Raw genomic sequence first — 121,896 nt, forward strand, 5'->3', positions numbered from 1 at the left:
GTAGACAAAGAAGAGCTCTCCAGTAGGTGTACCAAAACATTCAAGGGCCATTTTCTCAAAAGTGGGGTTACAAGTTTATCAACCTTCAAAGCAGAATGACTTTCCCATTGTTCCTCAACTGCAGTGTATGCTATACCATTTTATAGCTCTGAGTCTCTACTTTTATCCAATATAAAAAAACACAATTTCAAATTTTGCTACATAAGACCGAATCGAGGCGGTCGGCAACATATGACTATGTCACCACGGTTTACTACCAATCTGATACAAAGAGAGCAATGCTATCTGATAGTGGGGGGTAGATCTTTCTTTCTGTTTCTCTTGTCATTTCTACAATCTCTTACAACAGACGAAATGAACTCTCTCCACAACAGACTTCCTGTCAGATTGAGAGACAGTCAATGCTGTTTTGTGCCAATGGGCTAGGGGTTCTGGGGAAAGACAACCTCACAACATGGCGTTAAACAGCTCAAAGTGTTTTTTGGTCTGAGCCTCTGGAGGAATGTGCGCCGCCTAGCGGGCCACTTTTGGTAAACAGAATTGACGCTGAGGGATGAATCAATGTGAAGGCTGGTTGAGTAACAAACACCCAACAAGGAAAATATACACACATAGGCCCTGCAGAGGACAGTTGAAGGTGAAATTAAAGCTTGTGTGACTGACTGGGTTTGGACCTGGGCGGTCTTTGTGCCACAAGATTGTTATCCCACAGAGCTAAAGCCTTGGCATTTGCTTGGGGAGCTAATACAAGTCACGCAAACATACACACATGCAGTGTAAACAGAAATCAGCATTGCAATAGACTTTACAACAATTCACGTCTGTACCATGACACATTTTCAGCAGTAAAAATATCAGTGGCCAATACCTAAATGTAAACAGTCTCTCATTCCACTCTTGTGTAAATGTCAGTTTGCCGCTTATAGCACACAACGTGGCACAGTGCAGCACTGGACTCCAGGCAAGGGCCACACTACAGCACTACACCACTAGGCCACTTTGTGACCTCCTTGAATTCAACACACCTCCTAGTCACAAGAGAGCAAGATGCCAGCTCTGTGTGTCACACACACATCACCACACACTGCTGTGGCAGCACCACACAGTCCAGTCAAACTGTCTCTACCTATCACACTGCTCTCTTGAAGCTGCCCTGAGGGATGATTGGTGGAAGCAGACATGGACTGTGTACTTGACGTACTGGTCAATTATTCAATTGTAGCGTTTGCTAATAAAGTTCATAAGGCCGTTCAGTTTTAGAGGCACAAACCTTTTATAATACTATATAAAAAGGAAAAAACTCCAGCCCACTGGTGATCTACAAGACGCTCTGTATAATTAATGGATCTTACAAACAACGTTTCCATTTTAATTTAATTGTTTGTGAAACATCGGAGATATTAATAAAACAAATGCATGGTCAGCCTTGCATACAGCCAGGACCATGGGGCTCTGCTGTTCTCAAACTGTGTGCTCAGCTGTGACCCTTCCCAGAAAGCCACAGGCCCTCCCCAAACGCTTTCCTAATGCTGCATGGCACAGTCAGCAGCTGACAGAGGGCCCATTACAGTTACCTTAAAGGCACTCAAGTGTTTTCTTCATAGACAATTCTTATGTAATGAAATATACTGTGCATGAACATCTCGAAGGTTGACCAGTGTAAGACCTGATGAAGCGTTGTTTTGATAAACCTTTTATTGAACATATCTTTTTATATCCAGTGTCCTCCTTAAAAACACTGGATGTGCTTGTATGTAATACTTTCAAATACATAACACGCACATCCGTCTGGTATGTCGCTCTGTATATCATCACCAGAGGCAGGCATGTTTGGAACTGCCACTGCCCAAGGTTAACATGGAACCTGCTACCAGCCAACATCTCTGCTCCATAGTATTTAGCCTGCAAGTGAACTGTGTCTGTCACTATGCTGAAGAGACTGAGACTGAGAAATTAATGTATTTTATTTCAAAGTCATGTTCAAAGAACTGACTACACACCACCACTTCAACACACCAATATAATGTAGTTTATGAAAGCTCAATAAGTAAGGCTGGTCTGAATGGCTCGTCACTTTATATTCATCTAATAAACTCATAAATTCACATCGCTTCCTATCTCACTCATCAGCATAGCAGGTATTTACACTGAGTATACAAAACATTAGGAATGCATGCTCATTATCACTCATGCAATAATCAGTTTCCTTTCTTTCCACCCATGGGCATGGATCTAGGGGAGTATTTGTATGTCAACTCAAACCTTGTGTCTCCCACTTGCTGTTTTGCAGCAACAGTCTTCTAACGACCTTCCATCTGCCCACCACCACAAAATGAAGGCTTGTCATCGGATCCCTGTTCTCCCAGCAGGGAGGGGGGGGGGGGGGGGGGGGGGGGGGCGCCCAGCATAGGGCAACCTGTCATCAGCATCTGGGTCTGAGGAGCATTCCTCGGAGACGAGGCCTACCCAAAACTATTCAATAAAATTACATAATGTATTCTTTCTCTTTGGTCATTCAGTTAAGCTTGTACTTGATTGAACTGCCATTATACATGTGTGCAGAGACACAAGAGGAGAGGGTGAGGGAATGAGCTCAGTTACTGTTGAGTATTATGACTATAAGACATTGTAGCTGCCATTGGCACATGGTGGAGAACACCAAGCAGTCTGTGAGCTGTGGCTGCCAAATAAACAAGACAAAGGCAAAGACATTTCAAATCAATCCTCCTCAAACACTCTTCTCGGGTTTGGCTCTTGATAGCTTTAGAACTTTTCCTGAGAAAAAGGGATTTGCAATTGTACCCTTTAATCCTGTTCCTCCCCTCACATAGGAGGATAAGATCATGAGCTTGACGGTTGAGAAGTTCAGTTTCGTCAAACATAAAGCATTTTTTGGTTCCTTCATGATAGAAGAGCTTTCAAGATCAATGTGAGATGAGGAGTTATTGATATTAGATACAATACTATTATACATTTATTTATGCACTGTATGTTCTTCTCTACCTTGAAAAATAAACAAAAGCTGTAGTTCATCCCTGTCTAATCTAATTTTGCTCGAAACCATCTTCGGGTATCAGGTATATCCTTCGTAAAGTTTGAAGGACAATTTTGTGCATCCTTTCATTGCTTTGAGCCTATGTTTGTCCTGGTACATATTTGTTTTGTTCTGGGTCAGTATTTGCCTTCTCTTCATGCCTGTGGGGTTTACTCTAATTGTTCTACAGCATCAGCATGTCATTGTTTGGAGCTCTCTTTGTGTCAGCTCTTGTCAGAGTTGTACTCCAGTCATCTTCAGGCGAGGTACAACATTATTCTACTCTGCTCCAGTCTCCCACCCAGCATAGATTTGTCTGTAGTAGTTGTTAACTTTGGAGATAACTCTGAGGAAGGTCGATTGAAAGGAATGTAAATAAAACCTGCCTGAATCATGCCTGTCTCTCCTCTCCTCATATCAGCACTACATCATACTGGGAGCATCTACATCTGTATCTAGACAGGACAGACAAAAAAGAGACAGACATGGGTAAGGAGAAGAGAAAGAGAGTGAGAGAAAAAGAGAGTTTGTGTGTAAGAGAGAGAGCGAGGGAGAGAAAAAGAAAGAGAGAGAGTTTGTATGTGTGAGTGAGAGTTTGTGTGTGTGTGCGTGCGTGTGTGTGCGTGTGTGTGTGTGTGTGTGTGTGTGTGTGTGTGTGTGTGTGTGTGTGTGAGAGAGAAAGAGAGAGAGAGAGACTTGTGTGATTGTAATGTTTACTGTTAATTTTTTATTGTTTATTTCACTTTTGTTTATTATTTATTTCACTTGCTTTGGCAATATTTCCCATGCCAATAAAGCCCTTTAGATTGAAGACCCATGGTTGGCTGTCTGCTGTGGAAGTATGATATGTCTCTGTTGTCTGGCAATAACAAAGTTGTGGCCAGATGATTGACTCCAATAATCTGTTATTGGTCTGTTTCCTGATTTGGTTGCTCCAGTCTGAGCCCAATATTAACATAAATGTAGTCATGTAATTGTAGAGTTGTCTGTTTCATATGATTGTTGTTCTGTCCAGTTTGACCCACTTACAGAGTGTGTGTGACTATAGGTGTGTCACATTATCATGGCTTGGTCCATTGTAGGCCAGGGAGCCTGTATTATGATGCTGACCCAGTTTCAGGCTTCTGCTGTAGGTAGAATGAGATGCAGAGCCTGACTCGGATACATGTGGGATAATAATCGCACCCCCAGGTCAGAAAACCCAGTCCAAACCATGATGACCCAGTCACAGGGGTAACACAGAAAGAGACAACACCCTTGTTTGAAAACAAGTCCTTAGATGTAGAGTATGTTACTGTAGGTTTTTACAGTGGGATCATCACTTGAGTAAGTATGCAATATTCTATGCATTGAAATTAATGGCTGCCTTTTAGTCCACTTGAAAATGTCACTTTCTTATTGAATCAACTGAGGCAACAACGTTGAAATGTTCAGACTTCGGGTTATGTCACTCATAGTTATGTAACTCAACAGGTGCTCCCCCTGTCACCCCCACCACCCCGGCACATTCCCCCATCTCATCACTGTATCCTGTTGTCTTTAGAGGTAACAGCAGAGTTTCTGCTGTGATATTCATGTTAATCACACAGAATCACACACAAACACACACACACTGCCTATATGGGAAGCCGTGGACATTGTGCTGTGACATTCATGGACCCATCGCTCAGGGTCCTACAGACACCAGCTTTATGTAACAAAGAGACTGCAGCCAGTGGAGTCTTTTAAATAAGTGTTTGACATTTAGCAAAGAGAGGGACACTACTACTCCATTTTACAGATAAACAGTGAGTGTACAAAGCATTAGGAACATGTGGTAATACGCTATGGTGATCTGTGTGTCAGGTGCAGCACTTTTGACAGAGAATAACAGTTGACTGCACCTTTAACTCTACTCTCCTATTACTAAGGATGACCAATCTCTATTGTCTTAAAGCCTTGTAATTTGGATCATCTACATGTGTTAAACCTGTCTGGGGATGTGTTTGAACATTGCATAGAGAAGACATACATTAAAGTGTTCAAAACATTAGGAACACCTGCTCTTTCCATGACATAGACTGACCAGGTGAATCCAGGTGAAAGCTATGATCCCTTATTGATGTCATTTGTTAAATCCACTTCAATCAGCGTAGATGAAGGGGAGGAGACAGGTTAAAGAAGGATTTTTAAGCCTTGAGACAATTGAGACATGGATTGTGTTTATGTGCCATTCAGAGGGTGAATGGGCACGACAAAATATTTAAGTGCCTTTGAACAGGGTATGGTAGTAGGTGCCAGGCGCACCAGTTTGATTGTGTCAACAACTGCAATGCTACTGGGTTTTTCACACTCAAATGTTTCATGTGTGTATCAAGAATGGTCCACCACCCAAAGAACATCCAGCCAACTTGACACAACTGTGGGAAACATTGGTGTCAACATGGGCCAGCGTCCCTGTGGAAAGCTTTCGACACCTTGTAGAGTCCATGCCCTGACTAATTGTGCTGTTCTGACGGCAAAAGCAGTGCAATATAAGAAAGGTGTTCCTAATGTTTTGTACACTCAGTGTAGTCTATTTCTTTAAATATTTCACCCAATCCTAAATCAACCCCTTTCCAATGGATCTCCACAAATGTCTTTCAGGTAGGGGCTAGGTTGACAGCGATTTCAAACAGAGATACATTTGCACTCAAAATAGATTTCACTCTTACACAAAACATGTATCGAGAAAATAATATTTAATAATGGTTTAGAAAGATAGCTAATGGCAATATACCAATCATTATTCGCCATGGTAAAAGGTCTACTCATATTTTTTCAACGACATCAGAACAAAAAAATTGATAATATATCAATATACAGATAAACAGAAATTACATTTGTATGATTTTCTAAGTGCATCTTTAATCAGATCTAGAGACTCACTGTCATCTGTCTCTCTCTCATGTAATATTATTACCATTACCTGCAATGCCATCTACCTTCTTCCGGACTACAGTAGAGTTTAAGTTTTAAAAAATCTCTGTCTCAGTAGCAGAAGAAGTTGAGCATTTCCTCACAGTCTCTGTTCTCCTAGCATCTTCCCTCCCATGACAGTGGAGGTTCCAGGCTGAACATTGGGGCCTGTCCCTGGAACCAGGCCTCGAACTCCAGGGGGTCACCATTCAACCAAATCAAATGTTATTGGTCGCATACACATATTTAGCAGATGTTATTGCGGGTTTAGCAAAATGCTTATGTTCCTAGCTCCAAAAGTGCAGTAATATCTAACAAAACACAACAATACACACACATCTAAAAGTTAAATAATGGAATGAATAAATATATACATATTAGGACGAGCAACGTCAGAGTCCATTCACTGCCAGCTGCCAGCCAGGTACCGCATACAAGTGGTCCTTCTGGGCCTCTGGCTGTCATCACAGGCCAGATCCAGCTTAGTCTCAGAGAGCAGTATCGTTCTCCTTACAGTACTCCAGAGCCTCCTCCCACGTCTTATTCTCCTTCACCAGACTGAACCAGGTTTTCCTCTAGGATTTTGTCTGTGCTTACATGCAGCTCTATTTAGTTTATTTTTTATCAACAACAACAAAAAACTCCCTAGTCCTTGCCGATGAGAAGCATTCCCATAACATGACGCAGCCACCACTATGCTTAAAAATATGAAAAGTGGTACTTAGTGATGTGTTGTGTTGGATTTGTCCTAAACATAACTCTTTGTATTCAAGACAAAATTTAATTTCTTTGCCACATTTTTTGCAGTATTACTTTAGTGCCTTATTGCTAACAGCATTCTTGTTTAGGGATATGTTATATTCTGTACAGGCTTCCTTCTTTTCACTATCATTTAGATTAGTATTGTGGAGTAACTACAATGCAGTTGATCCATCCTCAGTTTTCTCCTATCACAGCCATTAAACTCTGTAACTGTTTAAAATCACCATTGACCTCAAGGTGGAATCCCCGAGCAGTTTCCTTCTTCTCTGGTAACTGAGTTAGGAAAGACCCCTGTATATTTGTAGTGAGTGACTGGTTGTATTACTACACCATCCAAAGCATTTTTAATTACTTCACCATGCTCAAAGGATATTCAATGTCTACTAATAGGTGCCCTTATTTGCGAGGCATAGGAAAACCTCCCTTGTCTTTGTTGTTAAATCTGTGCTTGAAATTCATTGCTTGACTGCAGAGGGACCCCCCTTGTGTGGGGTACAGAGATTGGATAGTCATTCAAAAATCATGTTAAACACTTTTATTGCACACATAATCCATGAAAATGTATGTGACTTAAGCAACATTTTACTCCTGAATTTATTTAAGCTTGCCATAACAAAGGGCTTGAATACTTATTGACTCAAGATATTTCAGCTTTTCATTTTTAATGAATTAGTAAAAATTTCTAAAAACATAACTTCACCTTGACATTTTGGGGTATGATGTGTAGGCCAAAATCTAAATGTAATCCATTTTAAATTCAGGCAGTAACACAACAAAATGTGGAAAAAGTAAAGGGGTGTGAATACTTTGCTGGCCTTCTATGCAGAGTTCCTCTGTCCAGTGTTTGTGTTCTTTTGCCCATCTTAATCTTTTCTTTTTATTGGCCAGTCTGAGTTATGGACTTTTCTTTGCAACTCTGCCTAGAAGGCCAGCATCCTAAAGTCGACTCTTTTCTGTTGACGTTGAGACTGGTGTTTTGCGGATACTATTTAATGAAGCTGCCAGTCGAGGACTTGTAAGGCGTTGTCACGCCCTGACCATAGTAAGCTGTTTATTCTCTATGTTGGTTGGGGCTTGATAGTGACTAGGGTGGGTCATCTAGGTTTTTTGTATGTCTATTTTGGCCTGATATGGTTCCCAATCAGAGACAGCTGTTTATCGTTGTCTCTGATTGGGGATCATATTTAGGTAGCCATTTCCTCATTTGTGTTTGTGGGATCTTGTCTACATTGAGTTGTCTGAGTGCACACCAGTAGCATCACAGTTTGTCTATGCGTTATTGTTTTGGTGAGTTTCAGTTTATTAAAAATATGTGGAACTCTATTCACGCTGCGCCTTGGTCTACTCATTACGACGAACTTGACAGGCGTCTGTTTCTCAAACTAGACACTTTGAAGTACTTGTCTTCTGTGAGCAAAATTGCACGATTACGTTATAATACTTTTATTGCATGGTTTTATGCAAAATAATAGAGGGTTCTTACAACTCTATTGTGTCTGTGTGAACTGAAAGTGGGCCTCTGAGAGATGACTCTGACAGGAGATTTACAATGTCCTTTGGGTGTTAAAACCTAAAGAGACCGCATCCCAGAGCATGAGTTAATGTTTTTGTTGTATAAGGTACCAGGGAGAGATGACCCCAGGGCCAGACCTTAGTCTCTACACAAAGATAATTGTTTTTACAGCAGATACTGTCTGATGTGAATTATAAGTATCTTTCATACAAATCTTAACCTTGGGGGGGCCTCCCGGGTGGTTAAGGGCGCTGTACTGCAGCGCCAGCTGTGCCACCAGAGACTCTGGGTTCGCGCCCAGGCTCTGTCGTAACCGGCTGCCACCGGGAGGTCCGTGGGGCGACGCACAATTGGCCTAGCGTCGTCCGGGTTAGATATCCTTGTCTCATCGCGCACCAGCGACTCCTGTGGCGGGCCAGGCACAGTGCGCGCTAACCAAGGTTACCAGGTGCACGGTGTTTCCTCCGACACATTGGTGCGGCTGGCTTCCGGGTTGGATGCGCGCTGTGTTAAGAAGCAGTGTGTATCGGAGGACGCATGACTTTCAACCTTCGTCTCTCCCGAGCCCGTACGGGAGTTGTAGCGATGAGACAAGATAGTAGCTACTAAACAATTGGATACCATGAAATTGGGGAGAAAATGGGGTACATTTTTTAAAAATAAAGATAAAAATCTTAACCTTGTGACCCACTCCATACATCTGTTCGTCATGTAGACTGAAAGGGGTGTATCTTGGCTATAAAATACCTGTCTCGGGGCTCTCAATGACTCATCTGAGGGTGATTCGTCGACCAGCCATCATTATCGTAGAGCACTCAATCGATGTGTGTTGTATTGACCTGCTCCTTTATTAATAAGTGAATAAAGATTTTGTTTAAATATTACTCTGACTTGTGTGATAAGTTTGTCTCTCCTCATTTGATTGTAAAGAAATGAACCACCACACCTCTTGCTCAGTTGTGCACCCGGGGCCTCCCACTCCTCTTTCTGTTCTGGTTAAAGCCAGTTTGAACTGTTCTGTGAAGGGTGTAATACACAGCGTTGTACGAGATCTTCAGTTTCTTGGCAATTTCTCGCATGGAATAGCCTTCGTTTCTCAGAACAAGAATGGACTGACGAGTTTCAGAAGAAAGTTCTTTGTTTCTGGCCATTTTGAGCCTGTAATCGAACCCACAAATGCTGATGCTCCAGATACTCAACTAGTCTAAATAATTGCTTCTTTAATCAGAACAAAAGTTTCCAGCTGTGCTAACATAATTGCAAAAGGGTTTTCTAATGATCAATTAGCCTATTAAAATTATAAACTTGGATTAGCTAACAACGTGCCATTGGAACACAGGAGTGATGGTTGCTGATAATGGGCCTCTGTGTGCCTATATAGATGTTCCATAACAAAATCATCTGTTTCCAGCTACAATAGTCATTTACAACATTTACAATGTCTGCACTGTATTTCTGATCAATTTGACATTTTAATGGACAAAAAAATTGCTTTTCTTTCAAAAACAAGGACCAAGATAAAGCATAGCAGTTCGACACAACAACCCAGAGTTACACATGGAATGAACAAAACATAGTCAATAATACAGTAGAAAAAAGAAAACAGTCTATATACAGTGAGGTCAAATAAGGGAGGTAAAGGCAAATAGGCCATGGTAGCGACGTAATTACAATATGGCAATTAAACACTGGAATGGTAGATGTGCAAAAGATGGATGTGCAAGTTGAGATACTGTGGTGCAAAAGGAGCAAAATAAATACAGTATGGGAATGAGGTAGATGGGCTGTATACAGATGGGCTATGAACAAGGGGGAGTGATCTGTGAGCTGCTCTGACAGCTGGTTCTTAAAGCTAGTGAGGGAGATGGGAATCTCCAGCTTCAGTGATTTTTGCAGTTCGTTCCAGTCAGTGGCAGCAGAGAACTGGAAGGAAAGGCGACCAAAGGAGGAATTGGCTTTGGGGGTGACTAGTGAGACATACCTGCTGGAGCGTGTGCTAGCAGAGACTTATAGATAACCTATAGCCAGTGGGTTTGGCGACGATTATGAAGCGAGGGCCAGCCAATGAGAGCGGACAGGTCGCAGTGGTGGATAGTATATGGGGCTTTGGTGACAAAACGGATGGCACTGTGATAGACTACATCCAGTTTGCTGAGTAGAGTGTTGGAGGCTATTTTATAGATGACATCGCCGAAGTCAAGGATCGGTAGGATGGTGTTGTTTTTGTGCTGGTCAAGGGCAGACAGGTCTGGAGTGAACCAAGGGCTATATCTATTCCTGGTTCTACACCGGCCTCGAGGTCACCCCGGAGGACGAGGTGCAGGGCGATCCGGATGGAGGCGATGGAAATCCCTCAACATGGATGGATCCAAGATGTCCCCCACCGGTACCCAGCACCTCTCCTCCGGACCGTACCCCTCCCAGTCCACGAGGTACTGCAGGCCCCTCACCCGGCGTCTTGAGTCCAGAATGGCCCGGATCGTATACGCCGGGGACCCCTCGATGTCCAGAGGGGGGGAGGGACCTCCGGCACCTCACTGTCCTGCAGGAGACCAGCTACCACCGGCCTGAGGAGAAACACATGAAACGAGGGGTTAATACGATAATAGGAAGGGAGTTGTAATCGATAACACACCTCGTTTATTCTCCTCAGGACTTTAAAGGGCCCTACACACTGCAGACCCAGCTTCCGGCAGGGCAAGCAGAGGGGTAGGTTTCGGGTCGAGAGCCAGACCCTGTCCCCCGGTACAAACACGGGGGCCTCACTGCGGTGGCGGTCAGCACTCCTCTTCTGCCGTCCACTCGCTTGTTGTAGAGATTCCTGGACGGCCCTCCAGGTCTCCTTGGAGCGCTGTACCCATTCCTCCACCGCAGGAGCCTCGGTCTGGCTCGGATGCCATGGTGCCAGGACCGGCTGGTACCCCAACACACACTGAAAAGGGGACACGTTAGTAGAGGAGTGGCGTAGTGAGTTCTGGGCCATTTCAGCCCAGGGAATGTATCGTGCCCACTCCCCTGGCCAATCCTGGCAATACGACCGCAGAAACCTACCCACCTCCTGGTTCACTCTCTCCACCTGCCCATTACTTTTGGGGTGATAACCGGAGGTCAGGCTAACAGAGACCCCCAAACGTTCCATGAAGGCCCTCCATACCCGGGACGTGAATTGGGGAGCCCGATCAGAAACGATGTCCTCCGGCACCCCGTAGTGCCGAAAGACATGGGTGAATAATGCCTCCGCAGTCTGTAGGGCTGTAGGGATACCGGGCAACGGGAGGAGACGGCAGGACTTAGAGAACTGATCCACGATCACTAGAACCGTGGTGTTCCCCTGAGACGGCGGAAGATCGGTCAGGAAATCTACGGATAGATGTGACCATGGCCGTTGTGGAACGGGGAGGGGTTGTAACTTCCCTCTAGGAAGGTGCCTAGGAGCCTTACTCTGGGCGCACACCGAACAGGAGGAGACACAACCCTTAACGTCCTTAGCCAAAGTAGGCCACCAATACCTCCCCCGAAGGCTACCCACTGTCCTCGTCACCCCAGGGTGACCCGAGGAGGGTAGGACGTGAGCCCACCGAATCAGTTTGTGCCAAACACCAAACGGCATGTACTCACGCCCCGCCGGACACTGAGGAGGCGCGGGTTCCGCCCGTAACGCCCGCTCGATGTCCGAGTCCACCTCCCATACCACTGGTGCTACCAGTTTAGAGGCAGGAAGGATGGGAGTAGGTTCGGTGGACCCATCCTCCGTGTCGTAAAGACGGGACAGTGCGTCAGCCTTTTCGTTCTGGGAGCCCGGTCTATACGACAATGTAAACCAGGACCGGGTGAAGAATATGGCCCACCTTGCCTGACATGGGTTAAGTCTCCTAGCTGCCCGAATATACTCCAGATTCTGGTGGTCGGTCCAGATGAGAAAGGGGTGCTTAGCCCCCTCAAGCCAGTGTCTCCACACCTTCAGAGCTCTAACCACCGCTAGCAACTCCCGGTCCCCCACATCATAGTTACGCTCCGCTGGGCTGAGCTTCCTTGAGAAAAAAGAGCAGGGGCGGAGTTTTGGTGGCGTACCCGAGTTTTGGTGGCGTACCTGGTGGCGTCCACCTCCACTATGAATGCTAGAGAGGGGTCCGGATGCGCCAACACGGGCGCATCGGTGAACAGCGCCTTCAACTTGTTGAAAGCTCCGTCCGCCTCTGCTGACCACTGCAACCGCACCGGGCCCCCCTTCAGCAGTGAGGTAATGGGAGCCGCTATCTGGCCAAAACCCCGGATAAACCTCCGGTAGTAGTTGGCAAAACCCAAAAACCGCTGTACCTCCTTTACTGTGGTCGGAGTCGGCCAATTACGCACGGCCCTAATGCGGTCGCCCTCCATCACCACCCCCGAGGTGGAAATGCGATAACCCAGAAAGGAGACGGCTCGTTTAGAGAACACGCATTTCTCAGCCTTTACGTATAGGTCATGCTCCAGCAGTCTACCAAGCACCTTACGTACCAGAGACACATGAGCGGTGTGAGTGGCCGAGTAGATCAGGATGTCATCGATATAAACCACCACTTCCTGTCCGCACAGGTCCCTGAGAATCTCGTCTACGAAGGATTGGAAGACGGCTGGAGCATTCTTTAACCCATACGGCATGACGAGGTACTCATAGTGGCCTGATGTGGTACTAAATGCGGTTTTCCACTCGTCTCCCTTCCGAATACGCACCAGACTATACGCGCTCCTGAGATCCAGTTGTGTGAAGAACTGCGCTCCGTGAAATGATTCCACCGCCGTAGCGATGAGAGGTAGAGGGTAACTATACCCCACTGTGATGGCGTTTAGACCTCTATAATCAATACACGGACACAAACCTTCCTCCTTTTTCCTCACAAAAAAGAAACTTGAGGAGACGGGTGAGATGGAGGGCCGAATGTACCCCATGTCCCAGTGACTCCGTGACATATGTCTCCATCGCCAACGTCTCCTCCTGGGACAATGGGTACACGTGACTCTTGGGAAGCGCAGCGTTTACCTGGAGATCTATCGTACAATCCCTTCCCGGTCGAAAAGGTGGTAATTTAGTCGCTTTCACTTTACTGAAAGCGATTGCCAAATCGGCATACTCGGGGGGAATGCACATGGTGGAACCCTGGTCTGGACTCTCCACCGACGTGGCACCGATGGAAACTCCCAAACACCTTCCAGAACATTCCTCTGACCACCCCTGGAGAACCCCCTGTCTCCAAGAAATTTTAGGATTGTGCCGGGCCAGCCAGGGAATCCCCAGCACCACTGGAAACGCAGGCGAATCAATAATATAAAGACTGATACGCTCCCTATGATTCCCCTGCGTCACCATGTCCAGTGGAACCGTGGCCTCCCTGACCATCCCTGACCCTAATGGCCGGCTATCTAGGGAATGCACGGGAAAAGGAGAATCTATCGGTACCAGCGGAACCCCTAACTTAAGGGCGAGTCCGCGATCCATAAAGTTCCCAGCTGCGCCTGAATCGACTAGCGCCCTATGCTGGGAAGAGGGAAAAAAGTGAAGGAAAAAAGTTAAGACAAACAAGTGGCCAACAAGGGGTTCTGGGTGAGTTTGATGCTGACTCATCTGGGGTGATCGAGAAGCGTTCCGCCTGCCATCTCTACTCACAGACGGACCCCCCCAGCACTGATCAGACGTGTGTCCTCTCCGACCACAGTTGGTGCAGGGAAGGCCTCCTCCTCCGGTACCCCTCGGCACAGCCCCTCCCAACTCCATCGGAATGGGAGCGGAGGGGCTGGGTGGTGGAACGCACAGGACCCTCTCCGAACGCCCGCGGGCTGCCAGCAGATTGTCCAGTCGAATGGACATGTCAATCAGCTCATCCAGTGAAAGAGCGGTGTCCCGACACGCTAACTCCCTGCGGACGTCCTCCCGGAGACTACACCTGTAGTGGTCAATAAGGGCCCTGTCGTTCCACCCAGATACTGCTGCCAAGGTCAGGGAACTCCAGCGCGTAATCCTGGGCACTCCTCCTCTCCTGCCTGAGATGAAATAGTCGTTCTCCCACCGCTCGGCCGTCTGGAGGGTGATCAAACACGGCACGGAAGCGGCGGGAAAACTCTGGGTAGTGCTCCCGCGCTGAGTCTGGGCCATTCCAGACTGCGTTCGCCCACTCCAGAGCACGACCCGTGAGGCAGGAGATGAGGACACTCACCCTCTCCGCTCCCGAGGGTCTGACGGTGGCCAGGTATAGCTCCAGCTGAAGCAAAAACCCCTGGCAACCCGCCGCGTGCTGGAGTCGGGAGATGGGGAGTCCGGAGCCGGGGGTGCCGAAGGTGGAGAGGGGAGACCACTCCTCTCCCATCGGTCCATTCTCTCCATCACTTGATCCATCGCGGATCCGATCCGGTGGAGGACGGTGGTGTGGTGGAGAACCCGTTCCTCTATCGATGGGAGAGGGTTGGCTGCTGCTCCTGCTGACTCCATTCAATCTTTTGGTGCGGGATTCTGTAATGCCATGTGTCATGGGTGTGGAGTCAAACGCAGGAGACAGAGTGTGCAATGCTGTGCTCGTTAATTGCACCAACGCACCACAGGGTGCTCACGATAATAACAGCCCCAAACACGGGGAATGAAAAATGTACAACTGAAAAATGCACGACCAGGAACAAACACGTTCCTCTACTACAGAGCCGAAGGTTACAATGATTAATCCCGCACAACAAACAGGCGGGCCGGCTGTCTAAAGAAGCCCAACTAATCATCACAAACAGGTGCTACCAATAAACATACAAGGAGGGGGAGGAAAGACAGTCAGTGGCAGCTAATAGGCCGGTGACGACGACCGCCGAGCGCCACCCGACCGGGAAGGGAAGCCACCCTCGTTTGGACTCGTGACAGCATGGGGGCACTGTCATGCTGAATCAGGAAAGGGCCTTCCCCAAACTGTTGCCACAACGTTGTACGCACAGACTTGTCTGGAATGTCATTGTATGCTGTAGTGTTAGGATTTCCCTTCCCTGGAACTAAGGGTCCTAGCCCAAACAATGAAAAACAGTCCCAGACCATTATTTCTCCTCCACCAAACTTTACAGTTGACACTACGCATTCGGGCAGGTAGCGTTCTCCTGGCCTCTGAATAAACGTCCGTCAGACTGCCAGATGGTGAAGTATGATTCATCACTCCAAAGAACACATTTCCACTGCTCCAGAGTCCAATGGTAGTGAGCTTTACACCACTCCAGCCGACACTTGGCATTGCTCATGGTGATCTTAGGCTTGTGTGCGGCTGTTCAGCCATGGAAACCAATTTCATGAAGCTGGCGAACAGTTCTTGTGCTGATGTTCTGATGTTCTGTGAGCTTGTGTGGCCTACCACTTTGCGGCTGATCTGTTCTTGCTCCTAGAGGTTTCCACTTCACGATGAAAGCATTTACAGTTGACTGGGGCAGATCTAGCAGGGCAGAAATTTGATGAAGTGACTTGTTGGAAAGGTGGCATCCTATGACAGTGCCCCGTTGAAAGTCACTGAGCTCTTCAGTAAGGCCATTCTGCTGCCAATGTTTGTCATGGAGATTGCATGGCTGTGTGTTCGATGTTATACACCTGTCAGCAACGGGTGTGGCTGAAATAGCCAAATCCACTAATTTGTCCACATACTTTTGTGTATATAGTGCACCATCTGTGCATAATTGGCTATACTCTACATATAAGCATCTTATGGCGATGACTATCTCAGATGACCATGAAAGTCAGAAAGCTCCAATACATGTAGGTAGGTAGGTAGGTAGGTAGGTAGGTAGGTGTGTGTGTGTGTGTGTGTGTGTGTGTGTGTGTGTGTGTGTGTGTGTGTGTGTGTGTGTGTGTGTGTGTGTGTGTGTGTGTGTGTGTGTGTGTGTGTGTGTGTGTGTGTGTATGCTTAAACTGCAAAGGGATATTGTAGATGATGCCTAATTAGGTAGTTAGGTGTCAGAGCTGTGACCTGAGTTATGAGAGGGAGACTTCTCTGCCCTCCTCGGGGTGACTTTGGCACCTCTACTCCACAGAGCCCACAATGCTCAGCAGAGTGACAGGTTACCCGCCTAACCCCAACACACACACCCCAGAACAGGAACCGATGTCAGCCTTGTGGGAGTCTCCTTCCAGTCCCCAACACGTTTTTTTTCTGACCTTAAAGTTATAAGTTGAATTCACATCCCATGTCATTGGTATGGTATTTCTGCCTAAACCTCAAATGAATAGAAAAGATCAGAGCTGAATAAAATCCTAAATTTGTATCTCTTATCTTTACCATTCTCTTTGAATTGAATCATATGGATCTACATAACAGGTTGCCTGGGACATGGACTTATTTCATAAGTACACTACAGTTTTGATGTTGAAAACATCTCAAAGTGAGCAGCACCGCCAACGTTTGGTAAGGCACCTCAGTCACCTCTCTCTGACTCTGTCCAAGCACAGTTCAACAGTGACACCTGTCGGGAAAAGTCTGTAATCTGTTGCCCAGAAATTGTTTTTACTTTCCTGCCTTAGTAAGTGCGCACAATTGTACAAACCGCATATGTAACAACTTTATGACATAATATTATTACATATAAATCTAATATAATATATATATTTGTTAAATAACGAATTATGTGACTGAAAGTCCAATAAAGATACAGCAACCTTTCGTATCATATACCAGTGTGTTTTTACATGGCACATTTTACACAACAGCTAATTTCATAATATACTATGAAACCGCTTAGCTATTATTATCTTCTGTGTATATTATCTGTCTAATCGGATCATAAGGAACTGCATGTTGCACGGGTGTTCTGCACGGCCATAGTTATCTTCCGTACACAGACACAGACGGGCGGAGCGATGTGGGCAGAGTCTTGTTGTAACGCAGTTCGGCATCTGCAAGGCATATGACGGATTCTGCTTCATAAACAACACACGTAAGTGCAATGAATATGCGCCTCGAATAACAAACTATTGGCATACAATACTTGTGATATTATTCCCTTGTCGTCCGTGGCGATTTTAGAATGGACATCTTGGTGGGGCAAAAAACAACAACATGTGGGATGCAATTCCAGCAAAGCCACTACACACCCCAAAACAACACTAAACAATACATGAATTGCACTATAATGGTGACAAATGTTTCCCACAAACTGCTAGAGCCTACATAAAGCTGTCCCAACAGCAGAGACCTAAAACCTCACAACTGCTACACCTGGCTATCAACGGAGCCTTGTCTTGCAGCGAAAGAATTCATTCTCTCTTTTACGGCCTTTAAAAAAAACATAGCTGATATGTCTGACTTGGTTAATCCTCCTGTTGTGTTCGTTTCATGTTAATTAATTCTGTTCCCGGTCCAAATTGCCGCCCAATTATAGCTGATTATAAATCCATAATAATAAATATATGATCACCTAATGTTGTGTTAGATATTTTTATAAACTTAAGTTCTTGTGAACATTACAAGTTTACAAGAACATTACAAGAACATTACAACTTCTATTTGCTATTTATGGCCTGTAGGCCTCATTGACCTGAGCTCATACAACTCGTTTTTGAGTAAAAGAAACACGTAATGTATGGATTATTTTGACTTTTAACAAATTCTCAGATGAAACATATTGTGATATTTATCACAGACTACTTTGTGTCCAAGTTCAACAAGGACTCTCTCCTCTTCTCCAGTGTCATGATCAAAGATATGATCAAGAGCCTCACATACAGTATATCGTTTGGTCATTGTGTTGCCACAGAATGAATTGTGAGCAAGACCTCAAAAAGCTTTATATACAATAGCTGCAAGAAAAGTTCTATATATTGTTGAAACAATGTTGCGATTGCTTGTGAGAATGCCACAGGTGTGTTTCCCTGGGGGAAAGATTCTATTGGGAAAAGGTTCCCGTGGGGGTTGCCATGGAAGCCAAGAAGGGGAGTGTGTGTGTGCTCAAACACATCCATGTGGGGGCTGGGAGGAGAAGTGTGTCCATCTGATGAATGGGCATGTGCCAGAACTCAATTTTATACACTAATTGTAGTCTCACCCATCTACTGACTGGGAACACCATAGGTGTACAAAGGTTAAATAAAACACCCCAAAGTTTATGAAAATCATCCAAATGTGTTTTGTGTGTTCAGATGCCCTGTGTGGACAAAGTCATGGAACCATATGACAATTAAATTAACAACATTTTTCAGAGAGAGAACTTTAAATCGGTCCAATTTGACTGGAACACAGCAGGAGGGTTAAACAAGTGTGGTTTCTACTGACAATTGATGTACAAACTATGGCCAAAGTGGACGACAAGAAGAAAAGAGGCAATCTGTCATTTCGATTAAGACATTAATGAGCGAGCTAGGACGGACGTAGTAAATATAACTGTTCAGCACTTTTGAAATGTACAGCAACAGAATTCAGAACATGGGCCATTCTTACAGTGTTCTCCCTGTACACCAAGTCAGAACCATAGGATAAATAAAGGGGGCATGTAAACAATGAAAGCGCTTACAATTGTCAATGATTACATTTCTCTTAAACAAGTTATAGGCTACATGTGCACCACCAAGTCAGAACAGTAGGCAAAATTAAGAGGGGAAAATAGACCAAATTATTAGGGTGAGGCACATGGGCTACTAAAAGCTTACTACACAACATACACTTAGTATTACTTTCTTAGCTACAGTATACATATCTCCCTGGCATATTACATCATTTATGCAGCAGCATACAAGACATTAGACTCACCTTGTTGTGCTGTGCTCACTTGAACAGGAAGGTGGCGTGGTGGTCCTTCGTGGGCAAATTTGATCATCAAACTTTGTCATCAATGTCTGGCATTCTCTGGATTTATGGTGCTTTCAAGACAACTGGGAACTCAGGGGAAAAAATGGTAGAATCATAATGACGTCAGTAATGTTCAGGTTGTAGCTCTAGAAAGAGGCCCGAGTTCCGAATGTACAATTCCGAGTTGGATGAAAGTTCAAAACGTTTTTCCCCGAGTTTCCAATTGTCTTGAACTCACAAAAGTCAGATTTTGCCGTTCAGAGTTAACAGTTGAGCGCGGCACAAATCATGCTTCATTGACAGCATGGCCAATGTTGAATGTTTATAATTTTAAAACTAGGAAAAGAGCCACTCCACCACACAGCCACTCCACTGAATAGCAGGCTAATGATTGCTTTGTAATACTTGCAGTTAGCCACTGATTCCTTCCAAACCACTCATTGTTGAATTTGATATTTCCAACATTTCCAATGTTTATGTCCAATGGCCAATGAGCCCCAATACATTTAATCTATAATTGCTCTTCATATGACAATGATTAAAAATGATTTGCCAGTAGATTGTCGACTTGATTCATGATGATGACAGCTAGCTAAAAATGTTAAAGTATGATGTTGACATGATCAGTTCAATCAAAGCTATTGTGCAAAAAGCTACTGTACATATAACGTGATTTGACATAATTTTATCTGTGGCCAATGACATTGAGCCTTCATGGATGAGCCCTTCTAATGTAACTCTATGGCATCACTCAAGGGGCTAGAATTTGAGGTCTCCCCTTAGACTTGGCGGTGACGTAGTGTCCCCATGAGTGACAGAACACTGAGCCAATGACGTCGCAACGCTCCGTATTTTCTGCTGGCTTGTCCCACCACCACAAAAAGCACTGAGCTATAGGCTGAAACACCTGCATTTTGGAGCTGCCTTACTCAAGAAAACAAAATAAGACCATGTTTATATGCAGCGTTATTAACTCAATGATATATATATATTTTTTTACATTGTTTGCAAACTGATATGTGACACGTTTAATGCCAAAATAACATGCAAAACAGGAAGGGCCCCCTCCCCCCAAAAACATACTAAAATGCAGGGCTCAAAACAGGTGTGACTCTGCTCTGAATGACAAGTCGCCACTGCTTGTCGTGCTGTTTGGCAGTGTTAAATAAATGCATTTCTTACACATAAGTATGTGGACACCTTCAAATAAGTGGATTCGGCTATTTCAGCCACACCCGTTGCTGACAGGCGTATAAAATCAAGCACACAGCCATGCAATCTCTATAGACAAACATTGGCAGTAGAATGGCCTTACTGAAGAGCTCCATGACTTTCAACGTGGCACCGTTGTAGGATGCCACCTTTCCAACAAGTCAGTTCGTCGAATTTCTGCCCTGCAAGAGCTGCCCTGGTCAACTGTAAAGTCTGTTATCGGGAAGTGGAAAAGTCTAGGAACTTCAATGGCTCAGCCGCAAAGTGGTAGGCCTCACAAGCTTGGTGGAGGAGGAATAATGGTCTGAGGCTGATTTTCATGGTTCGGGCGAAGCCCCTTAGTTCCAGTGAAGGGGAATTGTAATGCTACAGCACACAATGACAGTTTGGCGAAGGCCCTTTCCTGTTTCAGCATGACAGTGCCTCCGTGCACAAAGCGAGGTCCATACAGAAATGGTTTGTCTAGATCGGTGTGGAAGGACTTGACTGGCCCGTGTAACAGTATAACTTTAGACCCTCCCGTCGCCCATACCCGGGCGCGAACCAGGGACCCTTTGCACACATCAACAACAGTCACCCACGAAGCATCGTTACCCATCGCTCCACAAAAGCCGCAGCCCTTGCAGTGCAAGGGGAAACACTACTTCAAGGTCTCAGAGCAAGTGACGTCACCGACTGAAACGCTATTTAGCGCGCACCACCGCTAACTAGCTAGCTATTTCACATCCGTTACACCTGCACAGAGCCCTGACCTCAACCCCATCAAACACCTTTGGGATGAATTGGAACGCCGACTGAGCCAGATCTGATCGTCCAACATCAGTGCCCAACCTCACTAATGCTCTTGTGGCTGAATGGAATCAAGTCCCCACAGCAGTGTTGCAACATATAATGGAAAGCCTTCCCAGAAGAGTGGAGGCTGTTATAGCAGCAAAGGGGAGACCAACTCCATATTAATGGTCATGATTTTGGAATGAGATGTTCGACAAGCAGGTGTCCACATAGTTTTGGCCTCAGTCTATAAAAAAGTGGTCAGATGAAGCAGATGCTAAACTACAGGACTGTTTTGCTATCACAGACTGGAACATGTTCCGGGACTCTTCCGATGGCATTGAGGAGTACACCACATCAGTCAACCAGAAGCCATGGATTACAGGCAACATTCGCACTGAGCTAAAGGGTAGAGCTGCCGCCTTCAAGGTGCGGGACTCTAACCCGGAAGCTTACAAGAAATCCTGCGAAGAACCATCAAACAGGCAAAGCGTCAATACAGGGCTAAGATTGAATCATACTACACCGGCTCCAACGCTCGTCTTATGTGGAAGGGGTTGCAAACTATTAAAGACTACAAAGAGAAGCACAGTCGCGAGCTGACCAGTGACACGAGCCAAATCACTTCTTTGCTCGCTTCGAGGCAAGCAACACTGAGGCATGCATGAGAGTATCAGCTGTTCCGGACGACTGTGTGATCACACTCTCCGTAGCCGACGTGAGTAAGACCTTTAAACAGGTCAACATACACAAGGCTGCGGGACCAGACGGATTACCAGGACGTGTGCTCCGGGCATGTTCTGACCAAATGGCAGGTGTCTTCACTGACATTTTCAACATGTCCCTGATTGAGTCTGTAATACCAACATGTTTCAAGCAGACCACCATATTCCCTGTGCCCAAGAACACAAAGGCAACCTGCCTAAATAACTACAGACGCGTAGCACTCACGTCCGTAGCCATGAAGCGCTTTGAAAGGTTGGTAATGGCTCACATCAACACCATTATCCCAGAAACCCTAGACCCACTCCCATTTGCGCACCGCCCAAACAGATCCACAGATGATACAATCTCAATTGCACTCCACACTGCCCTTTCCCACCTGGACAAAAGGAACACTTATGTGAGAATGCTATTCATTGATTACAGCTCAGCGTTCAACACCATAGTACCCTCAAAGCTCATCACTAAGCTAAGGATCCTGGGACTAAACACCTCCCTCTGCAACTGGATCCTGGACTTCCTGACAGGCCTCCCCCAGGTGGTGAGGGTAGGTAGCAACACATCTGCCACACTGATCCTCAACACTGGAGCTCCCCAGGGGTGCATGCTCAGTCCCATCCTGTACTCCCTGTTCACCCACAACTGCATGTCCAGGCACGACTCCAACACCATCATTAAGTTTGCAGACGACACAACAGTGGTAGGCCTGATCACCGACAACGACGAGACAGCCTATAGAGAGGAGGTCAGAGACCTGGCCAGGTGGTGCCAGAATAACAACCTATCCCTCAACGTAACCAAGACTAAGGAGATGATTGTGGACTACAGAAAAAGGAGGACCGAGCACGCCCCCATTCTCATCGACGGGGCTGTAGTGGAGCAGGTCGAGAGCTTCAAGTTCCTTGGTGTCCACATCAACAACAAACTAGAATAGTCCAAACAAACCAAGACAGTCGTGAAGAGGGCACGACAAAGCCTATTCCCCCTAAGGAAACTAAAAAGATTTGGCATGGGTCCTGAGATCCTCAAAAGGTTCTACAGCTGCAACATCGAGAGCATGGTTGCTGGTTGCATCACTGCCTGGTACGGCAATTGCTCGGCCTCCGACCGCAAGGCACTACAGAGGGTAGTGCGTACGGCCCAGTACATCACTGGGGCTAAGCTGCCTGCCATCCAGGACCTCTACACCAGGCGGTGTCAGAGGAAGGCCCTAAAAATTGTCAAAGAACCCAGCCACCTCAGTCAGACTGTTCTCTCTTCTACCGCATGGCAAGCGGTACCGAAGTGCCAAGTCTAGGACAAAAAGGCTTCTCAACAGTTATTAGCCCCAAGCCATAAGACTCCTGAACAGGTAATCAAATGGCTACCTGGACTATTTGCATTGTGTGCCCTCCCCCCACCCCTCTTTTTACGCTGCTGCTACTCTCTGTTTATCATATATGCATAGTCACTTTAACTATACGTTCATGTACATACTACCTCAATTGGACCGACCAACCAGTGCTCCCGCACATTGGCTAACTGGGCTATCTGCATTGTGTCCCACCCACCAACCCCTCTTTTACGCTACTGCTACACTCTGTTGATCATATATGCATAGTCACTTAAACCATATCTACATGTACATAGAACCTCAATCAGCCTGACTAACCGGTGTCTGTATGTAGCCTCGCTACTTTTATAGCCTCGCTACTGTATATAGCTTGTCTTTTTACTGTTGTTTTATTTCTTTACTTACCTACCTATTGTTCACCTAATACCTTTTTTTGCACTATTGGTTAGAGCCTGTAAGTAAGCATTTCACTGTTGCATACACCTGTTGTATTCGGCGCACGTGACAAATAAACTTTGATTTGATGTTGTGTAGTTAGCAGAGGACACTACATCATTTGATATTTGGACAGGGAAAAGGGCATATGATATTTGAATGGTTGCATGATGAAAATGTAAGGCCATGCCAGAATTTAGTGGCAGTATTACAGCAGAGATGTAGGCTACAAGTAGTACTCATATATTCAATTTGTCAAATCAAATATTATTTGTCACATACACATGGTTAGCAGATGTTAATGCGAGTGTAGCATAATGTGAAATGCTCCAAGAATGATATGGCTATTTCATGTGGATATGGCTCTTGTTTGCATTATAGTGCCATAGTTGAACTTAATATAGTTACTATGAATATATGAAAAAACTATGTAATTACAATGTGTAGTATTAATAGTATGTAATAACAGCATCAACGCCTCTTCCAGCTCTACAGGTCCAACATGCCTCTTGGCGACATGAGGACACCCCTGCTGTCCAACTCATTTGACACCCCAGAGGAATCCCTGCCCTGTGACCCGGGAAACCCCACAGTAGGCATCCTAGGCTCAGGTGATTACTCCCGCTCCCTGGCTGTGCGATTAGTTGCCTGTGGTTATAGGGTAGTGGTCGGCAGCCGTGACCCAAAGCATATAGCCACCGGACAGTTTCCTGATGGGGTTCAGCTTCTCACACAGCGGGAGGCGATGGTTGGCACAGAGAAAGTTGTCTTTGCTGCTCTCTACCCTGAACACTACCACACCCTGGTGGGGTTGAGGGATGTGCTGGCTGGGAAGGTGCTGGTGGATGTGAGCAATGCCACCAAGCTTAACAGTGGAGAGCCATCTAACGCTGAGAGGCTGGCAGAGCTGTTCCCAGAGAGCAGAGTGGTGAAGGGCTTCAATGTGGTCTCAGCCTGGGCCCTGCAGACTGGAGCTCATGACGGCAGCAGGCAGGTAAGAGAGTAATCATGTATATACTGTACATACAACTCCACACATTGTATACAGTGGCAAGAAAAAGAATGTGAACCCTTTGGAAATACCTGGATTTCTGCATAAATTGGTCATCAAATTTGATCTGATCTTCATCTAGGTAACAATAATAGACGAACACAGTCTGCTTAAACTAATAACACACGAACAATTATACATGTTCATGTCTTTATTGAACCCGCCATGTAAACATTCACAGTGCAGGGTGGGAAAAGTATTTGAACCCTTAATAACTGGTTGACCCTCCTTTGGCAGCAATAACTTCAACCAAACGTTTTCTGTAGTTGCGGATCAGACCTGCAAGGTCAGGAGAAGTTTCAGTTCAGCAATATTCTTGGGATGTCTGGTGTGAACTGTTCTCTTGAGGTCATGCCACAGCATCTCAATCGGGTTGAGGTCAGGACTGACTGGGGCCACTCCAGGAGGCGTATTTTCTTCTGTTGAAGCCATTCTGTTGTTGATTTACTGTGTTTTGGGTCGTTGTCCAGTTGCATCACCCAACTTCTGTTGAGCTTCAATTGGCAGACGGATAGCCTAACATTCTCCTGCAAAATGTATTGATAAACTTGGGAATTCATTTTTCCGTCGATGATATCAAGCTCTCCAGGCCCTCAGGCTGCAAAGCAGCCCCAAACCATGATGCTCCCTCCACCGTACTTTACAGTTGGTATGAGTTTTGATGTTGGTGTGCTCTGCCTTTTTTTCTCCACACATAGTATTGTGTGTTCCTTCCAAACAACTCAACTGTAGTTTAATCTATCCACAGAATATTTTGCAAGTAGCTCGCTGGAACATCCAGGTGTTATTTTGCAAACTTCAGATGTGCAGCAGTGGGTTTTTTTGGACAGCAGTGACTTCTTCCGTAGTGACCTTCCATGAACACCATTCTTGTTTAGTGTTTAACATATTGTAGACTCGTCAACAGAAATGTTAGCATGTTCCAGAGATTTCTGTAAGTCTTTAGCTGACACTCTAAGATTATTTTTAACCTCATTGAGAATTCTGCGCTGTGCTCTTGCAGTCATCTTTGCAGGACGGCCACTCCTAGGGAGAGTAGCAACAGTGCTGAGCTTTCTCCATTTATAGACAATTTGTCTTACCGTGGACTGATGAACATCAAGGCTTTTAGAGATACTTTTGTAACCCTTTCCAGCTTTATGCAAGTCTTCTGAGATCTGTTTTGTTCGAGGCATGGTTCACATCAGGCAATGCTTTTTGTGAGTGTTTTTTTATAGGGCAAGGCAGCTCTAACAACATCTCCAATCTCGTCTCATTGGTTGGACTCCAGGTTAGCTGACTCCTGACTCCAATTAGCTTTTGGAGAAGTCATTAGCCTAGGGGTTCACATACTTTTTCCAACCTACACTGTGAATGTTTAAAATATGTATTCAATATAGACAAGAAAAATACAATAGTTTGTGTGTTATTGGTTTAAGCACACTATGTTTATCTATTGTTGTGACTTAGACGAAGATCAGATCAGATGTGATGACCAATTTATGCAGAAATCCAGGTAATTCAAAAGGGTTCACATACTTTTTATTGTCACTGTATGTAGTTATAGACTTAGCACACCGACAGGCACTCACCCACACAATGTGAGCCTCAATTTCTCCTAATCAGTCCTCTTCCCCCTGCCCCTCCCAGGTCCTGATCAGCAGTGACTGTCCTGAGGCCAAGAGAACTGTGATCCAGCTGGCTCGCTGTATGAGTTTCCTGGCGGTGGACATGGGAGGCCTTGCTAGCTCTAGGCACGTTGAGGACGCCCCCCTGCGCCTCTTCCCATCCTGGGGTGGCCCCCTAATGGTCACCTTCCTCCTCATCCTTTTCTTCTACGGCTACAACTTCCTGCGTGGTGTTCTCATGCCCTATCTGTCCCGGGGGCAAAACAACTTCTACCAGCTACCCCTGGAGACGATGAACGAGACGCTGCCAGCAGTGGCCCTGGTGATCCTGGCGCTAGTCTACCTCCCGGGACTGTGGGCTGCCGCACTGCAGCTGGTCCGGGGAACAAAGTACAGCCACTTCCCCGGCTGGCTAGACCACTGGATGGGGAGACGCAAACAGCTAGGCCTGCTGAGCTTCCTATGTGCCGGGCTGCATGCGGTCTACAGTATGTGTCTGACCATGCGCAAGGCTTCCCAATACAGGCTGCTGGATGCAGCGTACAGACAGGTGAGTGGTTGGAGTCAGTTGAACAGGTTGAACTCATAGCTAGTTGAACATCTATAATCCATCAGTAGGGGACTATCCAAATAAAATGTTACCAACCGTGGTTGGTGATGTCACTGCTGTGGAGCAGTAGGCCGGGGCTGCATTTTGAACTAGACGTGACAGAGTGTGGCTGAGGCCTAATTAACAGACTGACTCCGTTAAGAGCTGATTCTTGGGGGCAGGATGCTCTCACGCATCCAGCTCTCCCATAGAGCGTTGTTCACAAGTGGGAGAAGGCAGTGCGCGCTCATTAGTTGATCCACAGATTAAGTGTTCCTCTCACACTTTTCTCACAGTCTCCCAGTGTTTTAATGCTTTTAACTGCATCAGTGAATCATTTGGTTTTCCACTAACCGGTCTTTGTGCCCTTTCAGGTGAAGGCGGGAGTGGAGCATTCCTGGGAGGAGCCTCAGGTGTGGAGATCGGACTTTTATCTGTCCTCTGGCATTCTGGGACTTGGTGTTCTGACTCTTCTGGCCATCACATCTCTACCCTCGGTGGGTAACGCTCTCAGTTGGAGAGAGTTCACTTTTGTACAGGTGAGTAGCTAACAGCACGATACTTGACACTTTTGTATGCACCCGTAGTTTATTGCAACATTTTGAGCGGTTTTCTATCATCTGTCTCCAGTCAGGGTTGGGGTACGCTGCCTTGACTCTCTCCATCATGCACACCCTCTTCTTCAGCTGGGACTTTGCTTTCTTCTCATTTGCTTACCCTTACTACATGCCCCCCACATACCTGCTGGCACTGATCCTGCCCTGTCTGGTCCTGGTGGGTCGGCTCTTCCTGGCACTGCCCTGCCTGGCGTTCAGACTGGCAAAGATACGTCGAGGCTGGGAGAGTCCATGCCACCACCCTCCTCAGACCCAAGAGGACACAGCCAATGGCGTGCTGCCCAGGGACTTAAGTGGTGATGTGTGACGGTCAAGTAGAGACTCAGTGCAAATCCATTTTCTAGCTCTGATGAAAGGGATGGTTCGTTGTACATATTTTGTCTGACACACACTGACACTTTTTAATGCAACTTAATTTTAAAATCCAAATAAGAAACAAACTCAAGAAAAGTGTTACTATTTTTCTAGAAACTGAAATACTGAAAGGTTACCTCAAGTTCAATATACATAACCTTCTGTTATATATATAGGTATATATAACCTTCTGTTATGATAAATGATGTACGCTCTTTGTTTAACTGGGTTAAGAAACATGAACAGATATGTATCACTTTCACTGAGTATCATAGCAAGACATTTCATTTTTGACTAGACCTCTAAGCTTCTCTTGGGTAAAGTGAAGAGACCACTTTCTGGTCAATTTCAGCATGTTCAAATCTCCAAACCCACTATTTGACAAGATTTACCAACCAGAAGTGCCTGAATTGAGCCTCAACTGATAAGCTGCACTTGACCCTGAAATAGGAAAAAAATGTATAGACAGAAGTCTGTATAAGGATTAGTGTTAGAGACCTAGTTAATACAGTCAGTCTTTGTTATTCAGCTGTGTGTTACTGCGCTGTCGCTTCCAGACAGACAGTCTGTGTGCAGTGTTGTGGAATATCTTGAGTCAAATATTTGCACAGATACCGGAACTTGTGAATTCAATTTAGACTTTATTACAAATGTAACAGAGCCGAGCCCTTCCATGGAAAATACTAAATTCTCTAATCACAGAGTTCTGACTTTATAGTTTTTCCCGTCTTTACATTGCACATATAGTCAGTCACTCCTTGTATGTACATGAACAACTCCTATTGGCCTTATAGTTCTCCCATCTTTGCATTACGTATAGAATCCCCTCCCTCTATACGAAAATAACTCCTCTTGACATTTCTCCACCATTATCTTTCCATCTCAGTTCTTGCTTGTTAACGCCCACATCTGACAGCTGAATAGGTTATAATGGTAGCAGGCCCTGTTAATTTTTGTTCCATTCGTTATATAGCCACTCTGTCTTAGCACTTCAAAGTGGACAGTCTAAACACTGCCTACTAATATTGGAGTCATGAGTTTTGCATTAGTTTCGCTACCACAGCAGCTCCAGTCCTAACAACATCATTATGTAAGGAGACTGGACACATCAGTCACAAAACTACTGTCAACCTGGGAAATGAACAATTAACTGAAGGAAAGTGTCTTCAGCGCACACATAAGGTGCGATATACACTCACCAGCCAGTTTATTAGGTACACCACCCAGTTTATGAAAATGGAAATGGCATTGAGCCAGTCAGTTACAGTTCGATTGAATGTTAAAATGGGCAACTGAATGTGGTATGATCGTCTGGGCCAGGTGCGCCGGATCCAATATCTAAAAAACAGCCTCACTCCTGGGATTTTCACATACAATGTCTAGGGTTTACCGAGAATGATGCGACAAACCAAACATACCCAGTCAGCGGCATTCCTGTGGGTGAAAACAGCTCGTTGATGAGAGGTCGAAGGAAAATGTCAAGAATCGTGCACAGGCAGACCAAAAACAGACAAATAATTGTGCAGTACAAGTGGTGTGCAGAAAGGTATCGTGGAACTCACAATTCATCGATCCTTGTCCATACTGGGTTCCACTCCGATCAGCTAAAAATAAGATGCTCCATTGGGCACGCAATCACCAACACTGGACAATTGAGTGGAAAAACATCACCTGGTCTGACAAATCCCGGTTCCTGTTGAGTCAGAACTTGGCATTAAGCAGCATGAGTCTATGGACCCATCTTGCCTGGTACAGTGTATAGCTGTGATAAAGGGCCTTTTGTGATTCATTTGTGAGTGTGTGTAATGCAGTACCGTATTTACTTGTAAAAACTAGAATGAGCAAAGCCAGTGGTTTCTCCTTGGGTAAGAATACATTTTTTTTTCCTATTGAATATTAAAGCTTATGTGCCATATTTGGACCCATTTCAGCAAGGGGGAAAATACTTCACTGTACTTATGCAATAAAGCTTTTTAGATGACTCATTTCAAACCAGTGATTTAATTTGGAATAATGTTTACAGTAATAAAACAGGTCTTACAGGAAACTAATAAGTACAAAGAAAATCCATGTACAACCATAATCATATTCAACACCACCAAATAAATGGAAAGTGCATTTCAGTGGAGATGTATAAGAGGCAAAAACATGTTTTTTATATATATATATATATATATGGCATGTTAAATTAAAATACTCAAACTTAGGTCTGAAGGCACATGTCACCCCCCCCCCCCCCCCAATCTTCCATTCATGTGTATCCTCCATGTCAGATCAGAATCCCCTCTTCCGTGGTGAAGTGGGGGATGAAGGCCCTTACCACCAGGCCGGTTGGGGGTTGGCTTTAAAGAGCTTATAATCCTCTTTCCTGAAGAAGGCCAATTCTGTTTCATTTGCTGAAACAAAAAAACAGGAATAAAATAAGACCCTTCACTTTGACAATATTTAATTACCAGGATGTTGCCTGAATGCAGTTCCAACTCATAAAATACACACACAAACGGTCTGAATACTTATGTAAATAAGGTATATTTTTTATTTTTAAAACACTTGCAAAAAAAATAAGTCAAGGGGTCTGAATACTTTCCGAATACACATACAGTACCAGTCAAAAGTTTGGACACCTACTCATTCCAGGTTTTTTTTTTACTATATTTTAGAATAATAGTGAATACATCAAACTCCAATCAGGCTGTCATGTGCCTTTTACTGAGGAGTGGCTTCTGTCTCACCACTGTACCATAAAGGTCTGATTGGTGGAGTGCTGCAGAGATGGTTGTCCTTCTGGAAGGTTCTCATATCTCCACAGAGGAACTCTGGAGCTCAGTCAGAGTGACCATGGGGTTCTTGGTCACCTCCCTAACGAAGGCCCTTCTCCCCCGATTGCTCAGTTTGGCCAGGCAGCGAGCTCTAGGAATAGTCTTGGTGGTTCCAAACTGCTGCAGAAATGTTTTGGTACCCTTCCTCAGTTCTGTGCCTCGACACAAACTTGTCTCAGAGCTCTTAAGGACAATTGCTTCAACCTCATGGCTCAGATTTTATTTTTATTATTCCATTTTAGAATAAGGCTGTAATATAACAAAATGTGGAAATAGTCAAGGGGTCTGAATAATTTCCAACGGGCACTGTATAGTCTTTTTATAATGTAGACGTATAGCGGTTTGCCCCAGGAAGACCCCATCTACCCCCCCCCCCCCCCGTAACTCTTCCCCTGTGTACAAAAACAAGATGACTATACCAATGCCCGCATCTCTTAGGGTTAGTCCATCTTGCAGAATAAGCTTGTCATCATCCTCCAAACTCATCACCAACTCATTCGTCTGCAAACAGGACATTTATCATTTTGATTGGCTTTGTAAAACAATTATTTAGAATAGACAATGGGAGAGATTCAACAGGTGTATATGTCAGGTGTCAAGGAGAATACCTTTGCTCCATGTGCCTGGTGGATGATCTTCATTGTGTCTTCAAATGATACATTATGTAGAAGTTAAGACATATCAATATACTGCATGTATCAAGAATGCATGCCAAATGGGTCCAACAATGTTTAGTGAAGGATAACCTTGAAATGTTGCGGGCATCATTCTCAGAACATAATCGACTCCTAAACCCTACCATCAATATTAAATGTCTATGGCACAGGTGTCAAACTCATTCCACAGAGGGCTGAGTGTCTGCAGGTTTTCACTCCTCCCTTGATTGATGCATTAAGGTCACTGGAGCTCTCCACACCTGGTTGTCTCTGGCTTAATTGAAAGGAAAAACCTGCAGACACCAGACTCTCCATGGAATGATTTTGACACCCCTGGTCTAGGGGCTGCACCAAACGGGGCAATGCCAATGGTAGGGTAGCCGATAACTAAAATCCACCACTGGACTGGAGCCCCAACGTCACAAAATTAAGTTATAAAAATTGATTTCAGCACCCAAAGAATAGCCAGCAATTACATTGTTCTTTGTAATTGCGTGCTATTCTTTTGATGCTGAAATAAGTCATTTTTTTAATTAAAAACGTAATTGTATGTAACGTCGGAGCTCCAGTCTGCCCACACTAATCATAGCTATTTGGAAGTAAGCAGCAGAAGCCACTACTAAAAATGCAGCCATAACTTACCGTAGCCAAAATTCTTGAATGGGGGTGGTAAACCGGCTCTCATGCTAACTTCTAAAAGGGACAAATCAACATGTATGGAATCAGAAAGGCAGATGATGGAATGTTGAGTAATATTTTTCATAATGTCGGGCGTTCACTCACGGCAATTCAAGAGGCAATTCGGGGCAATTCAAGAGGGTGGTAGAGGTTGGCTCTCGAAATAAATGTAAACGTAATTCTTTGCCCTATGTCATTATAAATGACAACTAATCAGACTTTTCCACAATATTATAACTTTAATATACTTGTACTTGATAGTGTTGAAATAAGAACGTTAATTTGCTGTAACCATTGCTAGTTTAGACTGCACCGCTCTTGGATGCATCTCATATTTGGTGTTGTGAGGTGATCCTTGACTTTCATTGCCTGTAACCGCAATCGATCTACGTTGAGAGGAGCCGCTTCTATGGCATTTTAATTGGAAATAACACACATATACACACACATTTTAATAGCGGATTTCATTTAGAAAAATGCCATGTTTTCAGCCACTAGCCGGTCAGTTGAGGTTCGAAGTTAGCCGCGGAGCAGCGCCACAGAGTTATATTGAGCAGTTACCACTTTTTGATCATGCATCGAATGACATTCCATTCACTCTAAACATGCTAAATTCTCAGAGTAAATCGTCGGTAACTTTTGAACCATATATGGTAGAGACATGGTGTTTGGCCTATTATTTTTCTGACTGAATGTTCTAGTGCATTCACATATTTATATAAACCTTGAATTAATAATGTTATGGGTGAACACCCTACATAATGTTTAGCTAGCTACCAAAAAGATAAATCATACTTACCATTTTTCACAAACTGGATAAATTCCTGGACCGTTTGATCTAAATTCACGCCACTAAATACAACTGGCTTGAAATTTCGGTGCTCAAAAGACCTTACCAAGCGAACAGTTAGGACTGCCTCGCTGGACATGCTGTAGCTGGCAAGCTAACGTTAGGTGACTGTTTACTTCTAGCTAGCAAAGCAAATGTCTCTTTACAGTGAAATGTCGACACTGCAGCCCTTTAAGCATATATTGATGCTCATACTAATTTAGAACCCGAGCCGAACCTTTATTGCTAGATACTGGTAAAGATTTGTCTGTTCTTAATAAAGTTTCAACAAATAAACACGCGCTTCCGGGATGACGGCCCTTCCGCAAGAGAAGAGCAAACGAATTTGTGCTCAAAATGATCAGATTCGATGTGTTGATATGTCTATAATTTCAATATATATATTTGTTCACATAACCTCTGATTAAAGCTACGGTTGTGTAAAATATTTAAATATGTTCTTGATAAATATGAATGCATATATATGCATATATATTTTACTTGCCAGTAAATCGTTTTTGTCTTATGTTTTGTGTCATACTATTCAAATAGTTAAAAGATCTGAATATACGTAGTTTTCTTTATGTCCACTCTATTATAGGGACCCGAAGGACTACTTAAATCGTCTGTAAATTAGATACAATGCTTTTTCGTTAATGAAGTTCATTATATTTTACTTCTTGTGAAAACTTTATACAAAAAGTACATCTTCATCTGGTACTTATTAAGAGCAACCACGTGGTGTGTACGACATCATCCTAAACCTGCAGCTGCTAGGTTACATTCCTGGCCAACCTGACAACAACAATTCATCCCTGGTCTATCTAACGTTCCATCGTGACTGTTATGAGACTCAATAGACAAGGAATGTTCAAATGCTATGGCAGCACCTGCTTGCCAAAAGCACATGATGTGGCATATGATATAAGGCTGCCTGAGGGGGAAAGGGAAATAAAGGGGAGGAGTAGAACCAAAAATATATCTGATTGGCTTTGATAGCGGGTAATACACGGACAAAGGGCATACCAGTTTGTAATATAGGCCAACGTGGCAGACACCATAGTAGAGATAAATATTTAATTATGTGGCAGACACACACATCCCCATGCCCTACTTTAGTGGGACCACTCGTAACAATGAATTGAGAGCTTTGATTGGTTATCTTTACTCACCCCAACCAACTGAGATGTTGCGTGAAGTGCCACTCATTGAATCTACCAATGGAATTGAGGGGGCGGTATAGCCTCAAGCAGTAACGAAAAGCGAGCATGAACAGTCTACCACAGAGTTTCTAAACCCAGAGGACCAACATCAGGATTCTTCCGGGAACGCTTCGCGAAGCAAACTCGACAGACCAGACCGGGTTCTGTAAGGTCAATGAGATAAGTGAAACATTCTTCCTTAGTTGTTCATTTTCCCCTATTTCTAAAAGGCACAACCTAGATTCTAGCCAATGTCTTAAGTAGCTGAACATGTTATTACTCCAACCTCGTGAATGTGACAATCTGACACGTTTTCTTTTTATATACAAACAAAAAAGTAAAAATTAAACACAAATAAACAGAAATGCAACATAACCACCATACTTGATACACAACACTATATGGCCACACCTGTCCACGAACACACACAAATACACAGTAGCTTCCACTTACAATACACAAACATACTGTACATTAAATTCCCCTCACATAGAAATGTCATACTCCTCAAGATGGTCAAAATAAGGCTTCCAGACTTTATCGAACACATCCATTCTCTGCACAACCTTATAAAACACTGAATCTAGTGGAATGTAACTACAACTCAGGAGGCTGCTGAGGGGAGGACATCTCATAATAATGTCTGGATACCATTTCCCCGATTCTACTCCAGCCATTACCACAAGCCTGTCCTCCCCAATTAAGGTGCCACCAACCTCCTGTGAACTACATAGTTCAGCCCTCCAATATTGATGTCCACTCACATGCCCTCATAGTGCGGGAGTTCAGAGCCATGCCAATAAAGGTGACCTTTTGGCTTGGTGTGAAGTTACTCTTCATGGTTCACGGTAAGACCCAGTGCAGTCAGCGCTGTGCTCTCGGCTGCACACTCACAAGAGGGGGCGCAGATAAGCCCGTCGTCGAGGTAAGGAAGGATCTTGATCCCCTGTAAGTGGAGAGAGCTCAGGGCTGCGCTCACACTTCTTGTGAAGACACGAGGAGCCTAGGGAGAGGCCGAAGGGTAATACCATGAACTGGTATGCCTGGCCTTGGAAGGCAAACCGCAGAAAATGCTGCATCCCTGTCTGGGGCTGGCAAGCACCTGAGTTAGGCTGGTGTTAGGGCCAAGGGCGTGTATAGGGCTGGGCCGAATGAGAGCGGCCAGGTTCACCCGTGTCAGGCCTCCCTATGACATGACTCTGTGATGGCTGGTTTTTGGGCTGTGGGATCCATAGCAGTGCAGCCTGACTCAGCTGTGTTCGATGGCCCGTTCATCCACAGGGCCAAAAAGCAGTCCGGGGACCACTGGTAGCTTTCTCAGCATCTGTCTGGAGTCACCGGACATTGAGGCTTTGGCGAGCCAGACCTGATAACGATAACTACGGTGGACATCCGTCTGCCTAGCTCTCTGGTTATAACGTAAACGCTTGAAGAAATGCGTCTTTCAGGTTTCAGAGGTCGAGGTCTGCATGCCGGCTGGAGAATTCTGTTCTAAGGGTCATCAAGCTCTAGCCTAGCTAAGGCCGCACACAGGACAGCACATAGTGAGGCAGAGCTTTCTTCTGACTCTGTGTGATCAGAGCCTCGGAATGACTCCTCTGACCCATATTTAGCGTTGAAACTGAATGGGTCCACAACACTGGTTGGCACCTCCTTCGCCATGTTGGGTGTGTCATCATCCTGGTCACTAAAGTGCCGGTTGGATGCCCGAGTGAAGAGCAGTTCATCATCACGGCTATCTGAGTCCTATGTCGTGTCCCATACGCTGGAGGGAGTGCTAGAGGGCCCTGACTAGGGGGCTTGAAGGAACGCAAAATAGTTTTATGCTGCCTTATCTCAGAGGATAAGGAATCAACCTTTCTAGTGAGGCTCTCAACTTTTTCACAAGGGGGCCAGCATGGGTTTTGTGGGCTTTCCCTCTTTTGGTGGCCCTGGATGGATCCTGGTGAACAACGCCGGATGCTGGTAAATTATCTGTGAAAACCAGGCCCTCAACTCTGGCTAGCTGCCCTTCCCTCACTTTCATAAGGCAAGATGGCGCAGTTAATGCAAGTCTCAGAAAGGGCCTCACGCAGCTGGCCAACACCTAGGCAGGCGGGGCACAGGTCATGACCATCTACTACTTGTAATTCAGCTCCACAAGAGGAGCAGCCATGCATGGCCAGCATCATGGAGATATGGTGTTCTCTCAGCTCAGAATGTAAAAGACTAATTATTTTACAAATAAATATTTCTTATGCAATATACAAATTAATCAAATTAACTCATCTAATACTAACCGGTGAGTGTATTACAACAGCTACCATAATACACAGTAAAGGTAGAGAGCTACAATAATATGGCGGGAGTTGTACAGCCCCGCAAAATAATTTTGGGTGAGCCTAGCTCCAACCACAGGGCTGGAGCAGGAAAGATATAATATGTTTAAACGTAGGCTTATTTATGTGAAACACGCACATATGGCCGTTGATTAGTAAGCCAAGCTGACAACACACAGTGGCAGCTAGGTTGAGTTGGTAAACTAGCTACAGTTGAAGTGGGAAGTTTACATACACTTAGGTTGGAGTCATTAAAACCAGTTTTTCAACCACTCCACACATTTCTTGTTAACAAACTATAGTTTTGACAAGGCAGTATAGACATCTACTTCGTGCATGACACAAGTAATTTTTCCAACAATTGTTTACAGACAGATTATTTAATTTATAATTCACTGCATCACAATTCCAGTGGGTCAGAAGTTTACATATACTAAGTTTACTGTGCCTTTAAACAGCTTGGAAAATTCTAGAAAATTATGTAATGGCTTTAGAAGCTTCTGATAGGCTAATTGACATCATTTGAGTCAATTGGAGGTGTACCTGTGGATGTATTTCAAGGCCTACCTTCAAACTCAGTGCCTCTTTGCTTGACATCATTGGAAAATCAAAATATATCAGCCAAGACCTCAGAAAAAAACATTGTAGACCTCCACAAGTCTGGTTCATCCTTGGGAGAAATTTCCAAATGCCTGTAGGTACCACGTTCATCTGTACAAACAATAGTACGGAAGTATAAACACCATGGGACCGCACAGCCGTCATACCTCTCTGGAAGGAGAAGTGTTCTGTCTCCTAGAGATGAACGTACTTTGGTGAAAAAAGTGTGAATATATCCCAGAACAACAGCAAAGGACCTTGTGAAGTTCCTGTAATAAACCGGTACAAAAGAATCATAAAACACGGGACGAGATGTTAAAAACTGTCCATTGTGCCAATAGATGGTATGCACTCACATGAGATTTGCCGTGATGTTGACAGAGTGGCATGGGAGGTTTATTTCTTAGACTGGGTTAAGATGTCAATTTTGGGACACATCCTCAGTAGTGTGCCTTCAAATCAGTGGGTGTTTTGGCCTTTAATCACTAAACACCCTCACCAAAGGTGGCCAGCTAAAGGGTAATCAAGCCTTAGCTTGTGTCCCATGCCCAATTAAGATTTCCCACGGGATTATGCAAGGCAGGGGCGTCCACTTCCCTGAGACAGCCCTACAGCTGACCGCATACCTCATATGCCCTCCTCATGTTGGAGGGATCTGAATTGGGTTCTCAGGTGGGGGTGGGGGGGTCATGAAGTTATAGCCCAGCAAGGGTCCTTCCGTTTGATCCAGATCCACTGGCTGCCTCTTTCAGCTGCTTGAGAAACTGCTCTGACGGTCTGCTGCAGAGCCTGTCCATGGATTCCAAGTTCTTTCAGCAACCTGATGGTGGAAGGAGCCACGAATCCTCTGCATCCCACTTCAACTGGCCAGACTTTTGCATTCCAGCCACGCTGAGTTGTGTCTGCTGCTCTGTGTAATGCAGTTTCTTACGCTCGTAGGCCTCTTCAACAGAGTTTTCCCACGGGACTGTGAGCTCTATGATGTACACAGCCTTTCGTGAAGGGGACCAGGGTACCATGTCTGGCCTAAGGTTGGAAAAATGAGTTGCTGGCCAATACCGACAAGCATCTTCCAGTCCCGGGCCATGGCTAGGTGTCCAGTTTCTGGCTTCGTAGGAGGATGCTTGGGCCTTTTCTGTCCCTCCCGGATGAATGTTGTTGTTTTGACGGGATTGCTTGTTTTTGGAGGTAATGAATTGGTTGCACTCCTCTTGGTCTCGAGTGCTGCAGCCAGGCTCTTGAGGACCTGATTGTGCCTCCAGGTGTAGCGGCCTTGTGAGAGGCTGGTCTTGCAACCTGTCATTATATGCCTGAGATTCGCTGGAGCTGGGCAGAGGGGACAGGTCGAGTCCTCGCCATAATATTGATGTGGGTTTTTTGGTGATGGAAGCACATCATAAACAACTCTTATGATGAAGCTGATGTTGCTTGCCTCCATTTGCCAAAGCTCACTCCAGTTGATCTTTCTCCTCTCCAGGCCTTCCCACCGCGTCCATTGCCCTTGTTTAGCAAGAGAGACAGCCTTTGCACTTCTTGCAGTCTCCTCCTGTGCGCACCTCCTCGACCACCAGCTTCCTGCGTTCAGATGTTGTTGCCTTATGGAACGTTGGTTTGCTTGCTGCCAGGCCAAAGAACCCTCTTCCATGCTGGATATTCCCCACAATGTCTTGGTGTCTCAGGGCTGATGTTGCTTGCTGCACAGCCTTGGATGATGTCCATTTCTGTCCAGTTTGTAGGGGAGGTGCAGCCTTGCTAATGATCTGGTCTTTGGAGTCCTTCAATGTCATCTGAAGTCTTAAAGTATCTATATCCACAGTAAAACGAGTCCTATATCGACATAACCTGAAAGGCCGCTCAGCAAGGAAGAAGCCACTGCTCAAAAACTGCCATGAAAAAGCCAGACTACGGTTTGCAACTGCACATGGGGACAAAGATCGTACTTTTTGGAGAAATGTCCTCTGGTCTGATGAAACAAAAATTGAACTGCTTGGCCATAATGACCTTTGTTATGTTTGGAGGAAAAAGGGGGAGGCTTGCAAGCCGAAGAACACCATCCCAACCATGAAGCACGGGGGAGGAAGCATCATGCTGTGGGTGTGCTTTGCTGCAGGAGGGACTGGTGCACTTCACAAAATAGATATTGAAGCAACATTGCAAGACATCAGTCAGGAAGTTAAAGCTTGGTCGCAAATGGGTCTTCCAAATGTACAATGACCCCAAGCATACTTCCAAAGTTGTGGCAAAATGGCTTAAGGACAACAAAGTCAAGGTATTGGAGTGGCCATCACAAAGCCCTGACCTCAATCCTATAGAAAATGTGTGGGCAGAACTGAAAAAGTGTGTGTGAGCAAGGAGGCCTACAAACCTGACTCAGTTACACCAGCTCTATCAGGAGGAATAGGCCAAAATTCACCCAATTTATTGTGCTATGTGGAAGGCTACCTGAAACATTTGACCTAAGTTAAACAATTTAAAGACAATGCTACCAAATACTAATTGAGTGTATGTGTAGTAGAGTTAAAATGGTTATTCCATCAAACTTCAAATTATTAGAATAGTACACAAAGCAGAACAGAACGACCAGGTTGAGGGTCAGTGGCCAAAGCCCGTGAACAGGAATATTCCAAGTTCAGACAGAAGGGGGGAGAGTCAGATCGCTATGATCGCCAATAACTTTTATTTTGGTTTCTATTCTTAATTGTTGCGCTACTGGTGCTGCCTTTTGATGTTAGGTAGGCAGCTACAGTAGCTGAATGATGTTAACATCTTCGGGTTTTGTTTCATTAAATGTATTGTTATATATATATATTGTTATAAGGAAGTGTGAGACTATTGAAACATGTAACTTTCAGAGTTTTATTGTTGTTATTAATATAGTTTACAGAGTGTTAAAAGTGCTGCTGTTGCTAGCCAGCATGCCTTTCTGTGATGCAGACGGTTCGCTGAGCTGCCGACTGGTGCTGGCATTGCATTATGAGAGATGTAGTTTTGTCCTCTACGGTCTAAATGGAATAGAGGCGATTTCACGTTGTAACTTGTTTATGTTGCAGTGTTTTTGTACATGAGTTGTTGTATTTTGGTACTGTCAACACTGAAAGCACCTAGCAATGTATTGGGGATGTGAGACAGGATATGTGTTTTACCTTTCTTCATGCTCCTGTGTAGAACAACTTGTCAGATGGTGCATTGGAGACTGATGTGTTCCTGTCCTGTCTTTTCACAATACTATTGCAGATCAACATAAAAGCCTAAAAGACAGCCATGGTGTCGCTTATCATTTCTTGGTTTTTTTGTGGTTCATAAGAAACCCGCTACAGATGTAAACTCCTGACCCACTGGGAATATGATGAAAGAAATAAAAGCTGAAAGAAATAATTATCTTCGCTATTATTCTGACATTTCACATTCTTAAAATAAAGTGGTGATCCTCTGACCTAAGGCAGGGCATTTTACTGGGATTAAATGTTAGAAATTGTGAAAAACTGAGTTTAAATGTATTTGGCTAAGGTGTATGTAAACTTCCGACTTCAACTGTAGCTAGTTTGTAGCGTGCTAGTAATACCTGGGTAGAGGGATGCCTCATGGAGGCAGTCCAAATCTCACGTCATATAGCTGGATTGGCTAACAGCCTTCCTAGACACGGATATCTAGGGAAAGTGACCCGTTCATGCTCTGACCCACTGGTCACAGGCTGTTGCTGACAGTACACACAATTCACACAGAGCTTAGTTTACGCTACCGGGACCTGGGAAGATGAGATGCGAAAAATGGGAGGAATATGGCTAAGCTAACTTGAAGAGAAGAAATAAGACACAGTGCGTGGTCTGGCGTATGGTTTTATATGAACCACGCTGTCACGTCACTGACATGACATGACTTTATTGTTATTGTTACTCAACCTGCGTGGAGCACGAGGGATATAATCCTTGCTTTCAACCATGCTGATGGTCTGAAAGGTATGAGTCAGAACTACTTAAAGGTCTCAGAGCAAGTGACGTCACTGATTGAAACACCACTAGCACCATTTCACACCGGTTACATAAGGATGTATGAGCAAATATGAACATTTTCACATATCTGTGACATAGCTCTCTTCAATTTCTTCCTTGAAATCAGTTTCCCATTTTATCTTGATTGCTTCTGAGCTATCAGGTGGATATTCAATCAACTATTGATAGAACTTGGCAATCAACTTCTTTGGTGTTGCAGCTTCTTTCAGTATTTTTTCAATGTTACATGGTTTAGGTTCATCCAGATTCTGTTGAAGCGATTGAATAAGATTTTTTTAGTCGTAAGACATTAAGGAAATATATATTAGATAAACCCCATTTTTACTTAATGATTGAATGACAGAGCCATCATAGTACATATGCTCAACATTCAAATCCAATTTTATTGGTCACATACACATGGTAAGCAGATGTTAATGTGAGTGTAGCGAAATGCTTGTGCTTCTAGTTCCAACCGTGCAGTAATATCTAACAAGTAACCTAACAATTTCACAACAACTACCTTATACACACAAGTGTAAAGGAATATAGAATATGTACATATAAATATATGGAGGAGCGATGGCCGTGCAGCATTGGCAAGATGCAGTAGATGCCACTTTGGAACCAGGGCGCGGTTGAATAAAACATCTTACATTAAAATTTCCTTAACCTTAAATCTGTTTTTTAAGGCAAATTCCTAATTAAATATGGAAGGTGCACAATCCATGGCTACAAAGCAAACTAGCTGTTTTTAACCAGGCAAGTCAGTTAATTCTTATTTACAATGACTGCCTACCACGGTCAAACCCTAACACAGACGACGCTGGGCCAATTGTGCGTGCCATATAGGACTCATATAGGAATCAAACCAGGGTCTGTTGTGACGCCTCCAGCATTGAGATGCAGTGCCTTAGACCGCTGCACCACTCGGGAGCCCTAGCTACCTACTCTGTAAGTTAGCTTGACGTGCTAGAAAGTATTAGCAACGAGTTGAGAGAAAAAAAGTAACGAAAATAAACGTGTTTTATTAACTGGGTTATAAACTCTGTAGTGTTACGCCTCACCTAGTAGACTGTCGTGTGTCCACCAATCGCGTTAATGTGGTCATGCTTTAAATTAAATTAAAAAAAATCTAAATACAGGTCAACAATTTACATTCTTACATCATACAAAACAGACGGCAGGTGTTAACGAGAAAATACTGAAACAAACAAAAAAATATAACAAAAAAATAAACAATTCTAGTGCAATTGTAATCACTGAAAAAAACGTATTGTAATGATTTAGGAAAATGTTATTCTTGTTATTGTTCACAAGGGTTAATGTTTTAATAAAATAGTTAAATTCAATCAAAAATAATTGTAATTTTGGTATAGAATTTTGTAATTTTTGTTTGTGTATGAAGTATTTGGCAACAAGAAAAATTTTAAAAATCCAAATTCAAAATTCACAATCATTTTAGTGGTCTTGTTATCATTGCAATAGTAACATATATCTTTCATGCCAAAAACATAGGTAGTGTTCATAATGGTAAATAAGTATTTTGCAAAGTTTTCCCAAAATTCGGACACAAATGTACATTTACATCATCAATTGCCACAAATTTGGATATCATAGAATTACATGGATATATCTTATGTAAAATTTTAAAGTGCACTTCCTTAACTTTGTTTGGTATACAATATTTGTTAATGTGGTGCAGCACGCGGTTGCTAAAATAATCTTCACACAATACCTTCTTTCAAAGTCAGGGCATGATCACGGAGTTTCTAAAAGTAGAGAAGAAACATTGCGAGAATTCCGGGAACGCTTGTGAAGCAGACCAGGTTTGGGGTTTGAGAAGTCAAATGGCGAAGTGAAAAAGTATTCCTTAGTTGTTAGTTTTCTCGAAATCTAAAGGCACAACCTATATTCGAGACAGTTTCTTACGTATTTGAACATGTTAGTAGTCCAACCTCGTGAAAGTGACAAACGTTATTATTTTCTTCCAAAACGACTTAATATCGAAGGAGTGCATTTTGATTTGACGGCTTGCACATGCGCAGTTCGGCGCAAGACGACCGTTAGACCTGAAGGCGTTTCTCTGCGCATGAGTTTAGCTAGCCAACGTAGCCATGACATGACCTTACAACCGTGATCGGGGAGTTCTATTGGAGAAGCAGTTTCTACCTGTCTGCGGTATCACGGTTGTCTTGAAAGCACCGTGATACCGCAGACAGGTAGAAACTGCTTCTCCAATAGAACTCCCCGATCACGGTTGTAAGGTCATGTCATGGCTACGTTGGCTAGCTAAACTCATGCGCAGAGAAACGCCTTCAGGTCTAACGGTCGTCTTGCGCCGGTTGAAGTCAGTGATCTTCAGTTCGGAAAGTCGGAGCTCTAGAAAGACACCCTGGTATCCGACTTGGAATTCCGAGTGGGTGACCGTTCAAAACGATTTTCCCAGTCGGAGCTCGTTTTTTCCCGAATTCCCAGTTTTTGTGAACGCGGCATTAGTCAAGAAACCTGCCTATTTTCCTCTAAAATACGAAATGTAATGATTCCAAAGCTATACGATATTACAGAGAACAAGTGAATTATCTCACATCTCGGAACAGATTTGTAATGTTTCTTGTTGAGTAAATTCATGCTATTGTTTTTTTTTCTTTAGCTAGCGCCCAATTGACTCCCATTCACTCCTTGAAGAGCGCGCGTTGCCCAAAATGCACCGCGCGTCCCATTGACAACGCATGGGCAACGTCCACAATATGCGTTGGAGTTTCCCATCTCCTCAAAAGTATCTCTGGCCCGATCGGGGATTTCTATTGGAGAAGCAGTTTAGACATCTTCATACTAAAGCATATTTTTTTGTCTACTCCGTTATTTCTGATCTGTGGACTCCAGTAGTGTTCTAGGACTATACGAAGGGTCTTCTAAAGGAATTTTAAATCATGTCTGAGGTATGTATCGAATTTGTATTGTTTTGGGTATTATATTGTAGTTACCATAATCAATGATGACATGCATAGCAAAATTATTATGGTGATTTTCAGTTTCAAGTGCAGGTTCGCTAAAATGTGTCAACTTGGCTTTGTCGACTAACATTACCGTTAGCACTGTTAACGTAATGGTGTTTAGCTATCTACTTAATAAGCTATAACAAAATAGTATTATTGTTTTAGCCAACCTGCTTTGAATTTAGTATAACACATTCTAAGGAGCTGGCACTTGACTTGGCACCACTAGTTGTCCCCGTCAGTTTTGTATCAAATTTGAATTAAATTCCGCTAACTCGGTTATTGCCTTTTTTTAAGCGGAGCCATTCCCATGCTCCCAGCCGATGAAACGACCCCGTTTAATTTGTTTGCCAGCTCAATGTCTGGTTTCACTCCCAAACTAGGGGATTGCGTTTGCCACAACTGTCACCCTGCTTTAAGGGTGTGGAGCGGCTTTCGACATAGCCCAAGGCGCTGATTGTGTGTGGACTAAAATACACGCTCCTGGGTTGTATATCATTGCTTGCCTATATATTATCATGGTGAGAAGAAGCATGTTAAAGTTATTATAGCAAACGTTGACTAGCGTATAGCTGGTTTGGAGTTATAGGATGAAGGAAGAAGTGTTGGCGTTATGCTAAATTATTTCATCATAACAGGATAACTCTAGGCAAGAAGCGCCCGGAACGAAGGTTTTGAGGCCAGTTTCTATGTTCTGCCATTCTGGGCTCAAGTTGCTCAATATAATATAATGTCATCATGACTTTGATGTGGTTTTACTGCCTGTAGGCTAGGAAAAATGGACCCAGATGAGATCAAAGTTCAATTTATGCCAGCACTGACTCTATCAATCGCTCCAGTGATTATCTGGCTCATGGATGGGCAACTGGAGGCCCACGGACCGCTCCTCTCGATAGCCCCTCCCCTCCTCAGTCGGGGTCTTAGCTTACTGTTGCTAGTTAGAATAGTAAACAAAAATATAAACGCAACATGTGAAATAAAAGATCCCATAAATTGTTCATATGCACAAAAAACATATTTATCTCAAATTTTGTTAACACATTTGTTTACATTCCTGTTAGTGACAGTACACAGGTGCACCTTCTTCTGGGGATAATAAAAGACCACTCTAAAATGTGCAGTTTTGTCACACAACACAATGCCACAGATGTCTCAAGTTTTGAGGGAGCGTGCAATTGGCACTAGAACTGTTGCCAGATAATTTAATGTTAGTTTCTCTAATCATAAGCCACCTCCAATGTTGTTTTAGAGAATTTGGCAGTAAGTCCAACTGGCCTCAACTTCAGACCACGTGTAACCACACCATCCCAGGATCTCCAAAAAACATCTTCTTTACTTGCGAGATGAGACGAGCCACTCGGAGGGCTGATGAAACGGGGTTTGTACAAACAAACAATTTCTGCACAAACTGTCAAACAGTCTCAGGGAAGCTCATCTGCATGCTCGTCGTCCTCACCAGAGTCTTGACCTGACTGCATTTCGGCATCGTAACCGACTTCAGTGGGCAAATGCTCACCTTCGATGGCCACAGGCATGCTGGAGAAGCGTGCTCTTCACAGATTAATCCTGGTTTCAACTTTACTGGGCAGATGGCAGACAGCGTGTATGGTGTCGTGTGGGTGATAGGTTTGCATCGTTGTGAACAGAGTGCCCAATGGTGGCGGTGGGGTTATAGTTTAGGCAGGCATAAGCTACGGACAACAAACACAACTGCATTTTATCGATATCAAATTGAATGCACAGAGATACCATGATGAGATCTTGAGGCCCATTGTCCTGCCATTCATACGCCGCCATCACCTCATGTTTCAGCATGATAATGCACTGCCCCATGTCACAAGGATCTGTACACAATTCCTGGAATCTGAAAATGACCTAGTTCTTCCATGGCCTGCATACTCACCAGACATGTCACCCATTGAGCATGTTTGAGATGCTCTGGGTTGATGTGTACAATAGCGTGTTCCTGTTCTAGCCAATATCCAGTAACTTCACACAGCCATTAAAGAGGAGCGGGACACAATTCCATAGGCCACAATCAACAGTCTGATCACCTCTATGCGAAGGAGATGTGCCGCGCTGCATAACGCAAATGGTGGTCACACCAGGTACTGATTGGTTTTCTGATCAATGCACTTACCAATGAGCAACTGAAATCTGACACAGCGGTTGCATTAAGGAGAAGTCCATCTTTAATTCTGTGAATAACACTTGTATCTTTTATGAATGTTTATTTATCAGTATTTCTGCAAAGTCACCGGATGTTTTGGAATCAAAACATTACTGCACGTAACGCGCCAATGTAAACTGAGATTTTTGGATATAAATATGCACATTATCGAACAAAACATACATGTATTGTGTAACATGATGTCCTATGAGTGTCATCTGATGAAGATCATCAAAGGTTAGTGATTCATTTTATCTATATTTCTTTGGCTGGAAAAATTGCTGTGTGATTTTTTTTGACTTGGCTATGACCTAACATATTCATATGTTGACACGATGGGTAGATTAACAAGATGTTTATCTTCATTTGCTGTATTGGACTTGTTAATGTGTGAAAGTTACATATTTCTAAAAAATATTTTTGAATTTCGCGCGCTGCCTTTCGCGCGCTGCCTTTCGCGCACTGCCTTTCCGCTAGCGGAACCCCTGCCCTAGAAAGGTTAACCCTTTTCAGACATAGATCTGCTCATTCTACTGTAAGGTTGCTGCCATTTTCTAATGACACTGTACAGGAACCTGTCCATCATATAACTGATTTAACTTGGGAGCAGCAATTTTCATGTGCATATTTTGCTTCCCCTCCATCCAGGTGGATTTTGATAAGGCTGCAGAGGAGGTGAAGCATCTGAAGGCTAAGCCAGCAGATGTGGAGATGCTCAGGGTCTACGCTCTGTTCAAACAGGCCAAAGTGGGCGACATCAACACCAGTAAGCCAGTCGGCGTCCTTCCAGTGCTTTGTGATACCCCTCCTTTCTAGAAGTCTCATTGTATAGTCATTTGATTGTGTGTGTTTTTCTTTGTTTCTGAAGCTTGTCCTGGGGTGCTGGATTTCACTGGGAAAGCCAAATGGGACGCCTGGGAGAAGGAGAAAGGTGTGTTTCCTGTAGCCCTTCCTCATTTAGCCTGTAGAGGGCACTGCTCAAATCAAACTTTATTTGACACATGCGCTGAATACAACAAGTGTAGACTTTACCGTGAAACGCTTACTTACAAGCCCTTAACAACAGTGCAGTTCAAGAAGAAGAAAATATTTACAAAGTAGGCTAAAATAAAAAGTAATAATAAAAAGTAACACAGTAACAATAACGAGGCTATATACAGGGGGCACCGGTACCGAGTAATCTGATAATCTGTACATGTAGGTGGGGTGAAGTGACTATGCATAGGTAGCAAACAAACCGAGTAGCAGCAGTGTACAAGAGGGGGGTCAATGTAAATTGTCCGGTGGCAATTTTTATGAATTGCTTGGGGGTAGAAGCCGTTGAGGAGCCTTTTGGTCCTAGACTTGGCGCTCCGGTACCTCTTGACGTACAGTAGCAGAGAAAACAGTCTATAACTTGGGGGACTGGAGTCCCTGACAATTTTATGAGCTTTCCTCTGACACCGCCTATTATATAGGTCCTGGATGGCAGGAAGCTTGGCCCCAGTGATGTACTGGGCCGTTTGCACTACCCTCTGTAGCGCCTTACGGTCAGATGCCGAGCAGTTGCCATACCAGGCAGTGATGCAACCGGTCAGGATGCTCTTGATGTTGCAGCTGTAGAACCTTTTGAGGATATGGGGGCCCAATGCCAAATCTTTTCAGTCTCCTGAGGGGGGAAAAGGTTTTGTCGTGCCCTCTTCACGACTGTCTTGGTATGTTTGGACCATGATAGTTTGTTGGTGATGTGGACACCAAGGAACTTGAAACTCTCGACCTGCTCCAATACAGCCCCGTCGATGTTAATGGTGGCCTGTTCGGCCCGCCTTTTCCTGTAGTCCACGGTCAGCTCCTTTGTCTTGCTCACATTGAGGGAAAGGTTGTTGTCCTGGCACCACACTGCCAGTCCTCTGACCTCCTTCCTATAGGCCGTCTCATTGTTGTCAGTGATCAGGCCTACCACTGTTGTGTTTGGCCACGCAGTCGTGAGTGAACAGGAGGGGCCCAAGTACACACCCCTGAGGGGCCCAAGTACACACCCCTGAGGGGCCCAAGTGCACACCCCTGAGGGGCCCCAGTGATAAGGATCAGTGTGGCAGACGTGTTGTTGCCTACTCTTACCACCTGGGGGTGGCCCGTCAGGAAATCCAGGATCCAGTTGCAGAGGGAGGTGTTTAGTCCCAGAGCTTAGTGATGAGCTTCACCTAAATTAGGGGATCAGTGTTACACAGCTGTGGATCTCCTCAGCTCAATGCATTTACACTGTCATAAAGTATACTGGTTGAGACAGACAGTTCTTAAACAGTAACTCATTCTTAACTAAATGGGTTTTCCTTTTCTTACTTGACTCCCATAGGGAAGAGCAAAGAGGATGCCAGGAAGGAGTACATTGCCTTGGTAGAGGAACTGAAAGGGAAGTACGGAGTCTAAGAAATGACTGACTGACCGGGCCGTCCGCTGGCAGTGTAGAACCAGCCCACACCTCGTCCCTGTCAGGTGCCTTAATCCCAATGAGTATGCCCGTTTCTACAAGACCTGGGGAAAATGCATATGTCAAACCCTTTGTAATTCTAGTGGTGCACTTGGTTTAGCTGAGGTAACTTGGTTTAGCTGAGGTATGTGCAAGGGTGGTTGGAGTTTGCATTTTATGGACTATTCAAATGGTTCCATTGTACAGAACAACCTAAATCAAGCACACCTCAAATGACATATGCGTTTTACCCAGGAATGTTTGCTACTGTGCATTGCACTAAGAATACAGGACCAACAAGCCACGTACAGAGACAAACCGTCCTCCACCATCAACTTCCTAGTTAATGTTCTCAACTGGTTGTTCAGCCCACAACCTCCATAAAGTTTACATTTGTTTGAACTTTTCTGTTGTCAAGCTTGGTTATTTTATGAGAGGAGATTATATAATTTGCCTTGCATCACATACCCAGTAAACCACAAAATGTACACTTTGTCACTCACAACTGTGCCCCTTTGCACATTCAAAACATTTGTATATTCAGAAAATGTATAAGGGTCAAAGACATATAAGGTTTTCAAAGTAGCAAAAAAATGAAACAGCAATTACACCTCCTTAAAAGGCTTTTTTTTTTTCAGTGGAGTGTCACCTATGCCGTTATATTCAAGAATAAAGCCAATAATTCATTTTTATTGTGATTCATATGAATGTACCCTAGTAAAATGTAATTCAGTAAAACACGTTAAAAGTGTTTAAAAAATACAAAAAAATCTTCATAATCACAAGGTTCATGCCTAGACTGGCAGGAATATAACTACCCAGAAAAAATGAAATTTTATTTTGAATACCACATATTTGATGTGTCACGGGTACAACTCAAAATTTGTTGAAGGTTTTTCACAAAACCTTCCTACCTTTGGCCTCCCGGGTGGCGCAGTGGTTAAGGGCGCTGTACTGCAGCGCCAGCTGTGCCATCAGAGTCCCTGGGTCTGTCGTAACCGGCCGCGACCGGGAGGTCCGTGGGGCGACGCACAATTGGCCTAGCGTCGCCCGGGTTAGGGAGGGCTTGGTCGGTATGGGTGTCCTTGTCTCATTGCGCACCAGCGACTCCTGTGGCGGGCTGGGCGCAGTGTGCGCTAACCAAGGTGGCCAGGTGCACGGTGTTTCCTCCGGCGCATTGGTGCGGCTGGCTTCCAGGTTGGATGCGTGCTGTGTTAAGAAGCAGTGCGGCTTGGTTGGGTTGTGTATCGGAGGACGCATGACTTTCAACCTTCGTCTCTCCCAAGCCCGTACGGGAGTTGTAGCGATGAGACAAGATAGTAGCTACTACAACAATTGGATACCACGAAATTGGGGAGAAAAAGGGGTAAAACATTTTTTTTTTTTTTAATAATACCTTCCTGCCTTGCACTGAGAAATTCTAAATCTATGAAAATATCTTTCACTTCATCCTATGAGATTTGTTTTGTCTCTGAGTCAACAAAACAAAGTTATTGTATTTTAATATAAAATACTGGTGTTATACTGTATGACGCTATTTTGTTACACTGAATGACACTCATAGCAACACTTTGCACAAACACGGTACATGCATTGCTTGTTCTTGAGATCACATAATGGAAGACAGTAACTCGGAAACGCTTGAGGTTTTCAGCAACCCTCTTTGGCTCAACCTGTCAACTATGTGTTTCACATTCTCGTGATCGAGACACGCACAGGTGTTGTGGTCATGTGCCTTCGGCTTTGTAATGTAAAATGGCCGCAGTTGTAAAAACTGTCTGTATGACAGTGAGTGTCCCATCCACCTCTGAATTGTACTCTGCATGGAGTTCTTTTAGAGATTTCATGAGTATGCGCCTCTGAACCTTCTTCATTTGCGTGACCGTGTCTTCCCTGAGAGAAAGCAACTATTTTCATTTCCACTGAGAAATGCAATGACCTGTGTTTTCCTCACTAAAGATATATATTTTTTCCCTTGTGGCCTGTATTTTTAAGTTGGATTGCGTTTTAATTTATTTGACCTTTGCATGCCCTTTCGTAATTTGTTGCTTTTTTGTTGTGATTGTTTTAGTTTCATTTCCAGTTGAAGAATTTTCTACTTTAGTTTTAGTTTTTCCTTTTGCAACCGCTTACAACGCTTTGATACCTTTTTCACTTTTTCTGGAGTGGCGGAAGCAAGTGGTGCTCCAGTGTTTGAGATTGAGGCTCAAGGGATTTCTCTAGTTCTGGAGTCAAGGACTCAGATGGTTGTTCTAGCTCTGGAGGTGCAAATTAATGTTGTACTTTTTCAAGTTGTTCAGGGGGCTGCTCAAAAGCGTTTCCGTCAGTGGATACAGGAGTTAAGTTCATCACCACATTAATTTGTTTTTTCACTGCGCCCCCTCTTATTTAATCTAAATTTGTCCCTCTTTTTTCCAGCATCAGATTGTGTTATTGTATAGATTGGTGGATGATCAGGTTTGACATCCTTCTTTCTTCTCTGATAGCTAAAAACGAAAATGTAATAGTTATGACACTGGCACAGAATAGAATTTGCATCCATTAAATGTTATTAGTAGTCTATTAATAGTAGGCTATACAATGATAACACTTAATCAAAGTTTAAAAGTTAAATCAACTCCCTCTCCCTTTCTCAAACATGACATGTTTTGTTACTATTTCATTGCTAATGTTAATAATAATCACTTTACTATAATCTGCGGCAGCACTTGACGTTGCATTAAATTGCATTATTACACGATTATTACATGGTAGTTCATGTTGTAATTATGCATTGTTACACTGTCACTGCTCAATTTCTGTAAATTTCAATGCAATTTACACAAATGCAATTTCAAGATACCTACACAAAATAGCTACATCAAATGCCCATCAAACTACTTCAATTCAAACTTGTACAGTCTTGATTTTTCATAAAGGGCCCCAAGCAGCTATTAACTAATATAATTCACAATCCATTTTTAATTCATAATTATGTGTGTGTGTAATATTATATTAACTAATATAATCCATCAGTTATATCTTAACTGCAGTGCAATAAAAAAATAACTACAGTGTAATAGTGCAACTTAATGTTGCGTTAACCACCCAGCTTTATATCCTATTATATCCTATTCTGTTGCTGACAGTAGCGTGAAACCATGAAAACAGTACCTTGCTTTTCTTCTGGCTAGTCTTTCCTCCCAAGCAACTAGATCTGCGTTAATATTTTGTCTGGGCCGTGCAGCCCTCTCCTTATTAGACGACGGCATCTACAGTATAAAGATAATGTGCCTTGAAATACCTTAAAATTCCATAAAATAGTTACATGATAATATTCAGTATGCATACAACAAGTAAATATGAATTGCATGATTAAATGTTGTAAACTAGTGAAAACATGGGATAGCAATGCTACTGTCATTCAGCATAACGGGTGACGTGGTATAAACATGAAACTTTTGGACAAAAGCATGATACTGAAGGACAGATTTCATACATAAACGTATTTAACAGGCAGTTCCTTGGCCACCTATATAAAGTAATGACTTTGATCTATAAGGATTATTTTTACTTTTCATATTGAATATAGCTTTTTATAAAATAATAACATTAAAATGATGTTTTGTAGTGTTGTACTGAAGGACATGCATTTTTGTTACAAAGGTTACTAGAGGGTGAAAAGGTGAAATCATCAAATATTTGAGAGAGATTTACTCACCTCATCACATTGATAGATGGTCTTCAATTGGTCTTTTTTGTGATGTCACACACTGTCACATGATTACCATAATGTGAAATGCGTTAAAATGGCTTTTTACCTTTGTTATACTGAATGACATTGATGAAGCACAAAGGTCCGGACAAAAGTTATTCAAGTTTTAAAATATTTTTCAGATACAGTATGTTGTCCATTATTCTATATATTGTTGCAAACACTAATACAATTATGCCACGGGTGTTCATTTATATTTTTAGGATGAATTTAAAAACACTTTTGTCATTAGAATTTTAACCTGGTCAGTTACACTGAAGGACATTTTGGCACTTAGAAGCTCAATAACTCCCTTAATTTAATAGTTTGCAATACAAATATTTCTGGGTCAAAAGAAGGGTAAGAGTTGAGTGAGTTAATATTATATTTATACATATTTATCTTTTTATGTTAAATGAATGGCCTTCGGACACCAAATGTACACGTCTCGTCTTTGACCCATAAACTCAGAAATCAAGAAGAATACTTTGTCAATTTTCCAGGTTGTTTTTTTCCACCTCGCACCATGTTCCGGGGCCAATGGTCACTGAGAAACAACACTTGGCATTTGTAGCTTATCGTTTCTTGCATAATGCATCTGGCAGTTTCACAAGATCATTATACTTTTTGTAGCAATGATTAGCTCATATTAGTTCAGGAGGCATGTTGAGCTTTGCACTGCTTTCTCACAGTTTGAGACAACATTTCTCAGTAGTGAAGAGTTGTTCATGCAATAATTGGGTGAGCCTACATGTATATATATTAGTAATGGTGTGGGATTAGTAATCTCAACAATGGATAGACCTACATGTATATATTAGTAATGGTGTGGGATTGGGAATCTCAACAATGGTTAGGCCTACATGTATATACACTGCTCAAAAAAATAAAGGGAACACTTAAACAACACAATGTAACTCAATCAAGTCAATCACACTTCTGTGATATCAAACTGTCCACTTAGGAAGCAACACTGATTGACAATACATTTCACATGCTGTTGTGCAAATGGAATAGACAACAGGTGGAAATTATAGGCAATTAGCAAGACACCCTCAATAAAGGAGTGGTTCTGCAGGTGGTGACCACAGACCACTTCTCAGTTCCTATGCTTCCTGGCTGATGTTTTGGTCACTTTTGAATGCTGGCGGTGCTTTCACTCTAGTGGTAGCATGAGACGGAGTCTACAACCCACACAAGTGGCTCAGGTAGTGCAGCTCATCCAGGATGACACATCAATGCGAGCTGTGGCAAGAAGGTTTGCTGTGTCTGTCAGCGTAGTGTCCAGAGCATGGAGGCACTACCAGGAGACAGGCCAGTACATCAGGAGACGTGGAGGAGGCCGTAGGAGGGCAACAACCCAGCAGCAGGACCGCTACCTCCGCCTTTGTGCAAGGAGGAGCACTGCCAGAGCCCTGCAAAATGACCTCCAGCAGGCCACAAATGTGCATGTGTCTGCTCAAACGGTAAGAAACAGACTCCATGAGGGTGGTATGAGGGCCCGACATCCACAGGTGGGGGTTGCACACTGAGCACATGTGACAGACGTGACGGTCCAGAGACGCCGTGGAGAACGTTCTGCTGCCTGCAACATCCTCCAGCATGACCGATTTGGCGGTGGGTCAGTCATGGTGTGGGGTGAAATTTCTTTGGGGGGCCGCACCTCCATGTGCTCGCCAGAGGTAGCCTGACTGCCATTAGGTACCGAGATGAGATCCTCAGACCCCTTGTGAGACCATATGCTGGTGCAGTTGGCCCTGGGTTAATCCTAATGCAAGACAATGCTAGACCTCTGGAGTGGCTGGAGTGTGTCAGCATTTCCTGCAAGAGGAAGGCATTGATGCTATGGACTGGCCCGCCCGTTCCCCAGACCTGAATCCAATTGAGCACATCTGGGACATCATGTCTCGCTCCATCCACCAACGCCACGTTGCACCACAGACTGTCCAGGAGTTGGCGGATGCTTTAGTCCAGGTCTGGGAGGAGATCCCTCAGGATACCATCCGCCACCTCATCAGGAGCATGCCCAGGCGTTGTAGGGAGGTCATACAGGCACGTGGAGGCCACACACACTACTGAGCCTCATTTTGACTTGTTTTAAGGACATTACATCAAAGTTGGATCAGCCTGTAGTGTGGTTTTCCACTTTAATTTTGAGTGTGACTCCAAATCCAGACCTCCATGGGTTGATAAATTTGATTTCCATTGATAATTTTTGTGTGATTTTGTTGTCAGCACATTCAACTATGTAAAGAAAAAAGTATTTAATAAGAATGAGCAGTGTATTAGTAATAGTGTGGGATTAGTAATCTCAGCAATGGGTAGGCCTACATGTATATATTAGTAATAGTGTGGGATTGGGAATCTCAGCAATGGCCATACTTGCAGCGTTTAAATCTCTGTGCTGTCATGGAAGAAACATTCTTCCTTCCTGTCTGCTTCTCCTGGCGATAGCAGAGTATCCCGTAACCAGACTTCTAATAACTACGGAGGGGAGAGTCAATCAATTCTGTCTGAATAGCTAGAGGGTGGGGACGGTTGAGATTATTCTTAAAGGAGACTTGCATTGTTTTACGAATGATGGTTGATAATCATACACAGGTATAAACCCTGAACACTGAACCTTTGATATTTGAAGTGAACACATCTTTTCCGCTGCCAGTTTTGCCTCTCGGTCAAGTGGAGTACAACACCATGACCGCTATTCAGATAAAGGTAAATAGTCATGTTTTTTTTATTATAATGACTGTTGTTAGATTTGCTTGTAAATCATATAGTATACATGCTTCTAAATAAGTAGGATACATCTGTTTTTGCCAGATTGTCTATGGTATCATGTCCATGATGTTTATTTCTTCATTGATATTCAGTGTTCTGTCATTACCGATGTGGTTGCTTGTGTTAGTGCAGAAACAACAGACTCAGTAGACAAATATGTCAATGAAATATAGGCAAATAGGCTATCAAGGAGCTGATGCAAGTCACACTAATCCAATAGCCTGTTATTTGTTCCCTTTTATGCTTACAGTCTTAATTCACATGAATGAATGCACCCATTGTATTCTACACAGCTGGATCTGCTACTCAAGCCCAAGTTTCTCCTTAATCTACTGATTCAAACTCTGCTGGAGAGCAGCTTTACAAAGGTTACTGGGTTCGGGACTCCAGATAGATTTACTTACAGTGGAGTTTAAGGCATGTCCCTGTGGTCGCATATTGCCCTGTGTCTTTGTCTCTGTCCAAGTCACACAGGTCGGTACTGTACTCTGTACCTGCATAGTTCTAAACCCCAAATTCACTCAATCCCCTTTCTGTAGGTCTCAGTAGGAGCACCCCGACAGAGGTGTATCTGGGGTGGCGGTGGGCCTGGTCCTGTGTCGCTCTATGGTCTCCCTGGCTGTGGTGGGAGCCATCTTTGACCTGGAGTTGCTGGTCATATCGCAAGTGATTGAGGACCGGGACTCGGGCCGGCGGTGTGGCCTGGGGTCAGCTCTGGTGCTTGTGGCGGCGGCGCTGTCGGCAGGGGGAGTGGTGGTGTTGGTGTCTCTGCTCCGGCAGCAGGCCTCTCCTTTGGGCTTCACCCTTACCTTCTGGTGCAAGTTTACCGCAGTCTTCCTGCTCTTCCTCAACGGCATGGCAGCGCCACATCCATCACATGGCCCTGCAGGCACCACCTAGAAGCCACCTGGGGAAATGCTAGAGGTGAAAGAGCACAAGGAGTCCAGCAGTGTCCAGCTACAGCAGTACAGCAGAAGGCATTTTCATGTTCCAAACACGCAGACGTCACAGGAACAGTGATTTCCTGTTGGGATTAGGTTTAGGGTTAAGCCCAGGGTTGAGGACTGTGGAGTATAGTGGACATCAGGACATCTCTTCATCCATGGGTGTTACAGTGCCTGAGATGTAACAGGGTCTTTTGGAATGGATCGGCTGTGTGTATGATTCCTCAAGGCCTTGTGCATGTGCAGCTTGTTAATAGCACGCACTGGGAACAGTAAACAACAACTGCTGCCTGTCTATATGCAGTCAAATCATCTTCATTGTTTTGTGGAAATACAGCTCTGGATTGTGTAGAATATATGTTTTTTTTTACAACATATGTTATTGTTAGTTAGTAGTAACTAATGTGTAACTTCCTTTTAACCCCATGGCCTCATAGCTACATGATGTACAGTGGGGCAAAAAAGTATTTAGTCAGCCACCAATTGTGCAAGTTTTCCCACTTAAAAAGAAGAGAGAGGCCTGTAATTTTCCTCATAGGTACACTTCAACTATGACAGACAAAAAGAGAGTTAAAAAATCCAGAAAATCACATTGTAGGATTTTTTATGAATTTATTTGCAAATGATGGTGGAAAATAAGTATCTCACCCCGTGGTGATAATGACTTTTAAAATACATTTATTGTGAGAGTTGATCTTCTCATTGCCATCAAGTCGTACCATCATTGATCCTGTGTGAAGCACATGTAATATAACTAACATAGCATGGTTAAATTAATTCTAGGAACTGTCACCAACACATTCACACAAATTCCTTTAAACTTTACAACAGCTCTTGTTTTCATGGTTAAACATACACATATCATATGTAACACTTGGAATATACATGTTAGAAAGCCAATAAATAAAATTAAGCATGTCCACATGGTCCTTTAGAATACCTGGTCATATTGACAATTGTACAGGTAGGTAGGTGCATTCCTGATAGTCATGCAGTGTGTGTGTGCCATGCATGACTGCAGGTGAGAATGAGGAAAGGTCAGAATAGCAAACCCATGCACAGAAAGGTTTCAGCGTTTTGACCCCACAACCAAAGGTCCAGTCCTGTCACTAAATGCCATGCCGGTCAAAGATCATATACACTCAACAGAAAAAAAATAAAAAGGAGGCCTCATCCTTCAAGAGTCAAACAGGAATGTCAGAATGTCACAGACAGACTGTGGGACACACATGGCACCTATCCATTGACAAAGCCTCGTAGGTACAGTATAGTGAGGAGTGACTGGATGTGCTACACCAGACTAGAGTGGCGTGTGGAGGGTCCCCGGGTCAGGAAGGAGACCTGGGTATGGGCCCCTACACTCTGACTCATGGAGCCATGTTGGCACCTGGCCTCCCCAGGTAGATGCTGCTTCAGCCTCCATCGCCTCCACCTCCTCCGAACCTCATACTGAACCTGGGGATAGGGTGTCAAAGGTCAACAGCCAGGGTCAGCCAATCGCCTCTCTCTATCCTCAATAATCTACTACTGGACACTGAGCTGTGGTTGTCAACTTACCTCTCCATTCAGAAAACAGTATAGAACTGCTACTACAAACCCCTAGAATAGGACAGAGCACAGACAAAGGGTTAGGTAAACTAAACTAAATTGGCGGAAAATAGCATAGCCGGTTAAAGTGTTGAGCCAGTAACCGAAAGGTCGCTGGTTCAAACACCCTAGCTGACAAGGTTAAAAATCTGTTGACGTAACCCTAATCTTCTCCAGGGGTGCCATACTACTATGACTGACCCTATCAAACAACACATTTCACTGCACCTATCCGGTGTGTGACAATAAAGCATGTTTTTTTACTCACTGTATACCAAAGAGTAGATACACTGAAAGTTTGTAGCATGGATGTACTGTATGTACAGTACACCCACAGAGGTGGGATAAAGGTACTACAGTACCTGAGTGGAAGCAAAAGCCAGCTCGATAAAGTTCCATATTTCACTGACTTTATGTGGGAGGAATGCAAAGAGGACGTAGTGCAAACCAAAGAGAGATACCAGGAGAACGGTGGACTTAGCAAGCCTCCTGAAAATAAAAATGTACAAGTACATAAGATATCATCAACATGACAAAAGTGTTTTGTTCTGTAGGTATTAAATAGCTTTTGGTCAAAAATAATAATATGTAACTCACCTATACTGGTTCAACTCATTTCTATGCATTTCCTGTGTCCTTAACTTGGCCACCAGGATTCTTATGATACTCAGAAAAAACAGCAAGTTAACCTGCGTAAGAGACAGATTTTGAGTGAGGTGCTGACTCACAGAAAATCACAAATTAGTTTATGGGGTCAAAGGTTATGGCAGAACTCACAACGATGAAGAGGAGAACAGGAACTCTGAGAATCCACCAGATCCCCTCGTGTCCCCTCCTCTCCCAGCACCTTTAAAACCAGGGGGAGAGAGAATACACACACAATCTATATGTGAGGAGCATGTAAGCATTATCACATAGATACTTGAATACAGACATAACCTACCCTTCATTCTCCTGGGTATATTTTGCCAAACTCCAGGCTACTATAATGACCATTGGGGAACCTGTAGAGGCAAACAGTCAGACAATGGAATAGGAAAAGACAGAAAATAGATGATGTTAGAGCTCCCAGACAGTCCAATTGAGTGGACAGAAGTACATAGCCAAAATCAATGGTGTAATATTTTACTTGAGCAAATTTGTCCTTCAGTCTTGTTAATTTAAGTTTGCTAAAGATAAACAGGCTTACCCCAGCCCAGGACGATGTACCACCTGAGGTGCCTCTTCTGGGAGAAGAGGGAGACACTGACCAGGCTGTACAGGTAGTGTCCCTCGGCCAGCAGCCAGCTGTAGTTGGCCATGATGCAGTAGTTGGAGAACGATGTTGCAATCTTACAGCTGACCTGTGGAGGGCGACAGAGGACCGAGACAGGCAGGAGGATAGGTCAACTCAACCGGAAGGAAGGGAAGGACGTGAGCCTTGTCTTCTTCTTCTAAGGGGTTTCTATATATAGATGAATGTTATATGATTAATGCATGTACGTAATAAAATTGAGATTGCAAGCTTGATTTGAATTTTTTGTATTGATTGACTGGCTGATTGAACATAATTATGGTCTGATTGTCTGGTTTAGTAATTGGGTGATTGACTGGCTGGCAGTCAGTGATTAGGAGTCACTGGGTAATAAATGTTATGAAGGGATTAATAGTGATTGGTAGTAGGCACCGGATAGGAGTCACAGTGGAAGTGGTCATCAGAGGAGAAGAGCACAGCATCTCTGATGAAGATGAAGGTGGCTCGGAGGATGAAGGAGAGGAACAGTTGGATGTGGACATAGTTACGGGTGCAGTGGAGCCTCCTTGGGGGAAGACCAAGGACACAGAGAGATAGAATAAAATACATATATTCATAATTTCCTCCATTGACCCTTGTACATGCAGTGGACACAGTGAAGACAGGAGATTAAGATAAACAGTTGACAAAGACAAGCATTTTAGACAAATGGAGAAGTGGTAAAAGTCATTCCTAATGTTAAGGGATGAGCAGAACAATTTATGATCTACTACAAGTATAAATCACTTGGACGGCCCCCAACTATACACCCACCTGAACAGACAGAGTGTGGCAGTGGCGATGGTAAGAGACGCAGTAGAGATAGCATAGCCCACCGAGTACATGACTTGCACATAGAGGAAGTAGCCATGGGACCTGGGTGCCTGGGGAAGCAGAAACAACACTGTTCATCCAAAAGGGCATATTATAAGCACTCTGAGTTTATGAATGTATGAGTTGGGACTTTTTCATTCAGAGAGAAAGATTGAAATAGAGAAAGAGAGTCACAGAGAGAGAGAAAGAGAGGGAAATGGAAAGGGGGATACCTAGACACAGAGAGAGAGAGAGAGAGAGAGAGAGAGAGAGAGAGAGAGAGAGAGAGAGAAAGAAAGAAAGAAAGATGTGTAAGGGTGGACTGTGTGTCCTGGCCTAACAGAAAAAGAGAGAGCAGAGAGCGGGGGTTTGGACCATGTCGTTGCTATCTGTCTCTTAAATCACTGTAGTTAAGCACTGCTGTCCTCCCAGCAGGAAGACCACTCGGAACAGACTGGGAAGAGGAGTTTTGAGCAGAACCAGAACATTTCACACTGTGATTTACTCTTTTATTCCACCTGCAACCAGTCCAAATACAACACTGGGTCATAATCTGTTCTTAAATGACATCAAATAATAATAATAGGTTTACTTTACCCCAGGACACTGAAATGTTATAAATCAAATCAAATCATAGGTTTTATTGTGCACCCATATCCACTGACTCTCGCCCAAAAAGACATGCACCACTGTAGAAGAACTGAGTGCCAACCTATCAAAATGCCAAGGGAGGAAAAACACGATATGAGGTCATTAAAGAGTATTGGGACTTAGCACACCTGTGGATTCACATCATTCCTGAGGAGCATATCCCACAGAATTCTGCCTATATCACGCTATACCACAATAAACATAAAGTTCAAGTGCAGAGACTCCGAGATCATTGAGCGCTTTTGAAGTGACAGGTTGGCGCGAAATCCGTAGCCCATCTCCTCTGTGCTGTATCAGCATAAAATAATGGCCTTCTAGCAGTCATTAGGACAAAGATTCAGCAGGAAGCAGGCAGGTAGAGGTGCAAATGAGTGGTAGATTTATTTACACAGTGATGGTATTTCAAAGATGACGGTGAAATGTACAAATAGGCTAGGCTATACAGAGTTCTGACTTCAAAATGGCAGCATTCTAAAGAAAAAGCCTCTCAACAGGCAAAACCTGTCTTAACCAATAAAGCACAGGTGGGGTCTACCAGGCTCAGATACAGCCTCCCCTTGAGTTACCCAACATTTAACTAACTAGAACATGCCCAACCTGTCACTCAATAATTTGAACTGCTATTTTTTATATAGAGACATAAAACTAAAACTGAACTGAGAGGCTAAGCTGCCTTTAGGCGCCTCGTGGAACCAGGTACGAATCACATCATCCTACCTCAAAAGGGAAGGTGAGGGTCTCAAAGGCATACTCGCAGGCTATCTCATGTGGAGGAAATGGCTCAGTCCAGCCGTGCTCTGTGCAGTTCCTGTATACTCTGCCTGTGAGAGGAGAGAATAGATCTAAATAACGTTATTTTACAATCTTGATCATTACCCATCATTGCAACCACTTTTTCCAGCTGGGATACTGTTTATCCTGTAATAATGCCTAAAGTACACAGGCATTACTTAATACCTGACATACAAAACCCATTTACAATCATCAACCTTGAACATGGATGTGTCTGATGATGTTCTAATGTGTCTGTCACGCCCTGACCTTAGACAGACTTTTTATTTCTCTATTTGGTTAGGTCAGGGTGTGATTTGGGTGGGCATTCTAGTTTGTCTGTTTCTTTGTTGGCCGGGTATGGTTCCCAATCAGAGGCAGCTGTCTATCGTTGTCTCTGATTGGGAATCATACTTAGGCAGCCTTTTTATCACCTATGTTGTGGGTAATTGTATATTTTCTGTGTGTGTTTGTGTGCGCCACGGTTGCGTCACGTTCGGTTTCTGTTTACCTGTTTTTTTGTGAAGGTTTCACTTCGATTAAAGATGTGGAATTACATGCACGCTGCGCCTTGGCTCATTTATGACAGGGAGTTTGAAGACAGTGAACGTGACAGAATTACCCACCACAAAAAGACCAAGCAGCGTGCGCCAACTTGGAAGACGAGCTGGACTGGGGAGGAGATTATGGCAGGGGACGAGATCCTGTCATGGAAGCAGGCGGAGGCAGCAAAGTTAGGTCAACAACGGAAGCCCGAGAGGCAACTCCAAACACGTTTTTGGAGGGGGCACACGGGGAGATTGGCGGAGTCAGGGTTTAGACCTGAGCCAACTCCCCGTGCTTACCGTGGGGAGCATGTGACCGGTCAGGCACCGTGTTATGTGGTGATGCGCACTGTGTCTCCAGTGCACATTCACAGGCCGGTGCGCTCTGTGCCAGCGCCCCGCATTTTCCGGGCGAAAGTAAGCATCCAGCCAGGACGGGTAGTGCCAGCTCTACGCTCGAGACCTCCAGTGCCCCTCCACGGCCCAGTGTATCTGGTGCTTGCTCCACTCACCAGGCTTCCAGTGCATCTCCCCAGTCCGGTGAGACCTGTTCCGGTTCCACGTACCAGGCCTCCAGTATGTCTCCCCAGCCTGGTAAGCCCTGTGGCAGCTCCACGCACCAGGCTTCCAGTACGTCTCCTCAGTTCGGTGAGACCTGTTCCGGCTCCACGTACGAAGCCTCCAGTGATGATCCATGGCACGAAGCCTCCAGTGATGATCCATGACCCGGAGCCTGTAGTGATGATCCATGGCACGAAGCCTCCAGTGATAATCCATGGCCCGGAGCCTCCAGTGATAATCCATGGCACGAAGCCTCCAGTGATGATCCATGGCCCGGAGCCTGCTGGGAAAATCCAGGGCACGGAGCCTCCAGCGACAGTGCCCAGTCAGGATCCTCCAGCAACGGTCCCCAGTCCGGAGACTCCAGCTACGGTCCGCAGTCCAGAATCTCCAGCGACGGTCTGCAGTCCGGAGTCTCCAGCAACGGTATGCAGTCCAGAGCCTCCAGCGACGGTCTGCAGTCCAGAGCCTCCAGCGGCGGTCTGCAGTCCAGAGCCTCCGGCGACGATCCACGATCCGGTTCCTCCGGCGACTATCCACGGTCCGGAGTCTCCGGCGACGATCAGGGATCAGCGTGCGGAGCGGGGGCTTCGTCCCGAACCGGAGCCGCCACCGAGGATAGATTCCCACCCGAACCCTCCCCTATAGAGTCAGGTTTTGCTGTCGGAGTCCGCACCTTTGGGGGGGGGGGTACTGTCATGCCCTGACCTTAGAGAGCCTTTTTATGTCTCTATTTGGTTAGGTCAGGGTGTGATTTGGGTGGGCATTTTAGTTTGTCTGTTTCTTTGTTGGCCGGGTATGGTTCCCAATCAGAGGCAGCTGTCTATCGTTGTCTCTGATTGGGAATCATACTTAGGCAGCCTTTTTATCACCTATGTTGTGGGTAATTGTGTATTTTCTGTGTGTGTTTGTGTGCGCCACGGTTGCGTCACATTCGGTTTCTGTTTACCTGTTTTTTTGTGAAGGTTTCACTTTCTTAAACATGTGGAATTACATGCACGCTGCGCCTTGGCTCATTTATGACAGGGAGTTTGAAGACGGTGAACGTGACAGTGTCCTTGGAATGCTTAGTCATGTATGTGGGCATACCTGTGGTTCGGAGGAATCTGGGACATGGCTGTGACACAGTCTCTCCCACATCAGTATGAGGCCAGCAGTTCAGGTGGTCCCACAAACCTCTGCACTCTACAGGAGACATAATGGGTGTCATCCACAGGTATTCTAAAGGTTCTCTTCATTCATTCCACAAGGGAGGCTGAACAATTCCATTGCTCTCACAGTATACCACAAATCCTGACACATTTGGCTGCCAACACAATATGTGTCTTGTTACTGTTATAGGAAGTCCCTTTCTAAAATCACCATCCAAATCACCTTGGCTTGTCTGGCAGCCCTTAGGCCCAGGTATCATATGTGCTGTGGAACAGTGGAAGAGATAGAAAAGGACAGGTGCTCGATCTGTCTCTCTCGGGACGGCAGGTAGCCTGGCGGGTGGGAGCGTTGGAACAGTAAACCGAAAGTTGCTGGATCGAATCTCCGAGCTGACAAGGTCGTTCTGCCCTGAGCAAGGAAGTTAACCCACTGTTCCCCGGATGCCGGCTGTCGATTAAGGCAGCCCTCTGCACCTCTCTGACTCAAAGGGGTTGGATTAAACGCAGAAGACACATTTCAATTGAATGCATTCAGTTGTACAACTAACTAGGTATCGCTCTCTTAGTCTGTCTGTCCAATGTTTTATCCAATTGTTTTCTTCCTAAAGCCAATCTGAGGGCAAATCATACTCTTTCGCCAAATGGAATATCAGAAATGTCAATTGTGTGATAGTGCTAACCACTTCAATCAACCACTTGCATTGTATTTCTCACAGCCTTCTCTCCTTCTCACCAGCAGGAAACCATGGTAACATGAGTTTTTCAGCATCCTAAATCCAATAACCCAATGTATTATGCTACTAGCCTTAAAATGAAGGCTAAAAGAACATTGCTTCGCCTCCCATATTAATGACCCCGGGGCTCCCAGCACAGATGTGTGTTTATCAGGGTGTAACAGTATAACTTTATACCGTCCCCTCGCCCATACCCGGGCGCGAACCAGGGACCCTCTGCACACATCAACAACAGTCACCCACAAAGCATCGTTACCCATCGCTCCACAAAAGGGGAACCACTACTTCAAAGTCTCAGAGCAAGTGACGTCACACCGTCACTAGCCGTTTCACATCCGTTACAAGGGCACTAAGACCACCAGATTCCACATATAGCAGAGGAGAGAAGTGTTTGGCTGATCTGGTCACCAGAGTGGACTCACTGCTGCCTCCAAAACTCTCCATCACTCTCCATCACTGCTCCCTCTTCATTGGATGTGATTTGTGGTGTACGGATGTGCTGTTATCTAAGCTGTTTTCCTGGCCCCTCTTTGAACTTTTCTTCCTCTGTGTAGATTACATTAATGGCAATAGCCCATAGATTACATTAATGATTACATTAATGGCCCATAGCATGACTGACTTGCCTGGTTGTTGAGAGTCAGCCTGGCTGATGTTGATCTTGAACAGATCCTTGAAGCAGCTCTCCTCATCTTGGAGTAAGATGTAGTCCGGGTCACATTCTGGAGGAATGGCCTTCACCTTCAAACATGATTTTAAACTGCATGGCATTCTGTGTTGCAGTATATTTCTTTAGATTTAGAAAGGGTATAGCCATATGCCTTTATCAAAATGTGCTGCATGTCATTCTCTCGCCCTAAACTAAACTTTAAAAAATACAATTAATAGTATTTTGCAGTTTCAGAGGAATTTATGTTGAGACAGCGACAATTATAGTTTAGGCTACTATACTTTTCAATTTCATGATCATGATATATACACGCATCCATTATCAAATAATTAGGAGGAATTGGGGCACATTTGAATATCACTCACATTGGAAGAGAAGTCGAGAAGAGCTGCTATAAGCACAATCCTACGCAATTGTCTGTTTATCCTCATTGCAGCTATGGTATTGCCAAGACAAATTGAGAAATAAAATAAACAAATATATTTATACGGTATCCGCTAGGAGAGACAATTCAGGTGCGCAATGTTAACCTGGACAAAAAATATCAATAGAAAATTCCAGGAATATTACTTGACCGAAGCAGAGAGTTATTCGGTGCCTAAATCCTGAAAGCAGGTGACAGTGTCTTGTCCTGGTTATCTCAACCCTGATTTACACAAAACTGTAAACTTCAGATGCAGCGTAAAATAGATATTCCCTTTTCTGTAGACCCCGCCTACTGCTCAATGCGCGCCGCTGTCATTGTCTGGTCACATCCATTTATGTTACAGGTTTTATCATACCTGGAAATTGCTTAGTTCTAAATATTTGAATTTCCAAATTGTATAATTCGTTTTATTCTACCAGAGTTGTAGTTTATATACATTCTAAAGAACTGTTTCTGTCTCTGGCATATTAATTTCATCTCATGTGAACATTCAAATAAATCCTGAAAGTAAATTCTCAGTTGACTCTCGCCTGTCCACCGCACTCGAACTCGCTCAAACACACCTTATAGTACCCATACGACACCTCTGAGTGGTGTTTACAAAACACAACAGTGAAGTGTACGGGTAGTAAAAGTGTCACCTGGTATCACATCTCTGCAGTGTTTGCTGTTTTACATGTATGATAAGCAGCACAAGGCTTGCCAGGGGGATAATTAAGATCAAATCGATTTTTTTCTGGCCGAATACTGGGGATGGACAGAAGGAACATGGTGCTGGGTGTTTGGTAAAGCTGTGGACCGGTATAAATCAGATCCTTTCAGGGTCTGCCTCCACTCTTAAAGACAGGTTTAGGGTTGTTATATCTCTGGAGACAATTAACTGAAGGGCTTTGGTTTGATTTACAGATGTATGATCTTAATTTGAGCCAGTCTGCTTCAGCAAGAAAATAATCCTGCAGCAACAGGAAAAGTAAATTATTGTGTGGATTATAATTAATGGACATTTTTGTAGCAGTTGATACAGTTTTTGATAGGGCAAATCAAGTCTGACATTTGAAAGTGGAAAGCCTTTTAAAAACTCGGATACACTACAAGTTTATATTTCCTGTTATGCAAGAACATTCCCAGCAGCAAGAGTGATTGAACTAAGATTCTACATCTGTAAAAGCTGTTTGGTATGTGTGAGGTGCTGAACCCTGGATCTAAATATCAGAATACTGAAACTTTGTGTGGTTTAGATTTAGAGGAAGAAGAAACATGGGAATATGTGTTTTAAAAAACACAAAGTCACTTGCCCCTTTCTTCTACAGCCATATTGTGGACTTTTCCATTGTACAATATATAGATCATTTGCAGATCAGCTTTAAATCCATCTAGAGGGAGAGTACTGCTGGTATGAGGAAGTGGCAGCCTGGGTCTTCTGCACCTCCAAGTGGAGAATAGCCTGAGAGTTTGGCATTTGCTCGAAACCACTGATATTATATAGGGTCAGGTATTTTTTCCAACATTTAATGTTTAATTAACCTGATCCTATACCTGTGGTTAGGGTCAACAACTTTTAGCATAGTGTATGAGGAAGAGTCAAAGCCTAATGACCAGTGTAAACAGAAGACAATTGCACTGTAACCATACTTGCCCAAACAAATGATAAATTACCTGTTGTTTAAAAAAAACATTTAAAAAAAAATTTATTACAAAGAAACACAAGGAAGAGGTAACATTAACGTATTAGAAAATGAAGGACTAACAATACACCATCAAGACACTATCAAACATGTATCAGTCTTTCCGCAACAGAGCCATCCTTATGTGTGAGGGTGCGTGTGCATGATAGTGATATAAAATATATGTCATAGTTTCCTTTTTCATGATCACAATCGCGTGAATCCCGAACCCTCCAAGATTCCCCCACAGTTCCCCAATAGCTATCCCTCAACCATTCGAGACCAATTAATTCCATTCCCCGCCCCAAAGAACCCCTCAATGCACCAACAACCAATATAATGAACTAAAGAGAAAAAAGGAAAAGGCAGAAGAAAGCAGCAACGAACAATGAAAAAAATATATATATTAAACAAAGGACATCAAGGACAGCTGAAATCATAACGGCAATGCCAACTGTATATGTTTGTGTGCATGTCTGACACTATTACATGTATGTGTATGTTCTTGTATGTGTTAATTTGAATGAGAGTGTGTGTATATGCATGTGTACAAACACCTGCACGGCAACAGCCTCAGGCGAACCGGCATTAGTTGTAAAAACACTGCCACTTAGTGTCATTCAAATTTACTTTTATTATGTTTTATTTAGACTTTTTTTTCCTTTATCTTTTGACCATGATTCTCTCTCTCACACAGCAACTCCACTCCCACTTGTCTCCAATTCCCCATACCAACCCTCAGCTTCCCTTAGACCATCCCATCTATCTCTGCTGGCCACCCACTTCGTGTTTAAACGCAACACATATCTTTCAACTATGCTATGATGTTTAACGTACAATTTCAATCTATCTAATCGAATAGAATCTACAGATTGCGTGTTGAAGATAAATACTTTTACTAAGAGTATATTATTATTAGTATATTAGTAATTGACTGACCCAGTCTCTCCAGATCTCCTAACAGTACTATTTCTAGGGTCGATTTTAGATCAATGCTATGCATTTTCAGCCATTCCTGAGCCTGAGACCAGAAACAGGCTACCTGAGGGCAATACCAAAATAAATGGTCTATTGATTCGGTATCCTCACAACAAAATCTGCAGAGCTTCGGTGATTTTATGCCCTAAATATTTAACATTTTGTTGGTGGCAAGAATTCTATATAATAATTTTAACTGAAAAGCACGAAGTCTTGAATCTTGCGTTGTTTTATATATCAGCTCATACCATGGAATCGGTACATAAAAAATCTTGCAATCCGTATGGCACAGTTGTCAACATCCTGGTCCTCAAATGAAACTGGTATACTTTCTTATTTATGTTATTTTTATTCCTCCACCAGTTTTGATCCTTTATATTGGGCAGACAGACCAGTTCCCTACCTCCTCCCGCTGCCACCCACCTCCTCCAGTTTTGATCCTTTATTTTGGGCAGACAGACCAGTTCCCTACCTCCTCCCTCTGCCACCCACCTCCTCCAGTTTTGATCCTTTATATTGGGCAGACAAACCAGTTCCCTACCTCCTCCCGCTGCCACCCACCTCCTCCAGTTTTGATCCTTTATATTGGGCAGACAGACCAGTTCCCTACCTCCTCCCGCTGCCACCCACCTCCTCCAGTTTGATGCTTTATATTGGGCAGACAGACCAGTTCCCTACCTCCTCCCGCTGCCACCCACCTCCTCCAGTTTTGATCCTTTATATTGGGCAGACAGACCAGTTCCCTACCTCCTCCCGCTGCCACCCACCTCCTCCAGTTTGATGCTTTATATTGGGCAGACAGACCAGTTCCCTACCTCCTCCCGCTGCCACCCACCTCCTCCAGTTTTGATCCTTTATATTGGGCAGACAGACCAGTTCCCTACCTCCTCCCGCTGCCACCCACCTCCTCCATTTTTGGGGCAATGCTGTAATCAATTGGTTGTACTCTTTGATTGAGCAGACCTTCCCGTACAATTCTGATAACTCCATGAAGGACATAACTCTACCATTACAATATCATTTAAGAACAAAATACCCTTTTTAAACATCTTTCCCATAAATACAGGTATTTTATCAACCAGCACATTTGAGTTCAGCCATAATATTTGTTCTCTCTTTTCAGGGGGATGAAATTGAAATTACATGTTGTTACTCACAATGCTCAGAGTCCATAGCCCACTGGCCATCCGATCATAACATCCTTTGATTGTGATCTGTGTGTTGGTTCAGTGTCCTGATGATAATCTTGAATGTTTGAGAACACGTAACAAACTTCCTGAGTGATTTCCTACAATTGGTATAATTCACTTTATTAAACAGGTTGTTGTTTTGCTTCTGACATTTCAGTCCAGCTGAGACCAGTTATGGGTGACTTATAGGTGACCTGTAGATGACCTGCACCAGCCTGACTGGTGAGATGAATGATAGAGGGTGAGGAAGTTGTGTAAACCTGCTACTGACTGCTGGTACCATTGGTACTGGCAAATAATCTGCCATTAGAAATTCCTATGGCTTTTAAAAAGTATGACCGTATATTCATAAAGAATAGAAATGTAAAGGGCAAATTTAGGTCTGGTAGGCCTAGTCTGTCTATAATTAGGTGCAGGTGTTATTGTCAGTGGCTCGTGAAGGCAGTGTGGACCCATAAACACATCATGGGATGTGTAATGCTGCGCTCACGTGCTATCGGAGTTATCGGAAGTTCAGTGGGTTATTTCACTTGAAAGACCCTCCAAGTTGGAATTACAAGTGGGAAACTCTGAGAAAATGTTGTTGCCCGAGTTGTCGAGTTGTGACGTTTCACCACTGACCTTTTACATTTTCAACCAAAAGATGACAACAAATCCGTTTTGGACAACTACAATATTGTTTGGCTAATGTAGCTTGTTTGAACATATATTGTACATTTTAAGCAAGTTAGCTAACTTTAGCTTATTTAGCTAGCTAAAATCTTATTGGTTGAAGAATTGGTCTGACCAAAAAGCACTTGAACAAAATTAAGTTGTATTTCCGACATCACTAGGAAATAGGAAGCTCAGATGAGCATGTGAATGCAGCATAAAAAAAGACCAAAGGAAAATCTCAATTGCATACTCTTTGCGTCCTCTCCTCGCACTTCGTCTCCTTCTCAAAACTCATTGGATGAGAAAGCCAGAGGTCCCGCCCCTCTGACCTTCTCCTCCAATGAGTTTTGAGAAGGGAAGGGGAATAGAGGATGTGAGGAGCATGCAATTGAGATCTTCCCCGTGTTGAAGTTGCAGGTTAGGAGAGCATTTTAGCTAACCCAAACCCTTTTTGGGACATCAAATCAAATCAAAGTTTATTTGTCACGTGCGCCGAATACAACAGGTTGGCCTTACAATGAAATGCTGGTGTGTTTGGACCATGATAGTTTGTTGGTGATGTGGACACCAAGGAGCTTGAAGCTCTCAACCTGCTCCACTACAACTCTTCGATGAGAATGGGGGTGTGCTCGGTCCTCCTTTTCCTGTAGTCCACAATCATCTCCTTAGTCTTGGTTACGTTGAGGGATAGGTTGTTATTCTGGCACCACCCGGCCAGGTCTCTGACCTCCTCCCTATAGGCTGTCTCGTCGTTGTCGGTGATCAGGCCTACCACTGTTGTGTTGTCTGCAAACTTAATGATGGTGTTGGAGTCGTGCCTGGCCATGCAGTCGTGGTTGAACACGGAGTACAGGAGGGAACTGAGCACGCATCCCTGGGGGGCTCCAGGGTTAAGGATCAGCGTGGCAGATGTGTTGCTCCCTACCCTCACCATAACCATAATTATCCTAACCTGCTACCTTAATTATCCTAACCTGCTGTGTAAGTTCTACTAAGCTGCAAGGAAAAGTTGTCTTAACCTTCCAGTTGTAGCTAGCATATACCACCTAGGGGTTTTCTCATTTGGGAAATATATTATTATGAGCCATCCTCCCCTCAGCAGCCTCCACTGCACAAAACCCATTGAAGGAAGAGAAGGTCAGAGGGTTTTGGGAAGGAAGCGAGGAGGTGTGAAGTATGCAATTGAGATTCTCCCCCAGTTCCAGGCAATGTGCACACATCCTACAAATGTTTAGGTGCAGGGTACATGAAACGAAAGATTGGTTATGCCACCTAGTGGATTCAATAGTGAATAACATTACTGTAATATCAAATCAAATCCAACTTTATTTGTCACATGCGCTGAATACAACAAGTGTAGACCTTACCGTGAAATGCATACTTACAAGCCCTTAACCAACAGTGCAGTTCAAGAAGAAGAAAATATTTACCAAGTAGACTAAAATAAAAAGTAATAATAAAAAGTGTAACACCATAAGAATAACATGACGAGGCTATATACAGCGGGCAACGGTACCGAGTCAGTGTGCGGGGGTAAAGGCTAGTTGAGGTAATCTGTACATGTAGGTGGGGGTGAAGTGACTATGCAGAGGTAAAAAACAAACAGTGAGTAGCAGCAGTGTACAAAAGGGGGGTCAATGTAAATTGTCCGGTGACGATTTAATGAATTGTTCAGCATCCTTATGGCTTGGGGGTAGAAGATGTTGAGGAGCCTTTTGGTCCTAGACTTGGCGCTCCGGTACCGCTTGCCGTGTGGTAGCAGAGAAAACAGTCTATAACTTGGGTGACTGGAGTCTCTGACAATTTTATGGGCTTTCCTCTGACACCGCCTATTATATAGGTCCTGGATGGCAGGAAGCTTGGCTCCAGTGATGTACTGGGCCGTTTGCACTACCCTCTGTAGCGCCTTAAGGTCAGATGCCAAGCGGTTGCCATACCAGGCAGTGATGTAACCGGTCAGGATGCTATCGATGGTGCAGCTGTAGAACCTTTTGAGGATCTGGGGACCCATGCCAAATCTTTTCAGTCTCCTGAGGGGGAAAAGGTGTTGTTGTGCCCTCTTCACAACTATCTTGGTGTGTTTGGACCATGATAGTTCGTTGGTGATGTGGATACCAAGGAACTTGAAACTCTCGACCCGCTCCACTACAGCCCTGTCTATGTCAATGGGGCCCTGTTCGGCTAGCCTTTTCCTGTAGTCCACGATCAGCTCCTTTGTCTTGCTCACATTGAGGGAGAGGTTGTTGTCCTGGCACCATACTGTCAGGTCTCTGACCCTTACCAGTTATCTGACCCTTACTGTAATATTTGACCATGAGAATACATTAGGTCTTTAAAAACTCTGTGATAGCAGACAGCAGCTATAGGCCTAGGTTATTATGGTCATATTTATTATGATCAATTGATTTGATGAGGATGTTGTATTCTAAAGTAAAAGGATTTCTTCTGGAAGAAAAATATTTTATATGACTGGCTGATCATTACGGCCCACTGGACAACCCTTCGCCCCAAAGATTGCCCACTAGCTAAAGCAGGCCACTGTGAGTATGCTAATGAGTTGCTAGTTAGCTAGCTAGCCAACTTTACATACTGTAAAGCTAAGTGAAATATCATCAGCTAACTAACTAACTTCATATTAGTTTGTTATTTTGATGTAAGCCTAGTCCCTGTGCCCAAGAATGCGAAGGTAACCTGCCTAAAGGACTACCACCCTGTAGCACTACTTTGAAAGGTTGGTCATGGCTCACATCAACACCATCATCCCGGCAACCCTAGACCCACTCCAATACGCATACCGCCCCAACAGATCCACAAATTACAATATCTCAATCGCACTCCACACTGCCCTTTCCCATGTGAGAATTGTGTTCATTGACTACAGCTCAGCGTTCAAAACGCCCGCAAAGCTCATCACTAAGCTAAGGATCCTGGGACTAAACACCTCCCTCTGCAACTGGATCCTGGACTTCCTGACGGACCGCACCCAGGTGGTAAGGGTAGGCAACAACACATCTGCCACACTGATCCTCAATACCGGGGCCCCTCAGAGGTGCTTGCTTAGTCCCATCCTTTACTCCCTGTTCACCCACGACTGCGTGACCAGGCACCACTCCAACACCATCATTAAGTTTGCTGATGACACAACAGCTTGATCACCGACAACGATGAGACAGTCTATAGGGAGGAGTTCAGAGACCTGGCAGTGTGGTGCCAGGACAACAACCTCTCCCTCAATGTGAGCAAGACAAAGGAGCTGATCGTGGACTACAGGAAAAGGCGGGCCGAACAGGCCCCCGTTAACATCACCTGGGCTGTAGTGGAGCGGGTCGAGAGTTTCAAGTTCCTTGGTGTCCACATCACCAACGAACTATCATGGTCCAAACACACCAAGACAGTTGCGAAGAGGGAACGACAACACCTTTTCCCCCTCAGGAGACTGAAAATATTTGGCATGGTGCATCCTATATAATAGGCGGTGTCAGAGGAAAGCCTAAAAAGTTGTCAGAGATTCCAGTCACCCAAGCCATAGACTGTTTTCTCTGCTACTGCACGGCAAGCAGTACCGGTGCGCCAAGTCTCGGACCAAAAGGCTCCTTAACAGCTTCTACCCCCAAGCCATAAGACTGCTGAACAACTCATCGTGAATTGCATTGTTGGTTAAGGGATTGTAAGTAAGCATTTCACGGTAAGGTCTACACTTGTTGTATTCGGCACATGTGAGAAATAAAGCTTGATTTGAAGAGCACAATTCTCCAGCGTACCAGTGGCCATCGAAGGTGAGCATTAGCCCACTGAAGTTGGTTACTATGCCAAACTGCAGTCAGGTCCAAACCCTAGTAAGGACGATGAGCACGCAGATTAACTTCCCTGAGGCCTCCCTGCTAGCTGTGCCACTAGAGATTCTGGGTTAGAGTTCAGGCTTCGTTGCAGCCGGCCGCGACCGGGTGAACCATGGGGCGGCGCACAATTGGCCCAGCGTCTTCCGGGTTAGGCGAGGGTTTGGCCTGCAGGGATGTCCTTGTCCCATCGCGCATTAGCGACTCCTGTGCTGGGCCGGGCACAGTGCACGCTGACACGGTCGCCAGGTGCACAGTGTTTCCTCCGAAACACATTGGCGCGGCTGGCTTCCGGGTTAAGTGGGCATTGTGACAAGAAGCAGTGCAGCTTGGTTGGGTTGAGTTTCAGAGGACGCACGGCTCTCGACCTTCACCTCTCCTGAGTCTGTATGAGAGTTGCAGGGACAAGACAAGACTGTAACTACCAATTAGATACCATGAAATTGGGGGGGTGGGGGGGATGGGTAAAAGTAATAAAACATGTAATTAAATAAAATAACTTCCCTGAGACGGTTTCTGCAGAAAGTATTTGGTTGTGTAAACCCACAGATTCATCGGCTGTCCGGGTTCTGGTCTCAGATATTCCCGCAGGTTAAGAAGCCGGATGTGGAAGTCCTGGGCTGGTGTGGTTACATGTGGTCTACGGTTGTGAGGCCGGTTGGACGTACTGCCAAATTCTCTAAAACAACGTTGGCGGCGACATATGGTACAGAAATGAACATTAAATTCTCAGGCAACAGGTCTGGTGGACATACCTTTTAATTATTTTATTTAACCTTTATTTAACCAGGTAGGCTAGTTGAGAACAAGTTCTCATTTACAATTTCGACCTGGCCAAGATAAAGCAAAGCAGTTCGACACATACAACGACACAGAGTTACACATGGAGTAAAACAAACATACAGTCAATAAGACAGTATAAACAAGTCTATATACGATGTGAGCAAATTAAGTGAGATAAGGGAGGTAAAGGCAAAAAAAGGCCATGGTGGCAAAGTAAATACAATATAGCAAGTAAAACACTGGAATGGTAGATTTGCAGTGGAAGAATGTGCAAAGTAAAAATAAAAATAATGGGGTGCAAAGGAGCAAAATAAATAAAATAAATACAGTAGGGAAAGAGGTAGTTGTTTGAGCTAAATTATAGGTGGGCTATGTACAGGTGCAGTAATCTGTGAGCTGCTCTGACAGTTGGTGCTTAAAGCTAGTGAGGGAGATAAGTGTTTCCAGTTTCAGAGATTTTTGTAGTTCGTTCCAGTCATTGGCAGCAGAGAACTGGAAGGAAAGGCGACCAAAGAAATAATTGGTTTTGGGGGTGACCAGAGAGATATACCTGCAGTAAGCATTGCAAATCGCATGCTCCCTCAAAACTTGAGACATCTGTGGCATTGTGTTGTGACTAAACGGTACATTTTGGTGGCCTTTCATTGTCCCCAGCACAAGGTGCCCCTGTGTAATGATCATGCTGTTTAATAAGCTTCTTGAAATGCCACACCTGTCAGGTGGATGGATTATTTAGCAAAGGACAAATGCTCACTAACAGGAATGTAAACAATTCTGTGCAGAACATTTTAGAGAAGTAAGCTTTATTGTGTGTATGGGTCATTTCTGGGATCTTTTATTTTAGCTCATGAAACATGGGACCAACACTTTACATATTGCGTTTATTTTTGTTTTTTGTTCAGTGTAAATACCACGTTAATGAGAAAATATACATGGCCATTACAACACATCAAAGATGTTTCACCAAACTTAGTTACTGTTCAACTTTTTCTCCCGCTCTGCTAGCAGGGTTCTCGCCGCTCATTTCCCACAATACCCTGTACATTTCTCCTTATGCCGTCAAGAATGAATGGGGGCGGGCCTTCTCCTGCTGACGCCACGTCTGGTGAAAATGCACTGTTAGTTTTCCCCGCCTACTCACCTAGTCTATCAGCTCCCCCTCTGTAATGTTAACCAGCTAGCTAGTAGCAGAAAGTCACTGTGGCTAGCGAAGTAAATGAAAAAATAGACATCTTGTACTGTAGCTAGCTCCGGTCTTGGCTGTAATACCGGCTAAGGCATAATAAGAAAAGTAACGAATAATTGTTTATAACTAACGATAAAATGGCGGAAAAGCCAGAGGCTGGAGACAGCGAAGACGAGGTTGAAGATGTGTACGAAGTGGAGAGGATTATTGACATGCGAACGGAGGAGGTAACGAAACTAGCTAGCTAACGTTACTGCTAGGTAGTTTTGGTTGTTAGCCATCTAGCTGGACGGTAGCTTTATCTAGCTACACAATGTGACAACAATGAGACGGTTTAAACACTGGGAACCGTGAAGAATTTATTTAAACTGTAAATAGACAACATAGCTAGCTAGAAATGCTAAAATGTCCATGCACAGTTAGCCAACCGAAAGAAAATTTAAATGGCTGCACAACTTTGCCCATACGACGCCCTCTCCTTGCGCTAGGCCAAGGTCGGCTAGACTGATGTTATTCTTTCGCGTTTCTGGACTTCAGCCATCCCCACTTGCGCAGACTTGCCAAATACAACAAACCCTCTGTACTAAGCCTTGAACAACCAAGTCACAATTGTCTTTAATGAGCTAGCTACATGTGCTAGTTAATTTGCTATGCTAGTTGGTTAGGAAAGTGCTAACGTTAGCAAACTAGCTAATAGTCTAGACATGTTTTGTGTAAGTTAGCTAGCTAAATAACTGGACGTATTAGCTATTAAGCAAATCTTCCACAGTACCTAATATGATGGTACAGACCAGAGCTATTAAGATATTACTAGCTGTTACAGTTTGCCGGATAAACGTTGATACTTAGGTAACGTTAACAGTTAGTGTTAAGGGCATGCAGGACATTTTCGACCAGTCTCTAATTGGCAATACTTAAACGATTCCCGACTTGGAAACCACCGCTGTCTTCTACCCTTCCATGGCTAGTTGCAGGTTTGAACGTTGGAATTTAGAAAATGCACCATGAAGTAATCCAACAATGTGTATACCGCCATCTTGTCTATTTCAAATCTTCTCTCATTGATGGAGAGAAGATTTGAAATGGACAAGATGGCAGTTTACATACACATTAGTTTGTTGACATGGAACAACTGACTTACCTGGTATGCTAATTAGAGAAAACAGTCAACCATTTTTCTTACACCAATCCCAATGCTTTTTAAATTTGTATGTATGAGGGTAAGTTCACACTTTGGTGGGGGGGGCAGAGTTTGGCAAAGGTCCCTGGCTACCACATTTCAGTCTGGTGACATCACTGTACTACACTATAGAGGAGAGCTGCTGAGTTGCCACACAACATGGGCCATGTGTCACAGGGATTAAGCAGTAGGCTCTTCTATTAAAGTGCAAGCAAGAATCTGTGTGTGTATAAGTAAAGGGAGAGAATGTGTTTGTGTAGGTCTGATCTGTGTGAGATGGAGCGAGTGTTAGGTGAAAGGGAGAAAAATAGGATTTTCTGAGGCATGTGATTGTGGCTCAACAGTGATTCAGAGTGAAACACCCAGCCCCGCCAAACCTCCAGAGTTCCGGAAGAAGAGGGGAGGGCAATATTGGATGAGGAGGAGGGGTGTGTGTGGAGAAGTCACTTGCACAGCCAGTTCCTCTTATCTAAATTGCTTTTGAGCTGAGAGTATGAGGGCGGGAAAAAGGAAAACAAAGCCTCTGAGGGAGGCGGGTGGAGAGAAACCTGACTCTCGTTGTGCTTTGTTTACAATCACGACCAGCCATTCACTGTGCTGCAGTCACACGCGTACCTCATTTGAACCAGAACACATTAGTCACATGTAGAGGTCGACCGATTATGATTTTTCAACGCCGATACCGATAATTGGAGGACAAACAAAACCAGATACCGATTAATCGGACGATTTTGAACATTTATTTGTAATACTGACAATTACAACAGTACTGAATGAACACTTATTTTAACTTAATATAATACATAAATAAAATCAATTTAGCCTCAAATAAATAATTAAGCATGTTCAATTTGGTTTAAATAATGCAAAAACAAAGTGTTGGAGAAGAAAGTAAAAGTGCAATATGTGCCATGTAAGAAAGCAAATGTTTAAGTTCCTTGCTCAGAACATGAGAACATATGAAAGCTGGTGGTTCCTTTTAACATGAGTCTTCAATATTCCCAGGTAAGAAGTTTTAGGTTGTAGTTATTATAGGAATTATAGGACTATTTCTCTCTATACCATTTGTATTTCATATACCTTTGACTATTGGATGTTCTTATAGGCATTTTAGTATTGCCAGTGTAACAGTATAGCTTCCGTCCCTCTCCTCGCTCCTACCTGGGTTCGAACCAGGAACACATTGACAACAGCCACCCTCGAAGCAGCATTACCCATGCAGAGCAAGGGGAACAACTACTCCAAGTCTCAGAGCGAGTGACGTTTGAAACGCTATTAGTGCGCGCTCAGCTAACTACCTAGCCATTTCACTTCACATCGTTACACCAGCCTAATCTCGGGAGTTGATAGGCTTGAATTCATAAACAGCAGAGCTGTTGGCAAAATGCAAAAATGTGCTGTTTGAATGAATGCTTATGAACCTGCTGGTGCCCACCATCGCTCAGTCAGACTGCTCTATCAAATCATAGACTTAATTATAACATAGTAACACAGAAATACGAGCCTTAGGTCATTAATATGGTCGAAACCGGGAAACTATCATCTCGAAAACAAAACATTTATTCTTTCAGTGAAATACGGAACCGTTCTGTATTTTAGCTAACGGGTAGCATCTATCAGTCCATATATTCCTGTTACATTGCACAACCTTCAATGTTATGTTATAATTACGTAAAATTCAGGCAAATTAGTTCGCAATGAGGCGGCCCAAACTGCTTGCAATGAATGCAAGAGAAGTGACACAATTTCACCTGGTTAATATTGCCTGCTAACCTGGATTTATTTTAGCTAAATATGCAGGTTTAAAAATATATACTTCTGTGTATTGATTTTAAGAAAGGCATTGATGTTTATGGTTAGGTACATGTTGGAGCAACGACAGTCCTTTTTTGCGAATGGGCACTGCATCGATTATATGCAACGCAGGACACGCTGGATAAACTAATATCATCAACCATGTGTAGTTATAACTAGTGATTATGATTAATTAAGTTTAGTGCTAGCTAGCAACTTACCGTGGCTTCATTCACGTAACAGGCGGGCTTCTCGTGAGGCAGGTGGTTAGAGCGTTGGACTAGTTAACCGTAAGGTTGCAAGATTGAATCCCTGAGCTGACAAGGTAAAAATCTGTCATTCTGCCCCTCTGTTCCTAGTCCGTCATTGAAAATAAGAATGTGTTCTTAACTGACTTGCCTAGTTAAATAAAGATTAAATAAAGGTGTAAAAAAAAATCGGCGTCCAAAATTACCAATTTCATATTTTTAGTAAACCCTGAAATCGGCCATTCCGATTAATCGGTCGACCTCTAGTCACATGATACAAACAAGCAAAATCTACTGTCAAAGTAACCAGGTTTTCAGCCAACCTTTTTATGTGAGTAAAGGACATGTTGGATAAAGAATGTCACGACAGGAGTGATGGAAATTTGTCAAACATTCCAGATGTCGACAAAACAAAATACGCTAGACAAGTTGGGATCTTTTTGTGAGAAATGGCAGTGGAAGCACCTTTATGCACTAATATTAATATAATAACCATCATATTAAAATACATTTGGCATCACGTGATCTGTTGTGGTCCTCCCACTACGACTCAGGAAAGCATGCAGTTTATTAGGCTACAGATTAAATAAGTTACGATAAACTTCACAGGGTGGTGAAAGTGCACGATGATGAGCTTGATTCTTTCCAATAAATATCTAGGCTCTTATTCTGGTGACATGATGATCATGTCATTTGTCATTTGACAAATAGAAATTATCTCTTTTGTCCAAAATAATCTCATCACGTGGGTAGCCTACAAACACTGTATCTGGGAACTATTGGCTAGAGCCACATGCCAATAGAAGAGTGGGCACATTTGCTTTAAAACGCAACATGTTTGTGACAAAACAATCAGTAGAGTTGAAAATGAGATGGAAACCCATTTAACTTGGGAATTTAACCTCAAAAGTTGTTTATGTGCAATATGATATCACACACAGCCTTTTATCCGCAACAAGTACATTTGATGGAGATATCTCTGGTGGGAAAATGCGTATATTGTTTTTATGCAGATTTTAGAATATTCGCATGAAAATCTGTCGCTAATTGAATGGAAACCTAGCTAGTGTCAGAACGGTTATCCCCTGTGACTGGTTGTCTTTGGTGTCTCAGTGCCCTGGGTGGGAAGTGTGGTACTGGCTGTGTGCCACATTGCCAGACACAGCCGCTTAACGGAATGTGTGTTTGTCTCAGATGGAGAGGTCTGATTAGGCATGTGTCAGACTTAATACAAACTCTGTCAGTTTTTTTTATATACCCAGGAGGTCTATGAGTAGGTGTAGGCCCAATACAGTCACTCAGTCAGTCTTCATATTCTGCAATGATGTGAAAGAACTGGACTGGTAATATTGCTCTCACCCACTTGTATTTGCCCTTGTCTTTAGGGGGAGGTCCTGTACCGCGTTCGCTGGAAGAACTACTCCTCTGACGATGACACGTGGGAGCCTGAGGCCCACCTGGAGGATTGCAGGGAGGTGCTCCTGGGCTACAAGAGGGCTCTGGCAGAGGCTAAGGTCACGAAAGACCAAGATGCTAAGAAATGCATGGTAAGTCCCATCCAGAATGATCATAGCCATCGTAAGAAAGGCGAGTCTAATTGCTGGAATGGAAAGTGCTTTATAGGACTGACTGTTACATTTAACTACCTTTCGAGTAACCAATATCACTTTCAATGGCTGATGTGAATGTCCCCTCTCCTTTGTAGAAGTTGCCCATGAAGAGTGATGTATTCGATGCTGACTCTGACAGCGACAGTGATATTGACAAGCCCACAGACCTGCATGTTAAGAAGAAGAAAAAGAAGAAGCCCAGAGAAGAGGATGAGGAGGAGGCACCTCCCCTGAAGGAGAAGAGGAAAAAGAAGAAAGACAAGCGCAAGGAGGACTTCAGGCCTCGTCCGGCACCGGAGTCTGATGAAGAGGAGCTTTCCCCTCCCCCAACCCCTGGCCGCGGAACCAAGATGTCCGACTCCAAAAAGAGATTTGTTGACTCCGATGAAGAGGAAGAAGCCCCTGTGCCCTCCAAGAAGCACAGAAAGGACAAGACCAAGGATGGAGGGAAGCACTGGAAAAAAGAGAATGGGGAGGAAGGGAAGAAGAAAAAGAAGAAAAAGAAGGATCGAAGGGGTGATCTGGAGTCCACTGAAGATGAGGCCACCGCCCCCCTGGAAGAGGAGCTTAGCGAGGGGCCATCTGAGTCCCAGACGGATGATACCACCACAACGGAAAAGTCTCGCGCTGATGACAAGCCCAAGAATAAGAAGGGTAAGTCAGAACTGAAGCTGCAGGGCATCAAGGACTTCCTTCAGGACAAGAAAGGCAAGAAACTGGAAACTTCGTCGCCAATGCTCTCCGCAAGCGGCCTTGCAAAACTGAAGAGCCTCACTTCCTCCAAGAGCCAGGGCCGGGATGAGCCCACACCAACCTCTGACTCCAGCGACACTCCTGCCCCTGCCCAAGTCCACAAGAAGGCCAAGGGCAAGAGCCACGAGACCACTCCTGCACCGCCTAAAATTCCCTCTTCCTCATCCTCGTCTTCCTCTTCCTCCTCTGGTGCAGGGGCAAGCACTAGCAAGACTGTGGAGGAGTCTAAAGTTGTAGTGGGTGGGGATAAGGAGCCAACCGCCTCTACTAACCTGTTTGAGAAGTTCCTGCTGAACTGCGAGGCCAAGGACCGTGTTCCCCGCAAACAGATGGTCCACCAGCCCACCACCACAGAGAACACTAAACCACCAAAGGTATGCCAAGCAGTTCTGCACTAAATGTGCGGGGTTAGTAAATAAATGCTGGTGATATAGCCAGCGGCAGGGCCCTCAAAGTCTATCTTAAGCTGCCTCAAGTAAAATCTTAAATGTTTATGTTCAAATTTCAGCTCATGGGGAAAATTGACAAAAGGACCAAGCCGACAAAGGAGTCACCTGCTCGGAAGCCAGAACCAGATAAGTCCAAACATACAGACGGTGAGAAGAATTGAAAGGGTCTGTTGTTAAGCTTTTTTTTTTTTTTTAATTGCGTATGAATGTACTGGACGCAGCCACTACATATTGACTCAACCAAGACATAAACAAAAATGTAACTGACATTTTAGTAATTTAGCAGACACTCTTATTTAGAGTAACTTACAGTAGTGAGTGCATACATTTTCATACTTTATCGTACTAGTCCCCCGTGGGAATCGAACTCAAACTACAAACTCAGCCACACAGGAACCTCTTTTATGCCACCTTTTTATTTGTATTTATTTTCCCTTATCTAACAGCATTTCGGCCCAGTCAGAGCCCCGGTGCTATGGAGACTGGTGACAGGGCGGAGGCAGAGGAGGAACCCGCCCAGAAGTCAAAGTTCGGTGGAGAGGACCGGAGGGAGGAGGCTCAACGTTGGGAGAGGAGGACCCAAGAGGATGACAGGAGGAGGAGGAGGAGAGAGGACAGCGAGCCACGGCTCTTCATCGCCTGTGACGACAATCAAGACCCCTTGGAGAGCGCTGACAAGTCTGGTACGCAGTTTGGTACGCCACAGAACCAACAAACACACATACATGCAGACATACACACAAAGACACACACAGAAAAGTCAACACACACACACATCTGTTACAAAACCTACCATTATTGTTAACACCTATCCAATCCTTTCAGATCTACACAAGTGTTAAGGGGCAAATGGTTGTTTCTGGATAGACTCTCATAATGGCCATGTGAAATAATACTAAATGTACTATTGGATGTGGTTTGTGACTGACAGACAAAGGGCAAGCCTCTCTTAACCTTGGAATGGACCTCAACTTGGACTGGATGACACTGGAGGACTTTCAGAAACATTTGAACGGAGAGGATGAGATTCTCTCTGCTCCACCTCTATCTCCCAGTAAGTGCATACCCTCTTTCTCTCATGTTTTCCAGCAGTCTCTCAACATCGGCTGTACATGGACCTCTCTCTTCCACACATGGATGTAGACAACTACTGATGTGAAATCTGTGTGTCCCTCAGGTGAGCTGCGGGATGCAGTGAAAAGTGGGGATTACATGTCTGTGAAACTTGCACTCAATTCCAAAGAGGACTACAATCTGGACCAGGAGGTACGTTCTGTGTTCCAAAGAGTACCTCTCACCTGCATTCTTCCCCCTGCTTTGCTCCTGTCTTTGGGGAGCCCCAGCTGTTCCACATATTTATTGAGTCCCAGTACAAGCACTAACTTGTTAGAGTAGCCTGTGTGTGTGGTTATACTTGTGAGTTCATTCAAATGAGGACCATGTTGCGACATACATCACAGTTCTCTCCTCATAAGCTTTAGCTTTGTTCTCTGGTTTTCCAACAAAAAACTTACATTAACCAACTTGGGGGGGCAACAGATTCGCTTTTGATACATATGTTTAGCTAATGCATATAGGTCAGCACCAAGTACCATAATTCATTACACAATTAAAGCCACAATATGTTACTTTCATTCCAGAAATGACAGCAAGCGCAGTACAAAGGACTGCAAATTTAAGTTACAGATTGCTGCTTTAATTAAATGTATTGTGTAGAATGAATTTAGCCAGTCTGGTTCAAACATAGATACAACTGGATCAACTTAGCCACTCTGATCGAGTTATAAAACAGTTTAAATATTGGATATAACGTGAGAGCCAGTGATGGCATGCAGAGGTTGAATACCAGGACATTGAAAGAGAGAATCCGACTACAGTACCTGCTGACTGTATCCATTGAGGACCGCTAAGCAATCAAAGGTAAGCAGATTATGCCCTTTAACTACTGTTGTTTAATTTAGCCTAATGGAGCTACAGATTGTTTTGTAAAGATGTGTTAAGCTTGAATAGGAAAATGCAGTTTGTAAAATGTAATGTTTATTGCATTGCTTTAAAAACAAGTTTTGCCCATTATCATACCTAATAAACTGTTGTGCCAACTTTGTCTGGCAATGAATAAATCCAAGCATTATATTGTATCGAATGTTTGTTGTTGTGCACAGTTGTCAGATAATTTTCATACGTTACCATGGAGACAGCTAGAATGGTCTCAGACAGGTATTATCTTTTCATTAACAGACACAGAACATGATGAGCAAGAGGTCAAAGTTCACAAGAAGCTATAAGATACAACATTTACCTCAGGTACAGTAATGCCTTCAGAATAGTATTCTTGCACCACCGCAGAGCATGTAAAACTGCTGCGGACATAGCAGTACTGACATTTCACTCATCTTCATTATCAACAATGAATAGCCGAAAAGCTAAAATAAAAAACCTTCCTTAGTCACTCATTACAATACCAGTAACACATTTCAGCTTTTGCCATACAGTTCCATACAGTCTTTGTTGCCATACAGTCTTTGTGTACAATAATAATTTTAAATATGAATTGAACAAAACCTTCATAGTTCAACAAACTACTGCCATAAGCATGTATTCTATTAACAATATGTATTTACATAGGAAAATATTGCTTGCCCAGTGACATTATTTTTGTTTCGGTTGTCCAATTTAGCGTTGTTTATTATTACAATTTATAAGGACTCAATAGTATTAGTGTGGACCAATCAGTGTTTTTAAGGGCCTGCTGAATATATATTATATTTCTCAAACGTTCTGCTGCAACTGTAACTGTTGGGCAAGTACCAGAATTCATTTGGACCAGAGTTTGTTTTGCATCTTTATAGACTGCCAAACACTCCAGGATCTTATTTGGGTCTATTTGTGAAAACACTTTTAAATCACCCACCAAACGCTCATCATTGCATGTAGGTCACAAAATACTGAATATAGTGAGGATTCAAAACAGTAATTGGCAAAATGAGGTTAGAAGCCTAGTTGCATGGCATTTTCTTTTCTGTACTTTCCTCGTCTCCATGCAGCATCTCATCCAACATCACATTATTTAATTCATCAGACATATTTACAATGTCAAAACGTTGTAGTTCGCTGATTTAATACAATAAAGCCATAAACTATTCCTTGAATGGGTCAAATGTGGTTTTTTTTATTATTGAAGAATTCAGTCAGTACACGCATTTTGGTGCTGTGTAACCATTGCATTGATTCTTGCTTGACTGTGATTGAAGTTGAGAGCATTGTTGAGGTGCTCTTAGGCGATCATTTGAATGACTCACAATGTGTACTGTACATGTTTTCAAGTAGCAGTACTATGAGGTTTTCACAATTTATAGATTTCTCTGTGTATGAAACAGGGCAGGGGACACCAGCTTTGTCTAGCATGATGGTATAGTTGACCTAATTTCTCTTTGCCACAAAAGTTAAACACTAACTCCCAACAGCTATGAAGCTGCTTGATTTACGTCCCACTTTTCATACATTTGAAACTAAATGCATCATGAGATTAACCTTTTATAAGTTAATGAATCTTACATTTACTTGTTCTTTTACAGGCATACACTGTTGAACAGAAGAGTTTAAGTGGCAAAGAGAAGAGTTTAAATGAGGAAGAGGATATTTTAAATGAGGAAAAGAAGACTTTATGTGATGAAGAGAAGCCTTTATGTGCAGCAGGGAATCCTCGCAGCCTGGGGAATCCTCACCGCAAAAGGAATCCTCACCGCAAAAGGAATTCTCTTTGCAAAGATGAGATTCCTCTATGCGAAGAGAATCATTTACACAAGGAAGAGAAACATTCTCTACACAATAAAGAGAAGACTTCATGTGGTGGAGATAATACTTCATGCGATGTGGAGAAGACTTTATGTGACATGGAGAGAGCTTTATGTGACATAAAGAAGGGTGCTGAGGAAAGCAGTTTGAGTGGTGACGAGATTCACGAAAACAGTTCAGGTGATGAGGTAGAACGGCAAAGACTTGATTCAAATGTTCCAAGTGGGTCAGATCCTCTTCCATCTAATGCAGAAAGCTCATGCGAGGATGAATATGAGCAGTACCCTCCAAAAACGGCACAAGCTAAAAAAACTTGCCGCAAAATATTTGCGCCACGGAAAGGTACACGGTCAAGCTTACGTTCCAGCACAAAAATGACAGTCAGCGCATGTAGTACGATAGATGGTGATGATAAGGTACAATTGGACAAAAAGTACTTCTGCCTTTATTGCAATGAACCGCACCATAACATTGCAAGACATTTAGAAAGGATGCACGCAGAAGAAGCAGCTGTTGGTCATGCGATCAGCTTCCCAAAACTCTCCAAAATCAGGTCTCTGTTGCTTGACCAACTCCGTAACAAAGGCAACGATCAACACAACTTAGAAATTCTTCAATGTGGAGATGAAGTTGTGACAAAGAAAATACCCTCTTACAGTGGTGCTTCTGTGCGTGACTACCTACCCTGCCAACACTGTGTAGCTTTTTTTAACAAAATAGATTTATGGAAGCATGAGAGCTCATGTAATGCCAGAAAAGGACAAGATGAAACGAGGGGTGGAAAAAGAGTGAGGATCCAGGCTGCGTCCTCTCAACTTGCTCCATTGCCTGTCTATTCTACTGGAGGATGTGAAGAAATAATACACAATATGAATCAAGATGACATCTCATGCCACATCAAAAATGATCCCCTCATATGTAAATATGGCAATGCACTATCTGCAAAGCATGGTCATGCCAAGTCACAGTTTACTTACATTGGTTCAAAAATGAGGGAATTGGCTAGATTTGTACTTAATGTAAATGAGATGGACTGTGATGTCCAATACTTGCATGAAGTATGTGTACCATCCAAATTCAAATTGGCCGTTCATGCTGCCAGGAAAATGAGTGGTCATGACCCTGCCTCCGACAGGTACAAGACCCCATCTCTTGCTTTAAAGATTGGCTATTCCTTGAAAAGAGCTACCGAAATAGCTTTTGGGGAGAGTCGTATGACAGAGGACCGTGAGGCAGAGGAACAAGCCAAAAGGTTCATTGAACTTCTTGAAAACGATTGGAATAACTGTTTTTCCGGTCTATCCCTCAGCGCTGTCCCTCAGTGTGATGAAGTTGATGTGTCTTCACTAACTGAGGATTTGATCAAACTTCAGAAGTTTCTCAAGGTTGCAGAGGACACAGCGAAGAAAGAATTGCTGGAGAACCCCACCAACACTGTCTGGAAAAAGCTCAATGAAACTCTTCTTGCTGAAATAGCTCTCTTCAACAGAAAAAGAACAGGGGAAGTTGCGAAAATGCTGTTGGAAACATACACAAACAGAAAGAAAGCTCCAGCTAGTGCAGACATTTTCAATAACCTCTCAAGGCTGGAGCAGGAGCTTGGAGACGACAAATTAACCAGGTTGGAAATAGAAGGCAAAAATGGTAGGAAAATGCCAGTCCTACTAACGGAGAGGATGATCTCATCTCTTGAGATCCTTATTGCAAACAGAGACAAAGTTGGTGTGTCAAAGGACAACCCTTATGTCTTTGCACGTAGCCTGGATGCAGCAAGCTACATCCGAGGGTTTGACTGTCTGAGGAAGTGTGCACATGAGTGTGATGCAAAGAATCCTGAAAGTCTGATCCATGCGACAGTGAGGAAAGAGGTTGCTATCCATTGCCAACTACTAAACTTGAATGAAAGTGAATTGGATCAGGTGGCAAAGTTATTGGGACATGACACCCAGGTCCATAAAGAGTACTACAGGCTCTCTGAAAATGCAGCACATCTAGCAGAAATCAGCAAACTGCTGCTTGCAATGGATCAGGTTCCAGTGGTAATTCCAGGGCCATCTGAGGAAAGGGTTGTTTCTCCTACATATGGTGAGTATTAGATGCTTTACAGGGTATTTGGAGAAAATGTCCATTGTGTTTTAAGGGGTTAAATGATAAATTCAGTGGAAAAATCTGTTTTTGTGTCATTTACATGTTCACGAGACCTACATTTTTGAGAAGCTGGCAACTTATTACTCTATAGTGTTTGCTCTGTTCCTCTTCACAATATATGATAATGGCACATGTTCATGAATCCTTTTCTTCTGTTTCTATTCATTTCATAGGGACATCTTCTGCAGGGACATATCCAGCTGGGACAGATACTGGTAGGACATATCCTACTGAGACATGTCCTACTGGGTCATCATATCCTACAGAGACGTATTCAGCGAAGTCATATACAGTGGAGGCACAGCCTTCAAGGTCATATCATGCTGGGACATATCCTGAGAAGTCATATCCTTCAGGATTACAATCTGTGATGTCATATTCTGTGGGGACAGATTCTGCGAGAGCATATCCTACCGTGACACATCCTGCAGGGACCTATCCAGCAGGTTCATATGTTGCAGGGACATATACTGCAGAGACACATGATGCAAGATCATATCCTGCAAGCGCGTATACTTCGGGGACGAATCCTGTCAGGTCATATCCTGAAGGGACATATGCTGCGGGGAACCATTTTGTGGGTACACAACTTGCTAGGTCATATCCTGCCGGAACATATCCTGCACAGACACTTCCTGCACAAACACTACCAGCGCATACAGTTATTACGCCAACACTTCATGCCCAGACACTTCCAACACAGACGCTTCCTGTTGGGGCAGTTCCTGAGGGGACAGGTAAGGTGGGCACAGTGTGGAAACGGAGACCGTGGAGTGATGCTGCTAAGGCTGCGGTGAAGCGTCAGTTAGGACACTTTATCTCATTGATGGAGGTTCCAGGTAAACGGGACTGTGAAGTATGCCTCCACAATGAACCAGCTGTACGAGACAGGACATGGAGAGATATCAAAAACTATGTGCACAACACAGTAAAATCTATCAAAAGGAAGAAGGGTCTTACAAGAGTGGACCCCACTCAACAGACAAAGAAAGGAGCGGCAAAGAAGGAAAAAGAAACGGAGGCAAAGAGTGCTAAGGAAAGAGTTGGTGGAACAATGACCGTATCTGCACAGGAGAGACTAGAGGCAGGTCCTGTTGCAATACCAAGGAAACAGAGAATTTGGGGTGATGAGGCTCAGGCTGCGGTCAGGCGGCAGCTAGGAGACTTCACTAAACTGATGAAGATTCCAGGTAAAAAGGAATGTGATGCATGTATTGCAGCTGAACCAGTTCTACAAGGCAGGACATGGAAAGATGTAAAAAACTATGTGCATAACACATTAATGACAATGTGCAGGAGGCATATTTCAGGCAAACAAAACATGGATAGTGAAAAACCAATTCCTGTGACACAGAAACCAGGGATGCAACAGAGTCCAGTTGTGCATCAGAAACCAGGTGTGCCGTTGGGACATCCAGAAGATTGTCCTGTTTATCTGTCCTTATGATTACCTTGAACTAGTTTGAAAACCTCACACAGTTGAAGGTATGCAAGGATGGAGAAAGAGAGAAGATAGCTTTTGATTTAATCTGACTCTGATCTCACTTCGTGAAGTAAAGCAAGAATGAAGTATCTACTTCATTCTACGAACGTATCCGTAGCAACTACATAGTGATATATTATGCATGCAAACTTGTTTCTCAGATGTTGAAATTCTCAACTACAAAATTCCATTGTGACAATGCATTATGTGGTGCCAAAACTCAGTATTTTGCTATGGGCTACACATTTGCAACCTTGGGAGAAAGGGGGCAAGGAAGGATGGAATCATACCTTTTTGTTATTAAAAAAATTCCAATGGCCCTTTACAAAGGCTGTCAAACTGAATCTTCTGGGTCAGCAATGGCAACAAGGCCTCATGGACGTACATTTGGAATCCAAACGCACCACACGTTTCGATTGAACCATGTTGCATAAAAATGGCCACAATAACTGACTGAAATGCAGTATATGCTCCACATGGATAGATGACATGGACCAAGTACAGTGCATAATGTTTAGTTTTTTTTAACAACTTCGTAGATTGTTGTGCAAATCTATACAGTTAAACTGTTGACTTTAGCTTTTTGATCACAATACTGGTATACTTTACTTTCACCAAATGGTTCTGGATCCAGATGTACAAAATGTTTTGTGTATATGTCTAGGTTAGGTTTTGAGTAAAAACAACTGACCAGCAAACCTGGGAATTTAGCAGGTTATTCCTGGTTGAAGTGCGGTGTGAATGGGTTTCAGGGCTCCATCTGTGCTAGCTGCACATTCTACATTGTCACCTCACTCAAACCTTCCTATTTTTTTGGGCGGCTAATATCATGATATGGTCAAACAGTAAAGTTCATTATCCTCATTCCTGTAATATTAGTGTCTGCCCACCTGCCCCTGTTTCGCTGGGGCCTGCTGATGTGATAAGTGTGAGCCATTCTCCTCTCTGGTAGAAAAACACATGTTCTGGTTGTGCAACAATGAGGTCTCAGCTTTCTGTAGGTATACTTTTCTAAACTCATTATTGAGCTCAGTAGCAACTATTTTACAAACAATATTTTATATGGCTTTCAGATACGGAGTGGGGAGTGAAATACGCATCGAATATTGTGAGGGCATATAGGTCTCATTGGAGTTTTCGGGACATTACGTTTACTGATCAATACATGGCTACTATTAGTGGGTATCATGTTTAGAGTTAGCCAACTAGTGTGTTTTGAATTTCCACTTCCACAGATGTTGAATTAGCCCCAAATGTATGTTGTAGATGAAGGCAAATTCATCTTTATTGAAAAAGAAAAACATTCATATAACAATTTCCATATTGTCACCCCAAAATCCATGCCATTCATGGGATTATGTTGCACATCAAAATATCTTGAATCATGCATTCCTGATTGGACATGTTAGATTAAACAACGTATTTCTTGAATAGCATCTCGGTGTAGTCTATTACAAAAAAATAACTATGACTGACTTTATAAGATGAGTACAAACATTTTGTATTGCATGACGCTGCAATTTTTGTGGGTTGTGACTAAATCATGGGCTGGTGCAACCAACTGAAAAAGTTCCGCACAGTTCAGATGCCAAATGTATGGCGAGTCGAACTGAATAGAAATGAAAAGCAGGCTGTCATGGTTGAGAGCTTTTCTTGACTTACCAACAGTGCAGACTTTCTTGTTGGTTTTGGGTTGAATTCAGGCATAACAGTGACCTTATGTGTTGAAGAAACCACAAGGTTTATTGCACTAAAAGGGCCATGTCCGACGAGGCGCACTGCGTGGTTTCACACGGCACTCTATCCCTGCTCCTCCAAAGAGAAAGTTACATATTGTTTTGTTCGGTGCGGCGATGGAGCGGTGTTTGAACTAGGGCCTAGTGCCACCAGGGGAAAATGCTAGTCTGGAGCCACGGGTTTATGTACGAAATATGTGCCCAGCTAAGAGAGTATGGCTTGATGTTTGAGCCACTTAAAATCCAATCATGTCAAGAAGAATGTTTAGATGAAGACTGCTCCATTGTAAATTGTTACTTATTATAAATACAAGGTATACTTACACAATTCATACTCGATTGCTTTTGAAGCATGGTTGAGTTTATTATCATGGATATTGTATTTATGTTATTAACGTTAGCGAACTAGCTATCTAGTAGTCCTAGCTACCGGTATGTATCAGTAGTTTGTTTTATATTCGTTTTTATGTGTGTGTGTATATACATATATAGATATATTTTTTTTCTCCCCAATTTCGATCTCATCAGTGACACGTTCAGATCCTATCAAAGGGCCCATTTATGGATGCATCCCGATTTTCCACCCTTCACCCAAAGTGACTGGGAGTGTAAACTCTTTGAAAGGAGTGTGGAATCCGCACTCAGCGTGAGTGATAGCTGATGGGGTTGGCAAGAACGGGTGCACTTTTATTAGCAATCCCTTTACATCGCAAGTTTGTGAAGGCTAGTTTATGGTTCCTAAACCAAAGCCTTGTTTATGGTCACTAGTAACTTTACAGTAATGGTCACTAAAGTTGGATGACTTCCCATCCAATTTGAGTCAGTTTTTGGTTCTCCTATCCACTCCTTTGGCCAAAGTTGACTATTGATAAGAAACTGAAATCTGCCTTAACAATTGGAAACAGATCCTTTGTTCTGCATGTGGAATTGGTTTCAGATTCACACACACAACCTAGGCTATTTCTCTTATACATGTGTTTTCTACTAAATATTATGGGAATTATTAGGCATTATCTGAACATGTACTTGTTTTATTGCTTCTTGTCAAACGATAAACATTTCAACTTTTTAAATTAATGTTGCTATTATTCACTACGGTCTTAAACATATTGATTCACAGTAGCTGTTTAAGTTCCTCAACACTAATTTAGGCTGACTAACTTGTATAGGGTTTGACGGCTGTTGCTTCTTTGTATTATTTGATCCGCTTGCCTACTAGATAATGTTACTATTGCAAGTAAACCTTTGTTGCTTCTAATTGGATCAAGGAGGAATAATGTAAATAAATTAGTTCATAGTTGTCAGTTCATGTTGTAACTGCATAAGGTCTGCCAGTGTTGGGTGTTAACTGAGAACAATTGTCGGGGGTTTAAACCACACCCCACTATTTACTGTCCGAAGACATGGACATTATTGCTTAAATAGTTTTTTTTCACCAACATGTATTTGTTATCAAGCTGCCTTTTGTTACCACCTGGTGCTTATTGTGTTTATTGTAAGATACTATATTTGCGCCATTAATAAATTGTTACTTGACGTAAACTTTCTAAGCCGCAAGACATGCTCTTTCAGTTCTGAGAATATTCATACAGCTTACTTGATGTCCATCATTAGTGTTCCAACAGGGATTTGGAATTGTAACGGTTATGGAAAACCGCTTTGAGATTTCATGATGTTGTAATACTAGGAATCTACACTACATGACAAAAGTATGTGGACACCTGCTTGTTGAACATCTCATTCTAAAATCATAGGCATTCATGTGGAGTACCCCCCGCTCCACCCTTTCCACTACATGTTGGAATATTGCTGCGGGGACTTGCTTCCATTCAGCCACAAAAGCATTAGTGAGGCCGGGCACTGATATTGGGCGATTATTCCAGACCATTATTACTCCAACAAACTTTATAATTGGCACTATGCATTTGGGCAGGTAGCATTCTCCTGGCATGCTCCAAACCCAGTCCGTTGGACTGCCAGATGGTGAAGCATGATTCATCACAGAGAACACATCTCCACTGCTCCAGAGTCCAATGGCGGCGAGCTTTACACAACAAGCCCACGCTTGGCATTGCACATGGTGTAGCTGTTCGACCATGGAAACCCATTTCATTAAGCTCTCGACAAACCGTTGTTGCGCTGATGTTGCCTCTAGAAGCAGTTTGGAACTCTGTAGTGAGTGTTGCAACAGAGGACAGAATTTTTACGCACGTCAGCACTCGGCGGTCCAGTTCTGTGAGCTTATGTGGCCTACCACTTTGCAGCTGAGCCGTTGTTACTCCTAGACGTTTCCAGTTCACAATAAAAAACCCTTACAGTTGACTGGGTCAGATCTAGCAGGGCAGAAATTCGACAAACTGACTTGTTTGAGACATCCTATGACTGCGATGTTGAAAGTCACTGAGCTCTTCATGAAGGCCATTCTACTGTCAATGTTTGTGTATGGAGATTGCATGGCGGTGTGCTCGATTTTATACACGTCAGCAACGGATGTGGCAGAAATGGATGAATCCACTAATTTGAAGTGGTGTCCACATACTTTTGTAAATATAGTATATCGCCATTGCTCAGTGCTTTATGCTTTTACATACTTAAAAACCTTTTGGATGAAAAGACAACACCCTAGGTAAGTCGATAATAGTTCACTTTTTTGAAAGCTTAACTTCTCTTTTTTTTAGTTCTATAAACAATTAGCTGTACAGATACATTTTGATTCCTTCCCCTCTCCCCATAGTGTTTGCTACCAGAGGCTATGGAAAGCTCTGGTCCTCAGTAATGAAGGAGTTTGTGTTGCCTCCTGCAGGACTCCAGCGGTATGTCCCTGAGTATGTTGGCAGCAGCAGGGGGGCAGGATGACATCCTGAGGCTCCTGATAAAGAAGGGGGTGAAGGTGAACGGACGGCAGAAGAACGGAACCACTGCCCTAATGCACGCTGCAGAGAAGGTAACACATGATGGACTGGTTTAAACCGCCTCATTACAAACAGTCTAGTCTACACACATGTATACACTACTCTTGTTTGTATGTAAATGTCTTATGCAAGGTTTACTTACTTAACCCTCTCCTTTCTTTTTTTTCATTTCAGAACTTCCTGACCACAGTTGCTATCCTCCTGGAGGCAGGGTCCTATGTCAACGCTCCGACACTGGGAGGAGAGACGGCCCTGATGAAGGTACGGCGGAGGAAGGAAAAAAACGAGGGCGATGAAGACAAATACTGTGTTTAATTAGAAATCAACATATCACCCCTGAAGCACAGAGATTAAGTTAATCAATGACTCCTATTTGTAAATATCCTAATTTCTGCTAAAGTCCTGTGTTAGACTTATCGCAATAGTTCCTTACCAGTAGCCTCTGTTCTTCAGGCTTGTAAGAGGGGGAATGCTGACGTGGTGCGCCTCCTACTGGAGTACGGGGCCGACTGTAACATCCTGTCCAAACACAAGAATACGGCCATGTACTTTGCCAAGGTTAGCAACAACCTGCTTGTGTACGACCTCATCAAGGACCACATCAACATGTGAGTGTTGCTGCCATGTCTCTCTCACTCTTGCTCTGTCAATTTATGAGTTAGTATGTATAAATAAAGGTACATATATATGTAAGAGTTAAGATTGTATACTGTAACCCCACATACTGTTAGCAGCAAAGTGATATCTTATTCTCCCTCACACACACACACACACACACACACAGGTTATCAAGTGTGGCAGAGGACACTATCCGGGCATTCTTTGAGACTCGGCTGGCCCTGCTGGAGCCGGTGTTCCCTCTGGCCTGTCACAGACTGTGTGAGGGACCAGACTTCTCTCTGGAGTTCGGCTACAAACAATCGCCTCACACACCTGGAGAGGGTAGGATTCACCTACAAACAGTGCTAATCACCTGCACACACTGTTTTGGGGGGTTAGGTAAAACATTTAATCTCTCTCCTTCCAGGCTCCGGTATCCTGCTCTTCATCTTCCATGCTAACTTCCTGAGTGAGATCACAGCCAGGCTGTGTGGGCCCTGCAGTGTCCACGCCGTGGTGCTCAACGACAAGTTCCAGCTGCCCATCTTCCTGGTGAGTCTCATTCTAGATCATGAGTACTCCTGATCTGGAGAACGGTAGATTTTTTTGGTTCTACCTCATAGTTAGTTGATTGATTCATGTCACTAATCTTTTCCTCTTTCAATTACACCCCACAGGACAGTCACTTCATCTACTCATTCAGCCCAGTGCCAGGCATCAACAAACTGTTCATTCGCCTGGCAGAGTCACCTACAGCCAAGGTACACATACATATATACACACACACACACACACACACACACACACACACAGCAGAGTAACTCATGGCCATGGTGAGAGGGAGTCTAGGCCCAGTTACTGTAAAAGACTGACAAGTTGTTGATCAATTACATTTGACCAATACATTTGATTGATGGAATCTTTCTTTCTCCCCAGGTGAAGCTTCTCATCTGTGCATACCGTGTTCAGCTACAGTGATGCGTAGCACCTGCCAAGTTCAGAGTTTCCAAGCTGCCTGGACCCCAAGCGCAGCATGGGAGATTCACACACATACCAAGATTCACCCACGTGCAATCACACAACATGAAGAACACTTTGACACACACACCAGTCTACCTTCATATAAAGTTGTTGGACATTAAGCATCCACCCAGAGTTTGAGAGACTGTTTCTCTGGCAGAGGATTAAAGGACAAGAACAGCATATCAACCCTGTCCATTGACCAATCATGTATATTTCTGTGTGTACGATTAATACTCTAACTGAAGTCTTTGAGTTCTGCTTTTGTGTATGCGTAGGGGGACAAAAACCTGATGTTTTGTTTGTGCTCTTGATGGCATCATAGGCAAGGAGTTAATGTCAGATTATTTCGACCAAGTTAATGCTTTTCCTAATTATACCATTTTAGCAATGAAAATATGTTGCCTTTCTGGAGTTGTCTATATTTTATTGTCTGTACATACAGGTGTGGAATGTCAAGTTTGAAGGATGTTTGTTGATTTAGGCACATTTGCCACTGTTGGAGTGGGTTAAAGTATAGCATGATTCTTCAGATGTAATTTTACTAAAGGGCTAATGTGTCACTCCTTACGAGTGAAGAATCATGCTTCTTGGGATTGGAGGAAAACAAAAGATGAATAGTCTAGGACTACATGAGAGCATGATTTTAACTACTTTATCAAAATGGACATCCAGATCGCTTGTAAAGGCCGTTTTTGCGATGATAATGTAGAGCACATCCTGGCAATGATCTGCCTTGCTGACATACAACAGATATGGGAGAAACATTTATTAATGATAATCTACCGTAATATGAACAGGAATTGCCATCCTTGTTTTATAAGATGTAGGAATTCATTTGATATGATTCCTTCCGCCTTAATAGCCACATCGTTAAAATAATTTCCCCATTTGTGAACTGCTGTGAACTGGCAACTTAGTAAAACAGTGAAATTCACTGAAGGATACACATGTCTAGTTTATTCTGAAGATCTGTCAAATGTAGGCACAGAGGCACAAGCGTATCCTATCAGTCCTTCCCGGAAGAGTTTTGAAATCTGCCACACAACCTTTGAATCAGGCATTGTTTTCTAAAAGGAGAAAAGAATGCAAACATTAAAAAAAATTGCATCTACACAAAGTCTTGCACAACTAGCTAAGTTTATTTTTATCACTTTATACATTTATTTTGGAATTCCACCTTTTGTGTTTGGAGGAGAGTCATTTCATATGCTTTGTGTTATCTGGGATCCTTTGGATGCCCCTACCCAATTTGAAGTTGAAATGTAAAATGGTAAGGGTTATGTTAAGTGGCGATTTTAGCATGTAGCTTGGTGGGAAAAACATAGATGCAAAGCCACAAGACTAATCAATACATGAATTGCACTATAACGGTGACAAACGGTGCCCACAAACTGTTAAGCCTTACATAAAGCTGTTCCAACAGCAGAGCTTTCATTTCAGCACCATGGAGTGAATCCTTACCACCTCTACACCTGGCTATCAGTGGGGCCTTGTCTGGCAACAAAACAGTTCACTCAGACTAATTTACTGCCTTTTAAAAAACCATAGCTGATATGACTGACTTGTTTAAACAAATCTGGTTTCTTCTAACAATTGAGATGTACAAACTATAGCATAAGGGAATGACGAGGCACTACATTTGATTAAGACATATTACATTTATGCAGCAGCATACATTTTTGGACCCACCTTGGTGTGCTGTGCTCAGATCCTTCTTGTGGGCAAAGTTTGTCATCCAAGTCTCACATTCTCTGGCTTTATGGTGCTTTCAAGACAACTGGGAACTCTGAAAAAAAACTAGGTTGAATCATGACGTCAGTGATCTTCAGGTCGGAGCTCTAGAAAGAGGCCAGAGTTTCGGACTTGGAATTCTGAGTTGGATGACTGTTCAATACGTATTTTCCCAGATGGAGCTTGTTTTCCAAGTTCCCAACTGTCTGGAACTCACTGAAGTCTGAGATTCCCAGTTCTGTGTTTCCAGTTGTTTTGAATGTGGCAGAAATCATGCTGGATTGACAACATGGCCAATGTATTCAACATTTTCTGACCTATGGTGTTGGATGTGAATGTTTAGCGTTTTAAGCTTGGAAAAGAGACCCTTAAACCCAGACTTGGACCCCACACCCACTCCACTGAATAGCAGGCTAGTGATAGCTTTGCAACGCTTGCAGTTAGCCACTGACTCCTTCCAAGCCACTCATTGTTGAATTTGCGATTTACAACTTGTGTAATGTTAATGTCCAATGGCCGATGAGCACCAATACGTTTTTATCTATAATTGCTCTTCATATGACAAGGATTTGCCAGTAGATTGTTGTATTGATTCATGATGACTGCTTGTCTAGCTTGCTAGCTAATATTTTGAAAGTATGATGTTGACATGATCAGCCCAATCAAAGCTACAGTAGATATAACGTGATTTGTCATTTTATCTGTGGCCAATAACCTTGAGCCTTCTTGGATTGGCACTTCTAATGTAAATCTATGGCAGCACCCAAGGGGCTTGATTTTCGAGCTCTCGTAGATTTTGCGGTGAGGTAATGTCCCCATGAGTGACAGAACACTAAGCCAATCACGTCGCAACTAGAGAACATTACCAACCCCTACGCTTCTTATTTTCTGCTGGCTGCCCTACCACCACAGAAAGCACTGAGCTTGGCTGAATAACTTGCATTTTGGAGCTGCCTTACTCAAGAAATTAGAAAAGAGACCATGTTGTATGCGGCTTTATTAACTCAATTATTTTAAAAATTACATTTGCAAACTGATATGTGACGCGTATTAATGCCAAAATAACATGCAAAGCAGGGAACTAGAAACACATAAGATATGTTTATTTTTGCTAAATAGGTGGGGCCCACATGACGGGTCGCCACTGATGATTTTTTACATTTATTTAACGAGACAAGTTAGTTGAGAACAAACTCTTATTTTCAATAACGGCCTAGGAACAGTGGGTTAACTAACTTGTTCAAGGGGCCGAACGGCAGATTTTTACCTTTGTCAGCTCGGAGATTCGATCTTGCAACCTTCCGGTTACTAGTCCAACGCTCTAACCACTAGGCTACCTGCCTAGTTTAACCTTTCTTACAATCGCATTTTCGTCCACATTCCCTCTCGACAAACGTAGACATTTTCGAAAAAAGGTCTGAGGAAGGACGCAGGAGTTGAACAAATCTAATTGAGAAAACACCACGGTCTCTGGCCCACACTCCAGCACAGTAGGAGGCAGTAATGCACCATTGACGTTGGATGCCAACCCCTGGTAAATCCCATCTAAGACAACGTCTCTACTTTGGGGCGCATGCAGCGTTGCCACGTTCGTGGTTTTCCTGTATTTGGGCTACTTTGACAACGATGTTGCTGTTGAAAAAGTATTGGCCGCGGGTTTTGGGCCTATTTATAAATTGTACCGCGGCTGCCATGGCATTTCTCTTAAAAAATATACAATATATACAATATATACAATATACAAATCACGTGAGCAAGAGGAGAGCTGCACGTGTTCACGTTGTGACAACTTCTTACCAGTTGTTGGTAGGCTATTTAGATTGTCATTATGGAGACACCTATTTCCAACTATTTTTCCATAAAACATAGCAATACGCTAGAACTGAGACACATCAAGAAGTAATGGAAACAAAACACTGGAAAACGACTTTGGGCACATTATATAAATTCGGTGGTGGTTTAAAGTGCATTCTCTATGACTGCTTAAAGAAAACGGTATCAAGCAAAGTGCTTTATGCATGCTCAGTTCTTGGTTCTCGGGGGTTTCCCGAGTGAATTTGAAATGGAAGTTATGGAACTCCCTCGCGTGGTTCATTTTATGAGGAAAAATCATTAGCCATCAAGTAGACTATTAATGAATATGCCATTGTAGGCAACCATTAGATACAATAAATATGTTGAAATGAAGATATCACTGGAGTCATTACGAATCAAATTGTGCCACTTGTGTAGCCTCCCTGTGCCACTTGTGTAGCTGGTGAACTTGTTGCATTGTGTTATTATGAACAAATTAAATTGACAGTAACAGTAGTCAGATTAGGCTACGGGTAGACTACAACAAAACATTTTTTTTAAATAACCACTGACTGTTGATGACAAGCATATTCAGTTCATATACATATTATTAATATTCAGTGATTTAAATTATGACCCCTGTTGCAGCAGGCTATTTGGGAAACAAGCATTTCTTATTGCAAAATTCATTAATAAACGTGTCTGTTAATTTGAACTAAGCAAGCTGCTAAATCGTTCACTTTATATCTTGCCTACATCTTGTCTAGGCTACTTACTGTAAACTATCTGAATTTACATGTAGGCCTATCAGGGGCTATAGGCTACCTGTAGCTACCAGTCAATCTCGAAAATGGGCCATTTATAACGGTTTGTAGGCTTAACATCTGAGACATGGCAGCACAATTGCCAGAAAATAGACTAACATTCGTTTTTTATGTTCATCCAGGTGTTTCTTGCTCAGAGATTGAGATCCTCAGTCCAACTTTCATCATTCACACTTTACATTTATAAACCTGGTTTGAGCCCTGAATGCTGATTGGCTGAAAGCCTTGGTATACCTATTACTGTTTTAATTACAGTGGTAACCAGTTTATAATAGCAATAAGCCCCCCCGGGGATATGTGGTATATGGCCAATATATCATGACTAACCGCTGAATCCAGGCACTCCACATTGCACCGTGAGTAAAAAACAGCCCTTAGCCGTGGTATATTGGCCATATACCATACCCCTTGTGCCTTATGCCATAATAAAGGAATTTGAATATGTGGCAAGAGAAAATATAATTGCCCCCTTTATAAACTCACCAGATAATTTTCCATTTATGGATGTCGATTTAACTCGTTTGACTGCTATTATTATAATTAAGCAATGTCATATAGCTTGCAATAATTATTATTTTGAAACCCGAATTTTGTTTCCAACGTCGTTACTATAATATTCCTTCTTAATTGTCTCGATAACGTTATGGGAAAAGTGTTTATTGTATAGATATGGCAACTCCCCTCTTGCTGTTTTGGAGCTAGTTTTATGCCTTTTATGTGGGGTTTGAGTGGTCATTGGGCTTGAAAATGTGCCTTGATCTGGCAACCCTGGGCGCATGCTATCCTCGATTTATCTCAGGGCACAACAGTGGCGCTAGCTATATCGTTTCAAGCTCTACTCCTCCGGTAAGAACGTCATAGACGTTTATTCCAATTTTACGGTTAATTAGTCAACGTTACAACACGTGCTTAGGTGTTAGCTCCCTCGAGTCGCTGTATTATGAAGTCAATATTTGTTTATCTCCTTTTCTGGCCTGCGGTGGGAGGGTACTATATTACCAAATATTTTTACAACTAACCCTTATTGTTCTATCTGTGACATTCCCCTGCTCTCGCATTGTTTCGCTCGCTCTCTAATGTCGGACGTGAGGCAGTGCTGCTTGCTGACGGAATGGAGTGGTGGTGGGGGTGTTATTTTAGCCCCCTCAGGTTTGTATTAGTGTTGTCAAAAATACTGAGAATAAATATTCGTTTTTTTGGTCTGTCAGCTATTTTATTGACACAAACCACTGACTCAAACAGGTCAGGTGGTAGATATGTAGCTAACAGTATAGCCGAAGTGGGAACGCCAAGCAGATGCGTCACATTTATACATCCAGTAAAGATCTGTCTCATTGTTCTATCTGTGGTATAGCACCCCCACTTCTCTTCAGAAAATGGGCGTGACTTCACATCGTTTTCAGATTTTAAGAAAATGGCGGAAAATTCAATGCTTAAACAAATTAACAAATTAATTATTTAAACTAATTATGACAAATGTCAAGAACATGTTGTGCAATGTAATGACTTTTCATATAGGTTACGTTACACGTTATGTTGGCTGATGTTAGTGTTTAAATACTGGAGAGTTGAGACCCAATCACGGACGCTGGACAGAGTGGATTTCAGTTGTAACAAAATACAGTTTTAATGAGTCAAAGATATCTTGTCCCGCAGTTTTACGTGCACGGACCTAGTTCACATAACTCGGCAAGGAGTCAGGTGAAAAAGAGGCCTTATACAACGGTTACATTCATTTTTATACATAGAATAAAGTAGGTGGAGTCTTGTCGTTTCGGTCTTCTTGACTGGTCGGAGGGTTGGAGGCGGGCCTTGCTCTAGCCAGAGCAGAAGCCCCATTGGTGCACAGCAGAGCCTTATCCTGAGCATCCGACCAATAGAGGGGGTCAGTCTTGTGGCTGGGTGTATGTGTTCTTGCGACGGAATGTCTTTGTTTATATGAGCTATGTGTATGAATATTTATATAACAAATCCCCCTCTTCACGTCTATTAGACGTGAAAACTATAGCAGAAAGGTGGCGGTTGCAATCGTGGGTATACATAAGGTGGTGCTTCTAACCTTGTCTGGTTTGCATGGTGGGTCTGTAGGTGTAGTGCTACGTTTGGGACGGGAGTGATTGGAGGGAGTGATATCAGGAAAGGAGTTAGGGACATGTGTAGGGGTTGGTGTACGTGATGTGGCAGGGTGAAATAGTTGTTCAATTAACCATGTGAAAGTCCTAGGGTTACTCCAAATATCAGTAGGAATATCACAAATAAGGGACCAGATATCCCCAGCCTCACCCAGAGAGGGAGAAATTTCCCTCTAACTGGGCGAGGTTCCCTTCTCAGGGGAGGCGGAGTTTGATGCCGCATCACCTGAGGAAGGAGTGTCTTCATTTGGAATCGAATTTAGGCCGCTCAAATCAGCTCTGACTTCAGTCAGTGTTCTAGAAGGAATTGGGGCTGGGGTGCAATGTGTAAGGCGGTGCCAAGGTGCGCCTGATTTACCTTTGACCTGGACTGAGTGTGAAGTAACCTTCACTTCGTACGGTCCAGTCCACCTGGGTTCCAGCCACTTTCTCTTGTGGACTTTAACCCTCACCCAGTCACCAACCTTTACCTTCAGTAGTGGCGTGTCCCCCGGCAGCTCCCCCTCCTGGACCTTGTGAACCTGGGTAGAGAGTGCTGCAGAGAGAACCGTCAGTTTTTTCACATAATTAGACATTACAATTTGTTGTACATCAAGGGCGGGCATATGACCTCCCTCCCTTGGTGGACCATGCATGACTCTACCAGTCATTATCCCATGAGGCACATACTTTAGCTATCTTAGCTTTTGCTTTTGGTTTGACGTTCCACCAGATTTTGGGATTGGGGCCTGTACACAGATCCAAATCTGTGGGTTATGCCAAATCTTTCTTCCACCTGTCTCAGGTGTTTGTTAAATGTGAGCCATTTGTCAAATTTGATTTGTCTTGGGATGCCATACCTGGGTATTAGTTTGGTTTGTAGCCACTCAAAGACTGACCTAGCATCCTCCCCTTTTGTTAGTATTGTCTCTACCCATTTGGAGAACCTATCTACTATAACTAGGAGATAGCGTTTGCCTTTAGATAATTTGTCGGGGCCCATGTCGGTGTAGTCTATACTAATGTCCTGAAAACATGCATTAGGTACTAAGTATGAGCCCATTGGTGTTCGGTGTGGTTTCTTCGGGTTGTGTCTGTCACAAACATTGCATTTGTCACAAAATAAATCATCGTCATAAAATAAGTCAGTCATATTTTTATGTGAGGGTCCCACCAGATGTGCGAGGCCTTTTTGGAGGGTCTTTAGTTTGCCTTCGTGTGTGGGGCCATGTGTTTCTCATAAAAGTTCTGGGTCCATCAGTGTGGACTGCTTCATGGGCATGGGCTGAGTCTGTATAGATATTCAGTCTTTCCTTTTCCTCTGATGAGGACCTGCGTCAATCCGATGATTTCAGCTAATTGGGCCGATGCTGGTTAAGGGATGATGGCTGATTCAAGGGTGACGTGAACCGTCTGGGAGTTGCTGTTTCCTTCTTCTGCCGTGGGTGGTGGGCATTTTCATGGCCAGGGCATGGTGTTCCCTGCCATTCCCAGGAACTGCGGTTGGTTGTATCCTCCCTGCTGCTGTTGCATGTGAGTAGGTCCGGGGTGGTTGTATGCAGGTGCTGACTGCTGCTGGGAACTGGGTCCTGGTTGATGGTGTTGCAGAGGTGGGTTTCCCCCACTTTCTCTTGCTCTCCATTGCTGTTGCTGCGGGGAGAGTGGTTTCATGCAATCTCTGGCAAAATGACCGGGAATTCCGCAGTTAAAACACTGGTAGTTTCCCCCTCTGTGTTGTCCAGTGTAGGGACCCCGTCGAGCCCATACTGGGTGTTGTTGTTGCAGGATATACTGCTGTGGGGGAGGGTATTGGGGTGGTTGGGCCCCCCTAGTGGCAGTGAGTGAGGCTGCCTGCTGTTGGATCATCTGAGAGACAGTCTGGGCCACTATTTGGGAGATGTCTGTTTTGGTGCCTGACTCCTTCGTTTCTTCCTCCACCATCTGTTTCTTAGGTTTTTCTCCTTGTTGTGCTTCCTTCAATTGGAGTTTCAGGAGTTGTACCTGGAGGGACTGCACCTGGCTCTCAGCACCCCCTCTTTCCTTGTTGTGCTGGGTCACATGGTGGTGCACATGCATATTGAATTGGGTCAGAGGAAGTGCAATCAACCCTACCGTTCCTCTGAGTTTGGTTTTAACATCTCCAGGACACCCGTTGACCACCATTTCCTTCCACATGCTGAGTGTGGTATCAGTGTGATCGAATGGTTCTTCGTGGACCGATCTCCATGTGGTCTTAGCCCTGTCCAGGTATGCTGCAGGTTGCTCACCTGGGTTGATTGTAAAGGAGGATAAGGTGGCATGGTTTCTTTCTGTAGGGTATGCTCTCTGTAGAACTTCCCATAATCTGGTACGGAAGTGGTCTATGGGCAGTGTTGGGGCCCGCCATCCAAGGTCAGCTGCTGTCATGAGGGCCTCCATGGTTCCGTGGTCGGTGGCTCTTGCTAGAAGTGCTTTCATGTCTCCTAGGCAGAGTTGCAGGCCTGACGTAAGTGTCTGCAGTTGAAGTAGCCACGCTGAAGCTCCTCCATGTAGGCTAGGCATCTGTCCCATCAGTGTTGTTAAATCAGTCATTTTCCAGGGCTGGTACTCCACAGTGTGTGCATCACCTGGTGTCGGTCGCAGGGGGTACTGTCCTGCCATCTCCTGCTCTCGCTCTCTTCTATCAGCAATTCTGGAGGACCGACGGAGTGTTTCGGACCCCATTGATTCGGTAACTTCGGTTACTGTTCCTCTCATTATGCCTTCCACACGATAGGCTCCCTCTCTGTTGTTATCTTGGTTAGCTATTAGCTCCCTGAGTTCCCTAGCTCGAGCTATTGATGATTTCAGCAGCTCCTGCATCTTAGTCACGTTTGGAGCTCCCATCGGAGCTGGGGTGAGCACCATGTCAATTTCTTCTTCGTTTTCGATATCCATGTTCTGATGGCAGTCCTCCCTATCCGTCTGATAGAAGTGGTTTGAATCTAATCTTGTTTGTAGGTGTCCTCTGGTTTCAGAGGTGAGAGAGTTCACAGAGGAGCATTGCGGCCTCCGTTCCTGGGGGAGGTCTCCTGCTCCTGGAATCCCAGTTTCGAACTGTTCACATACCATATGGCCAGCCGTTATCCCCAGTGTCATTTCCCCTTTTAACTCCCCTTGGTCTATTCTCAGAACTGGAGCCTGTATTGTGGGAGGTGCCCTGGGCAGGAATGGGTTGTGTGACGGGCTCCGGTGATTTTGTCCCTTTGAGTATGGCGGGGGCTGAACTGCCTCCATTGTCAATTGTGGATATAGTGAGGGAGAAACGGCCACAGGGGGAGCCGTGGGCAAGTTCTCAGGCAGAGCTTTAACATCCCCCGACGCCACAATAGCCACGCACATCATGTCTGGTGTGTTTTTGGGTAACACCCTCCTACTCTCCTGTATGGCCCATGTCCCTATCTTGAGCTCCACCTCCGCTCTCTCTCTCTCTCTTGTACCTACTTTTTTGAACCTGTGTATCTTGTTTCTCTCCGCCTCACTCGCTTTTGCATGCTCTACTGCGTCCTCTAATTCTGTCTGCATATCTTGGAGTTTCCCCCCTGTAGGGGGTCCTCCGCTAAAATAACCTGCTTGTGTCCATTTTATCCGTAATCCTTTCCACACTTTCTCCACTTTCCCATACTGTTCTTTACCTCCCGCTCTATCAATCATACTCTGATCTAAATATTCATTGAATTTTAGTTTGGGCGTGGTGGCTGCAGACATTTTATCTAGTTTGTCTGATAATGTGTATAATGCGTTATTTAGGTATATTCAATCCTTACTATGTGGTGTTTATTTCTATCGTTGTATGCTTAGCCCGTCCCTGGTCGAGACCAGGGATGTACTGCTGTACTGGCTATGGCTTATCTCTTCCACCCCCACCCTCGCATACAAAGGGGGTTATCATTATGTGACGCCCGCCACGTGTGTGTTTCTCCGGTATTTTATTTGAATTTGTTCAGCGATTCGTTTAGGTATTTTCTAGAAATGATTCGGCGATTTCCTTTTGGAACAATATATCAGTGAATATATGCGGTTCTATAACAATTTTCAGAGTAATTCTAGCTCTGTAGGAAATATAGATAGAATTTCTAGACAACTAAGAGTTGTTCAGTGAATTATTTAAATACTTTCTGTAAACAATTCAGTAACTTCCTTTATGAACTTATATCAGTAAATTTGAGCGATTCTATAGCAATTGTCAGAATAATTCTATATCTTTAGGAAATATGGATAGAATAGAAAAACCCAAAGCTCGGCGGCTTATTTAAATACTTTCTAGAAACAATTCAGTAAGTTCCTTTATGAACTTATATCAGTAAATTCCAGCGATTCTATAGCAATTGTCAGAATAATTTTAAACTTTAGGCAATATCAACAGGAATGAAAAAAAAGCGAAAATCAGTATTTCAGCCCGGCTGCTGTCAATCAAAGTTGCACGGCCATTCGATACTAAGGTAGCTTTGTCTATCAGCACGTGTGCCTAATAGCCCAGTTACGTATCCCAACCTAGCGGTTTACTCCGCGACAAACGTTTCTTTCAATTTAATTTCCCCGGTCTCAGAATCATGGAACGTCAACTTTGGTTCATATGTTTTGTTTGATGTGCAATAGCCACCTCTTTCCCGATCTCTGTCTAGTGGAACGCCAAACTTACATATCCTGTATCTACTCGACTACACCTCTTACATAACCTATTAAATAATACACAGCTTTTTTAATAGGGCATTTTTCATGCAGATTCATTCAATCCAACCACACCTCCACAAGACCTATTCGATATTATATGTATCAACAGGAGATTTTACTTGCAGATTCGGTTCATCTATCATTCAACTATAACCACACCTCCACAAGACCTTATTCGATAGTACAGAACGTATCAAAATAGGACATTTTTACTTGCAGATTCGGTTCATCTATCATTCAACTATAACCACACCTCCACAAGACCTTATTCGATAGTACAGAACGTATCAAAATAGGACATTTTTACTTGCAGATTCGGTTCATCTATCATTCATTCATTCGTATGAAATTCTCATTGAATTTCCAACATCCATAATTGTGTCCTTTACGTGTTAAAACACAGCCACTATTTAACGTCACCTCTATACACAACCCAATACATATATAATTAGGACAGTTTTCTATGCAGATTTCAGAACAAATAGGGTCCCTGGAGGAATTTAACACATTGGTCAATCACAATTCACACATTCCTATTAAAATAACTGAGTATAGGCCAATTAATAAGAATATATATTTTTTCCTTTTTTTTTCTTCTACAAAACAAGATATCTTTAATCAATGTCTTAGGTTCTTATGTAAAAAATGTTGGGCACCGATTCATACTCACGCCCAGTACTTTCTGATCAAAATTTGGTTTAGGCTATAATACAATATGCAGATTTCGATATAACAGGCTCTGCTCACCTTATATAGAGCGCTCCGATCAGATTTCCTGAGGCAAGATGAATGGCTGGGGAAGTCACTCTTCCGTCTGATTTTTTAGCCGTGATCAGTCTCGTCCTCTCACACTAACTTATCATAGATCGAATTCAAGAATAACCATCCTACGCTACCAAGTTCTGTTAGTGTTTAAATACTGGAGAGTTGAGACCCAATCACGGACGCTGGACAGAGTGGATTTCAGTTGTAACAAAAGACAGTTTTAATGAGTCAAAGATATCTTGTCCCGCAGTTTTACGTGCACGGACCTAGTTCACATAACTCGGCAAGGAGTCAGGTGAAAAAGAGGCCTTATACAACGGTTACATTCATTTTTATACATAGAATAAAGTAGGTGGAGTCTTGTCGTTTCGGTCTTCTTGACTGGTCGGAGGGTTGGAGGCGGGCCTTGCTCTAGCCAGAGCAGAAGCCCCATTGGTGCACAGCAGAGCCTTATCCTGAGCATCCGACCAATAGAGGGGGTCAGTCTTGTGGCTGGGTGTATGTGTTCTTGCGACGGAATGTCTTTGTTTATATGAGCTATGTGTATGAATATTTATATAACACTGACAAATTGTTAGCTACACTATCCATCAGTATGTACCGGTGTTTAGCTCGTTACCTAACGTTAGTTGACTACTAATACATCGAACTTGCCAGGCAGTATATTAACAATAATCTAACTGCCCAACGTTTATTGACTTGATTATTCACGTCATTCTTAGCTAAGTGGTGTAGTCGAGGTGCGTTCTCAAAGGACATAGTTAATTCTAGCTATCTACTCTGATTTCAGAGCACTCTCGTCTGAGTGTGCCAGAGCGCAGAATGACTGATGCATTTACGAGGGCGAGTAAAATGGTCAGAGTGAGGTGTTCTCTCAATTGTGTCTGGAAATAGCTAGCAAGCTAGCCAACATTAGCTAGTTAGCTTGGGTGCTTTTATTTTATTTCACCTTTATTTAACCAGGTCGGCCAGTTGAGAACAAGTTCTAATTTACAACTGCGACCTGGCCAAGTTAAAGCAAAGCAGTGCGACAAAACGACAACACAGAGTTACACATGGAATAAACAAACAGTAAATAACACAATAGAAAATCTGTATAGAGTGCGTGCAAATGATGTAAGGAGGTAAGGCAATAAATAGGCCATAGTGGCAAAATAATTACAATTTAGCAATTGGAGTGATAATGTGCGGATGAGGATATGCAAGTAGAAATACTGGTGTGCAAAAGAGCAGAAAAAAACAACAAATATGGGGATGAGGTAGGCAGTTGGTTTGGCTATTTACAGCTGCAGCGATCGGTAAACTGCTCTGACAGCTGATGCTTGAAGTTTAGTGAGGGAGATATAAGTCTCCAACTTCAGTGATTTTTGCAATTCGTTCCAGTCATTGGCAGCAGAGAACTGGAAGGAAAGGCGGCCAAAGTAGGTGTTGGCTTTGGGGATTACCAGTGAAATATATCTGCTGGAGCGCGTGCTACGAGTGGGTGCTGCTATGGTGACCAGTGAGCTGAGATAAGGCGGGGCTTTACCTAGCAGAGACTTGTAGATAACCTGTAGCCAGTGGGTTTGGCGACGAGTATGAAGCGAGGGCCAGCCAACGAGAGCGTAGAGGTCGCAATGGTGTGTAGTGTATGGGGCTTTGGTGACAAAACGGATGGCACTGTGATAGACTGCATCCAGTTTGTTGAGTGGAGTGTTGGAGGCTATTTTATAGATGACATCACCAAAGTCGAGGATCGGTAGGATGGTCAGTTTTACGAGGGTATGTTTGGCAGGATGCTCTGTTGCGATACAGGAAGCCGATTCTAGAATACATTTTGGATTGGAGATGCTTAATGTGAGTCTGGAAGGAGAGTTTACAGTCTAACCAGACACCCAGGTATTTGTAGTTGTCCACGTATTCTAAGTCAGAGCCGTCCAGAGTAGTGATGCTGGACGGGCGAGGAGGTGCGGGCAGTGATTGATTGAATAGCATGCATTTAGTTTTACTTGCAGTTGGACTCCACGGAAGGAGAGTTGTAATGGCACTGAAGCTCGTCTGGAGGTTAGTTAACATTAACACAGTGTCCAAAGAGGTGCCAGAAGTAGACAGAATGGTGTCGCCTGCGTAGAGGTGGATCAGAGAATCACCAGCAGCTAGAGCAACATCAATTATATGTATACAGAAAAGAGAGTCGGCCTGAGAATTGAACCCTGTGGCACACCCATAGAGACTGCCAAAGGTCCGGACAACAGGCCCTCCGATTTGACACACTGAACTCTATCAGAGAAGTAGTTGGTAAACCAGGTTAGGCAATCATTTGAGAAACTAAGGCTGTCGAGTCTGCCAATAAGAATGTTGTGATTGACAGAGTCAAAAGCCTTGGCCAGGTCGATGAATACGGCTGCACAGTAATGTCTCTTATCGATGGCGGTTATGATGTCGTTTAGGACCTTGAGCGTGGCTGAGGTGCACCCGTGGCCAGCTCTGAAACCAGATTGCATAGCAGAGAAGGTACGGTGGGATTCGAAATGGTCGGTAATCTGTTTGTTAACTTGGCTTTCGAAGACCTTAGAAAGACAGGGTAGGATAGATATAGGTCTGTAGCAGTTTGGATCTAGAGTGTCACCCCCTTTGAAGAGGGGGATGACCGCAGCAGCTTTCCAATCTTTGGGAATCTCAGACGATACCAAAGAGAGGTTGGAAAGGCTAGTAATAGGGGTTGCAACAATTCCGGCAGATCATTTTAGAAAGAGAGAGTCCAGATTGTCTAGCCCGGCTGATTTGTAAGGGTCCAGATTATGCAGTTCTTTCAGAACATCAGCTATCTGGATTTGGGTGAAGGAGAAATGGTGAGGGCTTTGGCGGGTTACTGTGGAAGGTGCCGGGGTAGGGGTTGCCAGGTGGAAAGCATGGCCAGCCGTAGAGAAATGCTTATTGAAATTCTCAATTATAGTGGATTTATCAGTGGTAACAGTTTCCTAGCCTCAGTGCAGTGGGCAGCTGGGAGGAGGTGCTCTTATTCTCCATGGACTTTACAGTGTCCCAGAACTTTTTTGAGTTAGTACTACAGGATGCAAATTTCTGTTTGATAAAGCTAGCCTTAGCTTTTCTAACTGCCTGTGTATATTTGTTCCTAATTTCCCTGAAAAATTGCATATCACGGGGGCTATTCGATGCTAATGCAGAACGCCACAGGATGTTTTTGTGCTGGTCAACGGCAGACAGGTCGGGAGTGAACCAAGGACTATATCTATTCCTAGTTCTAAAATTTTTGAGTGGGGCATGCTTATGGTGGTGAGGAAGGCACTTTTAAAGAATAGCCAGGCATCACCTACTGATCGGATGAGGTCAATGTCATTCCAGGATACCCCGGCCAGGTCGATTTGAAAGGCCTGCTCACAGAAGTGTTTTAGGGAGCGTTTGACAGTGATGAGGGGTGGTCGTTTGGTCGCAGACTCATTACGGATGCAGGCAATGAGGCAGTGATCGCTGAGATCTTGATTGAAAACAGCAGAGGTGTATTTGGAGGGCGAGTTAGTTAGGATGACATCTATGAGGGTGCCTGTGTTTACTGATTTGGGGTTGTACCTGCTAGGTTCATTGATAATTTGTGTGAGATTGAAGGCATCAATCTTGGATTGTAGGATGGCCGGGGTGTTAAGCATGTCCCAGTTTAGGTCACCTAGTAGCACGAGCTCAGAAGATAGATGGGTGGCAATCAATTCACATATGGTATCGAGGGCACAGCTGGGGGCAGAGGGAGGTCTATAGCAAGAGGCAACAGTGAGAGACATGGCCTGGTTCCTCTCTAGGTTTCTTCCTAGGGTTTGGCCTTTCTAGGGAGTTTTTCCTAGCCACCGTGCTTCTACACCTGCATTGCTTGCTCTTTGGGGTTTTAGGCTGTGTTTCTGTACAGCACTTTGAGATATCAGCTGATGTACAAAGGGCTATATAAATAAATTTGATTTGATTTGAGAGACTTGTTTCTGGAAAGGTGAATTTTTAGAAGTAGAAGCTCGAATTGTTTGGGTACAGACTTGGATAGTAATACAAAACTCTGCAGGCTATCTTTGCAGTAGATCACTTTGGCAGGTCTATCTTGGTGGAAAAAGTTATAGTTAGCGATAGAGATTTCAGGGTTTTTGGTGGTTTTCCTAAACCAGGATTCAGACACTGCTAAGACATCTGGGTTGGTAGATTTTGCTTAAGCAGTGAGTAAAACAAACTTAGGGAGTAGGCTTCTAATGTTAACGTGCATGAAACCAAGGCTTTTAACATTACAGAAGTCAACAAATGAGAGCACCTGGGGAGTGGGAGTGGAGCTAGGCACTGCAGGACCTGGATTAATCTCCACACCACCAGAGGAGAAGTAGGATAAGGGTACGGCTAAAGGCTATATGAACTGGCCGTCTAGCATGTTCGGAACAGAGAGTAAAAGGACCAGGTTTCTGGGCACGATAGCATAGATTCAAGGCATAGTGTACAGACAAAGGTAAGGTAGGATGTGAGCACATTGGAGGTAAACCTAGGCATTGAGTAATGTTGAGAGATATATAGTCTCTAGTGATGTTTAAACCAGGTGATGTCATCGTATATGTAGGAGGTGGAACAACATGGTTGGTTAAGGCATATTGAGCAGGGCTAGAGGCTCTACAGTGAAATAAGACAGTAAACACTAACCAGGACAGTAATGGACGAGGCATATTGACATTAGAGAGAGGCATTCGTAGCCAAGTGAACATATGGGTCCAGTGAGTGGTTGGGCTGACTGGGGGACACAGCGATTCAGACAGTTAGCAGGCCGATGCTAACAGTTAGTTGGCCAGGGCTAAACAAGCTAGCAGTTAGCAGACCGGGCAGGCAAGCTAGCAGTTAGCAAACCGGGGCAGGCAAGCTAGCAGTTAGTAGACTGGGCAGGCAAGCTAGCAGTTAGCAGACTGGGTTAGCAAGCAAGCAGTTAGCAGGGGCTAGCAAGTTAGCCTTTGGGGGATGTCGCAATGGGGGTAAGTTTTTGCCTCTTCGTGCGGTGACGTCGATAGACCAGTCGTGGAATTAGTAGGGTTCCAAATAGCTCTAGGTAGCTAGCAGGCCTAGCTGGTTAGCAGAATGGGCCTTCAGCGGGCGTCGCGCCTGAGGGGCCTGTTGGAGTCCTCGGGCAGATTATGTCGATATTCCAGTCGTAGAGGATCGGCGGGGTTCCAGGAGTAGGCTTCGGTGGTAGCACAGGAGCCCTGGCCGGGCTAGCTTCAGGTTAATTGGTGCTTGCCCCGGGATGGAAACGCTAGCCAAGAGTAGTCACCCGGGATTGCGGTTAGCTAGTAGCGAAGATCCAGATGAAAATGTTCAGTTTGTGGTAGGAATCCTGGGATATGGGGGGGATAAAATAAATAAATAAATAATAGGTCCGTTATGCTCTGGTTAGAGTCACGTTGTTCGAACTGGCGAGAGCTTTCTGAGCTAAAGGTTAGCTGATGACCGCTAGCAATGGTTTGCTGACTGATAGCTGGTAGTTAGCTGGCTAGCTTCAGTTGAGGGATTCCAGATCTGAAGAAAATATAAATACTTTTGGGAGAGAAAAAACAACAACAAAAAACAGATGAGGCGGTTGCAGGAGAGTATTTAGAAGTTGAGGTTTAGTAAAATATTTTTAAAAGATATGCGAAGAAAAATATGTAAACGATATATACAAGGGACACGACAGGACAAAGACGTCTGACTGCTACACCATCTTGGATCAAAGTAACGGAATTACATTTGCTTCCCTACAGGCCTGAGGGCACACACTTTCTAGTAGGCTTTGATGGAACATAGGGCAAATAGGAATGGCAATATCATCTGCTATTATCGTCCAAGTCGGAGGATTTTCCATCCAAGTTGTCAGACCCCGTGGCTTGTCATTGTTGATAGACAACAATCCTTTTTTTCAATTATTTCACTCACTTTATGAAATTCAAAATTACAATGCTTGTCTTTCATTGTTTGGTCAGTTATACTTGGGATGTGTAGTAGAGGTCGACCGAGGACAAAAAAAGCAGATAGCGATTAATTGGCCGATTTAAAAAAATAAATATATATATATATATATATATATATATATATATATATATTTTAAATGTATTTGTAATAATGACAATTACAACAATACTGAATGAACACTTATTTTAACTTAATATAATACATCAATAAAATCAATTTAGCCTCAAATAAATAATGAAACATGTTTTAAATAATGCAAAAATAAAGTGTTTTAGAAGAAAGTAAAAGTGCAATATGTGCCATGAAAGAAAGCTAACGTTTAAGTTCCTTGCTCAGAACATGAGAACATATGAAAGCTGGTGGTTCCTTTTAACATGAGTCTTCAATATTCCCAGGTAAGAAGTTTTAGGTTGTAGTTATTATAGAAATTATAGGACTATTTCTCTCTATACCATTTGTATTTCATGTACCTTTGGCTATTGGATGTTCTTATAGGCACTTTAGTATTGCCAGTGTAACAGTATAGCTTCCGTTCCTCTCCTCGCTCCTCCCTAGGTTCGAACCAGGAACACAACGACAACAGCCACACTCGAAGCAGCTTTACCCATGCAGAGCAAGGGGAACAACCACTCCAAGTCTCAGAGCGAGTGACGTTTGAAACGCTATTAGCGCGCACCCTGCTAACTAGCTAGCCATTTCACATCGGTTACACAACCCTAATCTCGGGAGTTGATAGGCTTGAAGTCATAAACAGCGCAATGCTTGACGCACAACGAAGAGCTGCTGGCAAAACGCACAAAGGTGCTGTTTGAATGCTTATGAGCCTGCTGGTGCCTACCACCGCTAAGTCAGACTGCTCTATCAATAACATAATAACATAATAACACACAGAAATACGAGCCTTAGGTCATTAATATGGTAGAATCCGGAAACTATCATCTAGAAAACAAGACGTTTATTCTTTCAGTGAAATACGGAAATGTTCCGTATTTTATCTAAGGGGTGGCACCCATTAGTCTAAATATTCCTGTTAAATTGCACAACCTTCAATGTTATGTCATAATTAAAATTCTGGCAAATTAGGCTGCCCAAGCTGTTGCATATACCCTGAAGGGACACAATTTCACCTGGTTAATATTGCCAGCCTTGGCATTCTCTCAACCAGCTAAATGAGGTAGTCACCTGGAATGCATTTTAACTTCTTGATTCTACTTGAGACGCATATGTCTCAAGTAGGCACCTGGAAATGCAAATGCGCTACGCTAAATGCTAAATGTACTCGTTAAAACTCAAACCTTGATCAAAATTCACAAGCAGGGTATTGAATTAAAGCTACACTCGTTGTGAACCTAGCCAACAAGTCAGATTTTTAAAATGCTTTTCGGCGAAAGCATGAGAAGGTATTATCTGATAGCATGCACCACCTCAAAATGCCTGAATGCGACGTAAACAAAGACTCTGCTTATCCGACGCAGCACAAAACGCAGAAATAAAATATAAAACATTCATTACCTTTGACGAGCTTCTTTCTTGGCACTCCTATATGCCCCATAAACATCACTATTGGGTCTTTTTTTCGTTTAAATCGGTCCATATATACCCAAAATAGCTTTCTATGGAAGCTGTGTCATTCAGAAAAAAACATCGTTTTTAAACGCTGCGTCATTTTTTAAAATTAAAAAAGTCGACGATAAACTTTCACAAAACACTTCGAAATCCTTTTGTAATCCAACTTTAGGTATTAGTAAACGTTTATAATCTATCAAAATGATTACAGGGCGATGTATATTCAATAGCTCCTCGTCTGCAAATCAATGGCTGCCAATGCCCACATTTACAGCGTCCTGGTGGAGACTGGAAGAAACGGAAGCCAGATAGTTGGATTTTCCAACAAAAAATTCAATTGAAAATGACGACAATGGCGACATCGTGTGGAATTTGTATGAATTGCATGCAGGTCGATATTAAATTTTGTCCTCTTTTAACAAGCCATGAAAGTGACTTATGGAAATTATTTTTAGCTTTCAGAGAGCGGTTTTTCTTGCGTTTTTCAATGAAACACACGATCTGTTATAGTCACAGCCGTGATTTAACCAGTTTTAGAAACTTCAGAGTGTTTTCTATCCACACATACTAATCATATGCATATACTATATTCCTGGCATGAGTAGCAGGACGCTGAAAAGTTGCGCGATTTTTAACAGAATGTTCGAAAAAGGAGGGGGTAGAAGTAAGAGGTTTTTAAGGTGTGCCTTATTAGAAGTTAATTTATGGAATTTCTTTCCTTCTTAATGCATTTGAGACAATCAGTTGTGTTGTGACAAGGTAGGGGTGGTTTACAGAAGATGGCCCTATTTGATAAAAGACCAAGTCCATATGGCAAGAACAGCTCAAAAAAGCAAAGAGAAACGACATGAAGGTCAGTCAATCCGGAAAATTTCAAGAACTTTGAAAGTGTCTTAGAATGAAGTCTGAAAAACCATCAAGAGTTTTGGTTCCATCCGCCGTGTCTTTGTGAGACACCGAGTAGGTGAACGGATGATCTCTGCATGTGTGGTTCCCACTGTGAAGTATGGAGGAGGAGGTGTGATGGTGCTTTGCTGTTTTGATGTCATCACTATTATTCTACAATGTAGAAAATATAAAAAATAAAGAAAAACCCTTGAATAAGTAGGTGTGTCCAAACTTTTGACAACTTGTTTGGAGTCCACCTGTGGTAAATTCAATTAATTGGAAAAGATTTGCAAAGGCACACACCTGTCTATAAAAGGTCCAACAGTTGACTGTGCATGTCAGAGCAGAAACCAAGCCATGAGGTCGAAGGAATTGTCCGTAGAGCGCCGAGACAGGATTGTGTCGAGGCACAGATCTGAGGAAGGGTACCAAAACATTTCTGCAGCATCGAAGTACCGCAAGAACACAGTGGCCTCCATCATCCTTAAATGGAAGACGTTTGGAACCACCAAGACTTCCTAGAGCAATCGGGGGAGACGGGCCTTGGTCAGGGAGGTGACCAAGAACCCGATGGTCACTCTGACAGAGCTCCAGAGTTCCTCTTCCAGAAGGACACCCATCTCTGCAGCACTCCACCAATTAGGCTTTTATGATAGAGTGGCCAGATGGAAGCCACTCCTCAGTAAAAAGCACATGACAGCCCACTTGGTGGCACCTAAAGGACTCTCAGACCTTGAGAAACAAGGTTTTCTGATCTGATGAAACTAAGATTGAACTCTGGCTTGAATAGGAAACCTGGCACCATCCCTATATTGAAGCATGGTGTTGGCAGCATCATGCTGTGGGGATGTTTTTCAGCGGCAGGGACTGGGTGACTAGACAGGATCGAGGGGAATTGGAACAGAGCAAAGTACAGAGAGATCTTTGATGAAAACCTGCTCCAGAGCGCTCAGGACCTCATTGGGGCGAAGGTTCACCCTCCAACAGGATAACGACCCTAAGCACACAGCCAAGACAACACAGAAGTGGCTTTGGGTCAAGTCTCTGAATGTCCTTGAGTGGCCAGCCAGAGCCTGGACTTGAACCCGATCGAACATCTCTGGAGAGACCTGAAAATAGCTGTGCAGTGACGCTCCCCATCCAACCTGACAGAGCTTGAGAGGATCTGCAGAGAAGAATGGGGGAAACTCCCCAAATACAGGTGTGTCAAGCTTGTAGCGTCATACCCAAGGGTCTAAAAGGGTCTGAATACTTATGTAAATGTAATTTTGAAGTTTTTATTTTTAATATATTTGCAAAAACCTGTTTTTGCTTTGTCATTATGGGGTATTGTGTATAGATTGATGAGTGGAGAAAACAATTTAATCCGTTTTAGAGTAAGGCTGTAACGTAACAGTATGTGGAAAAAGTCAAGGTTTCTGAATACTTTCCGATGCACTGTATATGTAATCGTATACAAATGTAAGCAAGGTGTAAAATGATTGTTTTAGTCAAATATTATATCTGTTTGGGCTTATTGCAGTCAATTTGCAGTCTACAAATTATTTGTAATTATGATCTGGCACCCTGAATATCCGCCAGAAATTACATTATGGTTACATTTTCTGGCAACAGCTCTGATGGACATTCCTGCAGTCTACATGCCAATTGCACACTCCCTCAAAACTTGAGACATCTGTGGCATTGTGTTGTGTGATGATAAAACTGCACATTTTAAAGTGGCCTTTTATTGTCCTCCAACACAAGATGCACCTGTGTAATGATCATGCTGTTTAATCAGCTTCTTGATCTGCTACACCTGTCTGGTGGATGGATTAGTTTGGCATAGGAGAAATGCTCACTAACAGGGATGTAAACGCTCCCCATCCAACCTGACAGAGCTTGAGAGGATCTGCAGAGAAGAATGGGGGAAACTGGGGCGGCAGGGTAGCCTAGTGGTTAGAGCGTTGGACTAGTAACCGGAAGGTTGCGAGTTCAAACCCCCGAGCTGACAAGGTACAAATCTGTCGTTCTGCCCCTGAACAGGCAGTTAACCCACTGTTCCCAGGCCGTCATTGAAAATAAGAATTTGTTCTTAACTGACTTGCCTGGTTAAATAAAGGTAAAAAAAACAAAAAAAAAAAAAAAAAAAAACAAATTTGTGTACAGAATTTGAGAGATAAGATTTTTGTGCGTATGGAAAATGTCAGGGATTTTTTTATTTCAGCTCATGAAACATGGGACATACATGTTGTGTACATATTTTGTTCAGTACATGACTAGGATTGTGCCTTTTGGCTTCTGGACAATGAAAGAAAGTTGATATGAAAACCAATAGAACAGGAGAGAAATGCATGATTTCAAATGGCATATGAGGAAGTTTTTATGAAATCATTGCCTCCATGTTTCTATGGTCAGATTTTGCCTAGGCTACATTGAAGCAATGTAAGACATGCCTCATAAGTAAAACGTTCAGGTTTCATCAGTTAAGTATATGTTTCCAAAATGCATACTGTCTCCAGCTCACATTGCAAAGTGGTTGGTGACATGCTGGTAGCCTACCGTTGCCTCTGCATGGCAAATGGGAATAATAAAAATAGTAGCTCTTTTTAATCGTGGCCATCAAAACTGTTTTTAAAATGCTATCGTATTGTTGCGCTATTATAAAAGCACATATTTCACTCCAGCAACAATGAGCTGGTGAGCTGCAGCTCAAGCGCTGTCTGACAAGTGATATTCTGCAAAAAATAGATACACATGCCCCAATTTAATTCCACAATATTTAGCAAATTGACCAATAAGCATGACTGTCAAATGTATTTACGATTGTCATATTTGTCCATCAATTAATAAAAAGCATTATTTTGCAAAGGGGTTTTTTTTTTCGGTCGGAAACCCTGAGCAGAGCTCATTTATGATTACTTTGTAATCAACCTGCTCGCCTAAACAGTGGTTGGCTATATTCCTATTTCTTCACATACGCACAGCTTGTACCTGAGATACTTCCATTCAACATTTTTACCATGTACTAGGCTTATGATGGGTTTCTCCTGACCTATGCTGTGTTTTGTGTAGGTGCAGATGGTAGCAGCCTAAATGATGGATGGGGAACACCAGGAAGAGAATCCTTTACACGAGAAAGGAAATCCTCTACACAAGGAAGAGAAGACTTCAAGTGATGTGGAGAAGACTTTATATGACATGGAGAGAGCTTTATGTGACATAAAAAATAGTGCTGAAGAGAACAGTTCAAGTGATGATAACAGTTCAGGTGATGAGGTAGAAGAACAAAGACTGGATTCAAACCTCCCAAGTGGTTCAGATCCTCTTCCATCTAATGCAGAAAGCCCCTGCGATAATAGTGAATCTGAGCCGTCCCCCCAAAAAGCAGCACAAGCTAAAAAAACTTGCCTCAAGAAGTTTGCGCCACGGAAAGGCACAAGGTCAAGCCTACGTTCCAGTACAAAATTGACAGTCAGTGCATGTGATACGACAGATGATGGTAAAAGAAAATTGGACAAAAAGCACTTCTGCCTGTATTGCAGTGAACCACACCACAACATTGCAAGACATTTAGAAAGGATGCACGCAGAAGAAGCAGCTGTTGGTCATGCTATCAGCTTCCCAAAACTCTCCAAAATCAGGTCTCTGTTGCTTGACCAACTCCGTAACAAAGGCAACTATCAACACAACTTTGAAGTTCTTCAAAGTGGAGCTGGGGAAATTGTGAGAAAGTGTAGACCATCTAACGATGGCGTTTCTGTGCGTGACTGCCTGCCCTGCCAACACTGCTTAGCTTTTTTCTCCAAAATTGATTTATGGAAGCATGAGAGCTCATGTAATGCCAGAAAAGGACAAGATGAAACGAGGGGAGGAAAAAGAGTGAGGATCCAGGCTGCGTCCTCTCAACTTGTTCCATTGCCTGTCTATTCTACTGGAGGATATGAAGAAATAATACACAATATGAATCAAGATGACATCTCATGCCACATCAAAAATGATCCCCTCATATGTAAATATGGCAATGCACTATCTGCAAAGCATGGTCATGCCAAGTCACAGTTTACTTACATTGGTTCAAAAATGAGGGAATTGGCTAGATTTGTACTTGCTGTAAATGAGATGGACTGTGGTGTTCAATATCTGCATGAAGTATGTGTACCATCCAAATTCAAATTGGCCGTTCATGCTGCCAGGAAAATGAGTGGTCATGACCCTGCCTCCGACAGGTACAAGACCCCATCTCTTGCTTTAAAGATTGGCTATTCCTTGAAAAGAGCTACCGAAATAGCTTTTGGGGAGAGTCGTATGACAGAGGACCGTGAGGCAGAGGAACAAGCCAAAAGGTTCATTGAACTTCTTGAAAACGATTGGAATAACTGTTTTTCCGGTCTATCCCTCAGCGCTGTCCCTCAGTGTGATGAAGTTGATGTGTCTTCACTAACTGAGGATTTGATCAAACTTCAGAAGTTTCTCAAGGTTGCAGAGGACACAGCGAAGAAAGAATTGCTGGAGAACCCCACCAACACTGTCTGGAAAAAGCTCAATGAAACTCTTCTTGCAGAAATAGCTCTCTTCAACAGAAAAAGGACAGGCGAAGTTGCGAAAATGCTGTTGGAAACGTACACAAACAGGAAGAAATCTCCAGCTAGTGCAGACATTTTCAATAACCTCTCAAGGCTGGAGCAGGAGCTTGGAGACGACAAATTAACCAGGTTGGAAATAGAAGGCAAAAATGGTAGGAAAATGCCAGTCCTACTAACGGAGAGGATGATCTCATCTCTTGAGATCCTTATTGCAAACAGAGACAAAGTTGGTGTGTCAAAGGACAACCCTTATGTCTTTGCACGTAGCCTGGATGCAGCAAGCTACATCCGAGGGTTTGACTGTCTGAGGAAGTGTGCACATGAGTGTGATGCAAAGAATCCTGAAAGTCTGATCCATGCGACAGTGAGGAAAGAGGTTGCTATCCATTGCCAACTACTAAACTTGAATGAAAGTGAATTGGATCAGGTGGCAAAGTTATTGGGACATGACACCCAGGTCCATAAAGAGTACTACAGGCTCTCTGAAAATGCATCACATCTAGCAGAAATCAGCAAACTGCTGCTTGCAATGGATCAGGTTTCAGTGGTAATTCCAGGGCCATCTGAGGAAAGGATTGTTTATCCTACATATGGTGAGTATTAGTTGCTTTACAGGGTATTTGGAGAAAATGTCCATTGTGTTTTAAGGGGTTAAATGATCAATTCAGTGGAAAAATCTGTTTTTGTGTCATTTACATGTTCACGAGACCTACATTTTTGAGAAGCTGGCAACTTATTACTCTATAGTGTTTGCTCTGTTCCTCTTCACAATATATGATAATGGCACATGTTCATGAATCCTTTTCTTCTGTTTCTATTCATTTCATAGGGACATCTTCTGCAGGGACATATCCAGCTGGGACAGATACTGGTAGGACACATCCTACTGAGACATGTCCTACTGGGTCATCATATCCTACAGAGACGTATTCAGCGAAGTCATATACTGTGGAGGCACAGCCTTCAAGGTCATATCATGCTGGGACATATCCTGAGAAGTCATATCCTTCAGGATCACATTCTGCGAGGTCATATTCTGCAGGGACAGATTCTGCGAGAGCATATCCTACCGTGACACATCCTGCAGGGACCGATCCAGCAGGTTCATATGTTGCAGGGACATATACTGCAGGCACTCACCATGCAAGATCATATCCTGCAAGTCCTTATGGCCTTTCATCTCCTGCAACATCATATGCTTCGGGGACTAATCCTGCAAGTTCATATCCTGCACAAACACTTCCAGCGCGTACAGTTATTACGCCAACACTTCATGCACAGACACTTCCTGTCAGGACAGTTCCTGCGAGGACAAGTCCTGTGAGGCCGTGGAGTGATGCGGCTAAGGCTGCGGTAAAGCGTCAGTTGGGACACTTTATCTCAATGATGAAGGTTCCAGGTAAACGGGACTGTGAAGTATGCCTCCACAATGAACCAGCTGTACGAGACAGGACTTGGAGAGACATCAAAAACTATGTGCACAACACAGTAAAATCTATTAAAAGGAAGAAGGGCCTTACAGGAGTGGACCCCAGAAAATGGACAAAGAAAGAATCGGCAAAGATTGCTAAGGAAGAGGTTGGTGGAACAAGGACTGTACCTGCACAGGGTGAAGACGAGAGACTAGAGGCAGGTCCTGTTGCTGTGACAACACAAAGGAAGCAGAAGATATGGAGTGATGAGGCTCAGGCTGCGGTCAGGCGGCAGCTAGGAGACTTCACTAAACTGATGAAGATTCCAGGTAAAACGGAATGTGATGCATGTATTGCAGCTGAACCAGTTCTACAAGGCAGGACATGGAAAGATGTAAAAAACTATGTGCATAACACATTAATGACAATGTGCAGGAGGCATATTTCAGGCAAGCAAAACATGGACCATGAAAAACAAAGTCCAGGGACACAGAAACCAGGGATGCAACAGAAA

At 43.5% G+C, this 121,896-nt stretch overlaps 6 protein-coding genes and 1 long non-coding RNA gene across 13 annotated transcripts; 5 read left to right on the top strand and 2 right to left on the bottom strand.

Moving 5' to 3' along the window:
* The first annotated feature begins 17,052 nt into the window (after window positions 1–17,052).
* Window positions 17,053–29,699, top strand: LOC139402773 (STEAP family member 3, metalloreductase). 4 transcript variants are annotated; one of them, XR_011633268.1, is made up of 6 exons: window positions 17,053–17,168; window positions 23,977–24,483; window positions 26,170–26,697; window positions 27,111–27,275; window positions 27,367–27,883; window positions 28,265–29,699. XR_011633268.1 is itself a non-coding variant. In XM_071146699.1 (5 exons), exons 2-5 carry the CDS (start codon window positions 23,992–23,994, stop codon window positions 27,658–27,660), a joined length of 1,479 nt encoding a protein of 492 aa, XP_071002800.1. In that variant the 5' UTR covers window positions 17,072–17,168; window positions 23,977–23,991; the 3' UTR covers window positions 27,661–29,699. The 4 variants fall into 4 exon arrangements, 2 of the variants coding, with proteins under 2 accessions (XP_071002800.1, XP_071002807.1); XR_011633269.1 differs by lacking the exon at window positions 17,053–17,168 and adding an exon at window positions 18,822–23,072; XM_071146699.1 differs by having other exon boundaries at window positions 17,072–17,168; window positions 27,367–29,699.
* Window positions 29,690–33,020, bottom strand: c3h2orf76 (chromosome 3 C2orf76 homolog). The gene is made up of 5 exons (XM_071146717.1): window positions 32,660–33,020; window positions 31,825–31,875; window positions 31,135–31,172; window positions 30,946–31,027; window positions 29,690–30,103 (listed from the first exon to the last, which is right to left on the bottom strand). The coding sequence occupies exons 1-5, from the start codon at window positions 32,787–32,789 to the stop codon at window positions 30,024–30,026; spliced, it is 381 nt and encodes a 126-aa protein (XP_071002818.1). The 5' UTR covers window positions 32,790–33,020; the 3' UTR covers window positions 29,690–30,023.
* Window positions 33,021–43,587: 10,567 nt separating this feature from the next.
* LOC139406106 (acyl-CoA-binding protein-like) lies at window positions 43,588–48,822 on the top strand. The gene is made up of 4 exons (XM_071148582.1): window positions 43,588–43,740; window positions 46,616–46,733; window positions 46,836–46,898; window positions 48,303–48,822. Exons 1-4 carry the CDS (start codon window positions 43,732–43,734, stop codon window positions 48,374–48,376), a joined length of 264 nt encoding a protein of 87 aa, XP_071004683.1. The 5' UTR covers window positions 43,588–43,731; the 3' UTR covers window positions 48,377–48,822.
* Window positions 48,823–54,466: 5,644 nt separating this feature from the next.
* LOC139385937 (transmembrane protein 37) lies at window positions 54,467–55,878 on the top strand. The gene is made up of 3 exons (XM_071131243.1): window positions 54,467–54,470; window positions 54,812–54,864; window positions 55,477–55,878. Exons 1-3 carry the CDS (start codon window positions 54,467–54,469, stop codon window positions 55,825–55,827), a joined length of 408 nt encoding a protein of 135 aa, XP_070987344.1. The 3' UTR covers window positions 55,828–55,878.
* A 1,283-nt stretch (window positions 55,879–57,161) lies between these two features.
* LOC139406107 (secretin receptor) lies at window positions 57,162–65,058 on the bottom strand. The gene is made up of 13 exons (XM_071148583.1): window positions 64,993–65,058; window positions 64,576–64,698; window positions 63,162–63,255; window positions 60,913–61,016; window positions 59,506–59,615; window positions 59,125–59,257; window positions 58,648–58,801; window positions 58,402–58,462; window positions 58,236–58,305; window positions 58,056–58,147; window positions 57,821–57,947; window positions 57,429–57,470; window positions 57,162–57,326 (listed from the first exon to the last, which is right to left on the bottom strand). Exons 1-13 carry the CDS (start codon window positions 65,056–65,058, stop codon window positions 57,162–57,164), a joined length of 1,341 nt encoding a protein of 446 aa, XP_071004684.1.
* Window positions 65,059–75,294: 10,236 nt separating this feature from the next.
* Window positions 75,295–96,018, top strand: LOC139402804 (M-phase phosphoprotein 8). 4 transcript variants are annotated; one of them, XM_071146752.1, is made up of 14 exons: window positions 75,295–75,572; window positions 79,953–80,114; window positions 80,273–81,304; window positions 81,439–81,526; window positions 81,826–82,062; window positions 82,311–82,433; window positions 82,557–82,645; window positions 93,345–93,485; window positions 93,628–93,714; window positions 93,907–94,061; window positions 94,238–94,395; window positions 94,481–94,605; window positions 94,731–94,814; window positions 94,990–96,018. In XM_071146752.1, the coding sequence occupies exons 1-14, from the start codon at window positions 75,483–75,485 to the stop codon at window positions 95,029–95,031; spliced, it is 2,613 nt and encodes an 870-aa protein (XP_071002853.1). In that variant the 5' UTR covers window positions 75,295–75,482; the 3' UTR covers window positions 95,032–96,018. The 4 variants fall into 4 exon arrangements, with proteins under 4 accessions (XP_071002853.1, XP_071002845.1, XP_071002832.1 ...); XM_071146744.1 differs by having other exon boundaries at window positions 75,305–75,572; window positions 81,826–82,074; XM_071146731.1 differs by lacking the exons at window positions 93,345–93,485; window positions 93,628–93,714; window positions 93,907–94,061; ... (2 more) ...; window positions 94,731–94,814; window positions 94,990–96,018 and adding exons at window positions 84,955–87,259; window positions 87,496–92,083 and having other exon boundaries at window positions 75,305–75,572; window positions 81,826–82,074.
* Window positions 96,019–100,152: 4,134 nt separating this feature from the next.
* On the top strand, window positions 100,153–121,468 carry LOC139402835 (uncharacterized). The gene is made up of 3 exons (XR_011633274.1): window positions 100,153–100,271; window positions 118,460–120,563; window positions 120,800–121,468. It is a non-coding gene; the product is annotated as an uncharacterized lncRNA (long non-coding RNA).
* Window positions 121,469–121,896: the final 428 nt, after the last annotated feature.

The sequence above is a fragment of the Oncorhynchus clarkii genome, chromosome 3 (assembly GCF_045791955.1).
Source record: "Oncorhynchus clarkii lewisi isolate Uvic-CL-2024 chromosome 3, UVic_Ocla_1.0, whole genome shotgun sequence".
Classification (NCBI taxonomy): domain Eukaryota; kingdom Metazoa; phylum Chordata; class Actinopteri; order Salmoniformes; family Salmonidae; genus Oncorhynchus; species Oncorhynchus clarkii.

Coding starts and splice junctions, on each gene's coding strand:
- LOC139402773 (XM_071146699.1), top strand. CDS start 23,992: ATGCCTCTTGGCGACATGAGGACACCCCTGCTGTCCAACTCATTTGAC. Junction 24,484..26,169: donor CTCATGACGGCAGCAGGCAG/GTAAGAGAGTAA, acceptor TGCCCCTCCCAG/GTCCTGATCAGCAGTGACTG. Junction 26,698..27,110: donor TGGATGCAGCGTACAGACAG/GTGAGTGGTTGG, acceptor GTGCCCTTTCAG/GTGAAGGCGGGAGTGGAGCA.
- c3h2orf76 (XM_071146717.1), bottom strand. CDS start 32,789: ATGTCCAGCGAGGCAGTCCTAACTGTTCGCTTGGTAAGGTCTTTTGAG. Junction 31,028..31,134: donor ACCAGGCACATGGAGCAAAG/GTATTCTCCTTG, acceptor TCCTGTTTGCAG/ACGAATGAGTTGGTGATGAG. Junction 30,104..30,945: donor CCTAAGAGATGCGGGCATTG/GTATAGTCATCT, acceptor TTTTTGTTTCAG/CAAATGAAACAGAATTGGCC.
- LOC139406106 (XM_071148582.1), top strand. Junction 46,734..46,835: donor AGTGGGCGACATCAACACCA/GTAAGCCAGTCG, acceptor TTGTTTCTGAAG/CTTGTCCTGGGGTGCTGGAT. Junction 46,899..48,302: donor CGCCTGGGAGAAGGAGAAAG/GTGTGTTTCCTG, acceptor TGACTCCCATAG/GGAAGAGCAAAGAGGATGCC.
- LOC139385937 (XM_071131243.1), top strand. Junction 54,865..55,476: donor TGACCGCTATTCAGATAAAG/GTAAATAGTCAT, acceptor AGGTCTCAGTAG/GAGCACCCCGACAGAGGTGT.
- LOC139406107 (XM_071148583.1), bottom strand. CDS start 65,058: ATGAGGATAAACAGACAATTGCGTAGGATTGTGCTTATAGCAGCTCTT. Junction 58,148..58,235: donor CTGTTCTCCTCTTCATCGTT/GTGAGTTCTGCC, acceptor TCTCTTACGCAG/GTTAACTTGCTGTTTTTTCT. Junction 57,948..58,055: donor AATGAGTTGAACCAGTATAG/GTGAGTTACATA, acceptor TTTTATTTTCAG/GAGGCTTGCTAAGTCCACCG.
- LOC139402804 (XM_071146731.1), top strand. CDS start 75,483: ATGGCGGAAAAGCCAGAGGCTGGAGACAGCGAAGACGAGGTTGAAGAT. Junction 80,115..80,272: donor AAGATGCTAAGAAATGCATG/GTAAGTCCCATC, acceptor TCTCCTTTGTAG/AAGTTGCCCATGAAGAGTGA. Junction 82,434..82,556: donor TGCTCCACCTCTATCTCCCA/GTAAGTGCATAC, acceptor TGTGTCCCTCAG/GTGAGCTGCGGGATGCAGTG.